Source organism: Balearica regulorum, chromosome W (assembly GCF_011004875.1).
Source record: "Balearica regulorum gibbericeps isolate bBalReg1 chromosome W, bBalReg1.pri, whole genome shotgun sequence".
NCBI lineage: Eukaryota > Metazoa > Chordata > Aves > Gruiformes > Gruidae > Balearica > Balearica regulorum.
Window position 1 is genome coordinate 29,151,023 of NC_046219.1, and position 144,179 is coordinate 29,295,201.

The 144,179-nt window shown below is 43.5% G+C and overlaps 1 protein-coding gene across 1 annotated transcript; it reads right to left on the reverse strand.

Annotated features, from left to right (window-relative positions):
• Nucleotides 1-3,793: 3,793 nt before the first annotated feature.
• LOC142599149 (mitogen-activated protein kinase kinase kinase 1-like) lies at nt 3,794-112,777 on the reverse strand. The gene is made up of 20 exons (XM_075738854.1): nt 111,948-112,777; nt 39,115-39,265; nt 29,557-29,763; nt 28,057-28,257; nt 27,079-27,195; nt 26,374-26,522; nt 23,207-23,328; nt 22,370-22,451; nt 22,058-22,238; nt 18,894-19,184; nt 18,341-18,462; nt 17,106-17,197; nt 16,659-16,848; nt 15,053-16,316; nt 13,854-14,006; nt 12,330-12,492; nt 9,036-9,167; nt 7,911-8,053; nt 7,307-7,438; nt 3,794-6,319 (listed from the first exon to the last, which is right to left on the reverse strand). The coding sequence occupies exons 1-20, from the start codon at nt 112,379-112,381 to the stop codon at nt 6,170-6,172; spliced, it is 4,476 nt and encodes a 1,491-aa protein (XP_075594969.1). The 5' UTR covers nt 112,382-112,777; the 3' UTR covers nt 3,794-6,169.
• Between the last annotated feature and the right edge of the window lie 31,402 nt (nt 112,778-144,179).

Below are 144,179 nucleotides of genomic sequence, written 5' to 3' on the forward strand. Positions count from 1 at the left end.
TGTAAAGTAGGTATGTTTATTCAGCGCTGGGCAGCACGGGGGGTCATCCCACCAAAATCGTGCGCACCTTGCGGCAATTCCCTTTGAATTTTATACAACAAAATGTTACATATTCAAAAAGCGCCTATACATATTCATGATCTGTCCGTGGAAAGGCGGTCTTATTACAATGAGTTCATTTCCATTGTCTCCGCCTTTAACTCCTCTCAGCTGTGCACGCGCAGTGCCTCTTGGTGGTCGTGGGCCGGGGTCTTGGGGATGAAGGCCGTATGTCTTCCTCACTGTGCACTTTTCACCTTCACCATAAAACTTACTCAGACCGGTTCCTAATTAGCAGAGAATCCTCCGTGTTCATTCCATTCTGATTTACTACCTCCTTATCTTGTGATTGGTTGCAAAAATGCAAGCAGAATGAAGGGTCATCTTGACCCTTCCTTACGCTAGTTCTTGTTAAAACATCTTACGTAAGGGTTAAGATTACTAGATATGTGGCTTAAGCTAGTTAATGGTCCTGCTATTTCCCTTAAGTGTTAGTTCCCTCTATCAGTAGCGCCTCTGGGATAACGTATTTAAGAAGGGGAAAAAGTTGCTGTGCAAGAGCAATTGCAGCCTGAGAGAGGATTGAGAATATGTGAGAGAAACAACTCTGCAGACACCAAGGTCAGTGCAGGAAGAGGGGGAGGAGGTGCTCCAGGCACCGGAGCAGAGATTCCCCTGCAGTCCATCCGTGGTGAAGACCATGGTGAGGCAGGCTGTCCCCCTGCAGCCTGTGGAAGACCCCATGCTGGAGCAGGTGGATGCACCTTGAAGGAGGCTGTGACCCCATGGGAAGCCCACACGGGAGCAGGCTCCTGGCAGGACCTGTGACCCCATGGAGAGAGAAGCCCACACTGGGGCAGGTGTTCTGGCAGGACTTGTGACCCCATCGGGGATCCATGCTGAAGCAGTCTGTTCCTGAAGGACTGCACCCCGATGAAAGGACCCATGCTGGAGCAGTTTGTGAAGAACTGCAGCCCATGGGGAGGACTCACATCGGAGAAGTTTGTGGAGGACTGTCTCCTGTGAGAGGGACCCCACGCTGGAGCAGGGGAAGAGTGTGAGGAGTCCTCCCCCTGAGGAGGAAGGAGTGGCAGAGACAATGTGTGATGAACTGACTGCAACCCCCATTCCCCATCCCCCTGTGCTGCTCGGGGGGAGGAGGTAGAGAAAATCAGGAGTGAAGTTGAGCCCAGGAAGAAGGGAGAGGTGGGCAGAAGGTGTTTTAATATTCAGGTTTAGTTCTCATTATCCTACTCTGATTTGATTGGTAATAAATTAATTTTCCCCAATTGAGTCTATTTTGCCCATGACACTAATTGGTGAGTGATCTTGTAGCCAAAAAGATCGGCCTGTAAGGAAGGCCTACTTGTATTGTATGTGATAAGAAACTATTCATTGTTACTTTAGGTAGAAGGCTAATGATTCTTAGAATGAGCACCTGCTACACATCATGATAAAAAGGAGGAGCTACAAGACACTTCAAGGTCCTTATGTAGATACTTTTCAGAAAGGGAGGACATTAATTGCCTCCAGCAACATCTTTATCTTCCTGAGGCATATAGCAAACAATTACCAACACCAAAGTATTGAGAAACTAGGGGAAAGGTAACTTGGGCCAGGGTCCCCTCGACCACCAACCCATAAACCCCCTACCCAAATTATACCACCTACTCAAAAGATAGAGGCGGAGAACAGAACTGAGCATGTGTTCTAGTTTGCATACTAGGCAAAGAAATATGAACCAATTATTGTAACAGGGAGTGTACCACTTTGTAATCTTTGTAACATTTGTGTATAAATATGACAAGAGAACCAGTGTTAGGGGTGCCTGATTAGAGGAACTATCCTCCTGACACCCAGCGCTGCAATAAATGGAAATGCCTGCTTCTTGATGCTAAATTGGTGTTAAGGAGTTTTCTTTTATTCCCGAATTTCAGTGACAATCTCCCTGTCCTTATCTCGACCCACGAGCCTTTTGTCATATTTTTTTCTCCCCTGTCCAGCTGAGGAGGGGAGTGATAGAGCGGCTTTGGTTGGCATCTGGCATCCAGCCAGGGTCAACCTACTACAATAGATTAAAAAAGTACATTTTTAAGTAGCAGATACCGACTTAACGTAACATTGCTGTGCACTTAACACACATGAAGGCATAATTGCAATCCAATTTTTAGCAATTCACAACTGAAATTCTGAATTCTGTGTGCCTTAATGAGAAAACAACGTGCACGTTTACCACAGTATATGTATATTGTAGCTCTTAAAAGCAAGATTGTCACATTCATGATTCAGCTCAGTAAGGACTGCTAAGCAATGAGAGAAAAGTTAGTAAGGGAAAATAGTATCTCAGGGGGTCGGCACAGTCAGGACAGAAAAGCTATGCGTGAGTTTACCCACGCAGATGATGAAGAGGAAATACATGATCCTCATGGCATTCCAACATGCTCTGAAAGCAATCATTGCCTTTCAATGAGAACTTGCAAAGATGAAACACTGTCAGACTTCAATCTATGACAGTCATGTAGAACACAATGTAATATTATTCCCACCAGAGAAACCAAAATGGGCATAACTTACTATTTGCCTGTGGAAGAACTGAATACGCCCTTTGCAAATGAAGATATTTGGTTCCATAAGTAGGTGTCCGACATTTACTGCCAACTGCTGGAGACAGGTAATCTCTGCCATCCCTTGTTCCTAAAAAGGAGACTGCAACATTATAATTACCATACAGTACTGTAAAATTCAAGAGGTTTATAGTAAATCAAATGAAGGAAAAATACCTTACACTCAATTTATCTTTTATTTAACCCTCACCATATGTTCTCCTTGACATTTCAGTTAATATATTTTTCTGATTTTAAAAATCAGATATTATAATTTAGCTGAATATTGCTGCTGCCAAGTTTTGCTGGTTAATTGGTAAGTTCATCTTTATTTGCAGAAAAATTACATAAGCAATGGAGAATCTAAAGATTGATCCTTCAAAATGTAGAATTTAGTAGTCACAAAAGAGGCTATAGAACACTTGAACTTAATTTTCAACTATCCAAAAATCAATTAATTTTAAAAATATCAAAAAAAATCAGGAGAAAGACAAGCAACTGAAACAAGCCCTAGTTTTGCAATACATATTCAGATTACTTGAATAAGGAAAGATTTATGTTTGCTACTTAAATCAGAAGCAACAGAATCATTTCACTGGAAACCATAAAATAGCAGATTACCTTCCAAGATACACCTCAATGGCTCCAGAACTGATCTAACCAAATCAACTTGCTTGACTTGTCAATTAATAGTTACATTTCTGTAGTAATGCAAAATTTAGACATTTAATGTTAGATCTAAGGGCATAAGCAAAATGAGCTTGATAGATACAGAGCAGTTCCTACCTTTATTATCAATTAAAAAAAATATTTAGTGTTTGTTGCTGCCCTTTATCTAAGCGTTCTTCATTGATACACCTAAGATACATATATCAGCCAATATTCATGTCATTTAATATTAGAAACAAAGTCTTACTATATCAAGTGCTGCATATGAAATTGTGTATAAACAGTGAAGTGTACCAGAAATATTTTATTCACATTGTTAAATTTAACATATTTACATTAAAATAAGCAAAGGACAAAATTTGTTCAAAAAATTTTATTTACTATAAAGAAAAAACCCCCACCAAAATAGGTACAAATTATACTATATAAAATTGGTTCAATGGGGTAAAAAATTAAAATATCTTGATATATTTAAAATAACAAAGGATATAATGAAGCCAAATTTTTTAACCCAGAGATTTCTGTAAAATTTGCTTGCACAGTAAGGTGCTAATAGAAGTTAGCCCTTAAGCCCTGGAAGTCTTAAGAATCTGTCACATATAGCAAATATAATTTCATTGTGAAAGTGAACTTTGGTAGAAGAAACTCTATAGGACACCTGAGGTAGTAGAAACTGGAATAAACAGCAGTAGATGTTATTTACAACTTAAGTACCAAATAACACTTAGAACACACAGAAAAAAAAATCTTTACACAATACAATTTTCAGTCCAGCTTTGATCTAAAGAAAATAAGAATATTGCATCACATCTGCATTTTAAAAACACCACAATTACCAACAAGCTGAGGGAAACACAAATTCAAACAAATACATTTGGACACCTAGAGGCAGTTTGAGTTTGAAATGTGGTAGACATGGTGATCTACAAAGTAATACTGATTAGCTGAGGTTCATCAGTTTACATTTCTGCCAGAAACAGTATTAATCTGACAACTGATCTTCCAGTACATGAATTGGCAAGAGGGCATCCTTTAAAGCTTGTAAATAACAGAGACTTGGAAACAATCTTATTAGAATGAGAAATTCTAAAGTGGTCAAAAAAAGTACAAAACAGTTAGAACTACCAAACATCACATTTTGGTATTATCTTTTTAACTCTTCAAAGTCTGCCAATCTTTCAAAACAAAGGAATATAAAATTTCCAAAAGAAACACATTCACAACTAATGACTGCTTTTTATTAGTATGAGCATTATCATCCCTGTAAACTTATCTTTAAGGTGTTTTACTTAAAACTTGTATTGTACATTTTTAATGTACTATAGCTTATTTAGTTTGTCCTGAGTCTTTGAAAATAACCAATTCTAGTTCTAATAGTCCAATAATTCAACTGGTTTTTGAAGAGTTAAAACATGAACAGTATTTTTTTAATTTTTATTTTTCAAATTTTTTTAAACACAATGAGTATTTGATTTAAAAAGATCCCCCTTTTAAAAAGGCAAAAGAAAAGCTGCAATTTTCCTTCGGCATTACATGCATCAGAATCTAAAAATCTGCCTTTAAAATAATTTTAAAAATACATCTGCTAAAAACACAAGTTTTGCACTACAGGTGAAACTTTACTTCACATTTTACTTAATCTTGTTTTTCAAGTCCAAGTTTGTTCTTGTTAAAATAAATACCTTTCTTATGGTAATATTTTACCATTTTCAAATTAAATTATCACTAATGACTACAGTAAATAGATGATGTACAGCAGAAGGAAAACAGCAAGTAAAACTTATCAGTGGAGAATGTGACCTCAGTTTTGTTACACAAAGAATGACATTTGCTCATAGGTGGCACCTGCTTCCACTGAAGTATAGGACAAAGTCTCCCATAAACTTTAATGGGAGCTGGGTTTGGGGCCTTTGATATGAAACTTCTCTACACGATTTGCCAGAAGGAACTGCTATATGAAAAGAAGGCTCAACTTTTAGCACGATTCAGACTAAGTTGTTTTATGCAAAAAAAAAATAATATTTAATAACCTATACTATCAGAGACTGAAACACTGACTTGAAGGTGGCATTTTATTTTATTCCAGATTTCCAGCAAATCTGTTTTTAAAACTCTTGTGTCAGCAAGATGTTCATGACACAGTTTGTATTTTTTCCTAAAGACTATTTTATAAGATCACATTTCCCTGAAAGTTAAAAATACAATGAAAACAAACTTTAATTTAAAAATAAATTACATGACCAGCAGTAAATGCACAGTGAACCACAACTGCCTGCTCTTACTTTAAGGAAGGCAAAATGTTGGTTTTTTGTTGGTTTTTTTTTTTTTAAGTATCCCATCAATGTTTGGATTTTTTACTCAGAAAACTTTGTATAATTAAGAGACAGATACAGAACTTCCTTTTAACCAGTGCTGAAAACTGACTAATTGCAGAACCCTCTGCTTACATCTACAGGATATGAAATGGAACAGCGATTGCTGTATTAAAATAGATCCTGAGCCCCTCAGCTGCTAATATTGCTGAAAAAAGTGCTCCAAATAAAATAAAAATCACTTATCTGCTAAATAATCATGCAGATTTAAGGAAAAATGCTTTTGTGTTTACGTAGAGCCAGATGTTTGTAAAGGCACAGTTTACAAATCTCTGCACAAATTGTGAAATGTTGCATACTGAGCTTAGGTAAAGATCTCGATTTGTCAATCACATACTTAGGTAGGGTCCTCCACTGGACTTATGTCCTTGATGTATCTATCATTAAGGCCAGCAGAATACAAGCTGCTGTGCTTAACTGCACTGCAAGACAGTTATCGTATATTCAGTACATCTTCTTCAGTATATCAGCCTTATGCATAAGTAGCTACCATGTAGTACGGAAGACTGGGTGTTTCAGCAGCTCCCTTGATGGGGGTCTGTCCTGAGGTTGAAGTTCTAAACACCGAAGAGTCACATCTCTCAAACCAGGAGACAGATGTGAAGGGATTGATGGAGCAGTAGTTGCACTAGCAATCTGAACAAAGGGAAAATATTTTTTAGAAGTCAGTGATTCTTAAGCCCCCTCTCCTACTCCAAAAACCTTCAACAAGCTAATAATTTTCAGCTGACTAGTTATATTATGAGCTTTTATCCACTTAGCATATTTCCTACTGCAGTTTGAAGATTACATTACTGCTTCCATTTTATAAAATGGGTCTTAAGTTCCCTTTATGGTTCTTTCCCCAATAACATATGCTCTACTGCTTTTCACAGTCTGCCTCTCTCCTTGCACTTTTCTGTAAGTTTTCCTCTTATAGCAAGATTCTGCAGTAACCATCTGCTAAGCAGGCCATAAGAAAAGCTCTTATGCCACACTTACTCTAATACTTGCCATCACTGTTAACTGGCATAGTGTAAGCAAACATTGAGATATATTAAGCTGGGTATGCTCTCTTGCATTGTCTTACTGTATTTCTGCTACCACCCCAAAGGGCAATCTTTCTCAGATGGCAGCAGATCACTCCCAAACAAATTAATTTTTATCTTCTCTAGATCAAATTAAGCAAGATTGAGAACACTAGGGTGGCACCACCAGATTCACACAGTCACAGAACCAAGACAATAACATCTTTTATCATAAGTGATTTGTACTTAATTAGAACATTTGAATACTGCTGTGCTAGTTCTGTTTTGTGGAAACACTTTCTTCACTCATGCTAGTGAAGATGCTAATTACTTTCTTCACTTGTGGTATTATTTTCTTCATTCATGCCTACAGTTCAACTAGATTTTTAGAATTAAATATACCTAATTGATTTTAGTAAAAAACATGAATGCCAAAATAGATTACCTAGAAGAGGGAGGGATAATATTTATATATAGCATGGCATAATGGTAAATATATCTTTCAGCAAAACCTGAACATGCCCTACTACTTGTATATTTTTCTAAAATTCACATTGCTATATATGAAATTAGTCAGTGTCTTTTATAGCATATTCGTAGCAACAAAGTACCTCACCTTAAATATCAGAGCAAGATGATTGGAGTGTTTCTCTGCATTCCAGGGAGGTTTAGCACAAGCCATTTCTATAACAACACAGCCAACGCTCCACACATCACAGCTCCTACCATATTGCTGACCTCTCAGAACCTGAACAGACAGATCAAAGTTCAGATTATCCACTTCAAAGTCTCTTAACTCTAAGTAATTTAGATTAAAAAAAATGATCAATCAAATGCATTCTGATTAACATTTCAGGTTGAGAGAGTGATCAGTGATGTAAATGCCATAAGATTTATACAGCTGTAGAGAGCTAGTAAATAAAATGCCTGATCAAGGGGCAAAGCAAAATATCTTGCAATAGTTAGCTTTTGACCAAATGGTCATTTGAGCTTTAATAACAATACTTATTATGTATCTTGTAACAAACTACTTAGAACAACTTTGACAGCAAGAAAGAAATGTCATTATCACCATGTTGGAATCATTCCTATTTTTTAGAACAAGTACATTTAAAATGTATTTGAAGCATTTACAGCAATTTTCTGTTATTTGGCTGTATGAATTAGCTTAAAGAGCGCAAATAAACTTTTTGAAGTAACTTCCAAAACTGGTTTCTTACCTCTGGTGCCATAAATGCAATAGTTCCCAACAACTGTCCCTGAAACTCCCCAGCACCAGTTCCTTTTGATGCCAACCTGGCTGCAGCTCCAAAATCAGCAATTCTTAATCTATGACCTGTGCTGTCAATTAGCAAATTGGCACCTGTCAACAGCATAATAAAAATACTGCTAGTTGGCTTTTTATTAAAGGCAAAAGGATGAACAGATACTCTTCTTCCCTTTGTTTCAAAGGTATAAATAGGTTGATGGTCCTCATCCACAATATCAAGGACATCTAAAAATCAAGGACAAAGTCTAATAATGTCACTTTTCTGTTATGCCTGAATGATACTGCACACAGCTTGAGGCTGTCCAAGAGATTTAGAGAAGCAATCAAACTTTCAAAGTAGGGTAAACACAAGATTCTGGAACAATACCTGGAGATGGAATAGTGAAAGAAAATAGTGACCTAAAATCCTGGAGGTTTTCATTGCCTGCAGCTCCCTGTGAAATTTAAACTTATTTCATCCTTAAGCAACTTTGAGTTGTCTTGAAGAGAATTACAGAGCAATTGAAAATTTTCCTATTTTAAGGAGAAATATTAAAAGGCAAATATTTGCTATGTTGCTACTTATCTGGATATCTTTCCAGTTTATGGACAGCTATAGTGACATTACAGGGAGAAGATTTTCTTTAACACCCAATAAAGTCCACATTTTGTTTGTCAAACGGTACAACTGTGTTTACATTCAATTAGGATGAAGGAAGAAAGCCCATCATAATATTCCTGTACATTAGAAACCTGACATCTTTATTTTGGCTTATTCACAGATTTTACTATCATTTCAGGGTATTTACATTAACTTAACTAACAAACTTTAAAGCTATATGGCAACTTCATATTTTATTTGAACAAATTCAGAAATGAATTTTTCTAAACCATTGGCACAGGTAGCAAGTATCCCCAAGCATACTATGAATGTTCTGATTAATTTCAGTAATTAAAGGTTCTTAAGTATGATCAGACAAACCCAATAGAAATAACACTCTTGAGATGGTATCCAAGAGAAGCAGTAGGTCTCAAGCCAAAATAGGTGCTGCTTTCTGAATATTCCTTTTTAAAAGACATTCTAAATAATTCTCACCTTTAACATCTCTATGGATTATTTGATTCTCATGGAGGTAAGAAAGGCCATGTAACAGTTGATCTGTGTAATTAATAATAACAGATTCTTTGAAGGCTCCATATTTACTTAACAAATGAGCAACTGAACCCCCTAGAAGATAAAAAAAAATACAATTTATCAACACTTATATTTCGTATTAGTAGAATGCAGCACTGCCTCCTAAAATTGGAACTTGGTATTGATAATCCTAATTTATAACTAGATTTCCCCCCAAAAAAACCATTAAAAGTTCCATAGTCAAAAAGTAATATATTTGGTTACTTAATTACTTTTTACCTGGAACTGTACACATTACAAAGACATAAGTCTTTATGCTTCCTAATATTTTCATCTGTCCTTAAAAGAATGTACAAATCCCTTAGTGTACAAAGTACCGTTGCTGATAAAAAACTACATATATTTATATCTACATTTTGCACTAAGGTTTTCAAGTAGTAGAACACTAGCTTTCCTTGGGGTAATAGATATGTGCAGCCTCCAGTAAGCGTTCCCTCGGAGGATCTTAATTTACTTTTGTTAACATCTAAGTACCAATATATAGAAGCAAGGAAAAGCAGTATCTTCCTCCATTTTCCAAGAGTGGTATCTACATCCTCAAGATTTTGGATTTCCATTGTGCCTCTCAAAGTATTCTAATCTAATTTGGGCTTGAATGAGGTAAAGACAATTCCTGACATTTCATTATCTAAATAATACTATTTCAGAAAAATTATACTTAAAGAGTTAAACACCCTTAGTTTTGAGAAAATATTTTCTGCACTATTGCTTGTAATAACACATACTTGAGCTTTGCTTGTTAGCACTTTGGTATTGCTAAGTGGTTTCTACCAAAGAATGTAAGTTAAGGTGCAATGTTTTCTTTTATAAGAAACAAGGATGTATAAAATACCTGTCCTGGTTTTGGCTAAGATAGAGTTAATTTTCTTCCTAGTAGCTGGTATAGTGCTCTGTTTTGGATTTAGTATGAAAATAATGTTGATAACACACTAATGTTTCAGTTGTTGCAATTAAGACAAGGACTTTTCAGCTTCCCAGGCCCTGCAAGCGAGGAGGCATGAGCCTTCTGCAGGAGGTGCACAAGAAGCAGGGAGGGGGCACAGCCAGGACAGCTGACCCAAACTGGCCAGGACAGCTGACCCAAACTGGCCGAAGGGATATTCCATACCATATGACATCATGCTCAGTATATAAGCTAGGGGGAGTTGGCTGGGGAGCACCATGGCTCAGGAACTAGCTGGGCATTGGTCAGCAGGTGGTGAGCAACTGTGCTGTGCATCACTTGTTTTGTATATTCTTTTATCATTATCTTCCTTTTTTGTCCTAATAAACTGTGTTTATCTCAATCCACAAGTTTTACATCCCACTGTGGGGAGGGGAGGAGTGAGCGAACTACACTGCATGGTTGTTTTAGCTGCCTGCCAGATTAAACCACAACAACAACTCTAGTCTTGGTAACTGGACTGCAACAACATATAATCTCATTCATAAAATTAATAAAGCTCCTTCTTAAAAAGGATATAAACTTTCTTGTACCCGCTCTGTACAATAATGAAGAGATTTCACTATTTATTACTAAAATTAACACTTCATATATTTAAGATTTGATCATGTTTTTCCCAAAGAATCCTGCTTACTCCCTATCATTAGAAATTTACTTTTCAAATGCCTTTGCATGTCACCTCACACAAATTTTACGAAAATGCCTGGGACAAAAACAAGTGACAGGTATTCCAAACTTTCTAACAAAGTTATTTTTAATAATAATTAAAAATTACACAGGTACACTGAAAAATGCAATAGTTTGATATATTTCCAACTGTAGTGTCTGTGTCTCAAAGTTTCTAACTTGTGATGGGTTGACCCTGACTGGATGCCAGGTGCCCACCAAGCCACTCTATCGCTCCCCCTCCTCAGCTGGACAGGGGAGAGAAAATATGACAAAAGGCTCATGGGTTGACATAAGGACAGAGAGAGATCACTCACCAATTACCATCATAGGCAAAACAGACTTGATTGGGGAAATTAAATACATTGCCAATCAAATCAGAGTAGGATAATGAGAACTAAACCTGAATATTAAAACACCTTCTGCCCACCTCTCCCTTCTTCCTGGGCTCAGCTTCACTCCTGATTTTCTCTACCTCCTCCCCCCGAGCAGCACAGGGGGATGGGGAATGGGGGTTGCAGTCAGTTCATCACACATTGTCTCTGCCACTCCTTCCTCCTCAGGGGGAGGACTCCTCACACTCTTCCCCTGCTCCAGCGTGGGGTCCCTCTCACAGGAGACAGTCCTCCACAAACTTCTCCGATGTGAGTCCTCCCCATGGGCTGCAGTTCTTCACAAACTGCTCCAGCATGGGTCCTTTCATCGGGGTGCAGTCCTTCAGGAACAGACTGCTTCAGCATGGATCCCCGATGGGGTCACAAGTCCTGCCAGAACACCTGCCCCAGTGTGGGCTTCTCTCTCCATGGGGTCACAGGTCCTGCCAGGAGCCTGCTCCCATGTGGGCTTCCCATGGGGTCACAGCCTCCTTCAAGGTGCATCCACCTGCTCCAGCATGGGGTCTTCCACAGGCTGCAGGGGGACAGCCTGCCTCACCATGGTCTTCACCACGGATGGACTGCAGGGGAATCTCTGCTCCGGTGCCTGGAGCACCTCCTCCCCCTCTTCCTGCACTGACCTTGGTGTCTGCAGAGTTGTTTCTCTCACATATTCTCAATCCTCTCTCAGGCTGCAATTGCTCTTGCACAGCAACTTTTTCCCCTTCTTAAACACGTTATCCCAGAGGCGCTACCACTGTCGCTGATTGGCTCAGCCTCGGCCAGCAGTGGGTCCGTCTTGGAGCCGGCTGGCATTGGCTCTATCAGACACAGGGGAAGCTTCTAGCAGCTCCTCACAAAAGCCACCCCTGCAGGGCCCCCCCCAACCAAAACCTTGCCATGCAAATCCAATACATAACTCCTCATTTAAATTCAGAAATTGAAGTAGTAGTAGTGGAATTTTTGTTCAGGGCTTCCCATTACTTTAATTGTATGACAGATTAGGTATGGAAAATTCCAATTTAAAAAAGGATGCCAGTAAGAATGCTGCTTAAACTGTTCTGTATGTAAACCTTTATACTGGTTACTAACAGCAACTAAAAGATAAGTTTGCCAACTGAAGTGATGCATGGAATATGTTGCAGTATTAAACGACAAAGTTCAAGACTCAACTAATGATGCTTTCATTTTCTTTGGCATGCAGTTGTTTACCTGCCATCCATTCAATAAAGAGGTTATAGTTACTCTTCTCACATGTAGCACCCAACATTCGAATAATGTTAGGATGGTTCAGATGACTCATCATCCTTATTTCTTCTCTCAGTGCTTCAACTACCTCTTCTTGCTCAGATGATGTGTTCCTGACATACGTCACCTGTTTTGAAATATGGTATTCAGATTTACCTTACATAATTACCAGTCCTGTAACCATCCCCCTTCAGTACAGTAACAAGAATGGATGGTTTTCTGTCCTTTTTCACCATCTGGAAAAAGCAAGTATTCTTTTATCTCAAGTCCCTTCAGGTATATACATGTATATCTTCATGTGAGACAGTCATGGAAAATTAAGAGTGATCTTCTGGAGAAATGCCAACAAAAATCTATCCAAGTGTTGCATGGGGAAACTTCCCTCTTCACTCTCCTCTGCTTAAACTAGGAATTTATTTCTTAATTTTTTTTCAGATGTTGAAGAAAAGGAAGATAGATAATGCCTGAAACAGGATTCTGACAGTGATGTTATTTGTAAGACTTTTTACCAGTTTAACCATACTACCTGTTTCATAACTAAACCTCTTATCCCAGAAAGTCAATGGGCAAAAAAAAAAAAAAAGCCAATCAGAAGTCCAGCAATGGAACTGGAGCCAACCCCAGTTCTGATTCATACTAAATCTGAAATAATGGTATGCTGCAGAGAACTTCTCCTGTGCCTCACAATCATCATCTCTCCAGGAGGAGCCTCAAGGACCACATGGACATTTCTACTCTTTCACAAGCAAGAGAGTTTCAAAGGAGAAATACCTGATGACAGACATTCTTTCCCTGATTAAATGTTTTGAAACTGCTCAATTCCATAGATTTAAGTTAATTCTAGAATTAATAAGAAAATGTTAGGACTAAGATTCCCTCTATGAATCAGACCTAGGACACCTTAAGTGTGGAAGATTTACTCACGTCTAGAAATTTCCAAAATCTTAGGCGAAGCATGTGCGTTTGGGGCTCTTAGTCACATTTTTGTATCCAATAATTTAAGTATTAAAAATACTTGCCTCAAAGTTGGCTGTTGGATTGGAGGAAACAATCATTAAACTACATTTCCTCTGCTTAAACTGTTTTAGGAAAAAAAATCCTGACAAGGGGCAATTACTTTTAATAGCTATCTTTCAAATAGAGCATCAATTTGGAATGAAGAGACCTGGACTCCATTTCTACCTTTGACACTGATTTGTGAACTTGATAAAAACAAAAATGCATTTGAAGAACTATGAAAGAAAAGGGGCATATAAAAAAAAGTACTTTTTTTTTTTCCTTTTAAGGAAAAGTGAAAGAAACTGAAAACATTATGTTAATTCCATGCACATAAAGACTTTGTATTATGTATCATGTGAGTACACATGACTGGGAGAAGAGGAAGTAGGGAACAGAAGAAGTCTGTGAGAGCAGAGAGCTTGTATATTTAATATTTCAAAGAAATATTGAAGAACAAGCACAATATATTCAAGAAAGTGAAGTATTTACCTGTTTTACAGCCATTAATGTCCCTGTTCCTACATCTTGAGCTTGGTAACAGGAAGAGAAAGCTCCAAGACCAATTTGCTGACCTTTAAGCCATTCTGCATCTTCTCTGTAATGGTGTTTTGCTTTGGTATGTCCAGGCAGGGTTTCTGGTGTCTGTAAATTAAATTCCAAATCAATCCCATGTTTACTAACATGCATCTAAAATGTAGACATTCTGGAAGGTTATGAAATATCCAAGTTTATATGCCTCTCTTCTCCCTTACAGTTATTTGTACTGCATGCTATACATTTCAGTTGAGACCAGAACATCAGTGTATTCCTTAATCCACATATTCCTACTGTATGTAAGAACAGAGAGCCTCCTCTATGTTACTACCTGAAGATGTAAGGACACAAATAGGAGCAAGACTTTCTTCTATTCCTGATCTCATGTCTAGTCAAGGTTTTAGTCAGCACCTATAGTAAGCACAAACAAAATCATGTTTTCTGCTTAATTTATTTCTATCATTTTATGCTTCACATGTTGTTACCTCATGCAAAGGAATCACAAAACCCAACATTTCATTCCTCTTTCCAGTAACTCTAAGTCTGTTACCTTTCCTAGGCATTCACCCTCACAAGCTTCCAGCACCTGTCTTACCCTCAGGTCAATACACTCAACCATTTTGTGAAGTTTTATAAAATACTCCTTTCTTTCTTTATTCTTATTTCTTATGCTTTTGTCTATTTGCAAGCAAACATGTTTTTTTCTGATTTCTAAAGTATCTCACATCTTCTCTCTCAAGATGTGCCGACATCAAGATCTCTTCCTACTCTATCCACCTTTTCTTTCAGAAACTAATATGGCTTTGTACAATTGCCTTCAAAGTAAATCAGCATTAAGACCTAGTACAGTTTTACTCCTGCTTAAAAACTTTGTTCTCATTTCCTGTTTCCTCACTTTTACACTCTCTTCTTTGCCATTTTAAAGGTTGGTATATGACATGATGCCTCTCTTCCAAATACTGTCTCTAAACTTGTTAATAACCATAGAAGGATTCTGTTAGCACCCTCAACTGGTAGACTATTTATACTCCAACTTCTAGGAGAGGGTATTCAGTCCCTTTGTGTTTTATATAACTTTGGAACTACAACAGCACTGCTTTATAAATTCAGTGAACCTCAGTTGAGACATGCTAAATTAAAATATGTATACTTACATCCTGCTGAATGATTATGATATCTTCACCATTTTCAACCTGTAGTTGGGGAATTATTGTCAGGGCATCTTGAGATGATGACATTGCCATAGCAATAGCTAAAGCTTCCTCTTCTTCAGCTTCCATCTTTTCCTTGCATTTCTGATTATGATTTACATCATCTTTGTAAGTATCATCATTTTCTGCCTGCTCAGGAGAAAGAACTGCAACTTCAGACTTGAATGTAACTGTGCCATCACTCATTGGCATGGAGGCCTCGAGCAGGTCCTCAATACTGGAATTGAGTTCTGCATTAACATCCAATTGACATTTCTCATCTACTGGTGTGAACACTGTCTCTTCACTTGGTATAACTGCACTGCTACTATTATTGCCATCACACTGCAAAATATCATTCAGGTCAAGTGTCATACTGTTTTTTGAGGTTTCTCTCTGCTTGTTCACATCACTTGGGGTGGGTCGTGATGGCTTTGGCCTGTGTATGTGATTGGATGGCAATGGCCTGGCTTGGGTAAAAATTGGAGAAAGTTTCTCTGATTCTTTATTTTCAGAACAGTTTCTCTGAAACTGGAGAGAAAGTTTCCACTGTGTTTGAGGAGAAGGTGAGGGGATTTTGTAGGGAACAAATCCCTGAGATCTGAGTTTAGAGACATCTGTTACAGTGCCAGCTAGTACAGGTGGGTTTGAAGGAGACAGAAGCATTGGGAATAGTGACTGAGAATGACTGGATGAGAGAGAAGAGTTCAAACACTGACTGGTCTTTTTTCCTTTTGTTTGAATGGCTGGTTCAGTGGCTACTGATGAAATGGGTAGTCCCACAGCAAGGTCAGCCAGTATCTCATAAGTGTCCTCTGGACCGGCACTAAGTTTTTTATCACTTAAACTTTTCTCACTTTTCCTTGATAACTGGACAGTATTGTTAGGAGTATTACTTTCTGTAGCTTCTGGAGAGTTATCTGGTACAGGTAGCTGCAAAAAGTCTTCATGTCGACATTCCCTAGAATGCATTTCTTCCATGCCTAGCTGGATGACATCTGCAATTTCCATTTCATCTGCTATTGCCATGAGACGTCGACGCATCCTTGAGTAATGAGTTGAACTTGTCATACTCAACATTTCTAATAGCTTTACAAAAACATGAGGCACTCTTGCCACCATTCTTGCTGCACTTAAAAATACTCTCCGTGATAGTTTTCCAACCATTGAGTGGGAATTGTCAATTAACTGCAAGGCGAGATTTAAGAGGGAAAGAAGTTTCTTATACCTGAAAGTTAAAAAAGAAAAAAAAGAAAGAAAGAAAAGAAGTGTCTTATAAACTGATATGCTCTAGTTAACTAGTGCCAAGAAAGCCATTTCAAGATAATCTATTTAGCTGTACAGTTCTGCAGTAGAAAGGAGACTTATTGCTGCACTGGTGCTTCAGAATTGTTTCACAGGTCAGAAGTTTAAAAAAAAAAAAAAAGGCAACCATTTACTCTGTAAAGCAGGTGCACTTTTGCATATAAATATACACTATTTGTTTATAGGAATTAAAATAACCAATTTTTGAAGAAATCACCAACAACACATTCAACTACAAAGAGTAATAGTCACATAGTGTAAGTACCTGTCTACTACAGTATCAGCCTGTAAAACACCTCCACAAACAATGTGGGGATAAAATTCACCAGGAAATTCCAACAGAAGTCTGTCTATTAGACAAAGTCGTCCCAGTAGTGCTTGCCAGTTGTTAGACTCGGTTTGGGTTCCAAGAATACAGTTTAAGACATAATCAACACCACCAATACCAATAGACCCTATAAAAAAGTTGATAAAATAAAGATTAGATATGTTCACAATCTAAATTCTGATCTAAATAAAGATCAGAACTATATCATACAGAAATACACAATGCGCACCCAAATTAACACCACTCTCCCCCCAAACTGCTGAGAACAACACTGTTCTCTTTGCCATGCTGGCAAATACAGGATAAATCCTGTATTAAATTTAAAACACTTCAGTATATTTGCTTGTAATTATAATTCAATTATATATGAAGAGCTATTATTACCAGATTTAAGTATTTCTCTCCCAACTGCCAGCTCTCCCGCTTGGCCTTTACACATCTCCAGTAGCGTTGAGACTGAAAGTTGACTTGTTCGACTATAAGAAATTAAAGCAAAAAAACGAAACAACTTTTAGCAGATGCTTTCAAGAAAAAACATTTTAATCATTATATTTCAATAATCGTTAGCTTGGAATTGTGCCTGGAAAATTATTTCACATTGCTTTATTCCAATACACTTTTATAATCCTCTATGTGTAAGCTACCAATAGTTGTGACATTTTTTACAAGGACACATAATGTCTGTCACTAATAAATAAAAAACCCAAATAGAAATCCGCTTCCCCATTTCTCAAATTCTTTGAGACTTTCAGGCAATAATCTCTTTATTAAAAGAAATTAATTCAACTGCACATTAGAATCTCATCCTCTTGCATAAACAGGCCAAATCCAGGAATCCAGCACCACAAGGAACAGTTCTATTTCACTTATACCTTTAATTTTAGATTTTCTATTGCTAAACTATTGCCGGTGCATCTCTAGTTGCAGTTTCAGAAGCAATGCTGCTTAGGAACTAAACTGAAAGAGACAAAAAAATAAATAAAAATAAATACAAAAAATAAAATCAATCTGGTGGACTTCTGCATCTAGTTTACAGTAGCTTGGGAGAAGAAGACAAGGCCTACTCAAGCCAGAACTGCCAAATGCATTCACTCAGAATACCCATTTCCTAACATTACACTATGAAGTAAAAAGTAGCAGTGTTATGTTAACACTTCATGATGTAGATGTACAACAGCTTTTGTTGAAGTAGGAAACGTACATATATTAAAGATACAAAATTTGATGATTGGTACTTGCTGAAGGGTACTTGCTGACTGCTTAAAGGGGAGTCATGAGAATTAGACCAAAGCAATATCAACTGAGACGGAGGGGATGGTTGATGACTGCACCCAACATATCTTCCTTTATTTTAAGGAGGAAAAAGGCCTTATGCAAGCAAAGCATCATTTAAGATCCATAAGTGCTGGAAAAATATAATCAGGTGCCTTCAAAACCTACATCTTTTAAGACAGAAGTTGGTTGGTAGCAACTAGACTTTAACAAAACCATTTATATGTATGATCCACACATTTTATTTCACCGCCACCTATAAATGTTCTCCTAGTTCCATATAAAATAGCAACAAAGACATTTCAGTAACAATCCAAAATTAATTTGAAGTTCATGAGACACCATACCTGTTGGCATCTGCGCATTTAACTAATATTGTCTCTACAACTGGCTTGAGAAGTTGCTGTAGTTTAGTCCTCTCTGCTAAAGTATAACAAGAAGTATATACCAGCATGGCTCTTAAGGTTTTCTAAGAGAAAGGAAAAAACAATACATATGAAATCAAATTAGCTACACAAATTTATTTTATTTTTTAAGAGTTGTAAATAGTTCTATATAAAATGCATTCAAAATATCAGTGAAATGATCAAAGGATAAATAGCTTACTATATATTCACTGTTAGAATTAGTCATGTGTTCTTTGAGATTGGAAAGAATCTGATCATACAAGTACTGTTAATACTTAGCACTGTAGCAAGGGTTTCCTTATATTTGACCAGTGGAGTCATGCCATTTCACTATTGCTGAGGATTTTGTTCAACTCACTTTCAGATGATGGTTAAAAGTCATCAGTGGTGCTCAACAATGATTATTAGGATTCCTGACTTCATATATCTCCTCCCTTTCAAAAATGAAGTCACATGGAAATTACTAGAATACAACAAGTAAACAGCTACTTACTAAAGCAGCAACATACACTTTGTAGACAGGGTCAGCACAGACCATGGACAGCACACTGCAGCAGGATTGTACCACCACATCTCCTGAGATGCTGGTCTGAGATGACCCACTAACTGCTCCCAAAGCTCCAGCACTTGTGTTATTTCCATTGCTACTTCCAGAATTTGCAGTGCTTTCACCATTAGCCAGTAATAGAGCACCACTAACATCATGGGAAAGACGTCTAAGTGCCATCTCTCGTATATTCCAGTTTCGAGAAAACAAGCAGCCAACTAACTCCATTCCAAATACCTGCCAAGGAAAAAGCAACGTTACAGGAGTCAAATGGAATAGTACTGCAACTTGAGTACTTAAGAAGAGCAATCAAAAAGAGCAAAGAAGTGTTTCTGGTGAAAGATCACCTTAAGAAGCCTGAGAGCAAAAATGTGCCAGAAGGTAGTGCCTTGAAAAAAGATTCTGTGACAGAAAGTAAACATCATAAATGATAAGTCATCGGTTCTCCAAAAACTCTGCTAAGAGAAGTAGGGGAATGACTGTATGGATGGTTTCATTCACTGTGAGTTTTAATTATTCAGTATGGAGTTCATTTCTAGACATTGATATAAACAACCCTGAAACCAAGGTCCAGCTATACCAGTCAAAAGTTACAGCAGACATATAGGCAATACAATACCTTCAATAAGAGGCCTGAGATGAAGTTCAAAACTGAAAACCCCAGAGAAAACAAGACTGGAAAACCTTTTCTTCTGATGCAAGTTAAATATAATTAGTTACTGAATGCCTTCTTTGCTTCAGTCTTTACTGCTAAAGCTGACCCTCAGGTATCCCAGACCCTGGAGGTAGGAGAGAAAGTCTGGAGAAAGGAAGACCTTCCCTTGGTCAAGGAGGATCGGGTTAGAGAACATCTAGGCAAACTTGACATCCACAAATCCATGGGCCCTAATGGGATGCACCCACGAGTGCTCAGGGAGCTGGCAGATGTTATTGCTAGGCCACTCTCCATCATCTTTGAAAGGTCATGGAGAACAGGAGATGTGCCTGAAGGACTGGAGGAAAGCCAATGTCACTCCAGTCTTCAAAAAGGGCAAGAAGGAGGACCCAGGAAACTACAGGCCAGTCAGCCTCACCTCCGTCCCTGGAAAGGTGACGGAACAGCTCATTCTGGGGGTCATCAATAAGCATGTGGAGGAGAAGAAGGTTATCAGGAATGGTCAACATGGATTCACCAAGGGGAAATCATGCCTGACCAATCTGATAGCCTTCTATGATAGCATGAACAGCTGGGTGGATGAGGGGAGAGCAGTGGATGTTGCCTACCTCTAATTCAGCAAGGCTTTTGAAACTGGCTCCCATAACATCCTCATAAGCAAGCTTAGGAAGTGTGGGTTGGATGAGTGGAGAGTGAGATGGGTAGAGAACTGGCTGAATGGCAGAGCCCAGAGGTTGTGATAAGTGGTGCAGAGTCTAGTTGGAGGCCAGTATCTAGTGGTGTGCCCCAGGGGTCAGTGCTTGGTCCACTCTTATTCAACATATTCATCAATGACCTGGACGAGGGGACAGAGTGCACCCTCAGCAAATTTGCTGATGATACTAAGCTGGGAGGAGTGGCTGATACACCAGAAGGCTGCGCTGCCTGGACAGGCTAGAGAGTTGGGCAGAGAGGAAGCAACTGAAATTCAGTAAGGGCAAGTTTAGGGTCCTGCACCAAGGGAAGAATAACCCCAGACACCAGTAAAGGTTAGGGGTTGACCTGCTGGGAAGCAGCTCTGCAGACAAGGACCTGGGAGTCCTGGTGGACACGTTAAGCATTAGCCAGCAGTTTGCCCTTGTGGCCAAAATGGCCAATGGTATCCTGGTGTACATTCAGAAGAGTGTGGCCAGCAGGTCGAGGGAGGTTATCCTCCCCCTCTACTCTGCCCTGGTGAGGCCACATCTGGAGTACTGTGTCCAGTTCTGGGCTCCCTAGTTCAAGAAAGACAGGGAACTACTGGAGAGAGTCCAGCGGAGGGCTACGAGGATGATTAGGGGACTGGAGCATCTCTCTTAGGAGGAAAGGCTGAGAGAGCTGGGTCTGTTTAGCCTGGAGAAGAGAAGACTGAGAGGGGATCTTATTAATGCTTATAAATATCTAAAGGGCGGGTGTCAAGAGGAAGGGGCCAGACTCTTCTCGGTGGTGCCCAGCAACAGGACAAGGGGCAATGGGCACAAACTCGAACAGAGGAAGTTCCATCTGAATGTGATGAAAAACTTCTTTACTCTGAGGGTGACTGAGCACTGGAACGGGTTGCCCAGAGAGGTTGTGGAGTCTCCTTCTCTGGAGATATTCAAAACCCACCTGGATGTGATCCTGGGCTGCAAGCGCACACTGCCGGCTCATGTTGAGCTTATCAATCAGCACCCCCAAGTCCTTCTCCTCGGGGCTGCTCTCAATCCATTCCCCGCCCAGCCTGTAGTCGTGCTTGGGATTGCGCCCCGACCCACGTGCAGGACCTTGCACTTGGCCTTGTTGAACTTCATGCGGTTCTCACGGGCCCACCTCTCCAGCCTGTCAAGGTCCCTCTGGATGGCATCCCTTCCCTCCAGCGTGTCGACCACACCACACAGCTTGGTGTTGTTGGCAAACTTGCTGAGGGTGCACTCGATCCCGCTGTCCATGTGGCTGAGAAAGATGTTGAACAGTGCCGGTCCCAGTACCGACCCCTGAGGAACGCCACTTGTCACTGATCTCCACTTGGACATTGAGCCGTTGATCACAACTCTTTGAGTGTGACCATCCAGCCAATTCCTTATCCACCGAGTGGTCCATCCGTCGAATCCATGTCTCTCCAATTTAGAGACAAGGATGTCATGTGGGACAGTGTCAAATGCCTTGCACAAGTCCAGGTAGATGACGTCAGCTGCCCTTCCCTTATCCACTGACCCTGTAACCCCATCATAGAAGGCCACCAAATTTGTCAGGCACGATTTGCCCTTAGTGAAGCCGTGTTGGCTGTCACCAATCACCTCCTTATCTTCTATGTGCCAATTCTTTCCAGTAATAATCAACCATAAAGCTGATGGGATTCAGAATAAATTTTTAATTGTTGATTTGACAAATCTAGTAAAACATTTAAAAAAAAAATCAGTTTTTTACATTTGAAGTTTCTTTTACAAAGTAAAATTACCTGAATCCATGGCTCAGCTAAATCTTTATAGGCAGAAGGGATCTGCTGTACCCCATAATGAGTAAGGTTAAAATTGCTATCTTGGGTTCTTCTCTGTGATCCGACTGTAGATTGCTGCTGAATTTGTTGATGAACCACACAGAGAACAGAAGAAGAATGCACAGGGCTTGGCAATTCATGACTACAGATTAACAACAAATAGCATGGATTAACAAACAAAACATTTATCAAAGTAAATACTTTAGAATAATTAGGAACATCAAGTAAGGATCCAGAAACAGATAGTTTGTTATACTCAGACTGAATCCTTACCTATAGAAATCATGAGATCTCCATTTAGATCTACAAAGAGGACATATAAGTGGCTCTCTGTTTCTTCTGCATTCTTCTGCCCCTGGAACACAGCAACAGGATAATACGTATTTCAGTTTTACAGTGCATAAAACCAGAACATGGCATCGTTATTTTTAAGTTTTACTGAAGAATGTCAGTTTCTGGATAAACACTTCTGAACTGAGTCATGTGCAGAAGCCTGATAAATATGTGCATTTAAACATTTCTGCATGCAGAAACACTTCATCTTAGTACTACAATTAATATTAAAAGTTATGAATTGAAATGCAGTTCTTTTTGTGCCTCAAACATAAGCAATATTTTTTCAAAAGTATTAAAACATGGGAGATGATAGAATTTTATTTGTTGAAGCAAACTAATAATACTCTATTTAATGCAGTATATTAAAACATACTCCATAATTCACTATATAATCCTAGTAGATGACGTTCATGCATTCTAATGACAAGTCACAGAGGAGTAAAAGTCTGTTCCTAACCTTGATCTAATTGGACATGATCTTCTCACTCAGGTAAGAGGCTCAAACCTCTAGCCCTGCAGTTAACTTCTTTCTCAAAGCATTCACAAATCAAGTTGTAATTTGATAACTGATAAATAAGGCATATCAATAGTACCTGAATGACACCAAACTCTCAAAGAGCTACAGTCATCACAGTATCAGTCATCTACAGTCATCAGCAGGTTTCTGTTTAACTTTTAAAACAAACAAAAACCCCTACAACAAACACACTAAGTTATAATTCTTTTGCATATTTAGATTCACCAGAACTTAATGAGACAAAGATGACAACGTACATATTGACATGCAGTGGTGGTGTAATTTGTTCCTGCAGCCATCTTCACACACAGTTAGGCTCTCTTCATCCAGCATGCCTAACAAACAAATGGGGCACATCTGTTCTTCTTCATCCTTCATACTATAAAAATAAATATTTGTGATAGTAAAAATGGCATATCAGAATTCAGAACACACTTTAACAGTGAAAAAGATTAACTTCCACTTTGGAACAGTCACTTCCAAATAACTATATGCTACTGATTAATCATTCTCCTAAATCTTGGTCTGAATAAGTGAGCAACCAAATTTTTTAGAAGCACTGAGTACAGACAACACTTTGTTGAAATGACAGGAAACATCACAAAATGCATGACATCTTTTCAAACTAGGTCAGATACCAATTAGAGATTGCCAGCCTTGGGCACTTATCCCCCCCCACCCCCGAGGCTTCTTTAAACAAACCAATCTTTGCTTTTTTACTTATCCTTTGGTTTTGAAAAACTAAGAAATTTTTAGATTTTGAAAGCTACATACATTTTTTTCCACACTCTTTCAGAGTATTGAGTCACAAGATAGTCTTTAGCCCATCACAGAAAACTGTAAATACTATTTGATGAACATATGTAAAATTCAAAAAGTTAACAGAAGACAACAGGTACTCAAGAATTTTCTGCCACTGAGAAACAGATGTAATAGTTTCACATGAACACTAATATATCTACGTATCACATGTAGATTTAAAAAAAAATCCACCATTCCCTCTGTTTTACATGTTGCTTCCATTTTATTTAACCCCACCTTAATTTTTAAATGGATATAACCAGAGATTTTGCCAGAAAAAATATTCTAAACTTAAACAACATGTAATGAAAACCACAGATTTAATCTTCTATAATATTCTTTAAATGTGCAAAACTCTTACTATTCATAATAAATATTTAAGTTATAGTTGGTGCATGTCTAAAAGTTTGCAGGAACCCTGTATTTGTTCAGCATCGGTATATTTTTAAAATAAAAATAATTTGTATATATATTGTTTCTATACATATATATTCACTTCTATTTTCCTGCAAATGGTTGACAATAATTTTCTTTGTCCTTGAAAAATCCCCCAAAATAAGCTTGCAGTGAAAAATTCAGTTCCACGGCATGCATGGAAACACAAGTATTAATTTTAAACTTATTTTTGAAGAATTAGTAGTAAACCAAAAATATCTGCAAGTCACAGTAATTATCAGAAATGAGTAAACTTTTATCTCAAATGAATCTGCTGCTCAGTGTTCTCCAATACTTTTATCATGCAAGATTAGACTCACACAGAATGACAACTTATCTCACTGAACCAGTAATGCTGGGAACTAATCATCAGGTGTACTGGCCAACAACTGAAAGAATCTTTCATCCTGTCAAAAATGAGAACTAATGTAGCAAAGTTCACAGTCTAATGAAGCCATTCCTATGGAAAAAAAAAATCTTCCTATGCAAGGTATAATTAAAGGAACTGGTTTTCCAAATAAACTAACCAGTTAAATACATAATTGTCCTGGTTTCAGCTGGGATAGTTAATTTTCGTCCTAGTAACTGGTATAGTGCTGTGTTTTGGATTTAGTATGAAAATAATGTTGATAACACACTGATGTTTTAGTTGTTGCTAAGTAGTGCTTACACTAAGTCAAGGACTTTTCAGCTTCTCATGCTCTGCTAGCGAGAAGGCTGGGGTTGCACAAGAATCTGGGAGGGGGCACAGCCAGGACAGCTGACCCAAACTGGCCAAAGAGATATTCCACACCATATAATGTTATGCTCAGCATATAAAGTGGGGGGAGTTGGCCGGGGGGTGGTGGCCGCTGCTCGGGGACTGGCTGGGCATCGGTCAGCAGGTGGTGAGCAATTGTTTTTCATTTGCATCACTTGTCTTTCTTGGGTTTTATTTCTCCCTCTTTTTGTTATTTTCCTTTTCATTACAATTTTATTATTATTATTATTAATTATTATTATTCTTCCAATTATTAAACTGTTCTTATCTCAACCCACGAGTTTTCTCACTTTCACCCTTCTGATTCTCTCCCCCATTCCACTGAGTGGGGGAAGTGAGCAGCTGTGTGGTGCTCAGTTGCCAGCTGGGGTTAAACCGCAACAATAATATACTCTGGAACTACTGCTGTAATTTATTTACCATGACACAATTTGACAGTTTGGAAAAATAATTAAAAGACTATGGTAAATTAAGGTCACAATTTGTATATCAGAATTATAAATCTGTCTCAATGTTTTCATCTAACTATATGCTTATTATCACAAAGTAACATATCAAGGTACTCCTTAGGTTTCACTTTACACAAAAGAAAGCCTCAGTTTTGGTTGCCTTCTGTGGTTTGATCTCTCTATAGGATGTCTAGTTCACTCAGTCTACTAACTAATGCATGCACAAATAACTTCTTTAAAAGTTAACCAATATCTTTTCAAAATAAAGGAAAAGATGAAGCAAAAGCACTCAAGTAGAAGTCAAGAATCAAACATCACTTAAAACTGATAAATAAGTCATCTTTTAATATGATATAAACTACAAAAATCATAATAGTTTAATAACTCCCTTAAAATAGTTTAACCACTTGCATTAAGTGTTTTTAAAATATATGCTTACTTAAAAAAAATATATAAAAACATATTTATTATATATGTTTATACAAACACAGTACATTTACCCAGAAAATTTTCAGTATATTGTCACAGGCACACACATTTCTCCAAAGTAGTACAAAGTTATTAGGACAAAAGGAAAAATATGAAATCCTGTTTCTTCATTTGTCAACATTTGCACAAGTGCTGTATTTGAACAAATGCACACAAATAAACAAGTTTCCAAAGTTAATATATGCTTCAGTCTTGCAGATGATCACTTACATTTCTAGAGTTTGCTTCCCAAATTCATAGAGTAAAAAAAAAAAATAATTCTTTTCACAACTCTACTTAACATTTTTCAAACAAGGTATAAAGAAAACATGCCCACTTGGTATAACTGTGACTAATTTATGCTTGACTCTTGATTGTTTGCTAAATACAGAGACTTAACGTGGCTTGAAATGAAAGCAGCTTTGAACAAAAAGAACGTGATTCTAAACCTCGAAAATTAGAAAAAACCCTACAGAATAAAGCCTTTAATTCCTTTAGAAAAAATACTAACCTGTTTTCTGAACTAGATGTAGAAGTACTAGATGATGACAATGTATGAGAATTTGACATGCGTGAGACAAACTTCTGGATGGTGTTACGAGATGGAGCTTTGATCCTTGAACTACGCCTACTGTGATATTTCTGGAACAAACTCTCAACCTAACATCAGGAACAAATAGCAACAGTCATATTTATGCTATGAATAGCTTGTATTTAAAGGTAATATTACTGAAGTTTAACTACTATTAAGAAAGATCTATTCACCTTCACAATAATGCATTAGCAGTAGCAGCAGCAGGAATTTCAGAAGTCTTACTAATAAATAGATCACAAGGAACTTTACAACAAAACCCCTATTTGCTTATTAAAAATAATAGCTTTAAGTATACACACAATTACTTCTGAAGATCCTTGTTCTGTTTACCTTTCAGCTAATCAGTGAGACAGATATACAAATTTGAGTAGAAAATCCGTAATTTTAATCACTCACTAAACTACAGCTCTCTACTAATTATTTTAGTTATGCCTTTTAGTTGCAGATTTTTTTTTCTTCTTGCAGAGCTCTTGAACCCAAATTAAAGATATAATTAAAAACATATATTATTGTTGCTTTGAAATGCAGCGGTTTTCAGCATTTTTAAGATAATGCCCTAAAAAATTTTACCTGGAGTGTATTTTAGATCTGCCATTAGATCTATTATTAGAAATCTATTACCTCAAAGTTCTTCAGTGTCTTTCTCCAGAGCATTGGGTCTGAGGGTTCAAGCTGGAAGACCCGCAACATAACAAACAGCAGATGAATACAAAACGTCCCACGGCCACAGCTACAAGTCTGCAAAGAAAAGTATATGCTAGGGCTCTACTGAATTGATAATGACATAGATCATTAAGTGCATCATGGAGACATATACTAGTCACCCCCCCACGTGCTTTAAAAAAAAAAAAAAGTAGTTAATGCAAAATATTTCATATATAGAAAATGTGAATCCTCAAAACATCATTCAGGAATATGTATGGAAAAGTAGACAATTATAACACCAGTTTTCTCTTGACATTTTTTCCTCTTTTTTATTTTTTAAAATCAGCTGAAGCTATTGCTATGCTTCATACTAGAAGGAATTAATGCATATAATCATCACATACCCATAACATGACAGCAAACTTAAATGAGATGCTTCTGTTTACTCAAAAACCTAAATGTTCCCCAATGCAGCATCATAGCAGTACCATGCAAATCTCTGAAAAGAACTTCACTATGGGTATTAATGAAATTATCACACCATTAAAAGAATTGTGTCATGTGCTTGTCATTTATATATCCCATGAATAGAGGAAATAAAGTGTTTCAGAGTGAGAAACCAGGAAAATGAAGTGGCCAAATTATAGCCAAAAATACTTAAGATATATAATTAGGAGCCACTTCTAGGAATGAGAAATATACAGAACATTAGTAATTACTTCCCAGAGTATTTTTTTTATATAAACTCTAGACAAAACAAATACTTGCTACATATTTGAAAAAATACAAGCTGATCATTATATTACATGAGCACAGATTATATCTTTTAAACATTACTTTATAGAACCGTTAGCAAGGGTTGGTGACTAACTTCATCTAATTTGGTTTTATACAGTTTTCCAAGATTAACTATAAATTAATAAAAGCTACAGACAACACAAAAATGTTCTCTACCTGAGGCCCAATAAACACTCTGTATTTATTATCAGGGCTGTCTCCTCCAATTAAGAAAGAGTTGGGTCCTATCTGCTGCAGCAGGTACAGCCTGGCTTGCATAACTTTGTTGACACGACGATTTGTTTCCTCAGGGCTGTATGGAGAAGAGCCATCTGGAGATGGGGCTCGTCGAGGTGGTGTTATTCGTCCACTCTGAAACTACATAAACAGTTCCATCATGAGCATTTCCAGGACAAAGGTAAGTTTAACTATGTATTTTTTTTCCCCAAATGACATAGATCTCCAGAGGTCCCTTCCAACCCCTACCATTCTGTGATTCTGTGAGTCCCCAAAACCTGAAGAAACTATAACCTGCTTAGACTATATGAATTTAAAATGATTAATTTTGTTCTGTGTCCAGAACTCAAGGACAGAAGAGTTGTAGCCAAAATTTCTGTAGCCAAGGTTATAACACTAATATATTTCATAAATGAAGAAATCCTATGACTACAGTTTACAGAAGGGAATATATGGTCAATGAAGAATAAAAGTTTAAGAAATTCCAAAGGGTTTCCAAAGAAAAAGAAAAAGGATACAAAGAAAAACAATTGAGTAAAAACAGATCAAAGGTGAAATTGTGTGTGTGTATGTGTGTGTGTGGGTTAAATTTCAATTTCTTCTGTCAAGAGGAAAGGAGCTGTGCTACAGTGCTGTAATTTGTGATATTTGTCCCTAGTTCAGAGGAATGTCAGTACATATTTTAATTGATTTTGGAAACCTTGTTTAGAGAGCAATGGGACAATAAAAGCAATTAGATCTTATTCTTGCTCTAATTGCACTGTGAAGCTGTAGGCAAGTCAACTGAAGCTTAACTGTGGATGAGCATTTTTATAACCAACCAACCTGTTACATACTATTGCTCAAAACATTCTATTCCATATCTTCTCAAATGTAATGGTAGAAATTTTAGTCTTCTAACAATGCACATACCTAAATCTTCCCTAATCTGTACATAACAATCAGTTCTTAAACAGAGGATCACAAATAGCATACCGGTAACACTTTTCTGCAGGAATCTTAATCCAGTCAACAATTCTATCCCCAAGGGAATATACCTGCTTGGAGAACTGACGCACAAAACTACAGGGGAAAAAAAAAACCAACCTCAAAACAAAAAACAAACTCCTGGCACCTCTTCGTGCAAATCAAGCTAAGAGAACATATATGTCTTCACAAATGAGTACTTATATTTCTTAATTTATTTCCTACAAATAAAAATTGAAAGCAGGACGGAATTAAAAAGAAAACACACACCTAAGAGCAGAGAACAAAATTCCATGCATAAGAGAAATGTAACGTAAGATATGCTCTGCATATCTCACTCAAGTGATACCCTGTCATAACCCCTTTATATCAGCATCTTGTCTATGCAGGAAGGATTAAATACTAATTGCCTCTCTAAGCAAAAGATTGCAGAATATAGCCAAATTAAAAATTACATCACAGCTTGCAACTTACAGGCACTGGAGATACCCTTTTTCTTCTAGCACCTGGTGATTCAGATTTAACTGTCCTAGAAGATGATGAATAGGAGCTACTAGGAGAAGGACTACGTCGTCCTTTCTGTGTAGGTGAAGAAGCAGTGCTTTGTCCTTCAGCCCGAGGCTCTAGAGAGAGTTTGTTCATTTCTGATCCATCTCCTTTCCCAGGGACAGGTTTCACCACCTTGCAGGAATTAAACCACATTAGAATTATGAACTGATCATTTTACATTAAAGGAAAACAAATTCATCAAAACTGGTTTTTCTAGCATTATAATGATTATAGCCATATGCTAGTTTTGGCTGGGACAGAGCTAATTTTCTTCATAGTAGCTAGTATGGGGCTATGTTTTGGATTTGTGCTGGAAACAGTGTTGATAATACAGGGATGTTTTAGTTATTGTTGAGCAGTGCTTACACAGAGCCAAGGCCTTTTCTGCTTCTCACACCACCCCACCAGTGAGTAGGCTGGGGGTGCACAAGAAGTTGGGAGGGGACACAGCCAGGACAGCTGACCCCAACTGACCAAAGGGATATTCCATACCATATAGACTAGGGGGAAAGTTGGCCAGGGGGCTGCTGCTCGGGGACTGACTGGGCACTGGTCGTTTGGTGGCGAGTGATTGTTTTTCATTTGCATCACTTGTCTGTCTTGGGTTTTATTTCTCTCTCTTTTTGTTATTTTCCTTTTCATTACAATTTATTACTATTATTTTTATTTTATTTCAATTATTTAACTGTTCTTATCTCAAGCCATGAGTTTTCTTACTTTTACCCTTCCAATTCTCTTCCCGCCCATCCTGCTGGGGGGAGAGTGAGCAAGCGACTGTATGGTGCTCAGCTGCCGGCTGGGGTTAAACCATGACAGTCCTTTTTGGCACCCAACAGGGGGGTTGAAGGGTTTGAGATAATAACAGATTGACCAGAGCATATTGAAGGGATTTATACCTGTTAACAGTTTCGCAATTTTGATTCATCTGTTCTCAATATTAGTTTATCTTATCTGTGCCATGTTCTTTTTTTTTTCTGTACATATTAAAGATTGGTGTTGGCTTTACAGTTTGCTGTGCTCTGTAGTGCTTAGTGATGTTTTGCCTGGGAGATTTATTATTAAAACTCTGGCCTTGAGCTTAATCTGGTATTTGGGCTCTGTATTGAAGCCGTTACTGTACTTTGGGTACCATCGCGTGGAGACAATTAACAATTATACTTATTCCTCTGAGAGGTGTTTTGTGGAGGAAATACAGAATGGCATCTTCACCACCTTCTTCTGTGATGTTTTCTCCCTCATTAAAATAATTTCTCAGAATCTTGAACATCCTTAGGTAGTTAAAATAATTCTATTGGTATTTCTTAGGAATAGTGTCCTGGTTTTGTATAAGGCTAACAAGCAATTCAGGAATATGACCCATGCTCCACGACAGTATGGTCATGAGTGGCATGGCATGTGGGAGAATATGGGCAGGTATCTAGAGAACTTCCCACCTCCAATGTTCTGGAACTTCACTCCCAAAAAACTACAGGACCCTAATTAAGTGATAGAATGCTTGGGGGGGGGGGGAAGCCTTGGCTAGTCCAAAGAGGCACAACTTACCTCATTGTGCTGGGCCCTGGCCAGCATCTACCAAACACTGCTCAATATTATGCAGCACCCTCAAGGAGAAGAGAGGGAAAACATACCAACAGACACTGTGGCTAAACCAGGCACTATATCAGTCACCCCTATAACTAAAAAGAAACAATGGAAGCGGAAGTCACCTCATTTAGTAAGAGATGAAGAAGCTTCTCCTAAGAGGGAGCAGGAGAAAAAATCAGAAGAGGCAGCCTGTTCTGCGACAGAGCAGTCACAAGAACAGGATGAGGAAGAAACTGAAATCATAAATGAGACAGAAATCACCCGATCCCTATCCCTAAGTGAGCTGTGAGATATGCAAAAAGATTTTAGCTGTCAACCAGGCGAGCTAATTCTCAGCTGGTTACTCCAATGCTGGGATACTAGGGCCAGTAGTCAGGGATTAGAGGGTAAGGAAGCCCAGCAGCTGGGATCCCTTGCTAAGGATAAGGCCATTGACAAAGGGATTGGAAAAAGGGCAGGAGTCCTCAGTCTTTGGCGGCAACTCTTGTCAAGTGTGAAAGATAGGTATCCCTTCAAGGAAGAGCTTGCAAATTCTCAAAGCAAGTGGACCACCGTTGAGGGAGGTATCCAGTATCTGAAGGATTTAGCCATGGTGGAGGTGATCTATAACAACCAGTTATCCAAAGACCTGGATGAAATCCAGTGAACGCGGTCGAAGTAGCAAAAGTTTGTATGAAATGTACTGACGTCATACACCCACACCCTGGCGATAATGAGCTGGACAGACATGGAGGCACCTACTATGGATGGATTGGCCAGCCAACTCTGAGAATACAAAGATAATCTCACTTCTTCCCTACAGGCCTGCATCTCGGCTGTGGAGAAACTGACCCAAAAATTGTCATAGCAATCCAAGAAGGGTAGGTCTTCCTCATGCACTCAAACCAAGGCCTCAGCTATTAAGAGTCAGCCTGTTTCTGTTCAAGGGAGAGGGTACTGGTGGCACACACAATGTGCAACCCTGTGGTTCTATCTATGTGACCAGGGGGAGGAAATGAGGAGGTGGGATGGTGAACCTACCTGGAGACTAGAAGCTTGGGTACAGGAATTGCAAGAAAAAACAACAGCCAAAAAGCATCCATGCAGGAAAATTACTGCTCCAGTGTCTGTTGGGCAGAGTAGAAGGGCCGATTGTACTTTTGACCCTGAGGATGGGACTTCTGTTTTGCAGTTACAAAAATCAAGTAATGAAGATTCTGACCAGGAATAGAGGGGCCCTGCCTTTGGCCAGGTGGAAGAAAGGGACAACCAAGTTTATTGGACTGTGTGGGTTCAATGACCTAGCACATAAGCCCCACAGGAGTATAAAGCTCTAGTGGACATGGGTACACAGTATAATACCATCAAATTACAAAGGGGCAGAACTCGTCTGTATTTCTGGAGTGATGGGAGGATCCCAAGAACTGTTTGTGTTGGAGGCTGAAGTAAGCCTAACTAGGAATGAGTGGCAAAGGCATCTTATTGTGATTGGTCTGGAGGTTCCATGTATTCTTGGCATAGACTACCTCAGGAGAGAGTACTTTAAAGACCCAAAAAGGTACCGGTAGGCTTTTGGTATAGCTGCCCTGAGTATGGAGATTAAAAAGCTGTCTAGCTAGCCTGGTCTCTCAGAGGACCCTTCTGTTGTGGGGTTGCTGAGGGTTAAAGAACTACAGGTGCCAACTGCTACCATAACAGTGCACCAGCGACAATATCACACCGATCGAGACTCCCTGGTTCCCATCCATAAGCTGATCCGATGACTGGAGAGTCTAGGAGTGATCAGTAAGACTCATTCACCCTTTAATAGTCCCATATGGCCAATGCAAAAATCTAACAGAGAGTTGAGACTAACAGCAGACTATCGTGGCCTGAATGAAGTTACACCACTGCTGAGTGCTACGATACCAGACATGCTAGAACTCCAATATGAACTGGAGTCAAAGGCCGCCAAATGGTATACAACAATTGACTAATATACAACATATGGCTAATGAGTTTTCTCAATCCTTTTGGTGGCAGAGTACAGGCCACAGTTTGCTTTCACTTGGAGGGGCGTCCAGTACACCTGGAACCAACGGCCCCAGGGGTGGAAACACAGCCCCACCATTTATCATGGATGAGTCCAGCTGATGATGGCATCAGATGGGATTCATTTTTCTCAAAGACGAAAGAGAATCTCTGCTCAGGAGCTTGCAGGGCTCATTGACAGAGCTTTAAACTAGGCCTGAAGGGGGAGGGAAATAATATCAGGCTTGCCAGTGACAAGATGTGGGATGACATGCCAAGGTTAGAGGGATGGAGTGCTAGCAAGGGCCATCAGCCTGTTGCTCAGAGACGTGCTGGACAAACTGCAGCACACTTGAAGTGTAACGGAGATGAGCCAGGGGCTCCTGAGGTAATAGGAGCCAACAGGGAAACACCGGTGAAATACCTCAAAAGAATTCCAGCCACTCAAGCCAGTAAGTCAGCCTCATTGCGGGCCCAACTGAAATGCCTCTATGCAAACACACGTAGCATGGGGAATAAACAGGCTCTTTAGGAACGACAGGCAGGGCAGGCGAGGAGGGGGTGTCACCCTCTGTGTCAATGACCAGCTGGAGTGCATGGAGCTCCACCTGGGGATGGAGGAGGAGACCACCAAGAGTTTATGGGTCAGGATTAAAGGGAGGGCTAGGGCAGGAGACATTATAGTGGGGGTCTGCTACAGGCCACCTGACCAGGGAGACTGAGCAGATGAGGCCCTCTATAGGCAGACAGGAGCAGCCTCACGCTCACAAGCCCCGGTCCTTATGGGGGACTTCAATCACCCCGATATCTGTTGGAGGGGCAACACAGCAGGGCACAAGCAATCCAGGAGGTTCCAGGAATGCATTGTGATAACTTCCTCCTCCAAGTGACAGAGGAGCCCACGAGGAGAAGTGCCATGCTGGACCTTGTTCTCACCAATAAGGAGGGCCTGGTAGGGGATGTGAAGCTCAAGGGCAGCCTTGGCTGCAGTGACCATGAAATGGTGGAGTTCAAGATCCTCAGGGCAGCGAGGAGGGTGCACAGCAAGCTCACTACCCTGGACTTCAGGAGAGCAGACTTTGGCCTCTTCAGGGACCTGCTTGGTAGAATACCATGGGACAAAGCCCTGGAGGGAAGAGGGGCCCAAGACAGCTGGTTAGTATTCAAGGATCGCCACCTCCAAGTTCAGGAGCGATGCATCCCAGCAAAGAAATAGTCAGGTAAAAACTCCAGGAGGCCTGCATGGCTGAACAAGGAGCTCCTGGGTAAACTCAAATACAAAAAGGAAGCCTACAGAGGCTGGAAGCAAGGGTAGGTAGCTTGGGAGGAATACAGAGAAATTGTCCGAGCAGCCAGGGATCAGGTTAGGAAAGCAAAAGCCCTGATAGACAGGCGACCTGGTTACCCGGAATATGGAAAAGGCTGAGGTACTCAAAAAATTTTTTTGCCTCAGTCTTCACTCGCAAGTGCTTGAACCACATCGCCCAAGCCTCAGAAGGCAAAGGTAGGGACTGGGAGAATGAAGACCCACCCACTGTAGGAGAAGATCAGGTTTGAGAGTATCTAAGGAACCTGAAGGTGCACGAGTCCATGGGACCTGATGAGATGCATGCACGGGTCCTGAGGGAACTGGTGGATGAAGTGGCTAAGCCACTCTCCATCATATTTGAGAAGTCCTGGCAGTCTGGCAAAGTTCCCACCAACTGGAAAAGGGGAAACATAACCCCCATTTTTAAAAAGGGAAAAAAGGAAGACCCAGGGAACTACAGGCCGGTCAGTCTCACCCTCTGTGCCTGGCAAGATCATGGAGCAGACCCTCCTGGAGACTATGCTCGGGCACATGGAAAATAAGGAGGTGATTGGTGACAGCCAACACGGCTTCACTAAGGCCAAATGGTGCCTGACAAATTTGGTGGTATTCTTCTCTGATGGGGTTACAGCATTGGTGGATAAGGGAAGAGCGACTGATGTCACCTACCTGGACTTGTGCAAGGCATTTGATACTGTCCCGCACGACATCCTTGTCTCTAAATTGGAGAGACAAGGATTCGATGGATGGACCTCTCGGTGGATAAGGAATTGGCTGGATGGTCGCACTCAAAGAGTTCTAGTCAAGGACTCAATGTCCAAGTGGAGATCAGTGACAAGTGGTGTTCCTCAGGGGTTGGTACTGGGACCGGCACTGTTCAACATCTTTGTCGGCAACATGGACAGCGGGATCGAGTGCACTCTCAGCAAGTTTGCCGAAGACACCAAGCTGGAAGTGTTTAAGACCAGGTTGGATGAGGCTTTGGGCAACGTGGTCTAGTGGAGGGTGTCCCTGCCCATGGCAGAGGAGTGGGAAGTAGATGATCTTTAAGGTCCCTTCCAACCCAAGGCATTCTATGATTCTATTTGTGGGATTTGTTTTGTCAAGAACCTGGGTGCACTTGGTGGGTAATGCAGAAGGATGGGGGAGTCCAATGTGTACCTCAACCTGATTTAAACCTAAGTGAAAATAATCCATGATTTGAGTTGCACGTTATGGGAATTACTATAGCAGGAACTAGCTAGCCAGGATAGGAGCAAAGGGAGGAGTTCATTGCAATGTCAAACTTGATGCTGTGGCCCAAAGGGACCAGGGGTGGAGATTGTAATGGAAATACCTTTAAATTGTTGTAACCCATCATTTGAGTTGCATGTTATAGGAATTACTGTAGCAGGAACCATCTGAACCAATGGAGAACAAGCCTTACAAGAAGCAGTGTGAGTGCAGCAGTGACCTGATCTGAGCTGTTTTTGGTGCCCAGTAACTCCACACGACGCACCACCTCTCCTGTCCTGAGTGACCACCATAACAGATAGAGCCCAAAGTCATGGACTAAATGAACTCAATGGACATTTGTGGACATTTTACAGGGGTGGTACATAGACCAAGGGAATGATATCTGTGTATTATAACAAAGGATTATAAGAGTGGTGGTGGTTAATGAGGTTGTATTGGATAGCGTGAGACCTGAGCATGATGTAAACGGTATGGAATAAGGGGTGGAGAATGTGCTGGTTTTAGCTGGAATAATTTTTTCATAGTAACTAGCATAGGGCTATGTTTTGGATTTGTGCTGAAAACAATATTGATAATATAGAGATGTTTTAGTTACTGCTGGGCAGTGTTTACACAAAGTCAAGGCCTTTTCTGCCCCTTGTACCACCCCACCAGCAAAAAAGTGCTGGGGTGCATAAGAAGTTGGGAGGAGACACAGCTGGGACAGCTGACCCCAAGTGACCAAAGGGATATTTCATACTATATGATGTCATGCTCAGCAATATAACTAGGAAGGAAGTTGGGAGGGGTGGGGGTGTAGCTGCTCAGGGACTTGCTGGGCATTGGTCAGTGTGGGGCAAATAATTCTTTTCATCTGACTCACTTGTCTTTCTTAGGTTTTATTTATCTTTGTTATTTTACTTTTCATTACAATTTATCATTATTATTTTATTTCAGTTATTAAACTGTTCTTATCTCAACCCATGAGTTTTCTCACTTTTACCCTTCCAATTCTGTTCTCCCCATCCTGCTGGGGGGGAGTGAATGAGCGAGCGGCTCTGTGGTGCTTAGTTGCTGGCTGGGGTTAAACCACAACAAGCCATTATTTAGACATCCAAAGTTTGCATAGTCCCCAGGTTCTAATAATAATATCTAATAAGGGCTATCTTGTTAATCTATACAAAACACAAAAGTAAGAACCTTTTTTCCTGTCCATTTGTGCCACTTATGTTAGAGTTGTGGCAGCAACTGATTCGATTCTCGAAGTGCTTCTGTAGTTGTCATTAATGGTATCATCTCAGAGGACAGCAATTCTCCCATTGTCTGCTAATTTAATAGCTACAACCTTGGATCCATCTGTTACATACAGTATCAGTTGATAAATACTAGGATTGCTATTTCTACAGCAGAATATGAACACTTGCTGCAAAGTAAAATTACTTTAAACCTGGAGGCAATACAGCAAAATTAAGGTGTGCCGTGCCCTATAAGAACCACGGCCAGCTTTTCTGCCTGCAGTACAAATAAAACAGCTATACCACATCTGGTATCTGAGCTAATCACTGTGCACAGTGCTGCACTACCTGAATAGACACATGTGCTCAAGAAGAGTGAGCACATACACTTCCAGTACAGTGCTTTGTTGCGTAAACACTCAATTTTGACACTGAGATATGGAATATTTCAAGACAACTTTCAGCTGCCTGCCTCTCAGACCTATGTAATGCATAAGAGTAAGGCCCCATGGAATCAAATTAAAAGCAGAGTCAGTTTTAGTTCAACATTTCTCCACGTCTTAGAGGCTTGACTCAAAGCCAGAGTGAAGATCCAAGTAACACTTCAGATTAAAAGAGCAGATCTCTCCTAGAAAGTTGCAGGAGTATCTGTTTTAGGCAAAAAAATAAAATAAATGGAAGGGGCTTTCCCTGCTCAGGGTACGAGGAGGAAGAGACATCCAGCCTCAGTGCCTTTCTACCTGATGATTTGGACTGCATCCACAGGGTCAAATGCTATTTTAAAATGAAGCATTTAACTCATCTAGCTGAAACTGTTCCACTGTCCAGAAATGGATTTCAGTTTCAGAAGGCTACAGGGAGAAGAGGACAATGAGGAGGTTGTAGCCTAGCAGTTAGGCACTGCCCAAGAGAGTAAACACCTGCGTTTACAGCCTTGATCCAAGCACTGTTTGTTTTATTTAAGTCACCATATTGAATGTATACTTCTTGTAAACATGAACTTTTCAGAAACCTTTGTTCTTGTTGTTTTAAAATATATTGCTATCTGATTATTAAAATGAACAGGATAAAGGAAAAGTATGAAAAGCAATGCAGGCTTTTTTTTTTTTTTTCTTCCTACTGAAGGAAGGTCAGAATGCAAATTCATGTGCCTATGGACAAGTTACAGTTATCAGTTGCTAGTGCTTGCAAAAGTTTAAATGTAAAATAGTAGTAATTGAGAATCTGAAGCATCAAAAGTTGTATTAAAACCCCAGAAACCTCAAGAGAAGTAGGCTGAGCAGGTAACAATAATTTCAAGCTATGTAGTAACCAAGATGCATTTAAAATTTTTTTCAATTAAGAGCTGTTTTGTGTTATTTGAGGTATTACTTTTTTGGTGCACTTTAAAGTATTTTCAGTGTTCTTATGACAGAAAGTTATCAACATAACCCTTATTTATGTTCTAGAAAAGCTGCCCCCAAACACTTGTTTACTGCATCAGATGATCTTAGCTTTAAATTAGCACTCCCATCAAGTATTACACAGAAGTCACATTGACCAATGCAACTACATTTATATGTAACTAATTACTACTAATTAACCAGCATTATACTGAATATACTAGTGTTAGAATCATAACTGTGATTAATAAGTTTTCAGTTTGATATGTCTGAAATTTCTTTAAATTACTTCTGAGCCATTTATACAAAAGCATTACCCAAAAAGGCTAATAGAAATACTTTGGTATCCAAATTTTAGCAGAGTTGAGATGTATGTGAATGAAGGGAGTACAAAGCACTACAGTGCAGTTTCACACTCAAACATAAATTTTTATCTAATGAACAAGAGCTACTTTTGCTGTTGACATTAGAGGGCAGTGTTGCCACAGCAGTATTTTATACTACACAATCAGCAGCACAGCAATATAGTGTTTTTTGGGGGGGGGTTGTTTGTTTGTTTGTTTGTTTAAAATAAAGCTTAATAAATGCATACAGTTCAGAAAGTCAGTCACAATTTCTTGTTAAACAGCTCATAAAAAAATTAATGAGAAGATCACAATTAAGAGTCCACAAATTGTTAATGATAAAAGAGGTTTCTAAAAGAAAGAAATTTAAGGAATTTATTTGTAATAGTTGTCACAGATATTGCCCTTACTTCCGTGCCACTTACCACAGGGCCTCTCCTGCTTCTTCTTTCTAGCCATTCATGCTTCCAGGCTGGCATACACGTTGCCTTGAGTTTCTCCCTAATCATACGCTCTTCTGGGCGGTCATCTATCTTCTGCAACCCCCTGAGGGTTTCTCTATTCTCCATGTCACGACTACAGCAAAGAAAAAAAATATTATAGTCATAGATACAATTATTTTTAGTTAAGGTAAAATACTATAGCATTCTTAAGCTTGTGCCATCCTGTTCTCCCTTCTCCTTACAATGCAGCTACTAAAACATTACTTCAAACTGACTGCAGCAAGCCTTTCAAGAATTACAACTAATTTGCTAGTCTGCAGCATACCTCTTTTGAGGGGTATTTCTTTAAAATGCATGTATTGCTTGTAACATTGGACACCCAGTAAAGAAGAATGTCTTGGCAAATATTAAACCAATACAAAAATTACCTTGTATGTCATATAATTTACCAACAGTTTCAGAAGTGTTGTGATAGTACATGCATGCACTGGTATCTCAAAGCTTGTAATCTCCATTTTAAAACTAATACACAGTATGTTTAAACTAGACACAGAAATAATGAAAGTAAGGCTAGTGTCCTTGAGAATTGCTTTTTAAGTGACTGATGGCTCAAAAGCACTTCAAGTCAGCTATAATTATAACAAAACTCACAGCAAGTTCATATCTGTAAAATGAAAGTATAATCCATCTGGGCTTGTGCTTTTTTGACCTACAGCAAAGTAGTTGCTTGTGATTGCTGGCAACTACAAAGCAGCAAAAAATACTGTCAGACACTGAAAAACAAATATGAACAGTCTGGAAGATTTCCCAATTCTGTTGAACTATCTGCTAAACCACATTCTTAAGCAGCAGTACATGATCCCCTTCTATCTTCTTGAAGTTAGCAGTCTTTAAAAATGAACAAGCTTGATTAAGCCAACTCTAAGAATAAAATTTTGTTTAAAAAATAAAATCACAACTTAAAGCGGAAGATAAGACTATATAATAATTTAGTTACAATGAGAAACAGTTGCATATTTATATCTGCTGCTTACATGCATGCAATCTTCAACTTCCAAAACATTTAGCTACGCAGTTAAGACTACATTTATGTATTGTATGATGACCTACAACATATTCCCTACAACATTCACTGCAGTAAGATGTCAAAATTACAATGCCTATAAGCAACATACTACTAAAGTTCATTTATCACAAAACCCTACTTAGAAAAATGAGAAGTTTTCACTGGTCAGAAGTAGTTATATGTTATTTATTTATTTTTCTCATTGTAGGCACAAAGGAAACAAAGTATTCTGAGACAGGAAATAACTCTTCCTGTTCAGTGCTAAATGTAATAAGCAGATGGATATTGTAAACAAAATTAATTTTCTTTCAAGCAACATCTAAACCTACTGTTAATAACCAAATTTAGACATTCAGAACTGTATCTAGTAATTAAAGACTTAAATGTTTATAAATAGAAAAACAATCCACCTCAGAATGAATGTTTTTTTCAGAGGTTAAGCATTAATGCTTAGTTAACTCCAAAACTAATGCAAGTGACAAGTTATTTTTGTCCCAACACTGCATTTCATACTATTGCTTTCTAGAAAGACACAAAAACTAGTGATTCTTCATGAAATACAAAGGCATTACAGCAGCAGGTAGAGTCCAAATAGAGAACATGACTAAAAGCTTAAAATAGCAAGCCCCTCCCCACGTTTCTAAAAAGGACTGATTTTACATTTTTTTTTCTTCGGTCAAAAAAATCAGTTCAAAGACAAAAATCTTCATCTGCATAAGAACAGTACAGCTCCAAAATACTATAGGCACAAGTTAAAAATACAGAATTACTCAGTTTTTTATATTAGTTATTCCATGGCATGAATACTTTGTATACAAGACAGACAACACTATCCCAGCAGTGAAAGAAAGACACAGCATGTTGGCTTTGCATGGCAAGGTTTTGGTAGCTGGGGGGGTCTACAGGGGTGGCTTCTGTGAGAAGCTGCTAGAAGCTTCCCCTGTGTCTGATAGAGCCAATGCCAGCAGGCTCCAACACAGACCCGCCCCTGGCCAAGGCCAAGCCAATCAGTGCCTCTGTGATAACATATTTAAGAAGGAAAAAAAAAAAAAACACAATTAGAGGGACAGCTTTTTGTAGCCGGAGAGAGGAGTGAGAAGATGTAAGAACATCTGCAGACACCAAGGTCAGTGAAGAAGGAGGGGGAGGAGGTGCTCCAGGTGCCGGAGCAGAGATCCCCCTGCAGCCCGTGGTGAAGACCATGGTGAAGCAGGCTGTCCCCCTGCAGCCCATGGAGGGAGGATGAGGGGGTGTAGCGATTCCACCTGCAGCCTGTGGAGGACCCCATGCTGGAGCAGGTGGAGGCACCTGAAGGAGGCTGTGGCCCCCTGGGAAGCCCATGCTGGAGCAAGCTCCTGGCAGGACCTGTGGAGAGAGGAGCCCACACCAGAGCAGGTTTGCTGGCAGGACTTGTGACCCCGTGGGGGACCCAGGCTGGAGCAGTTTGCTCCTGAAGGGCTGTACCCCATGGAAGAGACTCATGCTGGAGCAGTTCGTGAAGGACTGTAGCCTGTGGGAGAGACCCCACACTGGAGCAGGGGAAGAGTGTGAGGAGTCCTCCCCCTGAGGAGGAAGAAGCAGCAGAAACAATGTAGGATGAACTGACCGTAACCCCCATTCCCTGTCTTCCTGTGCTGCTGAGAGGGGGCAGAGGTTGAAGCCAGGAGTGAAGTTGAGCCCGGGAAGATGGGAGGGGTAGGGGGAGGTGTTTTAAGATTTGATTTTATTTCTCATTCCTCTACTCTGTTTTGCTTAGTAATAAATCAGATGAATTTCCTCTCTAAGTTTAGTCTGTTTTGCTTGTGATGATAATTAGTGAGTGATTTTTCCCTGTCCTTATCTCGGCCCACAAGCTTTTTGTTATACCTTTTCTCCCCTGTCTAGTGAATGAGGGGAGTGATAGAGCGGCTCTGGTGGGCACCTGGCATCCAGCCAGGGTCAACCCACCACACACAGTATTTCATTTGTTCATATAACTATGATTAACTTCCCAACTGATATAAAAAAAAAGTTGTTTAGAAGCCCTTGGACTTGAATTCATGAACAATGCAACATGGCAGTGGAGGCTTCACGATCTGTACTTGTTCTCTGAAAAGCAGAAGCAACTATCTTCCTTTCATGTGACAGCTAAACTGATCTACTCTTGTCTGCACAAAACTCCTGTGCTTTTCCTCCACGCAAGTGGGAAAGACCAACCGAGTCTGAAAGTTTTGCTCAGTAAACCAGTTATCTTTTTGCAGAATTTAATTGTATTTTTATAGAACACAGTTTCAGAAGTGTTCAACAATTCTTCCTATTTTAATTCAAGCTTGGCTAAAACTATAGTTTACTAAATATTCTTATACTGTTGGATGTGTGGAAAAAATATTTTCACAGACTCACAGAATCAGAATGGTTTGGGTTGGAAGGGACCTCAAGGATCATCTAGTTCCAATCCCCCTACCATGGGCAGGGACACCCTCCACTAGACTACGTTGCCCAAAGCCTCATCCAACCTGGCCTTGAACACTTCCAGGGATGGGGCCTCCACAACCTCTCTGGGCAACCTGTTCCAGTGCCTCACCACCCTCACAGAGAAGAATTTCTTCCTAACATCTAATCTAAATCGACCCTCCTTCAGCTTGAACCCATTACCCCTTGTCCTGTCACTACACTCCCTGATAAACAGTCCCTCTCCAGCTTTCCTGGAGGCCCCCTTCAGGTACAGGAAGACTGCAATTAGATCTCCCCGGAGCCTTCTTTTCTCCAGGCTGAACAATCCCAGCTCTCTCTCAGCCTGTCCTCATAGGAGAGGTGCTCCAGCCCTCTGATCATCTTTGTGGCCCTCCTCTGGACTCTCTCCAACAGCTCCATGTCTCTCTTGTACTGGGGCCCCCAGAGCTGGATGCAGTACTCCAGGTGGGGTCTCACCAGAGCAGAGTAGAGGGGCAGGATCACCTCCCTCGGCCTGCTGGTCACACTTCTTTTGATGCAGCCCAGGACACGGTTGGCTTTCTGGGCTTGAAGCGCACACTGCTGGCTCATGTTGAGCTTCTCATCAACCAACACCCCCAAGTCCTCCTTCTCACGGCTGCTTTCAATCCATTCCTCGCCCAGCCTATAGTCGTGCTTGGGATTGCGCCCCGACCCACGTGCAGGACCTTGCACTTGGCCTTGTTGAACTTCATGCGGTTCTCACGGGCCCACCTCTCCAGCCTGTCAAGGTCCCTCTGGATGGCATCCCTTCCCTCCAGCGTGTCGACCACACCACACAGCTTGGTGTTGTTGGCAAACTTGCTGAGAGTGCACTCGATCCCACTGTCCATGTGGCTGACAAAGCTGTTGAACAGTGCCCTTGTCCCAGTACCGACCCCTGAGGAACACCACTTGTCACTGATCTCCACTTGGACATTGAGCCGTTGACCACAACTCTTTGAGTGCGACCATCCAGCCAATTCCTTATCCACCGAGTGGTCCATCCTTCGAATCCATGTCTCTCCAATTTAGAGACAAGGATGTCATGCAGGACAGCGTCAAATGCCTTGCACAAGTCCAGGTAGATGACGTCAGCTGCCCTTCCCTTATCCACTGACCCTGTAACCCCATCATAGAAGGCCACCAGGTTTGTCAGGCACAATTTGCCCTTAGTGAAGCCGTGTTGGCTGTTACCAATCACCTCCTTATTTTCCTTGTGCCTGAGCATAGTCTCCAGGAGGATCTGCTCCATGATTTTGCCAGGCACAGAGGGTGAGACTGACTGGCCTGTAGTTCCCTGGGGCTTCCTTTTTTCCCTTTTTAAAAATGGGGGTTATGTTTCCCCTTTATCAGCCAGTGGGAACTTTGTCAGACTGCCAGGACTTCTCAAATATGATGGAGACTGGCCTGGCTACTTCATCCACCAGTTCCCTCAAGACCCTCGGATGCAACTCATCAGGTCCCATGGACTTGTGCACCTTCAGGTTCCTTAGATATTCTCGAACCCGATCTTCTCCTACAGTGGGCAGCTCTGCATTCTCCCAGTCCCTGCCTTCTGTGACCTGGGCAGTGTGGCTCAAGGATTTGCCAGTGAAGACTGAGGCAAAGAAGTCGTCGAGTACCTCGGCCTTCTCCATATCCTGGCTAACCAGGTCACCTCTTTCATTCCGGAGGGGACCCACATTTTCCCCCGTCCTCCTTTCATCACTAACATACCTATAGAAGCTTTTCTTGTTGTCCTTGACATCCCTGGCCAGGTTTAATTCTATCAGGGCTTTTGCTTTCCTAACCTGCTTCCTGGCTGCTCGGACAGTTTCTCTGTATTCCTCCCAAGCTACCTACCCTTGCTTCCAGCCTCTGTAGGCTTCCTTTTTGTATTTGAGTTTACCCAGGAGCTCCTTGTTCAGCCATGCAGGCCTCCTGGAGTTTTTACCTGACTATTTCTTTGCTGGGATGCATCGCTCCTGAACTTGGAGGTGGCGATCCTTGAATACTAACCAGCTGTCTTGGGCCCCTCTTCCCTCCAGGGCTTTGTCCCATGGTATTCTACCAAGCAGGTCCCTGAAGAGGCCAAAGTCTGCTCTCCTGAAGTCCAGGGTAGTGAGCTTGCTGCGTGCCCTCCTTGCTGCCCTGAGGATCCTGAATTCCACCATTTCATGGTCACTGCAGCCAAGGCTGCCCTTGAGCTTGACATCCCCTACCAGGCCCTCCTTATTGGTGAGAACAAGGTCCAGCATGGCACCTCTCCTCATTGGCTCCTCTGTCACTTGGAGGAGAAAGTTGTCATCAATGCATTCCTGGAACCTCCTGGATTGCTTGTGCCCTGCTGTGTTGCCCCTCCAACAGATATCGGGGTGGTTGAAGTCCCCCATAAGGACCGGGGCTTGTGAGCGTGAGGCTGCTCCTGTCTGCCTATAGAGGGCCTCATCTGCTCAGTCTCCCTGGTCAGGTGGCCTGTAGCAGACCCCCACTATAATGTCCCCTGCCCCTGCCCTCCCTTTAATCCTGACCCATAAACTCTTGGTGGTCTCCTCCTCCATCCCCAGGTGGAGCTCCATGCACTCCAGCTGGTCACTGACACAGAGGGTGACACCCCCTCCTCGCCTGCCCTGCCTGTCCTTCCTAAAGAGCCTGTACCCTTCCATCCCAACACTCCAGTCATAGGAGCTATCCCATCATGTCTCTGTAATGCCAATAAGGTCATAGCCTTGCAGGCAGACACACGTCTCCAGCTCCTCTTGTTTATTCCCCATGCTCCGTGCGTTCACATAGAGGCCTTTCAGTTGTGCCCCCAGTGAGGCTGACTTATTGGCTGGGGTGGCTGGAATTCTTTTGATGTATCTTCCCAGTGTTTCCCTGTTGGTTCCCATTGCATCTGGAGCCCCTGGCTCTTCTCCTCTAGGCTTTGAGCATGCTGCAGTGTGTCCAGGACATCTCTGAGCAGTAGGCTGAGGGCCCTCACCAGCTCCCCATCCCTCCAACCTGGGCACGTCATCCTACAACATGTCGCAGGCAAGCCTGATGTTATCCCCCTCCCCCTTCAAGCCTAGTTTAAAGCTCTGTCGATGAGCCCCGCTAGTTCCTGGGCAAAGATCCTCTTCTCCCTTTGAGAGAGGTGAATCCCATCAGGGTTCATCAGGCCCGGTGCAGTGTAGGCTGTTCCATTGTCAAAGAACCCAAAGTTGTGGCGTTGACACCAGCCACGGAGCCATGCATTTATGGACTGTGCCTGTCCGTTCCTCCCAACATTGCTGCCCTCAACTGGAAGGAGGGAGGAGAATATTACCTGCGCTCGTGAATCTTTCACTGACTCTCCCAAGAGCCTGAAGTCCCTTTTGATCACTTTTGCACTATGTGTCTCTGCTTCATCCCCACCCACATGGAGGAGCAGCAGTGGGTAATAGTCAGAGGGCCGTACCAGGCTGGGGAGTTTCCTAGCGATGTCCTTAACATGGGCCCCAGGGAGGCAGCAGACTTCTCTGAGAGGAGGGTCTGCCCTCCATATTGAGCCCTCTGTACCCTTCAGAAGGGAGTCCCCTACAGCTATAACCCTCCTTTTCTTCTTTGTGGGGGCGGTCATGACCCAAGGCCTGGGCCTTTCTGGCCTAGGTGCTACCTCTGGTGTAGCTTGACTGTCATCCATATCCTCCTTTGAGTGGCCTTCCACAGCCAGAGCCTCATACTTGTTGCACAGGGGTACATGGGAAGGCGCGGTGGGTGAGGAGGAGAAGGTTCAACTGCCACGCCAAGCGTGGACTTGTTTCCATTCACTCCCCTCTTTGAGGCTGCTGCCTTCTGCCTGGCAAGGGGAGGATACAGGGTCCCCTTCACCTTGGTTTTGGTCTGTTAGTTGTCCCTGTTTCTGTCTAAGGGAGGGCAGAGCTTGGCTCCACCAGTCTATCTCTCTCTCAGCCTCTCTGATGCTCCTTAACCTTTCCACTTCTTCACGGAGTTCTGCCACTAGGCTGAGCAGATCATCCACCTGGTCACACATCAATACAGCCAATCTCACCAGTGCCATCCTCTGCCAGTGCCAAGCTCAGACACTCCCTGCAGCCTAGGAGCTGGGTGGCTGCATGCTTCTGTGGCAGCTCTGTCTGTGTTGCCACATGCCTTCTGGCGAGCACAGAGCTTAGGGCTTTCTGCCTGGTGGGTGCCATGGCTAAACTCCTTCTATGAGAGAGTGATGACCACCAATGGACTCCCCTCTTGAGCAGGTAGACTGACTAGGCCCTACCCATGCAAACTGATGCGCCACACTCTGTTCGCGCTCTGGGTCGCTGCCACTCCCTAGGCTGCTTTTTATAGGCGTCGGGGGGGGGGGGGGGTGGGTGGGGTGGGGGGGTGGGGTGTGTGTGGGGTGGGCGCCGTTGCTTTGGCAACGCCCAGGTCTCATCAGCAGTTCCCACGAGAGCAGCTGGCTCGCGGCAGGTCTCTTCCGCTCCCCTGGCATTTCCCTGCCTCTGGAAAGTCAGGAAAACCCCCTGTGCACCTAGATCTGCTGCTCCGCTGTGGGTCGGGACGGCACTAGAGCTGCGCTCTTCGGCGACTGACTTGTGAATGCACGAAGTTTCTTGCATACTGCAGGACATCCTCATTTTGTAGCCTAAACCCACAGTTTTTGTTTATTTTTTAATCTAAAGCAAACCCCCTCATCTCTTCTAGTCAAGCTGAAGTTTGCCTATGTGACAACAGCTGGGTTGCCAGTCCCCATATCACTGTACCTCAGGACAAAAAAATAAACCTAGAGCGTACTCCACTGAGGACTTGATCCGGCTCTGATCCTGATCTTCATACAGCAAGAGCTATTCCTGAGTCAAGGTAATGACGTGTTTGACTACCATGTGGTACTTTATTTGAACAGCAATAACACAGCTAAGGAGCAGGCCAAAAATAAATCTCAGAGAATGTGCTAGCTTGGACAAGAGAGCCTGACATTTCTCAACATCCCGCCCTTCTGCTTCATCAGGAAGCAAGGACTTTGCTCTTAAATGTTTCAGCTTTTCATGAATCAAACAAACAAAAAGGATACAAGGCTTTTTTCCAGATTAAAAGTTAAATTTTAAACTTCCTCCTCTACAAAAAAAAAAAAAAAAAGCAGCATTAAGAATCTTTTAAATTCTTTTTATTATTAGTTTTAAACAACCAGACATCAACTCCCATATTATTAGTCAAGAAATGCTGAAGAAATGGATCCAAATTGTAATTCTAAAGTACTGAGCAAGCTCAATAGTGTGATGACTACTGTTTTTTAATGAATAAGCTTAGTGGTCTTCACATTAATAATTGCGTTGTTCACTTTGAATTATTTGCTTCATGAACTACAAAACTAAGAATTAATGTGCTGCATGGAAACAGTCTAATGCAACATCTTGTGAAATATAGAAGGCAAAACTTTGTCCTTTGTTTCTGTGTTTTAATTTTGAAGATTTGCAAACAGTAATTGAACAGTTAGATTATTAACAACTGGTTCTCTATGGATCAATGATTCAATATTTTAACACAAAGTATGCAATACACATGATATTTAGCAAACTATTGTGAAATACACAAGCAAGTTTTACTTCTGAATGGCTCAGTGAATTTAATACTAAATCTCTACAAATATTTTTCTTGGTTTAGGTTTGCATGGCAAGGATTTGGTAGCGGGGGGGGGGGAGAGGCTACAGAGGTGGCTTCTGTGAGAAGTTGCTAGAAGCTTCCCCTAGGTCCGACAGAGCCAATGCCAGCCAGCTCCAAGACGGACTTGCCGCTGGCCAAGGCCAAGGCAATCAGCGACAGTGGTAGCGCCTCTGTGATAACATATTTAAGAAAGGGAAGAAAAAAAAAAAAGGAGCAGCAGACTTTGCAGCCAGAGAGAGGAGTGAGATGTGAGAAATTTTGCAGACACCAAGGTCAGTGCAGAAGGAGGGGGAGGAGGTGGTCCAGGTGCTGCAGCCCATGGTGAAGACCGTGGTGAGGCAGGCTGTCCCCCTGCAGCCCATGGAGGAGGATGAGGGGGTGTAGAGATTCCACCTGCAGCCCATGGAGGACCCCATGCCAGAGCAGGTGGAGACACCTGAAGGAGGCTGTGACCCTGTGGGAAGCCCACGCTGGAGCAAGCTCCTGGCAGGACCTGTGGACCTGTGGAGAGAGGAGCCCACACTGGAGCAGGTTTGCTGGCAGGACTTGTGACCCCATGGGGGACCCACGCTGGAGCAGTCAGCTCCTGAAGGTCTGCACCTGAATGAGAAGGAACTAATATGGGAGAAATTATATAATCTGCTCAGTGCAAATGCCATATATGATGGCAATCAATACTGGGGATGATCTTAGATGGGATGTACTGAGCTCATTTGAGGGACCTTAAGCAAGAATTAACAATATGGGCACCCAGCTACCTGCAACTCAACCCTTAACAGGTCCCAAGAACCCTGGGCTAGTCAGGTGGCCTGAAGGCATGCTAGGAGCAGTGCTCAGCATGGGGAGCAGGGACAAAATAGTTAGTCACTCCCTGAATTGAGAAGGTCAGCTATTAGTGTTTTAGATAACTTCTTGCCACTAACAGTTCCAGTGGTGCTCACAATTTCTCTTTTGCTATTAAGTATTTTTAATAATATCAAGATCAGTAAAAAAAAATCAGATCAAGATGGGCAAGGCGTGGTCTGTCCTCCTGTCAGTCTCCCATGCCTTCTCTTCGTGATCCACTAATATGGCACATTTCATTAAAATTAAAAACTTAACAGGGAACTTTCTCAACCTGGTACTAAATGGTAGCAACTGCCACTTGGAGACTAATTAATCTAGCTTCCTAAAATAGTTACAGGGATTTTAGCAAAAAGTTATAAGTGTGAAATTAAGTTCTATTCTTCTGTTAGCATAGCTGAAATGCAAAAGGGAAAACAATAAATCTTATTTCTTTTTTTCTAGCTGCTTCAGCTTCTCCAATAACTCTTGATCATCCTCCCTTCAGAATAACATAGATTCTCTTCATTTGGCCAATACACTTCCCACTAAAGCTCACAAGGAGTACATATTGAGTGGTACTCTGCACCCACTGTTTGCTTTTCACTTACATTAAAAACCTGCCACTTTATGTCATTTAGATTAATCACCAACAAACATTTTGCATTAGAAATACCTCTCAAAATTGTATCTTCTACATATATTTTGAAACATACTTATAAACTATAAATACATTTACATGTTACAAAGCTACAGAAAAAGCATAAGTGGTGCCCAGGTGTAATGAAACAGAAACATAACACCCAGTAGGTTTCTGTGGAACCTCCACTGCCCTGGGGATCCCAGGCTGCAGTGCAAGTGCCCCTGCTGGAAGCCACCATCAGGTGACAGCCACTGCATCTTTACAAAGTAGTTTTAAAAAGCTAAAGCATATCCTATTTCTTCCAGCATTTTTCTATAAAAGGGTAACAAATCCATTTAGAATGTGAAAACATGGAAGAAAAACCTTTCTGTTATTTGGCTCTGTCGTGGTTTAACCCGTCAGGCAGCTAAAACAACCACACAGCCACTCGTTCACTCCCCCCTCCCAGTGGGATGGTGTAAGGCCCTGATAACAAGTGAATGTCACAAACACCCATCTTGACATGGACAGGGACGGGCTGATGATGACCAGGGAGGGTTGACCAAGAACGGAGCCTGCGGAGGCAGGATAATGTCTTGTGAGACCACTCCTCTATTCCTGAAACACGTAAACAAAGACCATCTGTGCCCTGTGCGCCATGTGCCTGTGAAAGATCACCACTCACTTGGTCAGCCCTGAAGGGGGGGGTGGGCAGTGAAACCCCCAGGACCCCCACAACCCACTGACTCATTTCTAGAACATTTCTGAACATTCATAAGCACATACTGTGCCTGCTCAGTGATGACAGACCCCCGCCTATGGGGCGGGCACATCGGGTTATAAAAAGGGGAAACATAAGTTTTCGGTGCGCGCCCACCACCTGAAGACTACAACTACGAGCAGAGAACGTCGCTGGATCCAAGGGTGGTGATATCTTTCTCTCTCTCTTTTCTTTCTCTCTTTCTTTTCCTCTCTATCACTCTCTTTGTCTTTAACTTCATTTTCAGCAGATTAGGGTAATATTGTCACAAGTTTTGCTAAACCATTACCTTTCGTAGTTCTGCTAAGTTTTAAGTATTGTTATGACTTTTGCCAAGCCTCTATCTTTTGTAGTTCCACTGAGTTTTAATTAAATTTATGATTGGTTTGAACCTCTAAAGTAATTGTCATTACTTCTGATTACCGCGCAGAGAATTAAAAAGTTAACCTCACCCTAACCCACCGAGTGGGATGGGACAGATGGGAGAGAGAATTGAAAATGGAAAAAAAACCCCCACAACTCGTGGGTTGAGATAAAGACAGTTTAATAGGACAGAAAAGGAAGATGATGATAATAACAACAATAATAAAAAAAGAATATACAAAACAAGTGATGAACAGCACAGTTTCTCACCACCTGCTGACCAATGCTCAGCTAGTTCCCGAGTTGTGGTGCCCCCCTGGCCAACCCCCCAGTTATAAATGGAACATGATGTCATATGGTATGGAATATCCCTTTGGTCAGTTTGGGTCAGCTGTCCTGGCTGTGTCCCCTCCCAGCTTCTTGGGTGCCCCCTCCCTGCCTTCCCGTTGGCAGGCTAGTATGAGAAGCTGAGAAGTCCTTGACTGCTTGGCAACAACAACTAAAGTATTAGTGTGTTATGAACATTATTCTCATCCTAAATCCAAAACACAGCACTATACCAGCTGCTAGGAAGAAAATTAACTATCCCAGCCAAAACCAGGACAGGCTCTAAACCCAAAGCTACTGAGCCTACACCTCTACTAGTTTAGTAGTAATTGTTATTTACTTAGTTTGATACATCCTTTCTCTTCTTTCCCTATAAAGTCATTTGGTCTCAAAGACCATGACAATCAAGCGTATCTCTGGAAGACTGACAGGTCAAAAGACACATTTGTCAAAGAGAACATTTCACTGCTAACAGGACAACAGTCACAACGGAAGCACTAACTCCACAGACTGAGCCATCATCTTCAGTAGAACCTCACAGGCCCTGGTCAAAAAGGATCATCCCCTGAGTGATGAAGAGATAGATCTTCAAAGACGGATGTCTAAAGTTAGAGGTAAATTACCTGCCTGGATTTTCTAGCTCCTATGAAGTCAAATCCACCTACCTGAAATATGTAAAAAAAAAAAAAAAATTAAAAAAAAATTGGTCACACTTTGAGATTGTGGCACTATTCAGCAGCCACTGAAAAAGAGGCCTACAAAACAAGACAAGTAATATCGGCCTCTATTTGATACAAATGCTTGCCACAAAGCTAATGAAATGGGCTTCTCTCTTCTGTATTGAATAAGGGAAACTAATTAGCCTAGAACAATTTAAAAAAAACCAGAATATAACTTGGCAACACTTGAGTCAGGCCCCACAAACTCAGGCTTTGCCTGTCTCATGCTCCAGTACGAAAGAAAACAATTAGTAAAATAGTTGGAATGTAGAAACAGGATAAGAGAAGCCGTAAATTAGGGAATAGTCCTTGGGTATGAACTAGAAAAAGACACAAAGTTTGAGGCAACCTGATAAAGGGAGGCCCAATATGCCAACAAGCCTGGGACCATCTGGGTAGGATGGATAACAAGGTTGCTGAGCTTGCAAAATGGAGATAATGAAGAAGAGGTCACCCAACTCTGTACACTGAAGAAGAGGAGAAAGAGGAAGATTTGAGGAGGACGACCCCTGACGACCACCTGAGAAAGAAACTGCGCAGGCGTATCAGGACATTAGCATATATTCAGGAGTTCCCGGAATAATAATGAATATGTATTAAATTTATCGGAAACCTAATGAATATGTAAACTCTTTTGTAATATAAATCACGAACAATTTGTTTCTCGTTGAGACGCACGTTCGTGGAAATATCCCGGTGCGACTCCCAGCGCTGCAATAAAGGATACCTGCTTAATAGTCACATTGGCTATTGAGTGAATTTTTTTTGGATTCAGTATGCTTCCTAAGAAAGCTATCAGACATCTGAAGCAAATATTACAAAAGCTCCTAGGTCTCTCTAACCTTTCCTGCTGCTATTTAGTCTCCCAGTACCAACTCAGATGCATTAAGGTACACACATATTGTGGTATTTTCAATATTTAAAAATAGCAGTTCATTACATGATCTCTCAAACTCTTTACTTTCCTACTAAAAGGTTTGCAGAGGTAATCTGGTATTTTATCTCTATAAAACTAAAAGTTTATTCCATTATTGAGTATTGAGTATTGAGTAAAACTTCTAGAAGTTACAGGAAGTAGATAATTTATATTGATACATGGATACCCAAAGCCACTGATAATTGTGCAGCTTAATTATTTTCATAATTCTATATATTTGGACTAATATATCTGAAGTGTGACAATACAGCTTACACAAAGATTCAGTAAGTTTATTACTGTATGACAAACTTCAGTATCCCAACAGAGAACAGAATCCAATATGCGCAGTTCACATTGAGGCAACTGAAGAGAAAAAGCATGTCCTGCCTCCATCATGGTGTGACATACTACTAGGGATTACTCCAAGAACTGCAGTAATGTCATTAAAAAGAAAAAGATAGCAATATGAGTGCTGAGTCAGCTATGATTATTTCATCTGCACCAGATTATAGGATCACAAGCGTAGATATTAGAGAAAGGGATTAGCATATAAACAAGTAACTTGGATGAGATTAGCTACATAGATTTTCCAAAGCTACAACCTATTAAATAATTTCTTGAGGAGCTATAAACAAGGAAGGGAATTTAGACTATTCTGGCACTGTTCAAAACTGCAGAATTATCACCAGATATCAAACATTCCAAGATTGCTGCTGTAAAGAGAATTTTAAAGTTCTCTCAGCAAAAGACGATCATAAAAATAAACAACATAAAGCAAATAAGAATAAAGGCTTATAAATTTGTTTCTAGCAAAGAAACATAACAGTCTAAATTTTTTTTAATTCTAATGACTGGTTCAGCAGTAAATGGTATGTAATGCAAATGCAGAACCAAACTTACTCTTTTCAAAACAAATAAGTCTTTAAAAGTTTTAAAGCTAAATTTAAAAATTTATAAAACCCAACAATCTCTGGCTTTACAGGAGACTAGAGACCCAGAAAGTCATTTAACAGGTTTGTTCTTGTTCTTTTCTGAGGAATGATTTTAATATCATGTTTCCATGGTAAAAATCATATTTCTCACCAGGATTATGTTTGTTTCTTAGTATGCACTGCTGACAATTAGAACAAATTATTATTGTCATCTACTAGTTTTACTGAAATAGCATTTAGAAGTCATGAAGCAGAACCCTGGTATGCTAATTGTCCCAATTTATTTTCTTATTTATCTATCTTATCTGTAATCAGCTTTGTTATTTGGTATTCATCTTTAAGCTTATGCTCTAATTTGTTTTTTCTTCTCTTTTCATGTAAGTTTGTCCATATATTTATCAGTCTGAATTACACTGGCAATTAATATTACTAATTTGATTTCTTATGATTTAGGAATTCAATAATCAACTGTATTAAATAAGCACTAAACCTTGCTAGAGATGTCTGTCTTGCTCACTGACACTCAGAGACCCATTCAAAATGTCTCCTTGTCCTGCAGTCATGCATACACTGAACTTAGCTCCAAAAGCCAAAGGGAACTAAACATTTCCACATATATTTCTGGCTCTGGCATAAAAAGATTTCCTGAGCTGCAGAAATAAAGTAAAAAATTCCTTGGAAGCCTATTTTGAGTAACTGCTAGGTGAAGAACCACCACCTTATAGCAACGTATTAGACCCCTTCACCCACTTATGGTAGATCCATAGTGGACAGCATATTTTCTATCAGCAGAAAGTCACAGGCAAACTGTGCTCTTGCCATGAAGACCCAGACTTAGGATCTTCAGTAACTCTCGCACGTATAACACTCTCGCACACTATACAGAGTGCTCTGTGCTGTACTGGGGAGAGCATGTCTCCCTATGCAACAAGGAGAGACCTTTCGGTGATGTCTGTCAACTAGTCTAGCTAGCCACAGGTCAGGCATACAACTACACCAATTCTAATAATGTCAGCTACTATTACAAATGTTTATTTTCATAACATAACAACAAGCTACCATGACAAAGAAAAAGTGGCAGGAAGAGGCATTCAAGACTTCTGCAAGTATATGGTTAAAAATGGTAATATTTCAGCTGCTTTAAAACCCAGAATATAAAGAGAAATTAAGTGCAGCAATCTTATCTGATGAGGAGGGGAGTATTTAGTGAGGTAAATTAAAAAAAAAATCAATGTAGTTAGAAAGCAATTTAAAAAAAATCCATAATAACCAAAGAGGTCTGTGAGACAGGGAACTGGTAACTGTGAATTTCGTTTCTACTGGCTAGCTTGCAAAAGGGAGCAAGTAAACAAAGGTAAATTGCTTGTTAAGGATAGTCCTTGATAGACAAAGGAGACATCCTTAGGAAACTGGCTGAAACCAACTCTGCAGTTTGGACCTGAGCCAAGAGATAACTGAGCCTGCGCAGAAAGTAGGGTCAGAAGTTCACTTCATCCTCGAGACCCGCAGGGTCAGAAGTTCACAAAGACTTCATCCCTGAAACCCCAGAGGGTCAGAAGTTCACAAAGAAGAAGACGTCTTACTTCATCCTCGAGACCCCAGCCCACGACCACCAAGAAGTACTGCGCAAGCGCCGGAAGGAGGAGTTAAGCGGGGATAGGTCATGCATATGTATAGGCGTATTGTGAAACCTCGTGAATATGTAATTACAATGATGTATAAATTCAGGGCGAGCTGCCATATCAGGCGTGCACGATTGTGGTGGGGTGATTTCCGTGCTGCCCAGCGCTGAATAAACATACCTACTTTACAAGTTGTGGAGTCTGCTTTCTGCACGTCAGTCTGTGATAAAGCAAGGAAGCTGATTACAGGACAGCAAGTATATGGACTGCTCCTTAACAAAAATATACCATTTTTTCTTGCCATCCTCAGTGTATTCCTGAGATTTTATTTAAAGACTTTGCTGCATTCATATCCCACTTATAACAATGTACTTAAGCTTTTAATTTGTAGTAATGTATACTACTTTGGAAATATAAATCTTGATACTAATTAATTTGGCAATATAAATCTTGATACTAATTAAAGATCACATACTGTAGGTAAAAATGCAATGAGCTCACATCCCTTTCATGTTGGCATGAATAAAGGAAAAAGATATCTTCAGTATTTGCTTAAAAATTGCAGACATGGTCACATAGTAGTGGGAAAGCATAACACGTTACAAGAGCTCCAGCTTGTCACCAATGATTTGAGGAAGGACACAGTGTTCCATGTAAACAGAATTTGATCAGAAAGGCTTTATGTTCAAGTTTCAGTATGGTCATTCCCTCCCAGGCTCCTAGGTACAATATATTCTCCTGTAAACAAGCACCTGGGAGAAACAGTTTCACAAACCATGGGCACCATGCCATAAAAGATAAAAATAACATTACATATATCTAGAAAGATGCATGAGCATGAAGCTATGTAGACAGATATTACACTTAAGCAAAATATGCTTTTTGGAAAAGTGTGTTGGTTTTGCGTGGCAAGGTTTTGGTAGCGGGGGGGCTACAGGGGTGGCTTCTGTGAGAAGCTGCTAGAAGCTTCCCCTGTGTCTGATAGAGCCAATGCCAGCCGGCTCCAAGACGGACCCGCTGCTGGCCAAGGCCAAGCCAATCAGCGCCTCTGTGATAACATATTTAAGAAGGAAAAAACCAGTTAGAGAGCGCTTTTGCAGCCAGAGAGAGGAGTGAGAAGATGTAAGAACATCTGCAGACACCAAGGTCAGTGCAGAAGGAGGGGGAGGAGGTGCTCCAGGTGCCGGAGCAAGATTCCCCTGCAGCCCGTGGTGAAGACCATGGTGAAGCAGGCTGTCCCCCTGCAGCCCATGGAGGGAGGATGAGGGGGTGTAGCGATTCCACCTGCAGCCTGTGGAGGACCCCATGCTGGAGCAGGTGGAGGCACCTGAAGGAGGCTGTGGCCCCGTGGGAAGCCCGTGCTGGAGCAAGCTCCTGGCAGGACCTGTGGATCCGTGGAGAGAGGAGCCCACGCCAGAGCAGGTTTGCTGACAGGACTTGTGACCCCGTGGGGGACCCACGCTGGAGCAGTTTGCTCCTGAAGGTCTGCACCCCGTGGAGGAGACTCACGTTGGAGAAGGCCGTGAAGGACTGTCTCCCGTGAGAGGGACCCCACGCTGGAGCGGGGGAACAATGAGTCCTCCCCCTGAGGATGAAGAAGCGGCAGAAACACCGCGTGAGGAACTGACCGTAACCCCCACTCCCCGTCCCCCTGTGCCGCTGCGGGGGGAGGAGGTTGAAGCCGGGAGTGAAGTTGAGCCCGGGAAGATGGGAGGGGTGGGGGGAGGTGTTTTTAAGATTTGGTTTTATTTCTCATTCCTCTACTCTGTTTTGCTTAGTAATAAATAAGATGAATTCCCTCTCTAAGTTCAGTCTGTTTTGCTCGTGATGATAATTAGAGAATGATCTCTCCCTGTCCTTATCTCGACCCGTAAGTTTTTTTTTTTTCATTGTACCTTTTCTCCCCTGTCTAGAGAAGGAGGGGAGTGATAGAGTGGCTCTGGTGGGCACCTGGCCCTCAGCCAGGGTCAACCCACCACAAAAAGGAAGTCTAATTCCATCAAAGACATACTGTGCAAGAGCAACCAGAAAGCAGCATAAACATTGATACAGTATTTGAGGGAGGATGGAAAAAGTAAGAGCTATTGGATCAGCTGGATATCTCTTTTTCTTAGCTGTGAAGCAATCTTAATAAATGAAGCAAGCAAAACTTATTTTTATATAGTGAAATGTATGTATTCCTACTAACTCCAGATTCATGAAAGAATAGCAGTATTTGACATCACCTTCAGATTATTGGTTAGGACACTGACTTCCAGTGGACTACTGCCAACCTTCAGCAGGTTTTGTGGGCCATCAAGCTTACTGAAACCACTGCTCAGTACATATAGCTCTACATGCTAACTCCTGCATCCCACTTTGACCACATTCCTGAGTTCTCTAGGCCAACAGCTTCAGTAACCATTACAGGGAAAGTAATATGTGAAAACTAAAATTAAAAAAGCAAACCTAGATGTCAGATAACATTTTGAATTCAAATCAAGTAAATGCTATGGGGGAGCAGGGGGTGATGCTTTCACTTCTACCTTTCAGCAGTCTACCAGAAAAAGCTTTAGCTACTTCTCATTTTTTTCATTTTTTTTTAAATTAACAACAATTTTTGATTCAAAGATAACACTTTTTAGGATTCTCACGCTTGTCAGCTACAAGAAATCTTTTCCTTCCATCAAGATTGTATAAGCGATTGTTTTGTAAAAACTTGTAAAATATCATCACTATACTGATTACACTATCACGCTACTTTGAACACTTGTTCAACAACACTTCCCCTGCAGCCTGTGGTGAAAACCATGGGGAAGCAGGCTGTTCCCCTGCAGCCCATGGAAGAAGGATGAGGGGGTGTAGATTCCACCTGCAGCCCGTGGAGGGCCCCGTGCTGGAGCAGGTGGAGGCACCCGAGGGAGGCTGTGGCCTGTGGGAAGCCTGGGCTGAAGCAAGTCCCTGGCCGGACCGGTAGACCCGTGGAGAGGGGAGCCCATGCCAGAGCAGGTTTTGGTGGCAGGACTTGTGACCCCGTGGGAGACCCATGCTGGAACAGTTTTCTCCTAAAGGTCTGCACCCCATGGAAGAGACCACGCTGGAGCAGTTCGGGAAGGACTATAGCCCGTGGGAGAGACTCCATTTTGGAGCAGGGGAGCGATGGGAGTCCTCCCCCCGAGGACAATGAAGCGGCAGAAACAACGTGCGCTGCACTGACTGCAACCCCTATCCCCCTCCCCCCTCCCTCGCCGCTGAGGGGGGAGGAGGTTGAAGCAGGGAGTGAAGTTGAGCCTGGGAAGGTGGGAGGGGTGGGGGGAGGTGTTTTAAGGCTTGATGTTATTTGTTTTTTTCATTGCTCTATTCTGTTTAGTAATAAATTAGATGAATCCCTTTTTCTAAGTTCAGTTTGTTTTGCTTGTGATGATAACTAGCTCTCCCTGTCCTTATCTCGACCCGAGCCTTTTGTTAACTTCTCCCCATCATGCTGGGGAAGGAGTGAGTGAGCGGCCGCGTGGCGCTCGGCTGCCGGCTGGGGCTAAACCACGTCAACACTGAAAGCAATTCTGTATCTAAGGAAGTACAGAAAGATTAAAGGATATGACCAATAGGAAAAAATAAACCATGTTGGGGAACAACCCCAAATCTACACTGATATTTACCCACTATTGCATGATCCAAACATTCTGGTATATGTACTTATAGGGTAGTCGGAACAAACCTGTTTCTAACCTCATGTGGGACTTTGAGGCCACAAAATATATTGAAAATAATTAGCAATATTTTAAAATAAACACTGAACTCTAAATCATCCCAACTGCATCTATGTTTGGCAGAACTGTGATCAATTTCTTACTACTGCTAAAAACCTCTTTGAAGAGAAATGGAGGAGAGTTTTCCAGAACTGGAAAGTTAATCTTTCATTGTGCTTTCTAATCAGCAGCACAACTGAACAACAGAGTAATTCTAGTTCATAACTCCATTATGAGATTTCCTCCCCAAAGTAACTGTATGAGTTTTGGCTGGAATGAAGTTACAACAGTAATTCAAACTTTCATATACTATTGTTAAACAAAATCAGAGTAGCTGAATTTACCAATGTCATCTTTTTATTGTTCCAAAAGAATTGGGGAAGAAGAAAAAAAAGTTGCTAAAAACATTAAATTTATACATGACCTGGCAGTGTGCGTTTGCAGCCCAGAAAGCCACCTGTGTCCTGGGCTGCATCCAAAGAGGTGTGACCAGCAGGTCAAGGGAGGTGATCCTGCCCCTCTACTCTGCTCTGGTGAGACCCCACCTGGAGTAATGCGTCCAGCTCTGGGGTCCCCAGTACAGGAGAGACATGGAGCTGTTGGAGAGAGTCCAGAGGAGGGCCACAAAGATGATCAGAGGGCTGGAGCACCTCTCCTATGAGGACAGTCTGAGAGAGAGTTGGGATTGTTCAGCCTGGAGAAAAGAAGGCTCTGGGGAGATCTAATTGCAGCCTTCCTGTACCTGAAGGGGGCCTACAGGAAAGATGGGGAGGGACTGTTTATGAGGGAGTGTAGTGACAGGACAAGGGGTAATGGGTTCAAGCTGAAGGAAGGTAGATTTAGATTAGATGTTAGGAAGAAATTCTTTACTGTGAGAGTGGTGAGGCACTGGAACAGGTTGCCCAGAGAGGTTGTGGAGGCCCCATCCCTGGAAGTGTTTAAGACCAGGTTGGATGAGGCTTTGGGCAACTTGGTCTAGTGGAGTGTGTCCCTGCCCATGGCAGGGGGGTTGGAACTAGATGATCTTTAAGGTCCCTTCCAACCCAAACCATTCTATGATTCTATAAACATGAATAAGCAGAAGCAACCATGGAAGACAAGTTTTGCAGACATACAAGGGAGTTAAAAAAAAACAACCTATAAAATTGGAAAAAAGTCAAACAATTGAAATGGACAAAACCCTCAGAAACCTCAGATATTTCAAAAATATCAGCAGCAGCACTCGAGTAGTTTTCTTTATTGCCATGGGTAGGTATCACATTAGAGTAACTTGTAAGAAAGCTTTTTCACTCATGATCACACAAAAGAAATGACCACTCTGCCTTAGAAGAGGAAGTAGTCTTATACTGCTGAAGCTACAAATATATATGGAAAAAAAAGCATTTACTTGCTTATCAAGAGAACTGTATTCAACAGCACTGATTATAAGATAAACACCAAAGGCATTTTCAGTGAGATGCATGCCAAGTATATCTGTAAGATAATTATCAGGAGCACTGGAATAGAGAGAGAGAGATATATACATACATACACACACACTTCAGGCAGAAGAAACATTTTCAACAACAATGATCTCTCTCTCTCATTAGACTCCCTTAAAAAAGAGAACTTAAGAAACAGAATTACAATAATGCACTTAAAAATTCAAGTTTGGTGTTATTTGTGATTTGTTTTAAATATTTCATACTGAAAAACCATCAGAGATGGAATATTTAGTACAAGTACACAATTGTCAGATCCTTCTTTTAAAATATCTGCCCATTTAAACTTCTTAAACATATTAGACTATTTTCAACCATTTTTTAAGTGACCCCATATTTTAAAAAGTTTGCACAGCAATACTCTACCTTAGAATGAAGCTTCATGTTTTCAGTCAGAGGAGATAGTATTCGTTAGTACTGGAAAACGCTCAGGGCAAGCAGTTACTATATATATTGTCTCTAGCATATTGTTTTACGTTCTGCTGCTATCCAGTTACTTTTCTTTGGCTTTCACTTGAAATGCAGCAATACTTCCCTTAAAATTATCTTTTTCAGCTTTTCCTTACAACTACCTTCTCTCCTCACAGCTTTTGCCATTATATATGATACTGCCATATTACTTCAAAAGAATGACTATTTGGTTTTGGACAAGTAATGATACCAAATCAATTTTAACTGGCAGGTAAAGGTAGTATATTTAAACTGGGACAAACATGCTTTCTTTTGCATCCACTCTACCAGTTGATGACAGCTCCTGGCAGTAGAATACACACATGTGGACAGTGACTTTTTAAGCTGCTGCAAACTCTACAACATTTTGCCTACCAGAGTTCATAGGCAAACAATATAAACTTCCACAGAAACACAAAAGTAGCAAACCCCAGACTTCTGATATGGCATCAAAATATAAAGTCTGTTTCTCAAATCATTGTTTACATATTTACAGTACAAGTCTTCTTTCCAGAATCTTTTTTTTCCTCCTCATTTTGAAATACTGTCAATATTGTTAGCTATTCAGCGGATTTATTATGTCCCAGGTTTTATGCATACAGTTCAACAGTTTACTTCTGTGAACATACCCTTTAAGGTTCACGCTGAATTGAGAAATTTTTTCATGTTGAAAGAATATATTGCAAAATTAAGACTTACTTTGTCAGAAACTGACTGTCAGCATTCAAACTAATAGATTCTGATTTCCTATATGTTGTTGATCACTTAAGTTATCAGTTACCATTTAAGACCAGTGATATTAATTTTTCTTCAATCACATACAACCTACAACTACTCAGACCATCTTTTAGGTAGCTGATAGAATAAGCCTGGGGCCACTCAAGCTTTTCAATTTAGTCAAAGCAGAACTGTGAGAAAGACTCCAAGCTATGAACCAGCAATCATCAGGGAAAATTTGGTTTTAAGAACTGCCATGCAGTCCAGCCACGCTAAAGGACTCAAAAAGGTCTAGACAGGAAGTGGTTATTAACCATTTGTGCAGTATCCTCAAGCATTGCTTTAGCTGAAATAGCAGCAGTGAAGTCCACAGCTTCAAAGAAGAAATGTGAATACATAAATGTGCTTTTGGATTTTTAAATTGCTCTCCCACATAGCCCAAAAGATAAGACTGTGTTTGTTTTGCAATAGTACACACAGGCTTTTGTGGACTATTCATATAAGCTTACCAATGCAATTCTCAAACAACCATCTTCTGTCTGCAATTGCATTCCCTCTCTACAGATTAAGTCTGAAATTTAATGGAGCAGTTCTCTGGAATTATGACACTATCAGTAATTTTGTATTAATAAATCTTAGCAAGGGCCTTTCACAAGTATTCCTAATTTAAGGAAGAATGCAAAGATGCACCTACATTTAGTTCAAAATGCCTAAGTATTCATGTACAGCAATACCAAGGTTTCCTTGCTTCATCCCTGCCCCCTCCAGAAGGAACCAATTAAAAAACCTGGTATCAAACATGTGGTCAGGTTAAAATGAAGTATTAATGCTTACCTGAGTTTTACAGTGAAGTGAAAGCAATGTACTGCTTCCCTGAGATCAGAAAGCCAGAATGGACTAATGCTTTTAACAGCAACTTCACTAACAAAAATTAATCTATACATAAAGGTAAACTTTAGCCAATGTGCTGAAATTAAATCTAAAAACATTAGAAACATTTTGGATACATTGAATGATCACTTAGTTGCATATTTATGCAAAGAAATTCAACAGTTTTCCCAAACTTCTCACAATACATGATTGAGAAAATTGTATCAACAGAGAAATCTCCTATCATCTGTCTAGAGGATGACATTTCACTGTCACACATGAGAAGTAAGGTCATATTGAAATTAAAATTGCAATGAACTAAAGTTTTCTTTAGAAGGCTTTCTTCCCAACCCTAAATCTACAGCACAATTTTCAAAATTCTTGATTTGCAGACCTTTTTATTGTAAAAAGTATGCCTTTGTACAGAAAATATTTCACAAATTCCTTAAAACTAGACTATAAACCCTGGAGAAACGTGTAGTCAGAGGCACCTGTTCTAAAACACAAAAACAGTTGAGTCAAATATCAACCCGATTAACAAGAACAATCATTATTAGGATTATTAGGATATCACCTGTCTAGAAGAGGGAAGGGAATCTTTGGCAGCAGGCTGGCCAACTTGGTGAAGCGGGCTTTAAACTGAAGGACTCGGGGAGTGGGGTCCAAAGTGGCAATGCTCATGCCATTGCATCCAACTGGGGAATAAGCCAGGGTAATCAGAGCAGCGACAAATGTCCCTTAGCTGCCTCCCAGGAGGAGAACCAGAAAGCCAACCACCTCAAGGGTGTGTATGGCTATGGCAGACGCTCCTGCACCCCTCTGGGGAAACCTCCACACTCGATTACCTCTCTGAAATGCCTGTACACCAACGCATGCAGCATGGGGAATAAACAGGAAGAACTAGAGGTCTGTGTGCATTCGCAGGGCCACGATCTCATTGCAATTACAGAGACATGGTGGGATAGCTCGCATGACTGGACTGCTGTCATGGATGGTTATGTACTTCTTAGGAAAGACAGGCCAGCAAGGCGAGGTGGTGGAGTTGCTCTTTATGTGAGAAAGCAACTGGAATGTATCGAGGTCTGCCTAGGGGTGGATGAAGAAAGAGTCGAGAGCTTATGGGTAAGGATTAAGGGGCAGGCTAATATGGGAGACACTGTTGTGGGTGTTTACTACAGGCCACCTGATCAGGAAGTCGATGAGGCCTTCTACAGACAGCTGGAAGTAGCCTCACGATCACAGGACCTGGTCCTCATGGGGGACTTCAGTCACCCTGACATTTGCTTGGAGGGGCAACACAGCTAGGAATGTGCAGTCCAGGAGGTTCCTGCAGAGCATTGATGATAACTTTTTGACACAGGTGGTGGAGGATCCCATGAGGAGAGGGGTGCTGCTGGACCTTGTACTAACAAACAAAGAAGGGACTGGTTGGGGACGTGAAGGTTGGGGGCAGCCTTGGCTACAGTGACCATGAGATGGTGGAGTTCAGGATCCTGCATGGAAGGAGCAGGGCAGTAAGTGGGATTACAACCCTGGATTTCAGGAGAGCTAACTTTGGCCTCTTCAAAGACCTGCTTGGGAGAATCCCATAGGTTAAAACTCTAGAAGATAGGGAGGTCTAAGAGAGCTGGTCAATATTCAAGCACCACTTCCTCTGAGCTCAAGATCAATGCATCCTGAAGAACAGGAAGACAAGCAAAGGAGGCAGGAGACCTGCATGGATAAGCAAGGAGCTCCTGGAAAAACTCAAAGGGAAGAAAGAAGTTTACAGAATGTGGAAAAAGGGACAGACCACTTGAGAGGAATATAGGGATGTAGTCAGACAATGTAGGGATGCAACGAGTGTGGGATGCCGGACTTGTCCAGGCTTGTTGGTGCCAAATACAGGGACATTATGAGCCAGCAGAAGGGGCCCTGGGGGAGTCCAGCTTGGGCGAGAGCAGGGATTGAGCAACTTGCTTATCTTGCACTGATAAGCACTGGACCTGAACAGGGGCAGGAGATGAGCAATTTGTTCATCTTAACAAGATGCGGGCGCCTGACGGGTCTGCTCCTTAATCAACTAAGTGACGCCTGGAGTGAGGGGGAGCCTTCACAGCTTGACATTACTTTGGTAAAACTAAACAGACCACCGCTCCTCTGTACTGAATGCCTTTGTTCTCCGCCACTTCCCCCCCCCAGCCCCGATCAACTGCACAACAAGCCTTGTTAAGGGCCAATTGACACACAATACCTGACTTAGTCCCACCTCGCCAAAAGTATAAATCTGGCATTTAGAATCCTCTTGTTTGAGGACGAGAACTCCAACTATCCGGACGGGTTGACGGGCCTGGACCTCTCTCCTCCCCAAGCAGGGACGCCTCTTTGGTAAGACTTGCGCCTCCGATTATGTCGGATGTTACCCCGGGAAAACTATCATTAATGAAAGCACTGAACTATTAACTTGAGCTCAAAATTGTTGCAGTTAGTGCATTTATCAATGGCAATTCCGAACTTTTATATCTGCCGCTTCAATAAATTACCTATTGTTCTTTTCAACTTTGCAAAACTGTTTCAGTGAAAGTCCTTAGTGGGGCTCTGACAGGCAAATGTTGACTCTGATAAGTGGCTACACACATAACCCTTTAGACAGAAACCGTTGACCAAGTCTGGGACTAAGACTGGACCTAGCTGCACCTAGGCTCCTGTCTGAGAAGGAGTTTAGAAAGCAAGGGGGTCCTTTCTGAACCTCGTGACTCAACGGGAGGGCCTCCCTCAGCCACACATCAGACTTGTACCCTTTCACGCGACAACGAGGAAGGGTAAGGCCCACTTGGAATTAAATCTGGCAAGGGAAGTCAAGGACAACAAGAAGGGCTTCTTCAAGTACATCAGCAGCGAAAGGAAGACTAGGCAAAATGTGGGCCCACTGCTAAATGAGGTGGGTACCCTGGTGACAGAGGATACAGAGAAGGCAGAGTTACTGAATGCCGCCTTTGCTTCAGTCTTTACTGCTAATGCCAGCCCTCAGGAAACCCAGATCGCCAGGGGTAGGAGAGAAAGTCTGGAGAAAGGAAGACCGTCCCCTGGTCAAGGAGGATCAGTTTAGAGAACACCTAGGCAAACTCGACATCCACAAATCCATGGGCCCTGATGGGATGCACCCATGAGTGCTCAGGGAGCTGGCAGATGTTATTGCTAGGCCACTCTCCATCATCTTTGAAAGGTCATTGAGAACAGGAGAGGTGCCTGAGGACTGGAGGAAAGCCAATGTCACTCCGGTCTTCAAAAAAGGCAGGAAGGAGGACCCAGGAAACTACAGGCCAGTCAGCCTCACCTCCGTCCCTGGAAAGGTGACGGAACAGCTCATTCTGGGGGTCATCAATAAGCATGTGGAGGAGAAGAAGGTTATCAGGAATGGTCAACATGGATTCACCAAGGGGAAATCATACCTGACCAATCTGATAGCCTTCTATGATGTCATGACTGCCTGGGTGGATGAGGGGAGAGCAGTGGATGTTGCCTACCTCTAATTCAGCAAGGCTTTTGAAACTGGCTCCCATAACATCCTCATAAGCAAGCTTAGGAAGTGTGGGTTGGATGAGTGGAGAGTGAGGTGGGTAGAGAACTGGCTGAATGGCAGAGCCCAGAGGGTTGGGATAATCGGTGAAGAGTCTAGTTGGAGGCCTGTATCTAGTGGTGTGCCCCAGGGGTCAGTGCTTGGTCCACTCTTATTCAACATATTCATCAATGACCTGGACGAGGGGACAGAGTGCACCCTCAGCAAATTTGCTGATGATCCTAAGCTGGGAGGAGTGGCTGATACACCAGAAGGCTGCGCTGTCATTCAGCGAGATCTGGACAGGCTAGAGAGCTGGCTAGAAAGGAGCCATATGAAATTCAACAAGGGCAAGTGTAGAGTCCTGCACCTAGGGAAGAACAACCCCAGGCACCAGTACAGGTTAGGGGTTGACCTGCTGGGAAGCAGCTCTGCAGACAAGGACCTGGGAGTCCTGGTGGACAACAAGCTCTCCCTGAGCCAGCAATGTGCCCTCGTGGCCAAGAAGGCCAATGGTATCCTGGGGTGGGTTCAGAAGAATGTGGCCAGCAGGTCGAGGGAGGTTATCCTCCCCCTCTACTCTGCCCTGGTGAGGCCACATCTGGAATATTGTGTCCACTTCTGGGCTCCCCAGTTCAAGACAGACAGGGAACTACTGGAGAGAGTCCAGCGGAGGGCTACGAGGATGATTAGGGGACTGGAGCATCTCTCTTAGGAGGAAAGGCTGAGAGAGCTGGGTCTGTTTAGCCTGGAGAAGAGAAGACTGAGAGGGGATCTTATCAATGCTTATAAATATCTAAAGGATGGATGTCTAGAGGATGGGTCCAGACTCTTTTCAATGGTGCCCAGCAACAGGACAAGAGGCAACGGGCGCAAACTGGAACACAGGAAGCTCCATCCGAACATGTGGAAAAACTTCTTTACTCTGAGGGTGATCGAGTACTGGAACAGGTTGCCTGGAGAGGTTGTGGAGTCTCCTTCTCTGGAGATATTCAAAACCCACCTGGATGCAATCCTGTGCAACATGCTCTAGGTGATCCTGCTCTAGCAGGGGGGTTGGACTAGATGATCTCTAGAGGTCCCTTCCAACCCCTACTGATCTTTGAATTAGTGAGCATGGTTCAGACAGCAATGAATTAAAAAAATAAATAAATTTGCATTTTATTTAAAACAGCTCAAGAGAAACTTGGGTCCTAAACAGCAAAAATTTTGCTCCAATTATACTTGCATACTTTTATTTTTGTGAAGTGAAGAAAGCATATAAACTGTGTCAGTCCCTGTATGAGGAGTGTCTCATTTACAAATAGATTATGAAGTGAATGTACTTCATCTTATATTTTCTTGAGACCAATACAATGAACATTTTCAAAATCCACACGTTAAACAGTGCATGCTACACAAAACCCTAAGGACAGTATTTCACAGAATCATAGAATGGCTTCGGGTGGAAGGGACCTTCAAGATCATCTAGTTCTAAACCCCCTGCCATGGGCAGGGACGCCCTCCACTAGACCAGGTTGCCCAAAGCCTCATCCAACCTGGTCTTAAACACTTCCAGGGAGGGGGCATCCACAACCTCTTTGGGCAACCTGTTCCAGTGCCTCACCACCCTCACAGTAAAGTTTTTCCTTATATCTAATCTAAATCGACCCTACTTCAGCTTGAACCCATTACCCCCTGTCCTCTCACTACACTCCCTGATAAACAGTCCCTCTCCATCTTTCCTGTAGGCTCCCTTCAGGTACTGGTAAGCCGCAATTAGATCTCCCCAGAGCCTTGTTTTCTTCTTGGGGTCTCACAAGAGCGGAGTAGAGGGGCAGGATCACCTCCCTTGACCTGCTGGTCACACTTCTTTTGATGCAGCCCAGGACACGGTTGGCTTTCTGGGCTGCAAGCGCACACTGCTGGCTCATGTTGAGCTTCTCATCAATCAATACCCCCAAGTCCTTTTCCTTTGGGCTGCTTTCAATCCATTCTCTGCCCAGCCTGTAGTTGTAGTTGGGATTGCCCTGACCCATGTGCAGGACCTTGCACTTGACCTTGTTGAACTTCATGAGGTTCACACGGGCCCACCTCTCCAGCCTGTCAAGGTCCCTCTGGATGGCATCCCTTCCCTCCAGTGTGTCGACCACACCACACAGCTTGGCTTCGTCGGCAAACTTGCTGAGGGTGCACTCGATCCCACTGTCCATGTCGCCGACAAAGATGTTAAACAGTGACGGTCCCAGTACCGACCCCTGAGGAACGCCACTCGTCACTGATCTCCACTTGGACATTGAGCCGTTGACCACAATTCTTTGAGTGTGACCATCCAGCCAATTCCTTATCCACCGAGTGGTTCATCCTTTGAATCCTTGTCTCTCCAATTTAGAGACAAGGATGTCGTGCAGGACAGTGTCAAATGCCTTGCACAAGTCCAGGTAGGTGACATCAGTCGCTCTTCCCTTATCCACCAACGCTGTAACCCCATCAGAGAAGAATGCCACCAAATTTGTCAGGCACCATTTGCCCTTAGTGAAGCCGTGTTGGCTGTCACCAATCACCTCCTTATTTTCCATGTGCCCGAGCATAATTTCCAGGAGGATCTGCTCCATGATTTTGCCAGGCACAGAGGGTGAGACTGACCGGCCTGTAGTTCCCTGGGTCTTCCTTTTTTCCCTTTTTAAAAATGGGGGTTATGTTTCCCCTTTTCCAGTCAGTGGGAACTTCGTCAGACTGCCAGGACTTCTCAAATATGATGGAGAGTGGCCTGGCCACTTCATCCACCAGTTCCCTGAAGACCCACAGATGCATCTCATCAGGTCCCATGGACTCATGCACCTTCAGGTTCCTTAGATACTCTCAAACCTGATCTTCTCCTACAGTGGGTGGGTCTTCATTCTCCCAGTCCCTACCTTTGCCTTCTGAGGCTTGGGCGATGTGGTTCAAGCACTTGCGAGTGAAGACTGAGGCAAAAAAATTTTTTGAGTACCTCAGCCTTTTCCATATTCCGGGTAACCAGGTCGCCTGTCTATCAGGGCTTTTGCTTTCCTAACCTGATCCCTGGCTGCTCGGACAATTTCTCTGTATTCCTCCCAAGCTACCTACCCTTGCTTCCAGCCTCTGTAGGCTTCCTTTTTGTATTTGAGTTTACCCAGGAGCTCCTTGTTCAGCCATGCAGGCCTCCTGGAGTTTTTACCTGACTATTTCTTTGCTGGGATGCATCGCTCCTGAACTTGGAGGTGGCGATCCTTGAATACTAACCAGCTGTCTTGGGCCCCTCTTCCCTCCAGGGCTTTGTCCCATGGTATTCTACCAAGCAGATCTCTGAAGAGGCCAAAGTCTGCTCTCCTGAAGTCCAGGGTAGTGAGCTTGCTGTGCACCCTCCTCGCTGCCCTGAGGATCTTGAACTCCACCATTTCATGGTCACTGCAGCCAAGGCTGCCCTTGAGCTTCACATCCCCTACCAGGCCCTCCTTATTGGTGAGAACAAGGTCCAGCATGGCACTTCTCCTCGTGGGCTCCTCTGTCACTTGGAGGAGGAAGTTATCACAATGCATTCCTGGAACCTCCTGGATTGCTTGTGCCCTGCTGTGTTGCCCCTCCAACAGATATCGGGGTGGTTGAAGTCCCCCATAAGGACCGGGGCTTGTGAGCGTGAGGCTGCTCCTGTCTGCCTATAGAGGGCCTCATCTGCTCAGTCTCCCTGGTCAGGTGGCCTGTAGCAGACCCCCACTATAATGTCTCCTGCCCTAGCCCTCCCTTTAATCCTGACCCATAAACTCTTGGTGGTCTCCTCCTCCATCCCCAGGTGGAGCTCCATGCACTCCAGCTGGTCATTGACACAGAGGGTGACACCCCCTCCTCGCCTGCCCTGCCTGTCGTTCCTAAAGAGCCTGTTTATTCCCCATGCTACGTGTGTTTGCATAGAGGCATTTCAGTTGGGCCCGCAATGAGGCTGACTTACTGGCTTGAGTGGCTGGAATTCTTTTGAGGTATTTCACCGGTGTTTCCCTGTTGGCTCCTATTACCTCAGGAGCCCCTGGCTCATCTCCGTTACACTTCAAGTGTGCTGCAGTTTGTCCAGCACGTCTCTGAGCAACAGGCTGATGGCCCTTGCTAGCACTCCATCCCTCTAACCTTGGCATGTCATCCCACATCTTGTCACTGGCAAGCCTGATATTATTTCCCTCCCCCTTCAGGCCTAGTTTAAAGCTCTGTCAATGAGCCCTGCAAGCTCCTGAGCAGAGATTCTCTTTCGTCTTTGAGAAAAATGAATCCCATCTGATGCCATCATCAGCTGGACTCATCCATGATAAATGGTGGGGCTGTGTTTCCACCCCTGGGGCCGTTGGTTCCAGGTGTACTGGACGCCCCTCCAAGTGAAAGCAAACTGTGGCCTGTACTCTGCCACCAAAAGGATTGAGAAAACTCATTAGCCATATGTTGTATATTAGTCAATTGTTGTATACCATTTGGCGGCCTTTGACTCCAGTTCATATTGGAGTTCTAGCATGTCTGGTATCGTAGCACTCAGCAGTGGTGTAACTTCATTCAGGCCACGATAGTCTGCTGTTAGTCTCAACTCTCTGTTAGATTTTTGCATTGGCCATATGGGACTATTAAAGGGTGAATGAGTCTTACTGATCACTCCTAGACTCTCCAGTCATCGGATCAGCTTATGGATGGGAACCAGGGAGTCTCGATCGGTGCGATATTGTCGCTGGTTACACTTCAAGTAACCTCCCCCTTCAGGCCTAATTTAAAGCTCTGTCAATGAGCCCTGCAATCTCCTGGGCAAAGACCTTCTTCCCCCTTTGAGAGAGGTGAATTCCATCTGACTCCATAGAATCATAGAATCTTTAAGGTTGGAAAAGACCTCTAAGATGAAGTCCAACCATCGACCCAACACCACTATGTCTACTAAACCATGTCCCGAAGTGCTACGTCTGCATGTTTTTTGTACACCTCCAGGGATGGTGATTCCACCACCTCTCTGGGCAGCCTGTTCCAATGCCTGACCACTCTTTTGGTGAAGAGATTTTTCCTAATATCCAATCTAAACCTCCCCTTGACGCAACTTGAGACCATTTCCTCTTGTCCTATTGCTTGTTACTTGGGAGAAGAGACCAACACCCACCTCGCTACAACCTCCTTTCAGGTAGTTGTAGAGAGCAATAAGGTCTCCCCTCAGCCTCCTCTTCTCCAAACTAAAGAACCCCAGTTCCCTCAGCCACTCCTCATAAGACTTGTGCTCCAGACCCTTGACCAGCTTCATTTTCTTTCTCTGGACACACTCCAGCACCTCAATGTCCTTCTTGTACTGAGGGGTCCAAACCTGAACACAGTACTCTAGGTGCAGCCTCACCAGAGCCAAGTACGGGGGCACAATCACTTCCCTAGTCCTGCTGGCCACACGATTCCTGATACAAGCCAGGATGCTGTTGGCATTCTTGGCCACCTGGGCACACTGCTGGCTCATGTTCAGCCGGCTGTCAACCAGCACCCCTAGGTCCTTTTCCTCCAGGCAGCTTTCCAGCCACTCTTCCCCAAGCCTGTAGCGTTGCATGGGGTTGTTGTAACCCAGGTGCAGGACCCAACACTTGGTCTTGTCAAAGCTCATACAGTTGGCCTCGGCCCATCAATCCAGCCTGTCCAGATCCCTCTGCAAGCCTGGTGCTGCGTAGGCCATCCCATTATCAAAAAACCCAAAACTGTGGTGGCAACACCAGCTACAGAGCCATGTACTAATAGACTGGGTCTGTCTGTTCCTCCCAATATCACTGCCCACAACTGTATGGACAGAGGAAAAAATAACCTGTGCACCAGATTCCCTCACCAACCATCCCAAGGCCCTGAAGTCTCTTTTGATCACTCTTGGACCACGCATTGTGGCTTCATTGCCACCCACATGGAAGAGCAGTAGTGAGTAATAGCCCGAGGGCCGTTCCAGGCTAGGAAGTTTCTTAGTGATGTCCTTAACCCAGGCCCCAGGGAGGCAGCAGACTGAGAGGAGAGTGTTTCCAACATATCAGACCCTCTGTACCCCTCAGAAGGGAGTCACCTAACAACTCTAACCTGCCTTTTCTTCTTTGTGGAGGTGGTCATGATACAGGGCCTTTTGACCTTGGTGATACCTCTGGTGTAGATGGACTGTCATCTATATCGTCCATTGACTGGCCTTCTACATCCAGAGCCTCATACCTGTTGTACAGAGGCACCTGGGAAGGTGTGGTAGGCAAGGAGGAGGTTCACCTGCCACCCCAACCTTGGACTTGCCTCCATTTACTCCTTTCCTTTAAGCTACTGCCTTCATCCTGACCAGGAGAGGATACGGGGCCCCCTTGATCTTGGGTTTTGTCTGGTGGCTGACCCTCTTTCTGTCTCTGGGAGGGTAGAGCTTGGCTCTACCAGTCTATCTCTCCCTCAGCCTCTCTGATGCTCCTCAACCTTTCTACTTCCTCTCATAGCTCTGCCACCAGGCTGAGCAGATTGTCCACCTGGTCACACCTCACACAGCCATTCTCACTACTGTCATCCACTACCAGTGACAGGCTCTGGCTCTCCCTGCAGACTGAGACCTGGGTGGCTGCATGTTTTTGCGGGAGCTTCGTCTGGGTTGCCACATCCATTCTGGCGAGTGCAGAGGACAGAGCTTTCTGCCGGGTGGATACCATAGCTAAGCGCTTTCTGAAAGGATGATGACCACCAACTGAACTCACCTCTTGATCTGGTAGGGTGACTAGGCCCTTCCTGCATGCAAACCGCCGCACCATGCTACTGTGTGGTGGGTTGACCTTGGCTGGATGCCAGGTGCCCACCAAGCCATTCTACCACTCCTCTCCTCAGCTGGACAAGGGGAGAAAAATACGACAAAAGGCTCGTGGGTAGAGAAAAGGACAGGGAGATCACTCAACAATTACTGTCATGGGCAAAACAGGCAACTTGGGAAAATTAATTTAATTTATTAACAACCAGAGTAGGGTAATGAGAAATAAAACCAAACCTTAAAACACCTTCCCCCCACCCCTCCCTTCTTCCCGGGCTCAACTTCACTCCTGATTTTCTCTACCTCCTCCCCCCTAGAGACAAAGGGGGACAAGGAAAAGGGGTTGCAGTCAGTTCATCAGACATTATCTCTGCTGCTTCTTCCTCCTCACACTCTTCCCCTGCTCCAGCGTGTGGTCCCTCCCATGGGAGACAGTCCTTCACGAACTACTCCAGTGTGGGTCCTTCCTACATGTCCATTCCATGGGGTACAGTCCTTCAGGAACAGACTGCTCCAGCATAGGTCCCCCATGGGGTCACAAGTCCTGCCAGGAAACCTGTTCCAGCATGGGCTCCTCTCTGCACGGGTCCTGCTAGGAACCTGCTCCAACGCAGCCTCCCCATGGGTTCACAGCCTCCTTTGGGCACATCCACATGCTCCAGCGTGGAGACCTCCATGGGCTGCAGAGTGGATATCTGCTCCACCATCAACCTCCATGGGCTGCAGGGGGACAGCCTGCCTCACCATAGTCTTCTCCACAGGTTTCAGAGGAATCTCTGCTCTGGCACCTGGAGCACCTCCTCCCACTCCTTCTTCACTGACCTTGGTGTCTGAAGAGTTGTCTCTCACATATTCTCACTCCTCTCTCCCAGCTGCTGTTGCACAGTAGGTTTTTTTCCCCCTTCTTAAATATGCTGTCACAGAGGCACTACCATCATCACTGATCGGCCCAGCTTTTGACAGCCGGCTCCAAGACGGACCTGCCACTGGCTATTGGCTCTATCGGACATAGGGGAAGCTTCTAGCAGCTTCTCACAGAAGCCACCCCTGTAGCCCCCCCACTACCAAAACCTTGCCACACAAACCCAATATGTACTGTAAAATGCTTCCTTAAATTTAGTTCAAGTATTAATGATAACATGCAGATACAGCAGCGTGACAGGCATTTAGACTCATGAAGACTGCTCTGTTCCCCTTTTCAGGGAAGGGACACAGAGATGATGTATTTTGTAACTTGTTCTATAAAACCCGTCATATGTAGTTAGATGCAAGATGTAACATTTTCCCTAGTTAGCTCATCAGAAAACACAAAAATTAAATATGTGTTGAACTTAACTGAAAAAGCAAGCTGACCTTTTTTTTTTTTAAATATTTCAACTAAAGGATGTACTTATACAACAAAAGGGAAATTGGACACATAAAGTCTACTCCATAGGCCATAGTTGAACTGGATCATAAGCCAGAAAAGTCAGGAGTACTGTGATTTTTTTGTAACATAAATCAGTTTACAGCAGGCTGCAATGAAGTTCTAAAAGTTTCCAATCTAGTAGCAGTACATGACAAAGATATTAAGTTATTTTAACATTATAATATAGTCTTTAAAAGAAGCTGAATTGAATCCCAGAAAATGCTATCAATCTGAAGGTCATATATAACATTTGTAAAACTAGAAGTTCAGAGAGATTACTGAAAATCTATTCAATGGGACAGAGTAAACATTGCAAGGCTTTTGTTTCTTTACTGAGCAGCTTTCAAAGATTTATACAAGGAATAAAAAAAGAAGAGAATTAAAACAATTTTTCAGAGTACTCATTTGAATGCAAACCCATCTAAGCAAGGCATCCAAATTTCATCTCTTACCACTGCCATATCTGCCATTCTGTATCCATTAAGGAAAAGCTAAGTTACTGTTGCTGTAATTAAAGTTTTTCTGTTTGGTTATGAATCTAAATCTCAGCCATAAACACTTAAAAGTTTTATAGATTAAGATGTTTTTAAGCATGAAAAGAGTACACTGAGTATTTAAAAATAAAATCAAACAGAAAAAAGAGTTCATAAAATATTTATATGCAAGTAGAATCTTGATCTAAGAATATTCTATCAGCAAATTCAAGTACTACCATTAGAACTAGAGTGATAACAAGCACAGAAACACATTAGGTAATTTAAATACCTAGACTCTGAATAATTCAAACAGCTATATATGCCACTAAAGAAGGGGCCAGAAGCTATCCTAACTTGGGGAGGTAAACTATTGAAACAGTTCCATGCACCATCTTCCCAGCAGCAATATCAATTTAAGTAGTTCCTACTGCCCACCTCAATTATTCATTTCTATACCTTCACACTGATGTGGATCTCACTTTAAAAAAAAACACCCCACACAAAAAAACATAACACATTTTGAAACTTGAAGTTGGAGAGGAGACAGTGGAAAACTGTTGAACTGGATTTGCTCTCCAATTCATAACGTGGTTCCACAACAATTTCCCAGGAAAACCAGACAGGATAGCATTTCTGACAAACAAGCTTCAGTCTTTTAAGACATAATAATTAGATCTTCCATTTCCACATGGCACACATGCACTGTGATACAGATTCATTCTAGTAGAGAAGACACCCCAAATGCAACAAGGGAATTGACCATACCAGAGAATATTGTTCCATAGGATGAAGAAATTATTATTAAAACAAAGCTGCAGAAATAGGAATTACAGCTCCAAAAATATGAAACTTGTTTTCCTTTAACCTGAATCTACTCAGCAAGACAGCAGCGTTTATGACCTGCAGCCATGAGATTAGATGTACTGGAAGACTTCACACTCTCAAAAGCAATTAATACTACTTTATTTTTCTGTTCAAGAGGTTACTCCCCAAAAAACCTACTTTTGTTTCCTATTTACGGTAGGAAGAAAATGCTATGTTTTCAGGACAGAAAGGAAGCATGGTAGCATGACTTAAAGGAAAACTTAAGAATAAAGCTTTCAAGCAACTATAGCTGCTATGCATTCACAAGGCTCCCAGCTGCAGAGTCTGTGATGTCACAGGATCTCCCCTGAGAGCATCTTTATACGATCAAACCAGGAGTCCACCTAGCCCAGTATCCTATATAAAACAGCAACTATCTGTGGATGCTGTGATAAAACTACAAGAACAACCTCTGAGGAACTCCTTCCCCAAATTCTTCCCCACATTCGCTAGCAATGCATGGCTTCAGGGAGGAATCAGAGGAGGATGCCTCTGTGAATTTGCCCGATGATAGATTTTTGAGTTGCTGTAAACTTTCACCTTCTGGTTTATATGTAGACCGCACTCTAAAAAAACCAAAGGCATGTCACATGAAGTGACCAGAGATGTTTAAAGAATTTGAGCTGACCTCAGGAAGAGAAGAGATAGTTTACTTAGCACACCACAATACTAAAAAAAATGCAAATATGATGGTTAGCTAAAATTAATGGTAAAACAGAAAGGTCACGACAGTCCTTCAGGGCAGGAGAGATGGTGTGGGCCGCTGGATTGTTGCATGCTGCATCCAAAGCTCACGGCTAGTGTATATGGCACAGCCCGTGCTCCCAGTCTGCAGGCTGAAGATGTCAATTTCAATTAAGTTGCTGGGCACCGCCAGTTGCTGAAGTCAGTTCTAGTTCCAACATCACAGCACTTTGCTCAGTTTCATCAAAGTCCATCCTTCATTAATCTGGGTGATTCTTATGGTAATACCACTGATACTGCATATAGCAATTGTAGCAATGATGACATACAACTGATGGGTTATTTAGCAACTAACATCATACGTTTTAATTTATTGGCTATTCTCACCCAAAATCAAATCCCCTTGATTTACACATCGGACTTCCCCATCCTTTCTCATCACCCACCAAGTGCACCCAGGTCCTTGAGCAAAAGCAATCCCACAAATTGGTTCGCCTTCACCCGAGGCAGGGCTAACCCAGACTGTCTTCCCTAATATATTCTTCATGCACACTACGGGGACTTCATCCCCTTCTACAGTATGTAAAAGATTTGATTGAGCAGGGCCAGCTTCATTGGTAGACCCTCTAGTATTGACTAACCAGGTGGCCTTCCCTAAATATGTATCCCAATGTTTGAAGGTCCCACCACCCATTGCTCTCAGGGTAGTCTTTAGCACTCCATTGTATCGTTCATTTTTCCCAGAGGCTGGTGCATGGTAGGGGATGTGATACACCCACTCAATACCATGCTCATTGGCCCAGGTGTCTATGAGGTTGTTCCGAAAATGAGTCCCGTTGTCTGACTCAATTCTTTCTGGGGTGCCATGTCGCCACAAAACTTGCTTTTCAAGGCCCAGGATAGTGTTCCAGGCAGTGGCATGGGGCACGGGATATGTTTCCAGCCATCCAGTGGTTGCTTCCACCATTGTAAGTACATAGCTCTTGCCTTGGCAGGTTTGTGGGAGTGTGATGTAGTCAATCTGCCAGGCCTCCCCATATTAATATTTCAGCCATCGTCCTCCATACCAGAGAGGCTTTACCCGCTTGGCTTGCTTGATTTCAGCGCATGTTTGGCATTCATAGATGACCTGTGAGATGGCGTCCATGCTCAAGTCCACCCCTCGATCACAAGCCCATCTATATGTTGCATCTCTTCCTTGATGGCCTGAGGTGTCATGGGCCCAGTGAGCCATAAGTAATTCACTGTTAGTTTGCCAGACCAAATCCACCTAAGCCACTTCAATCTTGGTAGCCTGATCCACCTGCTGGTTGTTCTGATGTTCCTCAGTGGCCTGACTCTTGGGTACGTGGGCATCTACGTGACCTACCTTTACAACCGGCTTCTCTAGCCGGGCAGCAATATCTTGCCACAATGCAGCAGCCCAGATGGGTTTGCCTCTGCATTTCCAGTTGCTCTGCTTCCATTGCTGTAACCACCCCCACAGGGCATCGGCCACCATCTATGAGTCAGTATATAGGCAGAGCATCAGCCACTTCTCTCGTACAGCAGTACCTAAAGCCAGCTGGATGGCTTTCACCTCTGCAAACTGGCTCCATTCACCTTCTCCTTCAGCAGCTTCTGCAACTCGCCGTGTAGGACTCCATACAGCAGCCTTCCACCTCCGATGCTTTCCCACAATGCGACAGGACCCATCAGTGAAGAGGGCACATTGTTTTCCATTTTCTGTTAGTTTATTATATGGCAGGGTTTCTTCAGCACATGTCACCTCGTCCTCTGGTGACATTCCAAAATCTTTCCCTTCTGGCCAGTCTGTGATCACTTCCAGAATTCCTGGGCGACTGGGGTTTCCTATTTGAGCCTGCTGTGTGATCAGTGCAACCCACTTACTCCACGTAGCATCGGTTGCATGGTGCATAGAGGAGACCCTCCCTTTGAACATCCAGCCCAGCACTGGCAGTCGGGGTGCCAGGAGGAGCTGTGCTTCAGTGCCAATCACCTCTGAAGCAGCTCGAACCCCTTCATATGCTGCCAATATCTCTTTTTCTGTTGGAGTGTAGCGGGCCTTGGATCCCCTGTATCCCCAACTCCAAAACCCTTGGGTTCAACCTCGAGTCTCCCCTGGTGCTTTCTGCCAGAGATTCCAGGTCGGGCCATTCTCCCCAGCTGCAGTGTAGAGCACATTTCTTACATCTGGTCCTGCCTGGACCGGCTCAAGGGCCACTGCATGAACTGTTTCCTGTTTAATTTGTTCAAAGACTTATCGTTGCTCAGGGCCCCATTTAAAATCATTCTTCTTCCGGGCCACGTGATATAGAGGGCTTATAATCAGACTGTAACTTGGCATATGCATTCTCCAAAATCTTACAATGCCTAAGAAAGCTTGCATTTCCTTTTTGCTAGTTGGTGGAGACATAGCTGCTAGTTTATTGATCACATCCATTGGGATGTGACAACACCCATCATGCCACCTTATTCCTAAAAATTGGATCTCCTGCGCAGGCCCCTTCACCTTACTTCATTTTATGGCAAAGCCAGCCTGCAGCAGGATTTGGATTATTTTCTTCCCTTTCTCAAAAACTTCTTCTGCTGAGTTGCACCATACAGTGATGTCATCAATGTATTGCAGGTACTCTGGGGCTTCACCCCGTTCCAGTGCAGTCTGGATCAGTCCATGGCAAATGGTGGGGCTGTGTTTCCACCCCTGGGGCAGTTGATTCCAGGTGTACTGGACGCCCCTTCCAAGGGAAAGCAAACTATGGCCTGCACTCTGCTGCCTAAGGGATTGAGAAAAATGCATTTGCGATATCAGTTGTAGCATATCAGTTGTCTGACTTTGACTTCTATTCGTATTGAAGTTCTAACATGTCCGGCTCAGCAGCACTCAGCAGCAGTGTGACTTCATTCAGGCCACGACAGTCTACTGTCAGTCTCCATTCTCCATTAGACTTTTGCACTGGCCATATGAGACTGTTAAAGGGTGAGCAAGTCCTACTGATGACTCCTTGGCTCTCCAGTCAATGAATCAGCTCATGGATGGGAATCAGTGAGTCTCTGTTCATGCGATATTGCCACCAGTGCAACGCTGTGGTAGCAGTCGGCACCTGTTGTTCTTCAGCTCTCAGCAACCCCACAACGGAAGGGTCTTCCGAGAGACCAGGCAAGGTAGACAGCTGTTGAATTTCCTCCGTCACCAAGGCAGCTATGCCAAAAGCCCACCAGTACCCTTTTGGGTTGTGGTACAGAATACAGATGGGTTCTGCCCCTTCATAGCTTGATGGCATTAAAGTACACTGTGCAGCCAGATACTCTTGTGGATCTGACGTGCCAGGCCACCGGATCCACACAGTGCAATAAACCCAGTTGTCCCTTTCCTCCACCTGGCTGGAGGCAGGGCCCCTCTAAACCTGGTCATTGTATTCATTACTCACTTCTTGCAAAAAGGACTTAGAAGTCCCTTCAAGAGGATCATACATTTGAGTAGGCCTTCCACTTGGTCTGAGGGAACTGCCCGTTGGAAACTGGAGTAGCATTTTTCCTGGAAGAATCACCTTTTGTAACTGTTTTCTCTTGCAACTCACTTACACGTGCAAGGGTGTAAGGTAGGGTCAAGGTAGGTTTTCCATCCCACTTCCTCATGTCCTCTCCATGGTCACACAGGTAAAAACAGAGAGTGCCTCGTGGTGCATACCCTCTATATCCCCTCTCTTGAGCAGAGGAGTGCTTACTCCTAACAGCTTAGATACTGGTCCATACAAGTGGGGAATAGGACATATCCTCTCTGAATGTCTGGACCTTCCGGGACAGTTTATCCACAGCTGAGATGAGGGAGGAAGAGAGACTCTCTTCGTATTGCTGGAGTTGGCCCTCTTCGTATTGCTGGAGTTGGCCAGCCACTTCATCCACTATTGGTTCCCCCTTCACTTTTCCAGTCCATTACTGCCAGTGAGTTGGCGTACAATGATGTTGCACTTCGTACAAATTTTCGCCACATGGGTCGGGTTCATTGGACTTCATTGGGGTCTGTGGGCAACTGCACATTGTCTGGATCATAATAAACCATCTCCCGCACAGCTAATTCCCTCAGATATTGGATACCTCTCTCCATGGTGGTCCACTTGCCTGAATGACATACATCCTCTTCCTTGAACGGATACCTTTCCCTCACACTTGACAGGAGTCACCTCCAGAGGCTGAGTGCCTGTGCCTTTTTTCCAATCCCCTTGGCAATGCTCCCTTCCCTATACAGTAATCCCAGCTGCTTAGCTTCCCTACCCTCTAATTCCAGGCTACTGGCCCCGCTATCCCAGCATTGGAGCAGCCAGGTCATGATGTGCTCCCCTGGAAGACAGCTGAAATCTTTTCTCATATCTCGCAGCTCACTCAGGGACAGGGATCGGGTGATTACCTCTGGTTCTGCCTCTTCCTCCTCTTCTTGTGATGACCCTGGTTCATCGTCATCCCTTACTAAGCAAACTGATTTTTTTGTTTATTTCTTCTTGTTGTGTAGAGGGGCAACTGATACCAGCACAGGTTGTTTTTTTGGTTCAGCTGTCACTGGGGTTTGAGTAGCCACAAAGCCTGTTGTCGAGGTTGGAGTAGCCACAGTTCCTGTCCCTCTGTTTTCCCCCTCTTCCCCCGATGGCGATGCCTACTATCAAGCACTGTTTGGTAGATAGTGGCCAGGGCCCAGCACAGGGTAGTAAGTTGTGCCTCCTTGGAACAGCCACAGCATTTTCCTTTCAAATATTCTACCACTTTTATCAGGGTCTTGCAGTTGTTCAGGAGTGAAGTTCCAAACCACTGGAGGTGAGAAGGTCTCTAGGTACCTGCCCATATTCTCCCACATGCCATGCCACCCATGACTATTCAGCCTGGGGGCAGATCTCTGGGTGGTATTCTGAAAACAATTTGTTGTAACCCTAAACAGGACCTAAAACACATTCAGGAGACATAGCGGTAAGAGCATGCTGGCTTGAACATCCCAAGGGTATTCAAAATTCTCAAAAGCTGTTTTAACTAGCCTGAAAGAAAAAGAGGAGGTGAAATCTGGAAAACAAAAGTTATTTTCAAGTGCTATCCTAACATCTGAGCACATTTTATGAAGCAATTCCTTTTCTACAGATTGTTACATTCAAAAAACTAAAATGGTTGCTTTAGACAATGTAGAAATACAACTGCTTGTTAAAACAATTATAAAAATGGAAATGTGTGCACAACAGTCTTACATTAGTTTTGTCCTGAATTGTTATGCATAGCATAGTACATAGTTAACAGTTTAAAGTACATAATAGTTAAACTTAATAGATACAATCAGTACAGAACTGAATTTTACTATACCATATAATCTGTAGCATTCCAGTTTCTCCTTAGATTGCTCAAGTAATAAACAATTTCCTACAATAGAGCCATTAAGAACACAACAGGAAACGCCTAGCTGGAGATCAATACTTTGTTTCCTTGCACTGTAGAATACATTTGCTGGGACTGTTCTTTGCAGTAAGCATGTGGTCACTTTGCATCAAGTCCGCAGCAAACGCACCATCAGCTAAAGATTCAGCTGCATGAGGTAAGCTAAAAAAAGCACAAGGCACTTGTTGCCTGCAATTTACCTCAAAAGACTTTTACAGCAGTAGTTTTAAAAGTTTATCTAGGAACAACAAGCTCATATCTGCCTTTTTTTTTAGGGAAAATTATTTTACAGTTCAAAGTGCAAATATTTCTTTTATAAAATTATCTTTACAACAAAAGAAATCTTGTGTCATTCGCATATAATAATACATCTAGTTGAAAGTGGTATAGTAAAGACAGCATTAGCTAATTTGGGGGATGTTACTATGGAAGTAGCAGCTGGCTGTTCCATTTGTGACTCACCAGTTCCAGTTTCACAGGGCATTACACAGAGTAAACTACTTACATACCCATAGGATATGGATATCCTTGACCCATAGTACAGCATACCATACTCTATCCTCAATCCAGGACCAAATAAGCAATGAGAGGTGTTCACATCTATGTAGCAGCATTAATTTAAAAGCAGTGTTCTTACTGAGAAGAAAACACACCATAAAATCTAGCCCATGCATGAAATTGTTGCCAACAAAAATTATGATCAACATGTGAAGCAAGTTAGTTATCTGGAGGTTTTTAGTTTATTCAATCAAAATATCTCTAGTTTTTCTCCCTTATGAAAGGCAGTAGAATTCAAATGTATGAGAACAATAAGCAAAAGTTTCTATGTCTAATTTAACACAATGTACAAGTGCCACTAGTGTCTGGGGTGGTGGTGGTAGGAACAGTTATCCTTGATTGAATCTTTTTCTAGTTTTGTATATTCACCAGTTAGCACAATTAAAAGCAAACAAGATGATATTACACTGTATATCCATCCCTTCAGTGCTTCACAAATTGATTTTATCATTAAAAATAAGGCTTCTAGTATAAAATATACTGTTAACTTGCAATCAGATCAAAAGATATTAGAGCTACGCTAGTATTAATGGCAGCCCCACAAATAAATCAGGCAATTCTATCTAAGCAAGCAAACAATTGACACAATCTGGAAAAAAGATGCAAACAAAAAAGTCTTGAAACAATATCAGAGAAAATTAAAAGAAATCAGTCCAGCACCTGGCCTGGCTTTGCCCCCAACCCAACCTATATATTCTTTTCTTGCACTTTATTCCATGAAAGTACTCCCAAATTTTCTAACTAACATTACATTAGGTTAAAAGAAATCATATTCAGATTATTGAAATATCTCATAACTGTCACTTGTGCCAGAGGTACATGCCCAAGTCTGCTGGTAAACTCCTTACTTATTAATAGGCAATGAAATAAACTGAGACAGGAAACTGAAGCACTGTTTTTCCAGGAAGTGCTGAAAATCAGCCATGACAATAATACTTCAATACTATTTAGGCATTTTTGTGAAGTAATTCCTGATAGAGGCAATTATGCCATACTATCATAATTATTATAATATTCTTCTCAAAGATTAAAAAAAGACAAAATTCTAGGCTGAATCTGTGGAATAGGTTTAAATTATAAGCCATATTTGTTTCTCACTTTTTAAACCCGCTAGTCTTTAAAGGCAGCTTCCAGATTTCTTTCTTCATAGCAAATCCTGCGTGTCTTTATGCCAGTATATCTAGGACACCTTTCTAACTCATGTATGAAATGTAATCTAAATTGCTATCATCTGATGGAAAATTTCATACCAATGTGCAGGTTAAGATTTCTGCATCTGCAGTGAAAGCAAACTCCGTAATTCCACAATTTCTCTGATTTTAAAAGCTTAAGAAAAAACCGCAGAAAAATAATAAAACTAAGTACTTCATAGGACCTGCTCAGCAGTAGACACTATTAAAAAATATTTTATGAATTTAAGGGTTTTTAAATTACAGTATTAGACCCAGACATGGGGGCAATTAAGGAAGAATATAAGCTTTATTTTTAAATCTTATGTTTGAAACTCATCGTATATAATTTTGCACCTAGTGGCCTCATTTATTTCAGAGAATTTTTCAGTTAATTTTGCTTATATTCAGAAAATAAGATTTAATTATCCTTTGTCTTGCAAAAACAGCATTTAATTTAGCATTCCTTAAGGGTCTGTGCTTTTGGGGAAAAAAGCTAAACACAGAGACCCTCCTCCCAAAAAATCTAGTATGGATTCTAATTACAGAAATATTTTTTCCTTAACTTTTACCCTACTGTTTACTGGTGTGAAGAACAATGAACGGAAAATACTTGAAACACATGTGTACAAAGGCAAACCCAAAAGAATAGGCCATAAATGAGAATGCTGAACCAGCTCCAGAGTTTCAGTAAAGCCAAAACCTCTCTCTCCCTCTCCACATCCCACTGTCAGAAACAAATCCCTACCAACACAAACTACAAGTTTTAAGGCTGGCTGAGAAAGCATTTTCTCTTGCAAAAAGTCAAAAAGCCTGATCATTTGCAAGTTTTGCCATTTTGCTTTGGGACTAAGCTAGAAGCGAGTTCCTCAACCACTTCACAACACTAAATTCACCAACTGAAATACTCTTTGTCCTGCAGTTTTAACAGTAATTTCTGAAAATAATGCATACTTTCCTGCAGGAAGTTTTTACTTCAATTTATTACCAGTTTCTCCAGTAGTTTTGAACACCATGAAGTCCTAAAATAAAAAAGGCATCAACTGAATCTGTGCTTTCAACTGTGTCTTAGGTTTCGGGAGCTTTTCAAGTTCATTTTATTTCAGAGGTCTAAGAGAAGGTTAAACTACTGTTGACTGAATTTTGTATTTACGTTCAAGATCATCTCATAATTTCTTAAAGCAATAACAAATTCTAGTCCATAAAAGTGATGACCTTAAAAAAACCTTATTGGTTTTCAAATTGGTGAATAAAAGCCAGCTAGTCTCTCTTCAAAAACATCTAATGTTTTTGAGAAAAACAAAATTTTGGTATTATTCTTGGAAGATTCTTAACCACTTCCAACTTCAAATTAATGATGCAAAAAACATTTTATATTATGCAATCAATCCTAAAAAAGTCAGAATAAATCAAATCACTTCAAGCAAAGTGGCTGATAAACATAGTCATCAGTAAATTTGTTCCCATTGCCAGCTACAGAAAAAGAAAAAAAAAAAAAAAAAAAGAGAGCATTACATTTCTGGATAAAGTGAAAGACTACCAGTGGCTGCTGTTCTAGATTGCTCCCCTCCCTGCCTTCACGTTACAAAAGCTTCCCAATTCACATGAAAGTATCCATAGAAACAATTTGGTTTTCTAAAGCGTTGTGCTGGTTTCAGCTGAGAGGGTAAATTTTCTTCATAGTAGCTAGCATGGGGCTATGTTTTGGAATTGTGCTGGAAGCAGTGTTGATAATACAGGGATGTTTTTGTTATATGAACCTATTGTTGAGCAGTGCTTACACAGAGTCAAGGCCTTTTCTGCTTCTCACACCACCTCAACCAGTGGGATGACTGGGGGCACATCAGAAGTTGGGAGGGGACACAGCCAGGACAGCTGATCCAAACTAGCCAAAGGGGGAATTACATACCATGTGACATCATGCTCAGCATAGAAGGGAGACTAGTTGGGGAGGGGTGGCACAGCTCCAGGACACAGGGCTTGGGGACAGTCCAGCTTTGGGATGGGTCTGTGCGTGGTCTGAATTGTACAGTCGTTGGGTGAGAAACTGCATTGTGTATCACCGGTTGTGTATATTCTCAGTACTGTTATTGTTGGTTTTCCCTCTCCCTTTGCTGTCCCAGTAAACTGTCCTTATCCCAACCCACAAGGCTTTGCCTTTGTTTTTCCATTCTCATCCCCATCCCACCAGGGGAGGAGGGGGGGAAAGAGCAAGCGGCTTCGCGGTGCTCAGCTGCTGGCTGGGGCTAAACCACGACAGTCCTTTTAGGCGCCCAACGCGGGGCACGAAGGGTTCAGATAACAACAGATCTACCCCCAGCGTGTTAAAACAAAGTTGTTATAAGTATTTATTGTATTATTTTAAACAGCTGGTGGTTACAATGGTGTTTTATTTGGTCACATGGCTGTGGTATTAAAACCCCTACTTGCTATATGTATTCCTTGCAATGCTGCTGTTTATCACCACTGGGAGAGGGATCAGGATTCTCATTTTGCCGTACTGTGCAATATCAACTTATATGATAACATCAATGGTCATGACCTTAATTTGGTATTTGTATGGGGCTTTGCTGTCATGCCTGTACCGTGGATGATATCTCTTTGAATTGATTAATAATTGCACTCAATCTACAGGAAAGACATGGCTGGATGGTCACACTCAAAGAGTTGTGGTCAACGGCTCAATGTCCAAGTGGAGATCAGTGACAAGTGCTGTCCCTCAGGGGTCGGTACTGGGACCGTCACCGTTTAACATTTTTGTCAGCGACATGGACAGTGGGATCGAGTGCACCCTCAGCAAGTTTGCCGACGAAGCCAAGCTGTGTGGTGTGGTCGACACGCTGGAGGGAAGGGATGCCATCCAGATGGACCTTGACAGGCTGGAGAGGTGGGCCCATGCAAACCTCATGAAGTTCAACAAGGCCAAGTGCAAGGTCCTGCACGTGGGTCGGGGCGCAATCCCAAGCACGACTATAGGCTGGGCGAGGAATGGATTGAGAGCAGCCGTGAGGAGAAGGACTTGGGGGTGCTGATTGATGACAAGCTCAACATGACCCAGCAGTGTGCGCTTCAAGCCCAGAAAGCCAACCGTGTCCTGGGCTGCATCAAAAGAGGTGTGACCAGCAGGTCAAGGGAGGTGATCCTGCCCCTCTACTCTGCTCTGGTGAGACCCCACCTGGAGTAATGCGTCCAGCTCTGGGGTCCCCAGTACAGGAGAGACATGGAGCTGTTGGAGAGAGTCCAGAGGAGGGCCACGAAGCTGATCTGAGGGCTGGAGCACCTCTCCTATGAGCACAGTCTGAGAGAGAGTTGGGATTGTTCAGCCTGGAGAAAAAGGCAGCTCTGGGGAGATCTAATTGCAGCCTTCCAGTACCTGAAGGGGGCCTCCAGGAAAGATGGGGAGGGACTGTTTATCAGGGAGTGTAGTGACAGGACAAGGGGCAATGGCCTTAATCTGAAGGAGGGTCGATTTAGATTAGATGTTAGGAAGAAATTCTTTACTGTGAGGGTGGTGAGGCACTGGAACAGGTTGCCCAGAGGGGTTGTGGAGGCCCCCTCCCTGGAAGTGTTTAAGGCCAGGTTGGATGAGGCTTTGGGCAATGTGGTCTAGTGGAGTGTGTCCCTGCCCATGGCAGGGGGGTTGGAACTAGATGATCTTTGAAGTCCCTTCCAACCCAAACCATTCTCTGATTCTATGATACTTTCTCCTGCTCTTTCACGTCCCTTTTTCCCTTCAAACTAGTCAAAGTAGCTTTTGAGAACTTTGATTATCCTTGGTATGTTTAAGCCAGCATGTTCCTATTATTATGTCTCCTGAATGTGTTTCAAGTCGTCTTCAAGGTTACAAAAAAGTGTTTTAAGAACACCACCCAGAGACCTGCCCCGAGACTGAATAGTCAGGGCTGGCGTGGCACGTGGGAGAGTATGGGCAGGTATCTAGAGAACTTCTCAACCCCGATGGTTTGGAACTTCACCCCTGAACAATGATAGGACCCTGATAAAGTGACAGAATATTAGAAAGGAAAATGCTGTGGCTATTCTAAGGAAGCACAACTTACTGCACTGTGCTAGGCCCTAGCCATGATCTACCAAACACTGCTCGATAGTAGGCATCACCATCAGGGGGAAGAGAGAGAGAGAACAGACGAACTGGCACTGCAGATACCCAAACCCCTGCAACAGGCACCGCAGCTACCCCAGCCCTCACAACAGGCACGGCAGCTACCCCAATCCCCACAGCTGCCCCAGCCCCTGCAACAGACAGTGATTACTCAAACCCCTGTGACAGGCGCTACAGGTGAACCAAAAAACCTACCTGTACAGATATCAGTCGCCCCTATACAGAAGAAGAAATACACAAGGAAATCAGTTCACTTAGTAAGGGACGATGATGAACCAGGACCATCACAGGAGGAAGAGCCAGAACCAGAGGTAATCACTCGATCCCTGTCCCTGAGTGAGCTGCGAGATATGAGAAAAGATTTCAGCCGCCGTCCAGGTGAGCACATCATTACCTGGCTGCTCCGCGGCTGGGATAATGGGGTCAGTAGCCTGGAACTGGAGGGCAGGGAGGCCAAACAGTTGGGATCCCTGCCTAGGGAAGGGGGCATCGACGAGGCAATTAGGAAGAAGGCACGGGCCCTCAGCCTCTGGAGGCAACTCCTGTCAAGTGTGAGGGAAAGGTATCCCTTCAGTGAAGATGTCGTATGTCGGTCAGGCAAGTGGACCACCATGGAGAGAGGTATCCAATATCTGAGGGAATTAGCTGTGCGGGAGATGGTTTATTATGATCCGGAGAACGCGCAGTTGCCCACAGACCCCGATGAAGTCCAATGAACCCGACCCATGTGGCGGAAGTTGGTACAAAGTGCACCGTCATCGTACGCCAACTCACTGGCAGTAATGGACTGGAAAAGTGAAGAGGCACCCACAGTGGATGAAGTGGCTGGCCGACTCCAGCAATATGAAGAGAGTCTTTCTTCCTCCCTCATCTCAGCTGTAGAGAAACTGTCCCGGGAATTCCAGCAAGTTGAAGAGAATATATCCTACTCCCCACCTGCACAAACTAGTATTTCAGCTGTTAGGAGTAAGCATTCCTCTGCTAAAGAGAAAGGATATAGAAGGTACACACCATGAGGCACCCTGTGATGCTACTTGTATGACCACAAAGACAACATGAGGAAGTTGGATGGAAAGTCTACCTCAACCCTACGGGCACGAGTACACGAGTTGCAAGGCAAGACAGTCGTAAAAAGGGACTCTTCCAGAAAGAATGCTGCTCCAGGTTCCACCTGGCAGCCCTCCAGATTGAGTAGAAGGCCCAATCGCACTTATGATCCTCTTGAAGGGACTTCTAAGTCCTTTTTGCAAGAGATGAATAGTGACTATGATGAGCAGGATTAGAGGGGCCCTGCCTCCACCCAGGTGGAGGAGAGGGACAACTGTATTTATTGGACTGTGTGGATCCGATGGCCTGGCACATCAGATCCACAGGAGTACAAGGCTCTAGTGGACACTGGTGAACAGTGCACCCTAATGCCATCGAACTATGAAGGGGTGGAACCAATATCTATTTCTGGTGTGACGGGGGGATCCCAACAGTTGACTCTGCTGGAGACCAAAGTAAGTCTAACTGGGAATGACTGGGAAAAGCACCCCATTGTGACTGGGCCAGAGGCTCTGTGCATCCTGGGCATAGACTACCTCTAGAAAGGGTATTTCAAAGACCCAAAAGGCTACCGATGGGATTTTGGAATAGCTGCCTTGGAAGCGGAGGAATTTGAATGGTTGTCTACTCTGCCCGGTCTCTTGGAGGACCCTTCTGTTATAGGATCGTTTGGTGTTAAAGAACAACAGGTGCCAATTGCTACCACAACTGTGCACTGGCGGCAATACCGCACCAACTGAGACTGCCTGGTTCCCATCCACAAGCTAATTCATCAACTGGAGGGTCAGGGAGTGATCAGCAGAACCCACTCACCCTTTAACAGTCCCATATGGCCAGGGTGGAAGTCCAATGGAGAGTGGAGGCTGACAGTAGACTATGGTGGCCTGAATGAAGTCACACCGCCGATGAGTGCTGCCATGCCAGACATGCTGGAACTTCAATATGACCTGGAGTCAAAGGCAGCCAAGTGGTATGCCACAACTGATATAGCTAATGCATTTATCTCAATCCCTTTGGCAGCAGAGTGCAGGCCAGAGTTTGCCTTCACTTGGAGGGGCGTCCAGTACACCTGGAACCGACTGCCCCAGGGGTGGAAACACAACCCCACCATTTGCCATGGACTGATCCAGACTGCACTGGAACACCTGCAATACATTGATTACATCATTGCATAGGCCAGCACAGCAGAAATAGTTTCTGAGAAAAGGAGGAGCATAGTCCAAATCCTGCTGAAAGCTGGTTTTGTCATAGAGCTAAGTATGTTCAAGGGACCTACACAGGAGATTCAGTTGATAAGGAATAAAATGGCATGATGGGCATCATCAGAATCCAATGAATGGGATCAACAAAAAAGCAGCTACGTCTCCACGAACCAACAAAAAGGAAACACAGGCCTTCTTAGGTGTTGTGGGTTTCTGGAGAATGCACATTCTGAATTACAGTCTGATAGGAAGCCCTCTCTATCATGTAACCTGGAAGAAGAATGATTTCAAATGAGGCCCTGAGCAACGACAAGCTTTTGAACAAATTAAACAAGAAATAGTTCATGCTGTAGCTCTTGGGCCAATCTAGGCAGGACCAGATATGAAAAATGTGCTCTACGCTGCAGCTGGGGAGAATGGCCCTACCTGGAGTCTCTGGCAGAAAGCACCAGGGGAGACTCGAGGTCAACCCCTGGGGTTCTGGAGATACAGAGAATCCAAGGCCCACTTCACTCCAATGGAAAAGGAGATAATGGCAGCCTACGAAGGGGTTCGAGCTGCTTCAGAGGTGATTGGCACTGAAGCACAGCTCCTCCTGGCACCCCGACTGCCAGTGCTGGGCTGGATGTTCAAAGAGAGGGTCCCCTCTACACACCATGCAACTGATGTTACGTGGAGTAAGTGGGTCGCACTGATCACACAGCAGGCTCAAATAGGAAACCCCAGTCGCCCAGGAATTCTGGAAGTGATCACAGACTGGCCAGAAGGGAAAGATTTTGGAATGTCGCCAGAGGAGGAGGTGACACGTGGTGAAGAAGCCCCACTGTATAATAAACTAACAGAAGATGAAAAGCCATATGCCCTCTTCACTGATGGGTCCTGTTGCATTGTGGGAAAGCATCGGAGATGGAAAGCAGCTGTATGGAGTCCTACACAATGAGCCGCAGAAGCTGCTGAAGGAGAAGGTGAATGGAGCCAGTTTGCAGAGGTGAAAGCCATCCAGCTGGCTTTAGACATTGCTGAGAGAGAAAAGTGGCCAACACTATATCTCTCTACTGATTCATGGATGGTGGCCAATGCCCTGTGGGGGTGGTTACAGCAATGGAAGCGGAGCAACTGGCAGTGCAGAGGCAAACCCATCTGGGCTGCCCCACTGTGGCAAGATATTGCTGCCTGGCTAGAGAAGCTGGTCGGAAAGTACGTCACATAGATGCCTACATACCCAAGAGTCGGACCACTGAGGAACACTTAGTCAACACTAGAGGGTCTACCAATTGAGCTGGCCCTGCCCAACCAAAACTTCCACGCCCAGTAGAAGGGGATAAAGTTCCAATTGTGTGCGTGAAGAATACATTAGGGAAGACAGTCTGGGTTAGCCCTGCCTCGGGTGAAGGCGAACCAATTTGTGGGATTGCTTTTGCTCAAGGACCTGGGTGCACTTGGTGGGTGATGAGAAAGGATGGGGAAGTCCAATATGTACCTCAAGGGGATTTGATTTTGGGTGAGAATAGCCAATCAATTAAAACGTATGATGTTAATTGCTAAATAACTCATCAATTGTATGTCATCATTGCTACAATTGCTAGATGCAGTATCAGTGGTTTTACCACAAGAATCACCCAAATTAATGAAGGATGATTCTGCAATGATGGAACTAGAACTGGCCTTAACAATTGGTGCCCAGCAACTTCCTCGAAAATTAACCTCTTCAATGCACAGACCACGAGCATGGACCACGCCAAACACACCAGTCACAAGTTCCAGATGCAGCATGTAGCAACCCAACAGTACACATCATCACTCCTGCCCTGAGAGATTATGATAAATGGAGCCCAAGGTTATGGACTGAGTGAACTCAATGGACATTTTGTGGACATTTATGGACACTTTAAAAGGGTGGTCCACAGACTAAGGGAACGATATCAGCATATTATATTATATCAAGGGATGAGAAGGGTAGTGGTGGTTAACGAGGATGTATTTGATTGCATGGGACCTGAGCATGACGTAAATAGTATGGGATAACGGGTAGATAACATCCCGGTTTCAGCTGAGAGGGTAAATTTTCTTCATAGTAGCTAGCATGGGGCTATGTTTTGGAATTGTGCTGGAAGCAGTGTTGATAATACAGGGATGTTTTTGTTATATGAACCTATTGTTGAGCAGTGCTTACACAGAGTCAAGGCCTTTTCTGCTTCTCACACCACCTCAACCAGTGGGATGACTGGGGGCACATCAGAAGTTGGGAGGGGACACAGCCAGGACAGCTGATCCAAACTAGCCAAAGGGGGTATTCCATACCATGTGACATCATGCTCAGCATAGAAGGGGGACTAGTCGGGGAGGGGCAGCACAGCTCCAAAACACAGGGCTTAGGGACAGGTCCAGCTTCAGGATGGGTCTGAGCGTGTGGTCCGAGTTGTACGGTGTTGGGTGAGAAACTGCATTGTGTATCACCGGTTGTGTATATTCTCAGTACTGTTAGTGTTGTTTTTCCCTCTCCCTTTGCTGTCCCAGTAAACTATCCTTATCCCAACCCACGAGGTTTTGCCTTTTCCTTCCCATCCCACTGGCGGGGGGGGGGGGGAGTAAGAACACAACTGCATCATGCTCAGCTGCTGGCTGGGGCTAAACCACAACAAGCATCGAGGCTCCCAAAGCTGTTAAATGTGATGCCTAAATTTGGAAAGTGTTTAAGTAACTAATTTTGTATTTCAGCTATATTTAAAATCCAACCTTCATCTTCTGCATAAGCAAATCTAATCAAAGAAGGCACAGCAAAAAAGAACAGAAGATGCATGCATTTTCAGAAAACACATAAATCAAATACCAACAGGAGAAATTAAAAACTATTAGTTGCAATTTAAAAAAAATCAAGTGAATTATTTTTTATGAATATTTACATACAGTTACGTCCTCTACTGCTGTTTTCCAGAATAAGAATGTTTTAAAATTCCAATCTTAAAAACCAAACCACTGAATAAGGCATGAGTTACTTTGAAAAAAGCCTAACCACTGAGAAAATGACCCTACAATGAATTTGAATTCAAGTGGATATGAAAAAAAAAAGTGGATATGAGCTCATAGTAGCTACACATATTAAGGTATGAGCGCAAAACATTTTCATCAGTTGCTACTTGTTGAGAAAACAACACAACTCCTCTTCTCCATTACCTAAATGAGTTTCTGTTAAAAGAAGTTACTTTCACTACCTTCAACTCTCTTTCCCCTTAAGCCAACATATAAGTTTTAGTGGTCAGTGTGTTTGGCTGACTAGATGTTTTGGTATGGTTTGTGATTGTCCTGTTCAAATACCAGCATGTACTTAAGGCACAGGTAAGGCCCAATCAACCCATTAACTTCAGGTTTTGGATTTGATGAAGCACAATCTCATAACATCCTCATTAGCAAGCTTAGGAAGTGTGGGTTGGATGAGTGGAGAGTGAGGTGGATAGAGAACTGGCTGAATAGCAGAGCCCAGAGGGTTGGGATAATCGGTGAAGAGTCTAGTTGGAGGCCTGTATCTAGTGGTGTGCCCCAGGGGTCAGTACTGGGTCTGGTCTTATTCAACATATTCATCAATGACCTGGACGAGGGGACAGAGTGCACCCTCAGCAAATTTGCTGATGATCCTAAGCTGGGAGGAGCGGCTGATACACCAGAAGGCTGCGCTGCCATTCAGCAAGACCTGGACAGGCTAGAGAGGGGATCTTATTAATGCTTATAAATATCTAAAGGGTGGATGTCTAGAGGAAGGGGTCAGACTCTTCTCAATGGTGCCCAGAGACGGGGCAATGGGCACAAACTGGAACACAGGAAGTTCCATCTGAATGTGATGAAAAACTTCTTTACTCTGAGGGTGACAGAGCACTGGAACAGGCTGCCTGGAGAGGTTGTGGAGTTTCCTTCTGTGGAGATATTTAAAACCTGCCTGGACGCAATCCTGTGTAATCTGCTCTAGGTGATCCTGCTTTAGCAGGGGAGTTGGACTAGATGACCTCCAGAGGTGCCTTCCTACCCCTAACAATTTGTGAATCAGTGGTATATTTTATGTGTGTCTTTGTGTGCGTGAATAAATATACACACTTATCTAAACTATATAAATATATGTACAGTCTCTTAACAAAGGTAATATCATAGAATGGTTTGGGTTGGAAGGGACCTTAAAGATCATCTAGTTCCAAACCCCCTGCTGTGGGCAGGGACACCCTCCACTAGACCACGTTGCCTAAGGCCTCATCCAACCTGGTCTTAAAACACTTCCAGGGATGGGGCCTCCACAACCCCTCTGGGCAACCTGTTCCAGTGCCTCACCACTCTCCACAGTAAAGAATTTCTTTCTAACATCTAATCTAAATCGACTCTCCTTCAGCATGAACCCATTACCCCTTGTCCTGTCACTACACTCCCTCATAAACACTCCCTTCACCATCTTTCCTGGAGGCCCCCTTCAGATACTGGAAGGCTGCAATCAGGTCTCCCCAGAGCCTTCTTTTCTCCAGGCTGAACAATCCCAACTCTCTCTTAGCCTGTCCTCATAGGAGAGGTGCTCCAGCCCTCTGATCAGCTTCATGGCCCTCCTCTGGACTCGCTCCAACAGCTCCATGTCTCTCCTGTAATGGGGACCCCAGAGCTGGATGCAGTACTCCAGGTGGGGTCTCACAAGAGCAGAGTAGAGGGGCAGGATCACCTCCCTCGACCTGCTGGTCACACCTCTTTTGATGCAGCCCAGGACACGGTTGGCTTTCTGGGCTGCAAGCGCACACTGCTGGCTCATGTTGAGCTTCTCATCAATCAACACCCCCAAGTCCTTCTCCTTTGGGCTGCTCTCAATCTATTCCTCGCCCAGCCTATAGTCGTGCTTGGGATTGCACTGACCCGCAATGTAAGATGTAATGGCAGAGATGGAACATCTGCATAACATCTCAGACTTTCATATTGTTTCAGCAGATAATTAACTCTTCATGTTAGATTTGAATTTTCTGACCTTGAACTTAAAATTTAAGTAACTGTTTGAACCCTCACTGTGAAGTTATGCATTGTATGTTGTGGATAGTTTTATAGCTCTTTTGAAATCTTTTAACAAAATGCAAAGTTGTCTTACTCTATCAAAATGAAGCTAGCTGATAGTAATTAGCACAGCTAAAAAGGCAAGATTTCTGAATGGAGAAAGCTTAGAACGGGTTTTACCATAATTGTCACTACTGCTGGTGGTGGGTACCCTCTTGCCCAGGCCATGTGCCTTTTTGAAGTATAATGAATACTACTGGTCATATACATATCACACTTTGGCAACTTCTTGCCTGCAGTGTTTTGTGGGAGTTCTTCAGAAACCAGTAACATTACAGAATCTAAAATGTTCAGATGAAGAGGTAAAAACTAGCATTTCACATAGGGAATTACTTAGAGTGCTGAAAAGATTACTGTAACAAAACACTCTTAACGTCAGAAGACTCTTACCTGTCCTTTCCCATCCCCTACAGAAATATTTTCTAATTTTTTTGGTAGTGTCTTAATTGGATGCATCATTAGTTGAAGGCACTAGAAGGCTTTCTTTTTCAGGTGAGATTGTGTTGAACAAGAATATTCTGGGAAGTTGCAACAGCTCTAGTTGTACCTTAAGGAGAATGAGAATGCTGTGACAATCTGGGCTGCCACTTTGGTGAACATACAAACTACAGTGGTTATTATGTGTTTCCTGGCTTTTTCAAAGGTGTGTGCCAAGTGCTGTTTGTTTTGGTAAGATACTTAGCGTCTCGTAGCTTTGCAAGACGGTGAGAGGGAAGTGCTGGTTGAAAGGCTTCCATAAGCAGCTTGACCATACATTATATTCTCAATTTAATTTAGTAGGGCAGATACTGATTAAAAAGTAGATTTAGAATATTGTGCATTTTGATTCTGCTTCATTCTTGTATGTAATCATGTAAAAAAGGTCAGAAAGTGAACGCAGTTGGCCTTAGGGCTCTTTAATGGCTATAGCCCATTTTTTTGCTAGGCCTTTGTCTCTGTTTAAACTAGCAGATCTAGTTTAATATATGATTTGAATGACAGAAATAATCAGCCTTTGTTTTGTTGTTTTCTAAGTTCCAGTTCGCTATGTTGCTGTAGCTTTGCTACACTACAGTCTAGTTGAGTATAATGTTTGAATATTAGCAGCTACAACACATTTTTCATCTCTCTTGTTTTCTTTCACTATAGTTGCATTGAAGTTAAATTCAGGTTTTAGTTGATATTTGTTAGAGGAAATTTTGCAGATAACCACTTCACCAGTCTTCTCCTGTATTGTTGAAAAGTATATGCAAAAAGTGGTATGTGTGTGGAATTTTTCCTGTGTTTATTATCTTTAAATGTGTTGCTTAAAAAAGAAAAACTACCTCAAAACATCCTGCTTTAGGTTAATACTGATTTTTTTTTTAATATGGATTCTATTCTTAAATCCTCAAATAGATTCTGAAAGCGTGGATAATATGCAACTGAGAAATATGTCACAGATTCACAGGGATTGGAAGGGACCTCTGGAGATCATCTAGTCCAACCCCACTGCTAGAGCAGGATCACCTAGAGCATGTTGCACAGGACTGTGTCCAGGTGGGTTTTGAATATCTCCAGAGAAGAAGACTCTACAGCCTCTCTGGGCAACCTGTTCCAGTACTCGATCACCCTCAAAGTGAAGAAGTTTTTCCACATGTTCGGATGGAGCTTCCTGTGTTCCAGTTTGCGCCCGTTGCCTCTTGTCCTGTTGCTGGGCACCATTGAAAAGAGTCTGGACCCATCCTCTAGACATCCATCCTTTAGATATTTATAAGCGTTGATAAGATCCCCTCTCAGTCTTCTCTTCTCCAGGCTAAACAGACCCAGCTCTCTCAGCCTTTCCTCCTAAGAGAGATGCTCCAGTCCCCTAATCATCTTTGCAGCCCTCCACTGGACTCTCTCCAGTAGTTCCCTGTCTGTCTTGAACTGGGGAGCCCAGAAGTGGACACAGTATTCCAGATGTGGCCTCACCAGGGCAGAGTAGAGGGGGAGGATAACCTCCCTCGACCTGCTGGCCACATTCTTCTGAACCCACCCCAGGATACCATTGGCCTTTTTGGCCACAAGGGCACACTGCTGGCTCAGGGAGAGCTTGTTGTCCACCAGGACTCCCAGGTCCTTCTCTGTAGAGCTGCTTCCCAGCAGGTCAACCCCTAACCTGTACTGGTGCCTGGGGTTATTCCTCCCTAGGTGCAGGACCCTACACTTGCCTTTGCTGAATTTCATATGGTTCCTTTCTGCCCAGCTCTCTAGTCTGTCCAGGTCTCACTGAATGGCAGCACAGCCTTCTTGTGTGTCGGCCACTCCTCCCAGCTTAGTATCATCGGCGAATTTGCTGAGGGTACACTCTGCCCCCTTGTCCAGGTCACTGATGATCTCCTTTAGTCACATTCCTTACTCTCTACAAGGTAGGACTTGAAGCAGTAATATCTACCATAGTAATGAGCGCGCCATTAAAAGAGTGGGAAATAAGAACGTACGGTTTCACTAAACCAGCTTAAGAAAGGGGAAATAATACCCCTTGTTACCGAGGAAATCTTTCACCCAAAGGAAATTAATTAAACTGAATCTGAAGTCATTCCCTGAGGTGCCACTAAAAGCTTATACTCATCAGCCGTGCTTCAATATAAGAAAGGATGAAGAAGCAAGAAATTAAACAGGTGATTGCCAAGCAGTCTGACCAGCTTGGCAGCTGTACTGGTTTATAGTCCCATCTGTGACCACCCTGCTGCATTAGGTCTCTTCTGAATGGACTTTCAACCTTAGAGTTAACAGAAGTTGTTTCTAACATGACTTAAGAAATCTATTCCATAATTTGTCCAATTATTACAAATTCATAATCCAATTTCATTTTCCCTACTTTGCTACAGAATACAAATACTTTGAAAGAGTGAAAGAAGTGGAAAAAATCCACATCTCTTACAACTCGAAGGTACTTTAACAGCATTGCTACATATTAAGAGATTACGAGATGAATCTTATGTCAAATCCATGCATGATCAGAAGGTCTTAAAAGTTTAACTACTGTCACTGAAACATTTTAAATATGCAGATTTTAAGGTCAATGAAAAGCATACAATTCTGAAAGACCTTCAGATAAGATGTGTCTAAAAATGATCTTAAAAGCATTTACTTTAACACACAGATAAGTTCCTAAGTGAATAAAATATTCAAAGATTAAAGCAAACATTTGTGATCACTAAAGGTATCTTAGAATCAGTTTACTTCTTACCATAGAGACTTTATCCCAGTAACAGCCTCTCAAAAATGGGAGAGTAATTTGTAACTGAGAAAGCAATCTCACTTCTTTAAACAGGTGCATAAAGTGCTTTTCAAATCACTATAAAACTACATCACTTATTGTCCTGGTTCTGGCAAGGATAAAGTTAATTTCACAAGGAGACAGGACAGGTGAGCCAAGCTGGCTGGGGGCTATTCCATACCATGTGATGTTATGCTCACCATAAAAGAGGGCTAGTTGGGCAGTATTAGTAATACCTTACTAATAGACTGTTTACAGAAATACTTTTCTCAACAGGTTAACCTTATACTAGGTACTCAAAGTAGTCTGGCTGTGAACTAGAAGCTGAAGACTAATGTCACCCGTTGACTTAATTGCTACACTAAACTTGGAAGCAATAGGATGAAAAAATCTGTGACTAGGGTGACTGAGCCCCAAGTCCACGCAGACATCAGAAGGAAGACATGTCTTTGAAATGGAATTGAACAAGGTTGACTTCAGTCTGGACTGCACAGAACAAAGAATACACTGTCACATAATTCTATCCTGGAAAACTAAAGGTGTGGTATAGTCAGCTTCAGTCATATTTCTAACAACGTGTAATATGCAAACATTCAGATACGAAACCCAAATGGTATCTCTGACCACTGCAGATAGGAAAAGTCAACACTTTCACAAGACAGCCTTCCCATCTACTTGCTTAATATGTCTGGGTTAAGCATTAGCCAGTTGGCCACACATCTACACAAAGTTAGAAGCAAGGTGCCGTGTGACTATGGAATAGCAGCACAATTCTCAATACTTCTACTGACTGCCCATTCACAGCTTCTGAAGGACTAACGTAGTTAAACTGAAAGAGTTAAACTTTTCAGCTTATGTAATTAGAGATTATTTTAGTGACTGCAAATAAGGATTTGTTGGGTTACTGTATGCTTATCAAGAGTTGCCATGGTAAGAACTAGCTACATTAACTACTTCCCTCATGAGAGCCAGCTTTTTCCCCTCCCAGTTATAAAAACATGACGTTTATTCAAACGTGGAAAGGTAGTAACAGTGCTAGACCCACACTGTCTCATTTCCTTTTAGATATAAAAGGACAGACCTTACCACAATAAGGTTCTGAAAAAGCAATGAAGCAGACATTGGACCGTCAGGAGAGAAGGTGAGATGTTGGTTATCTAAAGTGAGCTTACAGGGGAAAAAGAGAGCAAGTGCTATGTAATCTTTTGTTATTTTCTGAAACTAATTGTAAAGAAACCTGAAAGATTGGACAGACTGTTACCGACAAATGCCAAAAACCTTGGCCAATTATCATAACTACAATGAAAACATTAACTGCATTTTTGCTTACCCACTAATTTTTTGTGGTTTCAAGAAAAAAAGTTTTAAAAATTTCTTTAGGGCAAAATCCATAGACCCGCTCTGTGCATCCACCAAATCATAAGTTTATTTGCCATCATGTTTGCTGCATAAGAAAGTGTTTTGAAATCCAGAGGCAACTGTGTCTTCTCCCCCAAAGTTTTACTGAAAATACTTAATGGCAAAAAAAGAGCCTGTCCTTAAGGTACCAGCTCCCATAACACAAGCTGTGTTCTCCCCACAGAGGGGAGACAGAGCACAGCTGGTCCCAGCTAGTATAACTAGTAGAGCTCTTTTGTACAGACAGCAATGTTTCACAGATCTGTGAATGCAGCAACTGCATAAGTCAATCCTACATCTATTTCTGGCTTTGTTCCAAGCCAGTTTACCTACTTACCAGTTGTGCAAATTGGGGAGATGGAGAGACCTTTTGGCTCCAAGATCAGAGAAACTTTGTGTACATTTTGTACCAATGTTAACAGGAGAAGGTTAATTTGTTCAGTAGTCTTTCCCTTACAAGCATTAATTGGAACAGAACTGATTTCCCAATAAGCCAGAACAAGCAAACAGTAATTTTTTTTTTTTTTCAAAAAATCTTGTAGCTCCTTAAGTATTGCCATTTATAGTTTAAAAGGTCCTAGGCTTATTAAAGAAAAAAAAATCATATTCTTACTTTTGACAACTTTCACCATTATATCTTTTGAATCGGGGTTTTAATCACTACAAACTCACTCTTTTTAGATATTTCACAAGTCAGCATGTACCAAAATCCTATCAGCATGGCCTAGACAGAAGAAACCTAATTATACATAAATTTAAACACATATTTATATGCGGAGATTGTTAGACCCAGTAGGTCTTGCAGTTTGTAAGAAAAGCTACACTACCAGATCTTGCATCCTTCTTTTCTCCCTTTTGGAGAGGGACTGTTTATCAGGGAGTGTAGTGACAGGACAAGGGGTAATGGGTTCAAGCTGAAGGAGGGTCGATTTAGATTAGATGTTAGAAAGAAATTCTTTACTGTGAGGGTGGTGAGGCACTGGAACAGGTTGCCCAGAGAGGTTGTGGAGGCCCCATACCTGGAAGTGTTCAAGGCCAGGTTGGATGAGGCTTTGGGCAACCTGGTCTAGTGGAGGGTGTCCCTGTCTGTGATGGGGGGTTGGAACTAGGTGATCTTTAAGGTCCCTTCCAACTCAAACCATTCTATGATTCTTTTCTCCAAGGTTTATAGGCATCTCCTGCCTGAAACATCAGAGATGATCTGCCTTGCTAATCTTAAGAGCCCCATACCATGTTTTTATGTAGCTGAGGACCACAAGATGCACAGCACTTACCTAGTCGTTGTGAGCACAACAGGCTTCATGCTAGCATTGCCCTGCTGCCAGTAGCTTGATAGTTGATGAGCAGAGAAGCTTCAGTCAGAATCCTGCAAGTCACATGTAACCCCAAGGTGGGCATAGTAGTAATTCAGGTCCCAATTTTCCTCTGAATTGGGATTCAGGTTTTGAATGAAACACAGATCAGAGAAGTTTCACCTACTCGGTGATAAACCTTGCTTCATCTCAACCTAAGGCACCAATACCATAAATTGGATAAATACACAAGAAGCAAACGCTTGCTCAAAAGAATACCAATAAAGCCTATAAGGCTCCAGCATTGCATAAGGGTTTTATTAGAGGCTCACTCACAAGATTAAAAAAAATTGTATTTTTGTTTAGGTCTGTCCTGGTTTCAGCTAGGACAGAGTTAATTTTCTTCCTAGTAGCTGGTGTAGTGCTGCATTTTGGATTTAAGATGAGAATAATGTTGATAACACACTGATGTTTTTAGTTGTTACCAAGCAGTCAAGGACTTTTCAGCTTCTCATACTAGCCTGCCAATGGGAAGGTGGGGTGCACCCAAGAAGCTGGGAGGGAACACAACCAGGACAGCTGACCCAAACTGGCCAAAGGGATATTCCATACCATATGACATCATGCTCCATATATAACTGGGGGGTTGGCCGGGAGGCGGGGCAGCTTGGGTACTTGCTAAGCATCGGCTTCAGGTAGTGAGAAATAGTGCTGTTCATCACTTGTGTATATTCTTTTATTATCACCATCATCTTCCTTTTCTGTCCTATTAAACTGTCTTTATCTCAACCCATTATTTTTGCTCCCCCCCCCCCCCCTTCAATTCTCTCCCCCATCCCACTGGATGGGGGAGCGAGTGAATGGCTGTGTGGTTGTTTTAGCTGCCGGCTGAGTTAAACCACGACAAGGTCCCAGCTATTTATGGTTATTTAGGTCTCACATTTATGCATATGAGAGTACTGTTAAAGACAGTGGAACTACTTATGCATACGGCTAAGCTGCTGTCTAGGAAAAAAAAATTAATTATTTGTCAATTCAGAAAAAGTCAGAGACCCATTTTGATCAATTTCCTATGGAACTTTGTCTACACAGTAGAAGCTGGCAGATTTCCTACTAGCTCCCCTTGCTAGCTCTTCAGCAGTCCACTCTGTGGGGTGAAAGGAAGCCAAAAGCCTAAAAGTTCTGGCTGTGCTTTCCCTTGCAGTCTTGATTCCCAGGGTCTACAAGTAGCCTGTCCTGGCACTGGACCTCTATTCCCATTTGCAGTCATTTTTAAAAATATAGGAATGTAATTCATATGTAGCTGATTTCAAAATACCAAAGCCATTGTCCTTCCCTACTTGGCTTCGCTAGGCATTCTCACTAGTGGCAGAACTGTCACAAACACGCAGCTCAGGGCGGGCCCGAACACGCAAACAGTAGAGCATACTAATTTTCTGCTGAGGTACTATGGGGAATTATATGCTTCAGCTGGTTTTAAACAGTGGGGCTGGATGGTAGAGTGCCAGTCTGCACGCCAATCTTCAATGAGAGAAACCAAATAGCTCAGTCATCCAATCTTTTCTATATTATTTTAGGAGTGCATTGTGCCAAACTAACACCACCGAAGACTATCTGCATTACTCTCTGCCAGAGATCTGCATGGCTTAAGGAGTTTTATTTCATGCCTTCTTGTACACAAGCTCCTTCTCCTCCCTCTTCCTGTAACATTGGCTTAGAACAAATACAGAGAACAATATGCATGTCTTCAAGACCTCTTCTGGACGTACCCCTGCTCTTCCTCCCAAGAGCCTCTGGGAAGGATAAGAAACATGCAGTTGCAACTCAGCAAATTCTTGTCAGGAGAAGAAACTGAAACTCTTGGTTATTTTTAGGAAGATGTTTGAAGACTCTGTGAACAAGCCTGTGTGGAACAGAAAGTACCAGTGCAGGAGATCCCAGCCCTAACCTTGGAGGTTCAAAGAGAAAGCTAGTTGTTCTTGTTACAGTGACCTTGCCAGAAGCCAGCAGCCACAACTGCAGGGCTGGCAGTGAAGAACGTGTCTGTGTTTGCTTGGCAGTATGGAAGAACTAGTTTTCATGCTTATGAACTGAAAACCTAATAGAAACCCAGGTACTCCTGTGCTTCCTACTGGCTGGGACATCCAATGTGCCTGCAGAGCACAGGAAACCTATTGTATTGAACTGTTAATTACAAATAAAAGAATAACTTACAGTTAAAAGACAAGGAAAAACTCACGTCTGTTCTATATTTACAGAAGAGCTCATTTTCCAGAACTATATGCAGACATTATTGAAATTATTTTTAAAAATAAACTTACACACATTAATATAAAGAGAAACTCCATCCAGCCCCACTGTTTAAAACCAGCTGTTTACATTTCCATTTCAAGTTTGAACTTCCTGACAATGCATTTCACACAACTATAGGAATCATAACTTTTGTTGTATTATTCATATAAATAAAGCATAATTAATAAGCAATATGGATCCTTAATATGGTAGATCCTTTCCAAATTTAAGAACATATTAGCACTTTTTTTCACTGAAGTAATCAGTATCTTAAATGTTCCAATAAAATAAATGTGTGGTGGTAAAGTTAAACTTGCAACAATAGAAAAAATGAAAGTAATATTAGTATCATACCTGGCAACTCTGCAGTCTAAAAACATGAAAAAAGTTTAAAAAGCATAAAATATTGATAAAATGAGAAAACTGTCACTGACTACACATGAATTTTCAAAGTACTTATTCAGCAACCAGAAATTAGAGTACTATCAAATAAAAGCAATTTGTCTATTGTCACGGTTAAGACTATTCTAACACTTGCCTGCTACAGTGCATTGATCCGACAAGGTCAAACTCTACATGAAATGCAAACTGGAGGTCACTGCAAGTTTCACCACACATTTTAGATATTTGAATTTTGTATGCCTCTTCAGATACAGAACTGGTAAACATTACCTGAAGGTAGTGGGGAGACCCTATTATCCACTAAGCTTTGATACTTCCCTTTTAAAGAATACAAAGAATAACCAAAATAAAATTCTGCAGGCATTTATTGGTAGTAGAATGGGAGGTTTAAAAAACAAAACTGTTTCTTAAATTGGTATTATCACAAATTAGTTTTTTTTCCCCCTCAATACCAAGCCCTTTCAGCATCTGAAAGGAACAATTCTGAAAATACAAGCATGATGGTCATAAAAAAATCCTCAGAGTGTAAGAGTCTATTTGACAGAAATAACTAGTGAAATGAAATGCATCTCCATGGGTCAAAATGAGGAGTATTAGTTACATACCTTTGAGGGTTAGCTACCAGCTCACAAAAGGACCTGATCATCATTGCTAACAGCTGATCAAAGACTCAGTTTGCTCAAAAGCAAGATGACAGGATGCTCAAGAGGAGGATCGAAGAGAGCTCAGAAAACAAGATGTCAGACATGGTCAGATGTCAGCATGGTCTAGCAGACAAAACCCATTTCTCCAGCACTCTACTCCCACCTTCCACAGTAACCTTGGATAAGTTACAAGGAGGTGCAGTATCAACAGCAGTGTGTCAGCAATAAATACTGTGAAATCTATTGATGAGAAAAACTAGGGAAGAATTGAAATCACCTGGTGTAGTAGGTATATTAGTAGCCATTCCTCTACAAGTTAGAATATTAGGACAAGAGAGATGAGAACAGTATTATATAATATTTCCAGGAATTATGAGAATAGTTTACATTTCAGGGATACAAAAGAAATACACTGAAACAGTGTGAAACAAGGGTAAACTGACTTGAATTCCAGTTTCATCTCATAGCAAAGAAACCAGAATATTCAATAACAAATTTTAAGTTTAAAGAAAGTAAAATAAAAACACTTTTTACAAACACCTTCAAGTCCTTGGTCATCAGATGCTGAGCACTATCAAAAAATTGGACATTTCTGAGCAAAATTAAGAGTGATGGTTGTATCTGCTTTTATTAAGACAACTTGAAAAGTATTTCATCAGTTTCCAGACAGAAGGTAAACAATTCCCAAATTCAAATGATTCTTAAGTATCAAATAAATAGAGCTGCTGGCTTTTTTCAGTCAAGATCCAACAAAACTCATTTTCCAAAAAACCAAACACACACCCCCCACCCCCCAAAAAAAAGCCAGCCCAACACACATACACCCTTAAACCCACAAACCTATCTTATAGGAAAAGATAATCAAGACTATTCACCACCAAGCAGGATTCTCCAGTTCTGCAGGGTGGTGAGACAGGAAATCAGAAGTGTTCTACAGGCAACACAGCCTCTGGGTAAAGATAAAAAAAAGGGAGAGAAGCAACAGAAAACAACTTTCAACTTAACCACATTCTCCTAGTCACCTAGAGACAAGTAATAAAGCCCTCTTAAAGGCTTGAGCAAAAGAATGAACTGTAATTCTAGAGTTTTAAGTGAGAGCAGAGCAAATAAGTAAAATAAGACAACCTTTGGGTCTTCACAGAAAATCCAAGAACACAGAGACTAGCATTAGAAACACCAGAACTCAAACCAGATCCATTCTCTTATCGCCACTGCTGCTAAAAACTAGCTTTACAAGTTTGTTTAAAGAACAGCTATGTGGCTTAAGCTTGTATAAAATAGAAATTATATGTTGTCAAGTTTCACCAATACTGGAAGCCAGCAAAAGCCAACAGAAGCATTCCCACAGTCACCCCATCCCCAGCCACTTGTTTCCACTCCCACCTCATCCTCTCCTGCACTGGGATAAACTTTTGCACAGCTGCACCATTACCTTTACTCCAACTTCAAGCAATAACAAATGCATTAGAACAGTAAAAGATCTTATGAAATTCAAATCCATCATACAGAAGAAAAACACCCTGATCTTCAAAAGTATCTCGTACTCTACATGTTTGAGCTTTGGGTAAGGCACAATTGCACACGTCTACACACAGGTATCACACCGAGCAGTACCCAGACTCTACTGAGTGACAGCGAAGACTGAACCTTGTATAATTTTATATGTGTTCAATAAATATCACTAAATCCAATGAGACAGAAAGCTCCAGATTAGTTAGTTACAATCTAGTTACTTTGTATAGGAACAAAGAAACTGCCATACCAGATCAAACCATTTAAGCAGAACCCTACTGCTTGCAATAACTAATAGCAATAAAAAAATCAGACATGGTAGAGGGTGACCTTCTTCCAAGAAAACCCACTCTCAAGCCACAGAGTACAGAAGAAGTAGGAGGTGAAACTTCTCTCACAGTAGTGTTCAGCTTGAACTGGAAGCAGAAAATTTGGTGGCTTATTTAAGCAGACAGTGAAAGATATCCAGCATTATGGACTTGGGTAAAACACATATAATTATATTTTACCTTAGTGTGGTGGGTTGACCCTGGATGAGGGCCAGGTGCCCACCAGAGCTGCTCTATCACTCCCCTCCTTCATTAGACAGGGGAGAAAAGGTACAATGAAAAAAAACTTACGGGTCGAGATAAGGACAGGGAGAGATCATTCTCTAATTATCATCACGAGCAAAACAGACTGAACTTAGAGAGGGAATTCATCTTATTTATTACTAAGCAAAACAGAGTAGAGGAATGAGAAATAAAACCAAATCTTAAAAACACCTCCCCCCACCCCTCCCATCTTCCCGGGCTCAACTTCACTCCTGGCTTCAACCTCCGCCCCCCGCAGCGGCACAGGGGGACGGGGAGTGGGGGTTACGGTCAGTTCCTCACGCGGTGTTTCTGCCGCTTCTTCATCCTCAGGGGGAGGACTCCTCTCATTGTTCCCCTGCTCCAGCATGGAGTCCCTCTCACGGGAGACAGTCCTTCACGGCCTTCTCCAACGTGAGTCTCCTCCACGGGGTGCAGACCTTCAGGAGCAAACTGCTCCAGCGTGGGTCCCCCACGGGGTCACAAGTCCTGTCAGCAAACCTGCTCTGGCGTGGGCTCCTCTCTCCACGGATCCACAGGTCCTGCCAGGAGCTTGCTCCAGTGCGGGCTTCCCACGGGGCCACAGCCTCCTTCAGGTGTCTCCACCTGCTCTGGCATGGGGTCCTCCACGGGCTGCAGGTGGAATCGCTACACCCCCTCATCCTTCCTCCATGGGCTGCAGGGGGACAGCCTGCTTCACCATGGTCTTCACCACGGGCTGCAGGGGGATCTTGCTCCAGCACCTGGAGCACCTCCTCCCCCTCCTTCTGCACTGACCTTGATGTCTGCAGATGTTCTTACATCTTCTCACTCCTCTCTCTGGCTGCAAAAGCGCTCTCTAACTGTTTTTGTCTTTCTTAAATATGTTATCACAGAGGTGCTGATTGGCTTGGCCTTGGCCAGCAGCGGGTCCGTCTTGGAGCCGGCTGGCATTGGCTCTATCAGACACAGGGGAAGCTTCTAGCAGCTTCTCACAGAAGCCACCCCTGTAGCCCCCCCGCTACCAAAACCTTGCCACACAAAACCAACACACTTAGCTATTCTTAGCCAAGGTAAATAAGCTCTTTTTTTTTTTTTTTTACTTTAGCTACGTTCTGACAACATGGGCTGAGAACATTATTATTTAAAAAAAAGCACACTTCAAACCTTGGCCATGCTGTGCTTTCACTGTACTTGCTCTCCCTTGGTTCCCACTCCACTGCCCAGTCCAGTGTTCCATTAATACATTCATGCCCTCCTTGGAAAGTCACCAAAGGTGCTACAAGTTGATAAGCAGAGCTAAAACTGACAAGCTTTTAATAGTACACTTCTACATATAGTCAAAACTTCAGTTTCACAGTGTCTCTTTGTTATCTCTAGCAGACATCAATACAAACAGCAATTGCAGAAAATACAGCATAAATATCTATGTAGGTTATCTCGCAGCTGAGCTATCTGACAAGCCTGCCATAGCTAGCATATGCATTTTCAAATTCAAACACTTAGTTTTCACCCAAGTCACACAGTACATAGTTACTGTATACAGCAATCACAGCATTTCCCACTTTTTTTTTTTTTAATAAAAACAGAGTTATGGTAGTATAACTAATCCTATACTTGGGGATGTAATAAGTCACCTACACCAATTTCAGACACAAGTAAACGTGACTTAAATGGTTTGAACATTTTAAGAGAACATTGTTAAGGTCACAGAGGTGGTGGTGCATTTTGCCTGCATGAATTTTCCCCAAATTAGAAGTTATAACTCATTAAAATAAATCATATTACAGTTATCACTGAACTCACTGTTAAGATCTTTTTCTATAAACCAAATCAATATATTGTCAGTATAGGCATGGGATAAAAGGTTTGAAGTGCTTTATCTTGAAGCTGCAGTTCCTAGTAAAAACAACTCCCCCCCTCCTCTTACAGTGATATGAGGACAGCTTATAACTTTCACAGCTTTTAGTGAAAATATTTGTTGTACTGCCCTGACAAGCAAGATGCTTGAGAGATTAAAGAAAAAAGGTAACATTTACATTTAGGATTTAACAGCAGAGTCAGTTTTCCTTTTCAGCTTCATTCAGAGGCTCATGCAGGTCTTCCAGCACAAACAGAAAACCTATTTAAAAAGAAAGTGACTGTAATAGCAGAGACTAATAGGAAGACTTTGAAGCAAGCACAGTATCTTTTAACAAACAGTATATCCTTACAGGAAAGTACAAATACTGTATTTAAAAACAGAATAGAAAACCTCCACATAATATATTGATTATGCCCTTCAGTTCACCTCTTAAGTGTCTGGGCAACAGCTGCATGCACAAATTTAATGTGGAATACACTAACTACTACTCACATACAAATTAATCTCCCTCCTTCGGCTACAGCAAGTTAATATTACAATAAGGGCAGAGAGATGTTTTAAATTCTTGATATGGCCTGACAAAGTAGTATTTTGTCTAATGTCTATTTACTGGTAACACCACATACTGAATTACTGAGATACTCTACATGAGCATTTATAGTATATTTCTGAAGAAAATTCACTATTAATGCTGCCATGTATTTAAATTTATTGTGAATAGCCTAATTATCAAAATTATCTCACTAAAACACTAAAGAGAAAAGCACTTGGCATTTAGCATTTTCTATGATTTGTTAACATTCCTAGTCAAATGTGAGAGAGCAGTTGGGGAAAAGGGTTTTAACTCATACACACACTCAAAAAGGAAAAAATTCTGCAGCTGCTCTGTCACTGCTGCTATGGGACTAACTAGCAAGGATGGACTCAATGTTTCAGCATCAATACAAAATATATTGACCTTCCTGAACCTCTAATATCAAACCTAACTCCTGCTTACTATCACCAGGAGACTCTGAGTTGTTTTAAAGAATCAGTGTCAGAACATATTTATTTTCCCTGAGAGCCATGAAACTGGATACAACTATATTATGAGATACAGTCCATTATAAATTCCTGACTCAAGACAAAGACAGTGCTAAGAGTCATAAAAAAAAAAGCCCAAGATACTTGCTACAATTCATACATGATTTTTTACCCTCCTGAAACACTTAAATAAGGATTACTGGGAAGTCTTAAGTATAGAAACATTTCTTATGTTAGGACCACACCACATCAAGTATTTTTACATTACCCTAGAAATAGACCAAAATCCATCAGAATTGCTGAAAATTCATGTAAACAGGACATTGGTCTAGAAATCAGTTTTTATTACGGTAGTCCCAAGATAAATCAACCTTTTAGAAATATCCTTGAGGTTTAACTGCCCTAAGACCCAACTAAAAAGAATACACAAGCCACCTGTTCAAACTAGAATTAGATTTCTTATGAAGTTTAAATAATTAGCTAGACAAACTGTAAGGCAGCACTAAAATAGGTCTTTTGATGTTAATACTAAGTCCTTAAACTACACAGTCTACAACATAGAAAGCCTTACAAGAAATCCATATGAAGTTATCAGCTTCACATCAAAATTACAACATCACTACTGCAGTGCCTTCCCACACACATAACAGTAAGACCCAGCAAATGCATGTTAAAGCTGTGTGGTGGGCTGACCCTGGCTGAGGGCCAGGTACCCACCAGAGCCGCTCTATCACTCCCCTCCTTCTCTAGACAGGGGAGAAAAGGCATAACTAAAAAAAAAACTTATGGGTCGAGATAAGGACAGGGAGAGATCATTCTCTAATTATCATCACGAGCAAAACAGACCGAACTTAGAGAGGGAATTCATCTTATTTATTACTAAGCAAAACAGAGTAGAGGAATGAGAAATAAAACCAAATCTTAAAACACCTCCCCCCACCCCTCCCATCTTCCCGGGCTCAACTTCACTCCCGGCTTCAACCTCCGCCTCCCCCCCTCAGCGGCACAGGGGGACAGGGAATGGGGGTTACGGTCAGTTCCTCACGCGGTGTTTCTGCCGCTTCTTCATCCTCAGGGGGAGGACTCCTCTCATTGTTCCCCTGCTCCAGCGTGGGGTCCCTCTCACGGGAGACAGTCCTTCACGACCTTCTCCAACGTGAGTCTCCTCCACGGGGTGCAGACCTTCAGGAGCAAACTGCTCCAGCGTGGGTCCCTCACGGGGTCACAAGTCCTGCCAGCAAACCTGCTCTGGCGTGGGCTCCTCTCTCCACGGATCCACAGGTCCTGCCAGGAGCTTGCTCCAGTGTGGGCTTCCCACGGGGCCACAGCCTCCTTCAGGTGTCTCCACCTGCTCTGGCATGGGGTCCTCCACGGGCTGCAGGTGGAATCGCTACACCCCCTCATCCTCCCTCCATGGGCTGCAGGGGGACAGCCTGCTTCACCATGGTCTTCACCACGGGCTGCAGGGGAATCTTGCTCCGGCGCCTGGAGCACCTCCTCCCCCTCCTTATGCACTGACCTTAGTGTCTGCAGAGTTTCTTACATCTTCTCACTCCTCTCTCCAGCTGCAAAAGCTCTCTCTAACTGTTTTTCTCTTTCTTAAATATGTTATCACAGAGGCGCTGATTGGCTTGGCCTTGGCCAGCGGCGGGTCTGTCTTGGAGCCAGCTGGCATTGGCTCTATCAGACACAGGGGAAGCTTCTAGCAGCTTCTCACAGAAGCCACCCCTGTAGCCCCCCCGCTACCAAAACCTTGCCACGCAAAACCAACACAAGCTGAAATGTGCTCTTTAAGTATTTAAAGTTGCTTCACCATAGACATGTTCACTTTCACCCTGAGTACTTCTACATATATCAAATAGGCATAGCATGAGCAATTCTAGAAAGCCTCAAGAAACCGGACTTATCAAATAAAACACACCGAAGGCAAACAAGGACTACAAACACAAAGGCACTAAGTGAAACCACTCAAACGTATCACCTAAACTGAACCACTACAAAATTACTTTCTCTCTGAAAAAGAGAGGGAACGTTTATGTTTGAAAGCCTTCCTTCCCCTCCCCCTTGCTAAGAATCAAAGAAATCAGTTCCGCAATACCACGGTGCTGCAAGTTAGAATTAAACTTCAGAGAAGTCGGGTTTTTTTGTGGGTTTTTTTGTTTGTTTGGTTGGGTGGTTTTTTTTTTAAGAAAAAAAAGCTTGACTCAATTTTGTGCAACAAACTGCTAGGAAAGTGCAGAAAGCGGCCAAGTACTCAGTGAGCACCCGAAGCAGAAGCACAGCTACCACTTGAACCACGTCGCACCCTCACGCCCTGCTCTGGTGCCGAGGCGACAAAGCTGCAGAAGAGTTAGTGCGAGTGGAGCCCGTTGAGATCCAAAGGCTGACACATCCGACCCCAGTCCCCGCCACCACAAACTCAAACTTCAAAGCCTTTTGGGACTCCGGCAGAAGTTAAACACAGAAGCACGCGCGCGCGCACATACACACACGACTCGGCTCCCGCGCAGCTAATCGCTCATGGCGCAGGAACGCACCGCTCCAACCCGCTCCTCTGGCGCCGGCTGCTGGGCCCCACGCAGCCCCGCTGACAGCTGCGGGCGGCCCGCAGGGCAGCCCGGCGTCCATCCAAGCACCAGGTGCCTCCGCACTCCAGGGGAAGGCGGCAGATGAGGTCTGCCCGCCGCGCCCCAGCCCTGGACTCCACGGGCAGCTCCCGCCGCCCCCGCATCCACTCCTGGCCAGACAGCGGCCGGGCGCCCGCGGGAGAGTAGGAACAGGACGCCCGAGCCCTCCCCACGGAAACAGCCCCGCCGCCTCCACTGCCCTCCCGCCTCCCCTCACCTCGCGGGGGGGGACGACTCCATCCTCCACTCCACGGTAGGATCAATACCCGCCAGGCTCGGCGGCGGCTCCAGGAACTCGGCGCAGCGGCTGGGTGAGGCAGCCGGGATGGCGGGGCTGGAGCGCGGCCTAGGTAGGTAGTGGAGCAGCAGTGTCTCGGGAGGCTCCGGCGAAGAGGAGGATGATGAGGAGGCAGCAGCGACAAGGAAGAAGGGTGGGTCAGACAGCCGGTCCAGCTCCACACTCCGCACTTTGCGCGGCTGCTTCCGTCTCCAGTCAGAGCGCTGTTCCCGGCCACCACCCGCCTCCCGCAGGAGCCCCCCGCCGCCCCTGGCGACACTCCCCGCGCCGCCTCTCAGGCTCCCAGCAGCGGCCGCCTCTGCATTGCTACCCGAGGATAATACCAAGAACGATGTGCGATTCACCGCCGCCATTTTCTCTAGCGAGTCACATAGAACTCACAAGGCTCGAAGAGGAACTAGCACTCCAACCCGCTACGGAAACAGCGTAGGAAGTGAATGAAAGGCGAACACGGATTGGTGGCAGCAGGCGGCCTGTAGGTGCAGCGGCCTGCGGCGGCGCCCCGCCCCCGCGCAGGTGTTGGCAGAGTCGCTCGCTCGTCAGCGGTAGGGTCTGGTCGCCTGCGGACGAATGGGTCGGGCCGCACCTGGGAGCTGGCGAAGGTACTAGATGGCGAAGGTGTCCTCATCCCCATGTGGCCCTTTCTATGTGCAGGAGAGCGGCGGGTGCTCCAACGGCCTCGAGGCGTGGGGCCATGGCGTAGGCCAGCTGCCGCCCTGTGAGGAGCCGGCTCTGTGGGGCAGCGCGGGGAAGCCCTTCCCGAAACTCGGGCTGGCTCCTGGTGGCGCTGCGCCCCAGCGCGCAACACCTCGTCTGTGTACTCCCTCTCCCTAGCACTCCCAAAACTTCCTCAGGTGATGTCCTCCCCGGGAGCCAGCTGCGGCGCCCTCCTGTGCTGCAGCAAGCTGCCGGAAAATCGCTGCTGTGCCCAAGCTTACCTGCTCATTCTTCTCTGGGATTAGTATGAAATTCAGTGCACATCCTTGCTTGCAGCTTTCATGTATCCTCTGGGTTGCCCTCACTTGCCCTCACCTGTCTGATACTTTTCCATGTCTGTAGCTACTTAGAATTGTTAATGTCTCATCTGAGTATGCAAAAAGGAAGCCTACAGAGGGTGGAAGCAAGGGCAGGTAGCCTGGGAGGAATACAGAGAAACTGTCCGAGCAGCCAGGGATTAGGTTGTAACCGATGTGTTTAACTTTTTAACCATGGTGATGGGATCAAGATGAGATTATTAGCAATAGTAGGGAATGAGAAAATATTTTAGGAATGAGGACCTGAGAGCTTGGTGGTACCATGGAACTGATAAACTGTGTGGTTGGTATGTACCATGGAACTGATAAACTGCATTATTGGTACGTGAGCCAAATAATATTTCATTTTCTGTCAAAATCATGTCCTTTGAGTGAACTTTGTTCATTATAATCTCATTATAATACCAAAACACACCTCCATGCTAAAAGTTACCCACCTCCAAGGTACGACCACCCCTCACTGGGCATGCTCTCTGAATTTCTTTAAGTATATAGCTTTAAAAGCAAAGCAAGAAAGTTTTACACCAATCATAATGAAGTAACTATGTAACTATGTGATGTAATTGTAACCATGTGTGTATTGAGAATATAAATATGTGCATGTTCGTAGGCTAGGTATGCACGTTGGGTGGAGCTATCCCCCGTGCATCCAGCGCTGCAATAAAGAATGCCTGCCTTTTAACACTACATTGGTGTTACGAGGTTTATTCCCGGATTTCGGTGACAGTTTCTGGCGACCCAGATGGGACCCTGCTTTTGAACCTCGACGGATCCGTGGGATCGCAGGATCTCCAGCCGGCACCGGGGAATTCTCAGGGAGAACCTCCGATCCCCGGACCGAAGAGCTCTGAGCAAGACCCCTGGGAGAGGTAAAGGCATTCTTATTTGATTTGAATATTGTTTTTTTTGAATATTTGCTCTTACCATCGTGGCGGGACAGGCCCGCACCAAGGGCACAAGCTGAAGGCCTTATTCAAGGAGCCCCGTGGCTCTCCGGGACAGGCCCGCATTGGGACAGGCCCGCACCGGGACAGGCCCGCATTGGGACAGGCCCACACTAGGAGCACGGGAGGCCTGCTCGTAAGGTGCGGTGAAAGCTGCGCAGAGTTGGGCTGAGGAGACGTCTCAGGTAAAAGTCTCTGCTAGGCGAAAGCCTGTGGAGCAGGGCCCACTGGGGAGGGGAAGCCTCCAAGATTGGGATTTCTGGTGGCAGCAGAAATCCCTGGGATTTCCAGTGGCAGGGGAAATCCCTGAGGGAGCTCTAAAACGGGTTGGGGTCCCTCTGACTAAGTGCTTGTGATAGTGCACAATCACAACCACTAAGTCCCTGGGAGATGGGTACTTTTCCGAGTAAGAAACCAATCCCACGAAAGACACCACTGGGATGTATTTTGGAACATTGGAAAGATCTGGGAAACATTGATCCTATGACTCGGAAACAGTTGATTGAATATTGTAATCACTGGTGGCCACTGTATATTTTAGAGAATGGGGAAAAGTGGCCGGAAAACGGGACGTTGCAGTATAACACAATTTTGCAACTAATGTTATTTTGTAAAAGGGAAGGTAAATGGAATGAAATGGCATATGTAGATTTTGTTTTTCACACTGCGAAATCATCTGGAATGGCAAAGGTAATGTGAATTGCTTCCATCTAGTTCTGCGATAATGGCATTAAAGGGGCAGGAACCCGGTAAAGATTTGAAAACAGGTTGCTCATCTTGTGATATTGGTAAACAATGTTTTAAATGTGAATTTGAAGATGATGATGTTGAATTATTGGTTGCACCTCGCAGGAGGTTAGGAAATGATCAAGGGGATCAAAATCTGGGGGCCAATAATGCTTCCGTCCCTCCTGTGGAAGGGGAGGCGGAAGGATTCAGCCCAATTGCTGGGAGGACAAGGGGAAGAGGGGGAGGAAACGGATTAACTCCCCTCCAGGCCCCTCTTCGACAGGCTGTTGGCAACGAGGGTCCGGTAATGGTGAAAGTCCCCTTCTCCATAACCGATTTAAGAGCATGGAAAGAAACTGCAGGCACTATCAGGATGACCCAGAAAGAGTTGCCAAAGTAATGGAAACAATAATTAGAACCCAAAACCCTGATTGGGAAGATTTGCAAGTAATATTGGATACATTATTGGAAGACACTGAAAAGAAAATGGTATTAAACACAGCCCGAAAACAAGTAGAAAGTGCCCATGCTAATGGAAATATACAAGGGTCGGTGGACCAGAATTTTCCATCCACAAACCCTGAATGGGACCCTAATCAGCCGGGGCCCAGAGGAATGTTGACTAGGTACCAGAAGTGGATTTTGTTTGGCGTTAGACATGCAATGCCAAAAGCAATTAATTGGTCTAAATTATATGAAGTAAGACAAGAATTAAATGAATCCCCTTCGGCCTTTATGGAAAGACTGAAGGTGACTGCTAGAAAATATACTAATCTGGACCCAGAAAAACCCGAGGAAGCTTTACAATTGGCCTCTATATTTATGGGACAATCAGCCCCAGACATAAGGAAAAAGCTTCAGAAATTGGAAGGGGCTGAGTCCAGAGACTTAGGTAAAATGCTTGAAGTAGCCTGGATTGTGTATAACAACAGAGAAAAAGAAAAAGAAGTCAGACAAATGCAAAGGGATGGAAAATTCTGGCAATCTTGACCGAGAATAATAAACATGTAAAGCAAAACTCAGCTATAAATGAGCAGAGGGTGTTGGTGCGATAGGGCGAAAAGAGAACTGGCCTTTCTTGAAACTGTTAAAATTAGGAAAACAGTGGATAACACATCAATTTTTATATATGCCCGAATGTCCATTGCCTTTATTGGGGTGGGATTTATTAAGCAAATTAGAGGCACAAATTATTTTTAAAGATGGAGAAATTAGATTACTAATACCAGAATCAAAAGCTATAGAGGCGAGAGTGTTTATGTTACAGGATTCCCCCAAGGAGGAACAGATTCCAGAAGTAGTGGACAATGCAGTTATCCCCCTGGTATGGGCAAGTGGAGTTCCGGGACGATCCAAACTGGCAGAACCGGTAAAGGTGACTTTAAAACCTGGAGCCAAGCCGGTAAGACAAAAACAGTACCCTCTCAAATGGGAAGCCCGAAAGGGGCTAGAGGAATTAATCACACAATTTTTAGAATATGGGCTGTTAGTAGAATGTGAATCAGAATATAATACCCCTATATTACCAGTAAGGAAATCAGGAGGCAGGGAATACCGATTGGTTCAGGATTTAAGGGCCATAAATCAGATAGTTCAAGATATACACCCAGTAGTGGCCAATCCGTATACCTTGCTGACATCTCTGAGGGAGGAACATAAATGGTTTACTGTGCTGGATTTAAAGGATGCCTTCTTTTGCATACCTCTGGATACGAAAAGTGAAGGCATATTTGCCTTTGAATGGGAGAGTCCCACTACAGGAAGGAAAACGCAATTAACATGGACTGTACTTCCACAAGGATTTAAAAATAGCCCTACAATATTTGGAAACCAATTGGCAAAGGAATTAGAAATGTGGAAGAAACAGAATCAAGGAGGAGGCATATTACTACAATATGTGGATGACATCCTGATAGCAGCAGAGAGTAAAGAAACATGTTTTGAAATGACTATTAGTTTATTGAATTTCCTGGGCCAGGGAGGATATAGAGTTTCCAGAAACAAGGCTCAGATAGGGAAAGAAGCAGTGATTTATTTGGGATTTGAGATATCGCAAGGACAGAGACAATTGGGAAACGAAAGGAAAGAAGCCATTTGTCAGATTCCCGAACCTAACAGCCCAAAGGAACTGAGAGCCTTTTTGGGAGTGATTGGATGGTGCAGACTCTGGATTTTAAATTATGGACTGTATGTGAAACCCCTATATGAAGCCCTGAAAGAATCTAAAGATCAATACCTGACTTGGACACCTGAATGCCATAAATCATTTAAAGAACTCAAAAAGGCATTGATGACAGCCCCTGCACTGGGTCTACCTGATCTAACCAAACCTTTTGAGCTGTTTGTACACGAAAGGCAACCTCTGGCCCTTGGAGTGCTGGCGCAACGGCTGGGATCTTGGAAGCGACCGGTGGGGTACTTCTCCAAACAACTTGACACTGTGAGTAAAGGATGGCCGGGATGTTTGCATGCCGTGGCAGCAACGGTGCTGCTGATTCAGGAAGCCCGAAAATTGACTATGGGCCAAAGAATAGTGGTATATGTACCGCATATGGTAATAACTGTCTTAGAACAAAAGGGGGGTCATTGGTTATCCCCTAGCAGAATGTTGAAATACCAGGTTGTCCTATTGGAACAAGATGATGTGGAATTAAAAACCACAGCAATTGTAAATCCAGCAATGTTCCTGTCAACAGAAAATCCTACTGAGAAATTGGAACATGACTGTCTGTTAACCATTGAACAAGTTTATTCCAGCAGACCGGACCTGAAGGACGAACCCTTGGAGAATCCTGATCTGGAACTGTTCACGGATGGAAGCAGTTTTGTGCAAGAAGGAAGGCGAATGGCCGGGTATGCTGTTGTCACCATCGACAAAATATTGGAGTCAGGGACGCTACCTGCAAATACATCAGCACAGAAAGCAGAATTGGTGGTGCTGAAGCAGGCCTTACGAATGGCCGAAGGGAAAAAAGTAAACATATGGACTGACTCCAAATATGCATTTGGTGTGATCCATGCTCATGGAGCCATATGGAAAGAAAGAGGACTGTTATCAGCCCAAGGATCACCTATAAGACATAAGGAGGAAATTCTTCAGCTCCTACAAGATGTGCAAAAACCAAAGGAAGTGGCCGTAATGCATTGCAAAGCTCATCAATTTGGTCAGACGGCTGTCAATATAGGTAATCGGTTGGTGGATAAAGCTGCAAAAGAGGCTGCAGAACGAGGTATCCTTGCACTGGTACCAGTAAAACAGGTAAAAATTCCAAATGTAAAAGTAAGATATGGTAAATTAGACGAACAATTGGCAGAGCATTTAAAGGCATCCCAAAATGCAGAAGGATGGTGGGTAACACCAGAAAATCAGGTAATAGTAACCCCACAAATTATGTTGGAACTTGCAAAAGAGCAACATGAACAGACACATTGGGGTGTAGATGCCATGGTTACAAATTTGAAAACATTTGTAGTATGCGTAGGAATGACAGGAATAATTAAGTCAATAATAGCTAAGTGCCCGATCTGTCTTAAAAATAATCCTTTAAACCAGAGGAAAGCACCTTTAGGAGTAACAAAGCAGGGTAATTCCCCAGGAGATTATTGGCAAATCGATTTTTCTGAATTACCCAGACAAAATGGGTATAGATATCTGCTGGTACTGATTGATACGTTTTCCGGATGGCCGGAGGCTTTTCCTTGTCGCACCAACAAAGCGAGAGAAGTGGTTAAAATATTGTTAAAAGAGATAATACCAAGGTTTGGGGTACCATTGGGCATGTCTTCTGATAGAGGACCACATTTTGTAGCAGAAATAGTCCAGCAAGTAAGTAAAATTCTGGGGATAAAATGGGACTTACACACTCCCTGGAGACCGCAATCAAGCGGGAAGATTGAAAGAATGAATCAGACCTTGAAAAGACAAATGAATAAAATTTGCCAAGAAACATCTTTGAAATGGCCACAGGCTTTGCCATTAGCTCTGTTAAGAATAAGAATCCAACCAAGGTCTAAAGATGGTGTAAGTCCATATGAAATATTATATGGCAAACCCTACCAAACTCCTTTAATCCCAGGGGACATGAGGGTAACAGGGGAAACAGATTTGAAAACATATCTGATTTCTTTAGGAAAGACCCTCGAAGCACTCAGAAGATATATTGTGCTGACCAGACCGCTTGCTCTTGATACGCCTGTACATCCATACCAGCCGGGTGACTTTGTGTATATAAGAACATGGAGTTCTGAACCACTCCAAGAAAAGTGGAAGGGACCCTTCCAGGTACTGTTGACAACTTATACCGCAGTTAAGGTAGAAGGAGTGGAGCCGTGGATTCATTATACTCGAGTAAAGAAGGCACCGTCAGAGCAGTGGACATCTACGCAAAAAGGACCTTTGAAACTCAGACTGTGTAGAAAATTTGACAGGGAACTGGAAAACTAAAAGAACTGGTTTTCAAAATGGAAAATTTATAAAAGGAACTAACCAGTGGCTGTTGTCAAATATATTACCCACATGGGAAAGAATAAATGTAAGGGACCACGAGTTAATTACGGACGCACTTGGGGTGATCCAAAATAACCTCTCCTTGACTCTCAGTTGCATTCAGGCTCAATTATGGATGCAGTCGGTGGCTGCCTCAATTATAAGAGAAGGCAAAGAAGGCACTCTCCCTACTGAAATTAGGAAAATAATTTGGGACAGTGCTACTGATTTTGAGAAAGAACTCCAGTCCTGGTGGAGCCTGGTAAACTTTACTTATGATCCCGTTACAAACACAGCTACAACTTTTGTGCTCACTATATCCAATGCTACCAAATACTCAATTTATCCCATCATTGCATTAGGGATAAACCATAACGGAACTATACTCTATCCTTCCGAGCATAGAGTATGGGCCTGAAAGATGAATGAAAAATGGCAAACTGTTAATTTGGAATCTTGCATCGTGCGGGAACAACAAGGATTTGTCTGTGAAGGTAATGCAATTGAGGCACAAGATATTTGTTTGGACACTGAACAAAATATTTGCCATTTTGAGGTTCATCCTAACGAAAACCCTAATAACTGTTCATCACAATGTGAAAGAAATACATCGAGTTTTTGAAAGAGTGCAGAGAGATGCAGAACTTAAATGGTGGGACACACTTTTCGGATGGTCGCCTACTGCTACAGGCATCCTAAACAAGTTGTGTCGCCCCATCGTGATTCTTTTAACATTGGTTTTGATCAGTATGACCTTGTCAGTAATATTATATATCATAACTTGGAAAATGATGAATCGGTTAACACATCTGAAAAAAACAAATTATTCGTGAAACTTCTCTCACTCATATGATCATCCAAGCTGTTGTGAAACAGCAAAATAAACAAACAATCCCAGAGTTTCCTCCAACACATAGAAAATAGTTAGTATAGTGGAAGTATTGAAAAGGTGATTATTTCAAAACTTCCAAAGGGGGGATTGTAACCGATGTGTTTAACTTTTTAACCATGGTGATGGGATCAAGATGAGATTATTAGCAATAGTAGGGAATGAGAAAATATTTTAGGAATGAGGACCTGAGAGCTTGGTGGTACCATGGAACTGATAAACTGTGTGGTTGGTATGTACCATGGAACTGATAAACTGCATTATTGGTACGTGAGCCAAATAATATTTCATTTTCTGTCAAAATCATGTCCTTTGAGTGAACTTTGTTCATTATAATCTCATTATAATACCAAAACACACCTCCATGCTAAAAACTACCCACCTCCAAGGTACGACCACCCCTCACTGGGCATGCTCTCTGAATTTCTTTAAGTATATAGCTTTAAAAGCAAAGCAAGAAAGTTTTACACCAATCATAATGAAGTAACTATGTAACTATGTGATGTAATTGTAACCATGTGTGTATTGAGAATATAAATATGTGCATGTTCGTAGGCTAGGTATGCACGTTAGGTGGAACTATCCCCCGTGCATCCAGCGCTGCAATAAAGAATGCCTGCCTTTTAACACTACATTGGTGTTACGAGGTTTATTCCCGGATTTCGGTGACAAGGTTAGGAAAGCTAAAGCCCTGACAGAAATTAGTCTGGCCAGGGATGTCAAGGACAACAAGAAAAGCTTCTATTGGTATGTTAGTGAGAAAAGGAGGACGAGGAAAAATGTGGGTCCCCTCCAGAATGAAATGGGTGACCTAGTGTCCTGGTTCTGGCAAGGAATTTCACAAGGAGCCAGAACAGGTGAGCCAAGTTGGCCGGGGGCTATTCCATACCATGTGATGTCATGCTCACCATAAAAGGGAGCTAGTCAGGCAGGGGAGGGGTGGGCTTGGTGTGGCTCTGGGAGGGGTTGAGTGTCAGTCTATAGGTCCTCAGATTAGTAAATCGTTCTCTGTTATCACCCGTTGTGAATATCTGTTATCAGTACTGTTGTTGATTGTTTTCCCTCTCCCTTGCTGTCCCAGTAAACTGCCCTTATCCCAACCCTCGAGGCTTTGCTGTTGTTTTTCTGTTCTCCTCCCCATCCTGCCAGGGGAGGGGTGAGTGAGCAGAGTGTGGCACTTAGCTGCCAGCTGGGGCTAAACCATGTCAGTCCTTTTTGGTGCCCAATGTGGGGCTTCCAGGGTTGTGATAACGACAAGTCTGACCCAAGTGTGTTAAAACAAAGTTGTTGTAAGCATTTATAATGATATTGAAACAGTCGTTGGTCATAATGATGTTCTGTTTGGTCACATGGCTCTGTTTTGTAAACCCGTGTTTACTCTATGTAATCCCTGAGGTGCTGTTTATCACCTCTGGGAGAGGGGTTCGTGTTCCCATGTTGTTGTATTGTGTGATAATGACTTATGATAAGATATCATTGACAGTCATGAGTCTGAGCTGGTATGTGTATGTAGCATTTTGGTCAGGCCTGTACCTTGGTCAATATCTTTCAGAATTGATTAATAATTGCACCCAATCTATGGGGAAGACAGGGGGCGATACCTTCTCCCACTCTTTCACCTCCTTTTTTCCCTTTTGGTTGGTTACAACAATTTTTGAGAATGTTGAATACCCTTGGAATGTTCAGGCCAGTATATTCCTGTTGCTAGGTCTCCTGAATGCTTTCCAAGTCCTGTTCAGGATTAGCAAAAATCTTTTCAAGAATACCACCCAGGGATCTTCCCCGAGACTGAATGGTCAGGGCTGGCATGGCATGTGGGAGAGTATGGGTGGGTATCTAGAGACCTTTTCACCCCCGATGGTTTGGAGCTTCACTCCCAAACAACTGCAAGACCCTGATAAAAGTGGTAGAATATTTGAAAGGAAAATGCTGTGGGGATTCCAAGGAGGCACAACTTGCTGTGCTGTGCTGGGCCCTGGCCACAATCTATCAAACACTGCTTGAGAGTAGACAGCACCATCCAGAGGGAGAGAGCGGACCCACAGGCACTGCAGCTGCCCAGGCCCCTGCAACAGGCACTGCAGCTACCCAAACCCCCACAATAGTCACGGTAGCTGAGCTAAAAGATCAACCCACACCAGTATCAGTTGCCCCTATACACAACAAGAAATACACAAGGAAATCGGTTCGCTTAGTGAAAGATGATGATGAACCGGGGCCATCACGAGAACAAGAAGAGCCAGAACCAGAAGTGATCACTCGATCTCTGTCCGAGTGAGCTGCGAGATATGTGGAAAGATTTCAGCCGCCTTCCAGGGGAGCACATTATTACCTGGCTGCTCCGCTGCTGGGATAACGGGGCCAGTAGCCTGGAACTGGAGGGCAGGGAGGCCAAGTAGCTGGGATCCCTGTCTAGGGAAGGGGGCATTGACAAAGCAATTGGGAAGAAGGCACAGGCCCTCAGCCTCTGGAGGCAACTCCTGTCAAGTGTGAGGGAAAGGTATCCCTTCAGAGAAGATGTCATATGTCGGCCAGGCAAGTGGACCACCATGGAGAGAGGTATCCAATATCTGAGGGAATTAGCTGTGCGGGAGATGGTTTATTATGATCCGGACAATGTGCAGTTGCCCGCAGACCCCAATGAAGTCCAATGTACCCGACCCACGTGGCGAAAATTTGTATGGAGCGCACCATCATCGTACGCCAACTCACTGGCAGTAATCGACTGGAAAAGCAAAGAGGCACCCACGGTGGACAAAGTGGCTGGCCAACTCCAGCAATAAGAAGAGAGCCTTTCTTCCTCCCTCGTCTTGGCTGTGGAGAAACTGTCCCAGGAGGTCTGGCAACTCAAAGAGGATATATCTTACTCCCCACCTGTACAGACCCGTATTTCAGCTGTTAGGAGTAAGTGTTCCTCTGCTCCGGAGAGGGGAAATAGAGCGTACACACCACGAGGTATCCTGTGGTTTTATCTGCGCGACCACAGAGAGGACATGAGGAAGTGGGATGAGAAGCCTACCTCAACCCTGCGGGCATGAGTACGCGAGCTGCAAGGCAAGACAGTCGTAAAAAGGGACTCTTCTAGAAAGAATGCTGCTCCTGTTTCCACCTGGCAGCCCCCCAGACCAAGTGAAAGGCCCGATTGCACTTATGATCCTCTTGAAGGGACTTCTAAGTCCTTTTTGCAAGAAGTGAGTAGCAAATATGATGAGCAGGATTAGAGGGGCCCTGCCTCCAGCCAGGTGGAGGAGAGCGACAACCGTGTTTATTGGACTGTGTGGATCCGATGGCCTGGCACGTCAGATCCACAGGAGTACAAGGCCCTAGTGGACACTGGTGCACAGTGTACCCTAATGCCATCGAACTATGAAGGGGTGGAATTGATACCTATTTCTGGTGTGATGGGGGGATCCCGACAGTTGACTCTGCTGGAGGCCAAAGTGAGTCTACCTGGGAATGAGTGGCAAAAGCACCCCATTGTGACTGGGCCAGAGGCTCCGTGCATCCTGGGCATAGACTACCTCTAGAAAGGGTATTTCAAAGACCCAAAAGGCTACTGGTGGGCTTTTGGAATAGCTGCCTTGGAAGCGGAGGAAATTGATCCTTTGTCTAGTTTGCCTGGTCTCTCGGAGGACCCTTCTGTTGTAGGGTTGCTGAAGGTTGAAGAAAAACAGGTGCCGATTGCTACCACAACTGTGCACTGGCGGCAATACCGCACCAACCGAGACTCCCTGGTTCCCATCCATAAGCTAATTCGTCAACTGGAGGGTCAGGGAGTGATCAGCAGAACCCACTCACCCTTTAACAGTCCCATATGGCCAGTGCGGAAGTCCAATGGAGAGTGGAGGCTGACGGTAGAGTATCGTGGCCTGAATGAAGTCACACCGCCGATGAGTGCTGCCATGCCAGACATGCTGGAACTTCAATATGACCTGGAGTCAAAGGCAGCCAAACGGTATGCCACAACTGATATAGCTAATGCATTTTTCTCGATCCCTTTGGCAGCAGAGTGCAGGCCAGAGTTTGCCTTCACTTGGAGGGGCGTCCAGTACACCTGGAACCGACTGCCCCAGGGGTGGAAACACAGCCCCACCATTTACCATGGACCGATCCAGACTGCACTGGAAAAGGGTGAAGCCCCAGAGCACCTGCAATACATTGATGACATCATTGTATGGGGCAACTCAGCAGAGGAAGTTTCTGAGAAAGGGAAGAAAATAATTCAAATCCTGCTGCAGGCTGGCTTTGCCATAAAATGAAGTAAGGTGAAGGGGCCTGTGCAGGAAATCCAGTTTTTAGGAATAAGGTGGCATGATGGGCCGCGTCAGATCCCTATGGATATTATCAAGAAAGTAGCAGCCATGTCCCCACGAACCAACAAAAAGGAAACACAGGCCTTCTTAGGTCCTGTGGGTTTCTGGCGAATGCACGTTCCTGATTACAGTTTGATAGTAAGCCCTCTCTACCACGTGACCTGGAAGAAGAATGATTTCAAATGGTGCCCTGAGCAAGGACAAGGTTTTGAACAAATTAAACAAGAAATAGTTCATGCTGTAGCTCTTGGGCCAGTCCGGGCAGGACCAGATGTAAAAAATGTGCTGTACACCACAGCTGGGGAGAATGGCCGGACCTGGAGTCTCTGGCAGAAAGCACCAGGGGAGACTCGAGGTCGACCCCTGGGGTTCTGGAGTCGGGGATACAGAGGATCCGAGGCCCGCTACACTCCAACGGAAAAGGAGATATTGGCAGCCTACGAAGGGTTTTGAGCTGCTTCAGAGGTGATTGGCACTGAAGCACAGCTCCTCTTGGCACCCCGACTGCCAGTGCTGGGCTGGATGTTCAAAGAGAGGGCTCCTTCTACACACCATGCAACCGATGCTACGTGGAGTAAGTGGGTTACACTGATCACACAACGGGCTCGAAAAGGAAACCCCAGTCGCCCAGGAATTCTGGAAGTGATCACAGACTGGCCAGAAGGCAAAGATTTCGGAATGTCACCAGAGGAGGAGGTGACACGTGGTGAAGAAGCCCCACCGTATAATAAACTAACAGAAGATGAGAAACCATATGCCCTCTTCACTGATGGGTCCTGTTGCACTGTGGGAAAGCATCGAAGGTGGAAGGCCGCTGTATGGAGTCCTACATGAGGAGTCACAGAAGCTGCTGAAGGAGAAGGTGAATCGACCCAGTTTGCAGAGGTGAAAGCCATCCAGCTGGCTTTAGATATTGCTGAAAGAGAAAAGTGGCCGATGCTCTACCTGTCTACTGACTCATGGATGGTGGCCAATGCCCTGTGGGGGTCGCTACAGCAATGGAAGCAGAGCAACTGGCAACACAGAGGCAAACCCATCTGTGCTGCCCCATTGTGGCAAGATATTGCTGCCTGGCTAGAGAAGCTGGTTGTAAAGGTACATCATGTAGATGTCCAAGATGTCCAAGAGTCGGGCCACTGAGGAACATCAGAACAACCAGCAGGTGGATCAGGCTGCCAAGATTGAAGTGGCCCAGGTGGATTTGGACTGGCAGCGTAAGGGTGAATTATTTATAGCTCGGTGGGCCCATGACACCTCAGGCCATCAAGGAAGAGATGCAACATAGAGATGGGCCTGTGATCGAGGGGTGGACTTGAGCATGAACGCCATCTCACAGGTCATCCATCAATGTGAAATGTGCGCCGCAATCAAGCAAGCCAAGCGGGTAACGCCTCTGTGGTATGGAGGACGATGGCTGAAATATCAGTATGGGGAAGCATGGCAAATCGACTACATCACGCTCCCACAAACCTGCCAAGGCAAGCATTATGTTCTTACAATGGTGGAAGCAACCACTGGATGGCTGGAAACATACCCTGTGCCCCATGCCACTGCCCGGAACACTATCCTGGGCCTTGAAAAGCAAGTTTTGTGGCGACACGGCACCCCAGAAAGAACTGAGTCAGACAACGGGACTCATTTTCGGAACAACCTCATAGACACCTGGGCCAAAGAGCATGGTATTGAGTGGGTGTATCACATCCCCTACCATGCACCAGCCTCTGGGAAAACTGAAAGGTACAATGGACTGCTAAAAACTACCCTGAGAGCAATGGGTGGTGGGACCCTCAAACACTGGGACACACATTTAGCAAAGGCCACCTGGTTAGTTAACACTAGGGGATCTGCCAATCGAGCTGGCCCTGCCCAATCAAAATTTCCATGCCCAGTGGAAGGGGATAAAGTTCCTGTAGTGCGCATGAAAAATATATTGGGGAAGACAGTCTGGGTTATCCCTGCTTCAGGCAAAGGCAAGCCCATCTGCAGGATTGCCTTTGCTCAGGGACCAGGGTGCACTTGGTGGGTGATGAGAAAAGATGGGGAAGTCCGGTGTGTACCCCAAGGGGATTTGATTTTGGGTGAGAATAGCCAACAAATTAAATTGCATGATGTTAATAGCGATATACTGTATCAATGGTATGACCATAAGAACCACCCAAAACTAATGAAGGATGGACTTTGAAACTGAACAAAGTGCCATGATGATGGAACTAGAACTGACTTCAGCAACTGGTGCCCAGGAACTTTATCGAAAATCACATCTTTGGCATCCAGACTGCGAGCATGGACCATACCAGATACACTGGCTGTGAAAACTCCAGATGCAGCATGCAACAATCCAGCAGCACGCACCATTGCTCCTGCTCTGAGAGACTGTAATGGCAGATGGAACCCAAAGCCATGGACTAAATGAACTCGATGGACATTTTAGAGCGATAGCCCATAGAGTAAGGCAATGAGACCTGTAAAATAATCTGGGCATGACGTAGATGGTATGGAATAAGGGGTGGATAATGTCCTGGTTCTGGCAAGGATAGAGTTAATTTCCCAAGGAGCCAGGACAGGTGAGCCAAGGTGGCCAGGGGGCTATTCCATACCATGTGATGTCATGCTCACCATAAAAGGGGGCTAGTCGGGCAGGGGCGGGTCCAGCGTGGCTCCGGGACCAGCTGAGCGTCCGGTCGGTCGGTCATGGGATCGGTAAATCGTTCTCTGTTATCAGTACTGTTGTTGATTGTTTTCCCTCTCCCTTGCTGTCCCAGTAAACTGCCCTTATCCCAACCCTCGAGGCTTTGCCGTTGTTTTTCCATTCTCTTCCCCATCCCGCCGGGGGAGGGGTGAGCGAGTGGTGCATGGCACTTAGCTGCCAGCTGGGGCTAAAAAGACCAAGTCAAGCAACGATGCATCCCAACAAAGAGCAAGTCAAGCAACACCACCAAGAGGCCCCCGTGGATGAACAAGGAGCTCCTGAGCAAAGTCAAACACAAAAAGGAATCCTATAGAGGGTGGAAGCAAGGGCAGGTAGCTTGGGAGGAATACAGAGAAACTGTCCGAGCAGCCACGGAGCAGGTTAGGAAAGCCAAAACCCTGAGAGAAATTAGTCTGGCCAGGGATGTCAAGGACTACATGAAAAGCTTCATGGGACCTGATGAGATGCATCCACGGGTCTTGAGGGAACTGGTGGATGAAGTGGCCAGGCCACTCTCCATCATATTTGAGAAGTCCTGGCAGCCCGGTGAAGTTCCCACTGACTGGAAAAGGGGAAACATAACCCCCATTTTTAAGAAGGGTAAAAAGGAAGACCCAGGGCCGGTCAGTCTCACCCTCTGTGCCTGGCAAGATCATGGAGCAGACCCTCCTGGAGACTATGCTCAGGCACATGGAAAACTAGGAGGTGATTGGTGACAGCCAACATGGCTTCACTAAGGGCAAATCCTGCCTGAACAAATTTGGTGGCCTTCTATGATGGGGTTACAGCATTGGTGGACAAGGGAAGGGCAACTGACATCATCTAGCTGGACTTGTGCAAGGCATTTGACACTGTCCCACGTGACATCCTTGTCTCTAAATTGGAGGGACATGGATTCGATGGATGGACCACTCGGTGGATAAGGAATTGGCTGGATGGTCGCACTCAAAGAGTTGTGGTCAACGGCTCAATGTCCAAGTGGAGATCAGTGACAAGTGGTGTTCCTCAGGGGTCGGTACTGGGACAAGGGCACTGTTCAACATCTTTGTCAGTGACATGGACAGTGGGATCGAGTGCACCCTCAGCAAGTTTGCTGACGACACCAAGCTGTGTGGTGTGGTCAACACGCTGGAGGGAAGGGATGCCATTCAGAGGGACCTTGACAGGCTGGAGAGGTGGGCCCGTGCGAACCTCATGAAGTTCAACAAGGCCAAGTGCAAGGTCCTGCACGTGGGTCGGGGTGCAATCCCAAGCACGACTATAGGCTGGGCGAGGAATGGATTGAAAGCAGCCGTGAGAAGGAGGACTTGGGGGTGTTGGTTGATGAGAAGCTCAACATGAGCCAGCAGTGTGCGCTTGCAGCCCAGAAAGCCAACCGTGTCCTGGGCTGCATCAAAAGAGGTGTGACCAGCAGGTCGAGGGAGGTGATCCTGCCCCTCTACTCTGCTCTGGTGAGACCCCCACCTGGAGTGCTGCATCCAGCTCTGGGGGCCCCAGTACAGGAGAGACATGGAGCTGTTGGAGAGAGTCCAGAGGAGGGCCACAAAGATGATCAGAGGGCTGGAGCACCTCTCCTATGAGGACAGGCTGAGAGAGAGTTGGGATTGTTCAGCCTGGAAAAAAGGCGGCTCTGGGGAGATCTAATTGCGGCCTTCCAGTACCTAAAAGGAGGCCTACAGGAAAGCTGGAGAGGGACTGTTTATCAGGGAGTGTAGTGACAGGACAAGGGGTAATGGGTTCAAGCTGAAGGAGGGTCAATTTAGATTAGATGTTAGGAAGAAATTCTTTACTGTGAGAGTGGTGAGGCACTGGAACAGGTTGCCCAGAGAGGTTGTGGAGGCCCCATCCCTGGAAGTATTTTAAGACCAGGTTGGATGAGGCTTTGGGCAACTTGGTCTAGTGGAGTGTGTCCCTGCCCGCAGCAGGGGGGTTGGAACTACATGATCTTTAAGGTCCCTTCCAACCCAAACCATTGTATGATTCTATGATTCTGTAAGTGTAACATTAGCTAAGCATCTTGACAATGATTTTTAGTATGGTCACTTTGCTGGGATCACTGCTTTGATCTGAAGTGTTATTTGGATGAGAAGTACCTCCTAACAGAAGCAGATTATTTCTTGTTTTACATACATGATCAGATGCTAACCTAAATGTAGAGTCTTTGCTGAAGGATGTGACAAGCAGATTAGAAGAGTTCTTTTCCTCTCGACTTGCAAGAGCAAAAGCTCGAGGAGACTTTCAAATGGTACTCCATATGATTGCAGAATAAGATCAGTACGCACATGGCCTCAAGGTCACACTAAGTGAATTACTTAAATGGTCTGTTAAGATGCCGTGTTCTAACTACCCTTATGAAGGTTTTTCAGTGAAGGATGCTGTAAGAAAGTCAGTTGCATTCATTGTCATCTTGTAAGTAGGGTACCTTTGGGATAACCAGGTCATCTAAATATCCTTTTGTAATGTACAGCTCAGGGATGTACATTTAAACATAAATTAATTCTGAATTTCATAAATCCAGTATTTGATGCTTGTCTTATTTAAAGACTCAACTGTATAGTAAATTAGGGACAGTTTTCTGGAAGATTCCTAAATCGAGCAAGATCATTTCTTGTGATTTGTTCTTAAAAATCCTTTTGCACTTAATCAATATGAGTTGACCTAATTGTAAAAAGCATAAAACTTACTGAAAAACTCATTAAGATACCGAGTTGTCTCTTGCACTTCTCAGTCTATCAAACTGCTGAGTTCCAATGGGCCAATTTAAAAGACAGCTTTGGAGGGTAACATGAGACTTTTAGCAGTTTTCAGTGAGCCTGTTTCCCCTGAGTCATAAATAGTGGCAACCAGGATTTGTTATGAAACAGAAGCCTTTGGCCTCAAATTAGCATTGTGCAACATTTGGAACATCAACTGTTGTACACAAGAAAGTTCTGTTTGGGAACACATTAAGTTTTTGCAAGCCAAGGAGTTTCCTTGTTGCACAAAACCTGTAACAGTGTCATGAATAACCAACAATTTTCAACATGCTAGAGATAGGAATCTGCTGTGCCTCTGAATATATAACATAGGCATCATCATCCACAAATAGAATAAATATGAGAGATAACACAGAGTCGTGGTTTAACCCCAGCTGGCAACTAAGCACCACACAGCCGCTCGCTCCCCCCCAGTGGGATGGGGGAGAGAATTGGAAGAGTGAAAGTGAGAAAAGTCATGGGTTGAGATAAAGACAGTTTAATAAGTAAAGCAAAAGCCGCACATGCAAGCAAAGCAAAACAAGGAATTCATTCACTATTTCCCATCTGCAGGCAGGTGTTTAGAGCCATCTCCAGGAAAGCAGGGCTCCATCATGCATAATGGTTACTTGGGAAGACAAAACACCATAACTCCGAACATCCCCCCCCCTTCCTTCTTCCCCCAGCTTTTTATTGCTGAGCATGACATCATATGGTATGGAATATCCCTTTGGTCAGTTGGGGTCAGCTGTCCCAGCTGTGTCCCCTCCCAACTTCTTGTGCACCCCCAGCCTACTCATTGGTGGGGCTGTGTGAGAAGCAGAAAAGGCCTTGACTCTGTGTAAGCGCTGCTCAGCAATAACAAAAACATCCCTGTATTATCAACACTGTTTCCACCACAAATCCAAAACATAGCCCCATACTAGCTACTGTGAAGAAAATTAACTCTATCCCAGCCAAAACCAGCAAACACTGTCCATAGCTTCTGGTCTTGACTAAACATGCAGAAAGTACTTTAATATTGTATACAAACTAGATTCTCCCTGCCTTGTTCTTCTGTGTAGAAAGACTTATCCTCACCTTGATCTTCCATTCATTCTTTCCATTGTGAGAAAAGGAAAGCAAACCTGCTCCTAAGCCATAATCCTTTCCTGTTTACTCCTCTGTGTAATGGAGAAGTCAAGCAACTAAATGAGGACATAGAATCTGAGGTCCTTTTTATTCTTGTTTCCTAGGACCTGCTGAGAATCTGCTGGCATCTTTGTTGCCTATAGAAATGCTTTGCCATCTTGCTGATGTTCTTACTTCGTAGCATAACAGGTGTGCCTTTTAGAAGCAATTCCACCTCAGATCATCAGGATCCTATATCACTTTTCAGGGGAGAAAAAGCCAGGTAAACCCAGAATCTCTAACAGGGAAGTCTCTGGGTTTAGTTCAGACACTGGGAATGTCTAGTCTTACTGTTATTTAAATATTTTTCTTACTGGTTTACGTATTAATTTCAGCTTTGATTTCCATGGAAAAATCTGTTTAAAGATTTCTTCCCTCACATTTCAGTTCACACAGAACTGATCTCCTATTAAAAATAAATCTATTATGGATCCACAAAACTTAAGATTACATCTTGACCTATATGTCAGACACGTTATATAAGAAAAGAGCTGTACGCAATGCCTCCTTTTTCTGCTAAAGAAAGTTCTCTGTTTCTTTTTAAGAACTAATACTGATGTTTCTTCTAACAGCCCTGTACCGTGTAGTCACATGTGGTGTATGATAGGCACGGACTCTGTAGGGTGCAAGTACAGAATCAACTTTATTACAGAATTTTCTGATTATATAGTATTTCTTGTTAAAAGGGGAGGCTCTTTTATTCCCCAATCATCACCCGATTCGTGTTCCCCGCAAGATCTGTTATTCTGTTTTTCTCTTGCACCTGGCAGGCGCCTGGCTGTCTGTTCTCAGCTCCTTATCTCCTGGATTCGGCCAGTCACATGTTATTTACGAGCTACTGAAGAATGCAAGGCCTGTCTTGTGCATATCTTTTCTTTGAACCACTGTTTTTTGCCGCTTTAGCGCACAGGTCGAAATCACATGTTTCCCACGCCGTCTTTATTCGCTAAAGCGTTGTTCTCCACATCTCCCTCTTTTTTGTTTATGACAACCCCGTTGAGCAACAGTGTGTCCATAACACGTGCCTCTATCTTCTGCACTCATCAGATAGCTGACCATAGAATCTCTTAATTGTGAGGTTGATCAATCCCAGATGCATCATCATCTTGGTGTTTCTTATCATCCTGTTCATCTTCAGTATGCGTTTTCACTTGCGCTGGCTTTACATACCTTGCAGGGATCCAATAGGGACCTGAGGGAAGAGAAACACAAGCATATCCCCGTCCCCAGGTAAGCAAGGGGACTGGTCCTTCCCATTGACCAGATTCCAAATTTTTATAAAACACCTGAGGCTTCATGGTAGAGGATTCCTCAGTTCTAAAATGTCTACCTACTGCGGAACTATATTGCTTAGATCCAGATAGATTAAGAAAATTTAAAACATAAGTAGCTTTGTCTAATATTTCCTGTGGTGTTGTCCCTACTGGATTCCCCCTTTTTTGTTTATCAATAATAGATTTCAAAGAACGGTGGGCATGTTCTATTATTGCTTGACCAGTAAGGGAACGCGGAATTCCAGTAATATGTTCAACTCCCCAATCCTGTAAGAATAACAGAAAACGTCGAGAAACATAAGCTGGGCCATTGTCTGTTTTAACTTTCCGTGGGACCCCCATGGTCGCAAAACATCTCAAAAAATGCTTCACAACGTCTCTGGCACGTTCTCTGGAATGGGCAGTGGCTACCAGAAAACCAGAGAAGGTGTCAATAGAAACATGAACGTACTTAAGGCGTCCAAAAGAAGAAATATGTGTGACGTCTGATTGCCACAAATCATTAGCATTTAAACCTCTGGGATTAGTCCCTGGTAAAACTGGCAAAGGGGACAGGCGCTGACAATCCGAGCATGCTCGAATTATATCTTGAGCTTGTGCAGTAGTTAAAGAGAAGTGCTTTCGTAATGAGTGTGCGTTTTGGTGGAAAAATTCATGAGCTAATTTTGCCTGATCAAAACGTCGAGGAAAAACCGCAGCCATTGTAAAATGGTCTGCTATTGTATTACCTTCGGCAAGGGGTCCTGGTAAGTTAGTGTGAGAACGAATATGGACAATGAAATAAGAATGCTGTCTTATTTTTAAAAGTTGGGCTAGCTTTAACAATAAATCAAACAACTGTTTGTTGTCTACCTCTCGTATAAAAGCGGATTCTAAGCGCTGAACAATACCTGTAACATATGCAGAATCTGCAAGGATATTAAGAGGTTCCTTAGAAAATAACTCAAAGGCACGGACCGCTGCAGCTAACTCTACAATCTGCATCGATCCAGATAAGTGAGAAACATCTGAGGCCCGCTCCTTGCAGTTTGCGTGACGCCATACAACTGCAGCCTTACCTGTTTTGCCAGAACCATCGATAAACACAGTATGAGCATTCTGTAGAGGAACAGAACTCAACAAAGACCGTGGTTGAAGAGGTAAACAGTGCAGAGAACCTAATAAACGATGGCGTGGCAAAGAATACAAAACAACATTAGTATAATCAGCCAGTGCAGCCTGAAAAGTCAAACTATTACACAATACAACATGAAATTCTTCTTTGGTTAATGGTAGATGAAGGAAGGTAGGATCTTGTCCTGTCAATTGTTGACATTTCAAACGACCCTGCGAAAGAAGTCTAGCAATCATTTCTAGGGCAGTGGTCAATGTTTTCGCAAAAGAATGTGGCAAAAATAACCACTCCAAAATGCGTAAAGCATGCTCTTCCTTCCGCACCTTCTCATCCCACTGACCTAGGAGAGCATATATGGTTGAAAGGAATGATAAACGATGAACAATCGAACTGGCAATTGCAGAGAAATTCGATGAGCAAATGTAAAATTAATTTTATCTATCACTGTCTGCAGCGCCGACTGGGCTGCTTCTGTCAATTGTCTAGGAGAAGTTAGTTCAGGATTCGAAAGGTCGAAATCACAGGTCGAAATCGCATGTTTCCCACGCCGTCTTTATTCGCTAAAGCGTTGTTCTCCACAGTCACATTCATCACAGTTATCAATTTTCTTCCTGTAGCATCTATTTGTGAACTGGGAAACCTTTTGGTCTATCCATCATATGGTCCAAAGTAAAAAGGCGATCTGTTCCCAAAGAGTTTGCAATTTAAGCATGAAAGACAGGTGAGGATCAGAGAAATCAGCAAGCTAGATTGTGGTCCTTGTATAGCAGAAGTCTATCTGCTGCCTTGACTTTTTATCACTAGTTTGTACATCTTGCATTAACTACTAAAATCAGTTCAATTTGTGACCTCAGATAATTTAAAAAATATCAGTAATTTGACATCTAATTTGGATATTCTTCCTGGCTGTGCTACAGAGGATTTTTCTGACCTCAAGTCACTATCCTTTCATGACTCAATTTTTCCCAACTGTAACAGGGTAACAAATATATTTACCTACCTCAGGCCTGACAAAAGGCTGAGGGATTTAATATTATTGAGTTTCTAGGTGATCCCTTGCTCAAAAGAAGTACAGTAATGAAGTGAGCAAGACCTGTTAAGCCTCTTCTTGTACATCACTTGGGAAGAGCTACCAAAATTATTGTAGCCATCAGCTTATATTCTTCCAGACTACTAAATTGACAACATAGCTCTCATCCAGATCAGCAGTTACATCTATTGTAAGTACCACTATCAGTTCCCTCTCCAGGAGAAAGCAACTGTACCATTTCAGACTCAAGAGACTAGCAATAGCTTAGTTTTCCTTTACTGCTCTACCACTGGTTGTTATGTCTCTTTCAGCATAGGTGCTCATTATTCCTTCTGTTCTGTGAGACAAAGGCACGGGGAATAAGAGCAGCTGTTAATAAACTGTGGAAGCTTTTCTCCACTGGCTATAGATTTCCAAATTACAAAGGAACAGATGCAAGAGTTTCACTCTTATTTTTGTCTCTAAGGACAATATAGCAACCTACTGAAAGGGAGCATGAAGGGTCAGGATGGAAGAAGGACCACTTCCTCATTCCCATCAGAGGACCCTGCAGTTATTCTTTTCCTCTGCCTACTGCTCTGTCATCCTTCTGCCAGCAGCAGAATCATGCAGTGCCAACAATAAACTGCAGTTACTAGAGGACAGTAATATGACAACAGCATAAATATTCAACCATCACCAAACACAGAAATGAAGCTAAGTCTTGTTGGTATGTCTCAGCATGGCTGTGGGCTGTGAACCAACAGTCTCACGTGATGGGTATATTCAGCACATACCACACGAGCTGTATGAGGATCCTGTAGAAGAGGAGCAGACAAGAGGGACACAGTTTGATAGCTACCTAAATAATCACCAGATGAACAAGGAACCGGCAAGAACACCCTCCAAAGAGTACCTTTCTTGCTTTCTCCAGAGCCAGTGCATATATGAATAATCATTTCTGAGTGCAGTAATGGCATCCTGCCTGACACATTCTCTCCCTTCTTTTTATTTCTGTTCATCCCACCCTGCCCCTCTAGTAATACTGTCTGTATGGTTTCATTCATGATGGCTAGCAGTGGTGGCAGTGATGGTGTTCTTAAATCCAACAGGCACACTCTGCCAAGGCCCTCACAGTTGCCAGAATAAGAAAACTCAGCAGCAACATTAGTGCCTAGTTCATCATGTGATCCTTTGATGCCAAGACTGTCATTTTTCTCGTACCATGGCAGAGGCAAATCAAATAGCTTTTTGCTGTAATGATGGCAAGGAGTCCACAGATCTTAAAAATAGTTATGGAATCTTTTGTGTCCAAACAGCCAGATCTTTATTATATCCACCTTTTTAGAAAAGTCCACATAACATTTTTCCTAAGCTCTTAAGTATAAGTTATTCCCTCCAGCAATTAGAGTAGGTCCAAAACTACATTAGTGCTTGTGTGCCAGTGACAGTCCATGGGAATGGTGTTTCCAAAACCATTTAATCACAGTATCCCAAGCTACCATCTAAACTAAACATCCCCCAAAGCCAGATGATCTGGACATGAATAGTAGGCATTTGCCTATCCTGAGACAAAATGTTTTCAACATTATATTGCTTCAAGAGTTTTCTCTTCTGTGCATGCATAAGTACATGTAATAAGAACCCAGGAGTCATTAAAACATTTCCCAGGCAGTTTCTGGAAGAAGAAAGACTACACCAGAGAATTCTGAGGAAAGTAACTTTTCAGTCTTACTATTTGGTTGGTAGTAAAACCGAACTTCCTACCTTTATATTGCATGAGCAGCTGGCGCCAAAAGAAACAAAATATATCTTTGCAAAACAAATTTCTTACCTGTCTTGAGATCTGATTTACTGATTAAAAGATATTTCAAAAAATATTCTATCTATTCCACAGTATAAGCCTACTTCTTGAACCTGGTTTCTACTCCTGGGGTTTATTTATCATTCAGAGGGCTCTTCTGCTCTATATCATAGCTTCCTTTGCTACACCCAGTTAATTTACTTTTTTTATAATCACAGTAAGTGATGGCAAGTTTGCCGATGACACCAAGCTGTGTGGTGTGGTCGACACGCTGGAGGGAAAGGATGCCATCCAGAGGGACCTTGACAAGCTGGAGAGGTGGGCCCGTGCGAACCTCATGAAGTTCAACAAGACCAAGTGCAAGGTCCTGCACGTGGGTCAGGGCAATCCCAAGCACAACTATAGGCTGGGTGGAGAATGGATTGAAAGCAGCCCCGAGGAGAAGGACTTGGGGGTATTGATTGATGAGAAGCTCAACACGAGCCAGCAGTGTGCGCTTGCAGCCCAGAAAGCCAACTGTGTCCTGGGCTGCATCAAAAGAAATGTGACCAGCAGGTCGAGGGAGGTGATCCTGCCCCTCTACTCTGCTCTGGTGAGACCCCCACCTGGAGTACTGCATCCAGCTCTGGGGTCCCCATTACAGGAGAGACATGGAGCTGTTGGAGAGAGTCCAGAGGAGGGCCACGAAGCTGATCAGAGGGCTGGAGCACCTCTCCTGTGAGGACAGGCTGAGAGAGTTGGGATTGTTCAGCCTGGAGAAAAGAAGGCTCCAGGGAGATCTAATTGTGGCTTACCAGTACCTGCAGGGGGCCTCCAGGAAAGCTGGAGAGGGACTGTTTATCAGGGAGTGTAGTGACAGGACAAGGGGTAATGGCCTTAATCTGAAGGAGGGTCGATTTAGATTAGATGTTAGGAAGAAATTCTTTACTGTGAGGGTGGTGAGGCACTGGAACAGGTTGCCCAGAGAGGTTGTGGATGCCCCATCCCTGGAAGTGTTCAAGACCAGGTTGGATGTGGCTTTGGGCAACCTGGTCTAGTGGAAGGTGTCCCTGTCCGTGACAGGGGGATTGGAACTAGATGATCTTTGAGGACCCTTCCAACCCAAACCATTCTATGATTCTATGATTCTATGAAAATAGAAGCTGTATTAGTTGATGTTCTGGTTTTCGGCTGGCATAAGAGTTAATTTTCATAAGCAGCTGTGAGGGGACACAGCGAGGATAGCTGACCCGAATTAGCCAAAGGGATATTCAATACCATGATGTCATGCTCATTTTATGAGGGGAGCTTGCCAGGGAGGAGGAGTTGCCGCTGCTCGGGGACGGGCTGAGCATTGGGCTCCAGGGGTAAGCAAATTGCATTCTGTATCACCTGCTTTGTATATTCTTTTATAGGTATTGTTGTTGTTGTTTTCCTCTTGTAAATTGTCCTTATCCCAACCCACAAGTTTTACATTTTTCTTCAGATTCTCCTCCCCATTTGTCCTGGTTCTGGCTAGGATAGTGTTAATTTTCACAAGGAGCCAGGACAGGTAAGCCAGGCTGGACAGGGGGCTATTCCATACCATGTGATGTCATGCTCACCATAAAAGGGGGTGAATGGGGGAGGGGTGGGTTCAGTGTGGTTCCAGGATGGGCTGAGTGTCTGGTTGGTCCTCAGATCGGTAAATTGCTTTCTGTTATCACCCATTGTGAATATCTGTTATCAGTACTGTTGTTGATTGTTTCCCTCTCCCTTGCCATCCCAGTAAACTGTCCTTATCCCAACCCTCGAGGCTTTGCCTTTGTTTTTCCATTCTCCGCCCCATCCCACCGGGGGGAGGGGTGAGCAAGCAGCCCTGTGGTGGTGCTCAGCTGCTGGCTGGGGCTAAACCATGTCAGTCCTTTTTGGCACCCAACGTGGGGCCCAAGGGGTTGTGATAACGACAAGTCTGACCCAGGTGTGTTAAAACAAAGTTGTTATAAGCATTTATAATGTCATTTAAACAGTCGCTGGTCACAATGATGTTCTGTTGGGTCCCACAGCTCTGGTTTGTAAACCTGTGTTTACTCTATGTGATCCCTGAGGCGCTGTTTATCACCTCTGGGAGAAGGGTTTGTATTGTCATATTGCTGTATTGTGTGATAATGACATGATATCATCGACGGTCGTGAGTCTAAGCTGGTACTTGTATGCAGTATTTCTGTCATGCCTGTACCTCAGTCAACATCTCTCAGAACTGATTAATAATTGCACCCAATCTATGGGGAAGATGGGGGGGATACCTTCTCCCACTCTTTCACCTCCCCTTTTCCCTTCTGGTTGGTTACAACAATTTTTGAGAATGTTGAATACCCTTGGAATGTTCAGGCCAGTATATTCCTATTGCTAGGTCTCCTGCATGTTTTCCAAGTCCTGTTCAGGGTTACCAAAAACTGTTTTAAGAATACCACCCAGGGATCTTCCCCGAGGCTGAATAGTCAGGGCTGGCATGGTATGTGGGAGAGTATGGGCGGGTATCCAGAGACCTTCTCACCCCCAATGGTTTGGAGCTTCACTCCTGAACAACTGAAAGACCCTGATAAAAGTGGTAGAATATTTGAAAGGAAAATGCTGTGGGGATTCTAAGGAGACACAACTTACCACATCCCAACTGTGCTGGGCCCTGGCCACAGTCTACCAAACACTGCTTGAGAGTAGACAGCACCATCAGGGAGGAGAGAAAGCCCAAGCCCCTGCGACAGGCACTGCAGCTACCCAAGCCCCCGCAACAGGCACTGTGGATACCCAAACCCCCACAACAGGCACTGTAGCTGAGCCAAAAGACCAACTCATACCAGTATCAGTCGCCCCTATACACAACAAGAAATACACAAGGAAATCGGTTCGCTTAGTGAAGGTTGATGATGAACCGGGACCATCACGAGAACAGGAAGAAGAGCCAGAACCAGAAGTGATCACCTGATCCCTGTCCCTGAGTGAGCTGCGAGATATGTGGAAAGATTTCAGCCGCCTTCCAGGGGAGCACATCATTACCTGGCTGCTCCGCTGCTGGGATAATGGGGCCAGTAGCCTGGAACTGGAGGGCAGGGAGGCCAAGTAGCTGGGATCCTTGTCTAGGGAAGGGGGCATTGACGAAGCAATTGGGAAGAAGGCACAGGCCCTCAGCCTCTGGAGGCAACTCCTGTCAAGTGTGAGGGAAAGGTATCCTTTCAGCGAAGATGTCGTATGTCGGCCAGGCAAGTGGACCACTATGGAGAGAGGTATTCAATATCTGAGGGAATTAGCTGTGCGGGAGATGGTTTATTATGTTCTGGACAATGCACAGTTGCCCACAGACCCCGATGAAGTCCAATGAACCCGAACCATGTGGCGAAAATTTGTATGGAGCGCACCATCATCGTACGCCAACTCACTGGCAGTAATGGACTGGAAAAGTGAAGAGGCACCCACAATGCATGAAGTGGCTGGCTGACTCCAGCAATAAGAAGAGAGCCTTTCTTCCTCCCTCGTCTTGGCTGTGGAGAAACTGTCCCAGGACGTCCGGCAACTCAAAGAGGATATATCTTACTCCCCACCTGTACAGACCCGTATTTCAGCTGTTAGGAGTAAGTGTTCCTCTGCTCTGGAGAGGGGAAATAGAGCGTACACACCACGAGGTATCCTGTGGTTTTATCTGCGCGACCACAGAGAGGACATGAGGAAATGGGATGAGAAGCCTACCTCAACCCTGCGGGCATGAGTACGCGAGCTGCAAGGCAAGACAGCTGTAAAAAGGGACTCTTCTAGAAAGAATGCTGCTCCTGTTTCCACCTGGCAGCCCCCCAGACCAAGTGAAAGGCCCGATTGCACTTATGATCCTCTTGAAGGGACTTCTAAGTCCTTTTTGCAAGAAGTGAGTAGCAAATATGATGAGCAGAATTAGAGGGGCCCTGCCTCCACCCAGGTGGAGGAGAAGGAAAATAGGGTTTATTGGACTGTGTGGGTCCGATGGCCTGGCACATCAGATCCACAGGAGTACAAGGCCCTAGTGGACAATGGTGCACAGTGCACCCTAATGCCATCCAGCTATGAAGGGGTGGAACCCATCTGTATTTTCTGGTGTGACGGGGGGATCCCAACAGTGGACTCCATTGGAGGCCAAAGTGAGTCTAACCGGGAATGAGTGGCAAAAGCACCCCATTGTGACTGGCCCAGAGGCTCCGTGCATCCTGGGCATAGACTACCTCCGGAAAGGGTATTTCAAAGACCCAAAAGGCTACCGATGGGCTTTTGGAATAGCCGCCTTGGAAGCGGAGGAATTTGAATGGTTGTCTACTCTGCCCGGTCTCTCAGAGGACCCTTCTGTTGTAGGGTTGCTAAGGGTTGAAGAAAAACAGGTGCCGATTGCTACCACAACTGTGCACTGGCGGCAATACCGCACCAACCGAGACTCCCTGGTTCCCATCCATAAGCTAATTCGTCAACTGGAGGGTCAGGGAGTGATCAGCAGAACCCACTCACCCTTTAACAGTCCCATATGGCCAGTGCGGAAGTCCAATGGAGAGTGGAGGCTGATGGTAGACTATCGTGGCCTGAATGAAGTCACGCTGCCAATGAGTGAAGTTCCAGCATGTCTGGCACAGCAGCAATATGACCTGGAGTCAAAGGCAGCCAAGTGGTATGCCACAAGTGATATCGCTAATGCATTTATCTCGATCCCTTTGGCAGTGGAGAGCAGTTTGCGTTCACTTGGAGGGGCGTCCAGTACACCTGGAATCGACTGCCTCAGGGGTGGAAACACAGCCCCACCATCTGCCATGGCCTGATCCAGAGTGCACTGGAAAAGGGTGAAGCCCCAGAGCACCTGCAAATACATTGATGACATCATTGTATGGGGCAACTCAGCAGAGGAAGTTTCTGAGAAAGGGAAGAAAATAATCCAAATCCTGTTGCAGGATGGCTTCGCTATAAAACGAAGTAAGGTGAAGGGGCCTGCGCAGGAGATCCAGTTTTTAGGAATAAGGTGGCATGATGGGCATCATCAGATCCCTATGGATATTATCAAGAAAGTAGCAGCCATGTCCCCACAAACCAACAAAAAGGAAACACAGGCTTTCTTAGGTGTTGTTTGTTTCTGGCGAATGCACATTCCAGATTACAGTCTGATAGTAAGCCCTCTCTACCATGTAACCCGGAAGAAGAATGATTTCAAATGGGGCCCTGAGCAAGGACAAGGTTTTGAACAAATTAAACAAGAAATAGTTCATGCTGTAGCTCTTGGGCCAGTCCGGGCAGGACCAGATGTAAAAAATGTGCTGTACACCACAGCTGGGGAGAATGGCCGGACCTGGAGTCTCTGGCAGAAAGCACCAGGGTAGACTCGAGGTCAACCCCTGGGGTTCTGGAGTCGGGGATACAGAGGATCCGAGGCCCGCTATACTCCAATGGAAAAGGAGATATTGGCAGCATATGAAGGGGTTCGAGCTGCTTCAGAGGTGATTGGCACTGAAGCACAGCTCCTCCTGGCACCCCGACTGCCAGTGCTGGGCTGGATGTTCAAAGGGAGGGCCCCTTCTACGCAGCATGCAACCGATGCTAGGTGGACTAAGTGGGTTGCACTGATCACACAGCGGGGTCGAATAGGGAACCCCAATCGTCCAGGAATTCTGGAAGTGATCACAGACTGGCCAGAAGGGAAAGATTTCGGAATGTCGCCAGAGGAGGAGGTCACACGTGCTGAAGAAGCCCCACCGTATAATAAAGTAACAGAAGATGAGAAACCATATGCCCTCTTCACTGATGGGTCCTGTCGCATCGTGGGAAAGCATCGGAGGTGGAAGGCCGCTGTATGGAGTCCTACATGAGGAGTCACAGAAGCTGCTGAAGGAGAAGGTGAATCGATCCAGTTTGCAGAGGTGAAAACCATCCAGCTGGCTTTAGATATTGCTGAAAAAGTGGCCAACACTGTACCTCTCTACTGACTCATGGATGGTGGCCAATGCCCTGTGGGGTTGGCTACAGCAATGGAAGCAGAGCAACTGGCAATGCAGAGGCAAACCCATCTGGGCTGCCCCATTGTGGCAAGATATTGCTGCCCGGCTAGAGAAGCTAGTTGTAAAGGTACGTCCTGTAGATGCCCACGTACCCAAGAGTTGGGCCACCGAGGAACATCAGAACAACCAGCAGGTGGATCAGGCTGCCAAGATTGAAGTGGCCCAGGTGGATTTGGACTGGCAACATAAGGGTGAATTATTTCTAGCTCGGTGGGCTCATGACACCTCAGCCCATCAAGGAAGAGATGCAACATATAGATGGGCCCGTGATCGAGGGGTGGACTTGAGCATGGACGCCATCTCACAGGTCATCCATGAATGTGAAACATGCGCTGCAATCAAGCAAGCCAAGCGGGTAAAGCCTCTCTGGTATGGAGGACGATGGCTGAAATAGAAATATGGGGAGGCCTGGCAGATTGATTATATCACACTCCCACAAACCTGCCAAGGCAAGTGTTATGTTCTTACAATGGTGGAAGCGACCACCGGATGACTGGAAACATACCCTGTGCCCCATGCCACCACACAGAACACTATCCTGGGCCTTGAAAAGCAAGTCCTGTGGTGACATGGCACCCCAGAGAGAATTGAGTCAGACAACAGGACTCATTTTCAGAACAACCTCATAGACACCTGGGCCGAGGAGCATGGCATTGAGTGGGTGTATCACATCCCCTACCATGCACCAGCCTCTGGGAAAACTGAAAGGTACAATGGACTGCTAAAGACTACCCTGAGTGCAATGGGTGGTGGGACCTTCAAACACTGGGACACACATTTAGCAAAGGCCACCTGGTTAGTTAACACTAGGGGATCTGCCAATCGAGCTGGTCCTGCCCAATCAAAATTTCCACGCCCAGTGGAAGGGGATAAAGTTCCTTTAGTGCACATGAAAAATATATTGGGGAAGACAGTTTGGGTTATCCCTGCTTCAGGCAAAGGCAAGCCCATCTGTGGGATTGCTTTTGCTCAGGGACCAGGGTGCACTTGGTGGGTGATGAGAAAGGATGGGGAAGTCTGGTGTGTACCCCAAGGGGATTTGATTTTGGGTGAGAATAGCCAACAAATTAAATTGTATGATGTATATTGCTATATACTGTATCAATGGTATGACCATAAGAATCACCCAAAACTAATGAAGGATGGACTTTGAAACTGAGCAAAGTGCCACGATGATGGAACTAGAACTGACTTCAGCAACTGGTGCCCAGGAACTTCATGGAAAATCACATCTTTGGCATCCATACTGCGAGCATGGACCATACCAGATACACTGGCTGTGAAAACTCCAGATGCAGCACGCACCATTTCTCCTGCCCTGAGAGACTGCAATGACAGTACTGTTATCAGTACTGTTGCTGATTGTTTCCCTCTCCATTGCCATCCCAGTAAACTGTCCTTATCCCAACCCATGAAGCTTTGCTTTTGTTTTTCCATTCTCCTCCCCATCGCGCTGGGGGAGGGGTGAGTGTGCAGCTGCATGGTGCTCAGCTGCCGGCTGTGGTTAAACCATGTCACCATCCCACCGTGGCGGGGGTGGAGTGAGCGAGTGGCCACGTGGTACTTAGCTGCCACCTGGGGCTAAACCACAACAGTTGATCATCTTTGACATGTGCAAAGTTAATTTACATGTAATAGAAATACATGTATGTACTATACGTATATGTATAACATATGTGCTGCTTCTCTAATAGATTTGGTTTATATTTTGCAGTTTTAATTTTGATGATTCCATTTCATCCTGCTGATGTAACCTGAAAACTTTGGCAGAGTACAAAACTGAGCTGACTTCACATGCTCTACATGTTTTCTCTATGAAAGGCCTTGAGAAGCAAAGAATGACCTTGACAGATAATGTTTGTATGGATTTGGGGGAGGGTATTAATTTAATGCTTGTCAAGGTAGGATACATAGTTTATTTTGACAGATTGCCTGTCTTCCTCATTC

Bases quoted from the DNA above. Each gene is read 5' to 3' on its own strand.
- LOC142599149 (XM_075738854.1), bottom strand. From the start codon at position 112,381: ATGGCGGCGGTGAATCGCACATCGTTCTTGGTATTATCCTCGGGTAGC. The intron at 17,198-18,340 runs GTATGGTGTCTC...AATTTCTTATAG, and splicing joins AAATGCGCAGATGCCAACAG to TCGAACAAGTCAACTTTCAG. The intron at 8,054-9,035 runs GTGAGAATTATT...TGCTGTTGACAG, and splicing joins AATCCATAGAGATGTTAAAG to GTGCCAATTTGCTAATTGAC.